General features: G+C 39.8%; 2 protein-coding genes across 2 annotated transcripts; one reads left to right on the top strand and one right to left on the bottom strand.

The window, feature by feature from the left end:
* Positions 1-453: 453 nt before the first annotated feature.
* Positions 454-53,856, bottom strand: ATP6V0D2 (ATPase H+ transporting V0 subunit d2). The gene is made up of 8 exons (XM_003940497.4): positions 53,581-53,856; positions 37,897-38,068; positions 15,225-15,403; positions 13,328-13,407; positions 11,879-11,956; positions 4,448-4,624; positions 2,878-2,952; positions 454-933 (listed from the first exon to the last, which is right to left on the bottom strand). Exons 1-8 carry the CDS (start codon positions 53,708-53,710, stop codon positions 772-774), a joined length of 1,053 nt encoding a protein of 350 aa, XP_003940546.2. The 5' UTR covers positions 53,711-53,856; the 3' UTR covers positions 454-771.
* A 26,533-nt stretch (positions 53,857-80,389) lies between these two features.
* Positions 80,390-93,869, top strand: PSKH2 (protein serine kinase H2). The gene is made up of 3 exons (XM_003940496.3): positions 80,390-80,725; positions 85,527-86,193; positions 92,096-93,869. The coding sequence occupies exons 1-3, from the start codon at positions 80,553-80,555 to the stop codon at positions 92,399-92,401; spliced, it is 1,146 nt and encodes a 381-aa protein (XP_003940545.1). The 5' UTR covers positions 80,390-80,552; the 3' UTR covers positions 92,402-93,869.
* Positions 93,870-144,179: the final 50,310 nt, after the last annotated feature.

Raw genomic sequence — 144,179 nt, forward strand, 5'->3', positions numbered from 1 at the left:
AAAACAAAACAAAGCACATATTTTCCATTAAATGTGATCCATGTTGGCTACATACAGCTTTGGATTGTTGTGGATCCAGGCAAGGAACAGAAAGTTAAAATATAAATGAAGCCAGGCACAGTGGCTCACATATCTAATCCCAACACTTTGAGAGACCAAGGTGGGTGGATCCCTTGAGCCCAGGAATTCAGCACCAGCCTGGGCAAGATGATGAAACCTTGTCTCTACAAAAAATACAAAAATTAGCCTTGTGTGGTGGTGTGCCCTTGTGGTTCCAGCTACCTATGAGGCTGAGAGGTGGGAGGATCACTTGAGCCTGGGAGGTCAAGGCTGCAGTGAGCTGTGAGCATACCACTGCACTGTAGCCTAGGTGACAGAGTGACACCCTCTCTAGAAAAATTTTTTAAAAAGGAGGCATTCAGTATTTGGGCCTGTAGAGAAGCATGGACAAGCAAGAATAAAATACGTTTATTAGGTCCAATTTTTAACATGATCAAACAAGAATAAGAAAAGTGCCATAGAGTTAATTAAAATTAACCTGTAAAGCGCAGTGAAGAATGAGACAGACATGTGGAAACAAGATCGAATGCCACTGAAAACAAGGAAAGGCTTTCTTTCAGAGCTGGTTTACTGTGTTTCTATGGATTTGCAACTCATGAAGATGCAGGGTGCCTTGCTTTTGTGTAGCCTAGATAATGAAATTTATTTTCTTTTCTTCAATAACTTCCTTCTAACATGTATAATTTTCTGCATTTGATAACTTCACTTGGGTTATAAAATTGGAATGTAACTGTTGATTTTCGTTCGATGCCTCTGTGAAATACATTCTGCTATCCACACAATATTTCTCATTTCCTGTTCCTTCAGCTTTACATATGCATAAAACACACCGTAGTGGAACTGTCTGTTGAATGCCAGCACATTCATTTGTACCTGAGGAAAGAAAAAAAGTCACACAGACTATCAGCTTATTTGGAATATACTACGTTTATGAAATAATATCCAGCTACAGACTGGCTTGTACTTGTGCAGTGCTTATTTGTATTTAAACAGGCAATGTCCAAATTGGGCCAGATAGAGGAGTATGGTGGCAACTCTGAAAGTTCTAACGGGAGAGTGTCACTCTGCAGATAAATATAGAAAACAAAGGTTATAAAAGTAAGTTTGTAGAAACACAAGAAAAGCTCCAAATTTTAGCAGCACTGCTAGCTCAAAGATGCCTAGGTGAGTGTGTAACTTTGTACTAATACTTACCTGGCTTCTAGCTAGTGGACATATCTCATTTAGATAAAGTATTTCTTGTTGGCCACAACTTTTAAAAGTTTAAATAGGCTTTTAGGCTTAGTCTAACTTCCTTCCAGGGCAATGTCACAGGTCCCTGGAATTTAGACTAAGCGATATTATGAGCTTTCTTGGAATGGTCTGTAGCAACTTTACATATAGTTTAATTGTATTTTTTTTCTATAGAAGTTAGGTGAGACAAAGAAAATAATAATAAAAAAACTTAAAAAAACTGGAGTAAAGTCTAGAATATAACAATTCCTTTATTCTTTTCTATTTTGATATTTAGAATGGAAAGGAGAAGAGGAGATACTGAGTCCCTCATGCACCTCCAAAAATCTTGAGCAAAGCAGGCAGGGAAAGGAAGCTGTATCTGCTGTCAGGGATAGACACTTATTTTTCCCACCAAAGGCTACATTCTTAATAGCCTCTTCTTCAGCAGTTGTGTGATAGTGTGGAATTTTAAAGCAACCCTACTATACCAATTAATTTGCATTAGTTTTTACTTCTTTCTATGACAGACATTAGAGAGCTGTTGGAAAATGTCTAAAACATAGATCTTTAGGAAGGTTCCCTAACAACTCTGAAACCAGTCTAAACCTAAAGTTTGGGTAATTTTCAGGGTTCTACGTTAGTTTCAATCAGATTGAGATGGAAGGGCCAATGGTTTCAGATAAATAAATGGAACATATTAGAAAATCTGTGGATTTGGGGGACCTTTTCTGTACCAAAAAAAAAAAAAAGCCATTATTGTTGAACAGTAGAGTATCCCAGGAATTATCTAAATGGATCAAGTATTTTTGCTTCTTTGTGGGGGTGGGGGTGTGCAGATAGAATAATCTAGACTCTCTGGATGGATTTCCATATGACCAATTCCTAAGCATTATAATTGTGCCCATGAGTTATAACCATAGATAGACTTTTTTCTTTTTTTTTTTTTTTTTTTTTTTTTAAGATGGAGTCTCGCCTGTCACCCAGCCTGGAGTGCAGGGGTGTGATCTCAGCTCACTGCAACCTCCATCTCCCAGGTTCAAGCAATTCTGCTTCCTGAGTAGCTAGGATTACAGGCAAGTGCTATCATGACCAGCTAATTTTTGTATTTTTAGTAGAGACAGGGTTTCACCATGTTGGCCAGGCTGGTCTTGAATTCCTGACCTCAAGTGATCTGCCTGCCTTGGCCTCCCAAAGTGCTGGAATTACAGGCATGAGCCACCACGCCCCGTTTCTAAATTCTTCTCGAGGAAGAGGTGGATTAGAGTGAATTGTACCAGAATGAAGACAGCTGATATTTGATCATGAGGATGCTCTAGCTTTGCTTCTCTAGGTCACTAATTTTGGAATAGCTGCATTTCTTCCAGAGCTTCACTGTGTGCACCTCTGTCTGGACAGAACATTTCCATGTAAAGCCATCATATGTGAGCCAGAAGGCCCTGCCTCTTCAAGGTAGGGTTAATAATACACCACTGACTATCAAGCTATGAATGTGCCTGATCAATTGGCATGATCAACTGTAAAAAGAAAACCCAAAGTAAGAAAATACATTAAAATACACAGTAAGAGAAAAATAAGCTAATAGCATCTCTGCTTATATCATACCTCACGCTCGTAAAACACGTCCTCCAGGGTCTTTCCCCCACTGCCACCTACAGCTTCAAATAAAGGCTTGTATACCTTAAAAACAAAGACACTAATTTTAAAAACATTTTCATTTCTTATAAATGTATATACGTATAGTTTTCCTAGCATTATATAAATTGTGCACATAATATTAAAAAAAAAAAAAACTATGCCAGGAGAACTGAATGTTTTTTATAGGATTTTGGCCTCCCAAAGAAACAACAACAAAAAAATCCAAGTAATAAAAGTGTGGATGAAATTCCAGCCTCTTGGCTTGTTCAGGGCTACAAGGTAATTCAACTCTCAATATACAATGTCTGAGCTTATTTTCTCACTGAGGGTCTTAGGGCTAGCTAGGTACATTAGAGAAGCTCAATGAATGTTCATAATTTGATCGGCATGGGTACATAGGTTCTTTGAGATTCAAATTGATAAAATTCACATGCAATTTCCAGTGTGGAATTTGGGAGAAGCTCAAATTTTAATATTATGCTAAAGAGTCTCATGCAATTACATATGAGATGTCACAAAGGTTTATGCATTTGCTGACTTTCATCTTTCCTAGAGTGCTTCAGAAATCCACAGGAAAAGATGAGTGTCATTCTAGACCTGGAAAAGTTACCTGGAGGTTATGTAACTGCCTGCGAGTCGGAGGGAATGGAAGCTGCAGCGAGGTGCGCAATCCTGAGCAGAGGAGCTTTAGGCAAGAGCAGCTGGATGCTGGAGTTGGGGAAGGACACAGCAGCTACTGTTTCTCTCCTGATTTCTGGCCACTCGGCAAAGTGAGTGGAAAAACTAATACATCCTTATTCTTCTTTGCAGTCCACCTAGACGTTCTGTGCCTAACCTTGTTTCCCCAGTGGGTACCTGAAAGTGCTGCTGGATCAGACTATTTTACATAATAACTTTGATTTGAGCTCACATTTCCAGAACACTGCATCAGTCTCCTGGGGGAACTTGCTTTAGCAAACACTTCAAAAGGAGTACTCAGATGACCATTCCTTGGAGATTTAAACAAGTACTTGCTTGGCAGGAATCTTAAAAATTAGTAGCTTGGGGCCGGGCGCGGTGGCTCACGCCTGTAATCCCAGCACTTTGGGAGGCCGAGGCAGGTGGATCACGAGGTCAAGAGATCGAGACCGTCCTGGTCAACATGGTGAAACACCATCTCTACTAAAAATACAAAAAAATTAGCTGGGCATGGTGGTGTGTGCCTGTAATCCCAGCTACTCAGGAGGCTGAGGCAGGAGAATTGCCTGAACCCAGGAGGTGGAGGTTGCGGTGAGCCGAGATCGTGCCATTGCACTCCAGCCTGGGTTAACAAGAGCGAAACTCCGTCTCAAAAAAAAAAAAAAAAAAAATTAGTAGCTTGGGCCAGAAACTTAACGTGTTTCTTTGGGAGAGATCATTTCAGCAAAAGACACTGCTGGCTACCTTACAGATATTATTACTTCTTTTGAGTATAAGTGGAAATTTGATGTGTGAACTTCTAAAGCACATGGAAATGAACTAACACAAGGGACCTAGGGAAGCCAGTGTCATCACATACTCCGTAATGATCCGCTACGCTCTTCATCTGGTCAAAGTCTTCTGCTTGAGCCAACAGCCGCAACCCCTCAGGATAGAGCTTGCCAAAGGTTGGATAGAGGGTCTCCCGGTCTTCTTTGCTCAATTCAGTGCCAAAGGAGTTAAGAGTGATGATAAAAGCACGTCTGTCGGCCTCAAACTGAATTTGCAAGACAAAATCAGTAAAATCTAATAAACTACTAAATGGCCAGACTCTTAAGTACACAAATTCATTTCTGAAATGACTTGCTTTCTTTTCTGGATCTATGTCTAATTATACTCCAGACATGTGTTATTAACGTTCCCTTAGTCTTTTCTTGTAACGGAGTCACTCTGCTGGTCAGAGAAGGACCACACAGCAGCAGTGATGGCCTGTGACTCCTGAAACCCACTAAGCCTTATTTCCTGGGCACCCTGCAATGAATTCCTCATGCGTCTCTAACACATAGGCCACTAGCGTCACAAGTGTCTCTTGTATAAAAAGGAGAATAATACCTTTTCTTAGGGTTCATTCAGGGACAGAACCAGGTAAATATAAGTGGGAGTGCCCAGCACGATGTTTGAAACAAAAAGTGATGCCATATCCCTTCCTAGTCGTCAATGTCACCATAACTTTTTACATAATGAAATTGTGTGCTACCAACCATTTGTTTATACTTTCATGGTTTGGGTTTTCTTTTTTGGTGTCCTAGGTGAGTTATCAATAAATCTAAGACTGTAGCTAAGGACTATGTGGGTTGGGGTAAGTTATCTTTCTGTCAAGAAGTTTTCTTGTTTGTAAGATGCTGGAGTGTGGCTGCCTGATCTTCAAGGTAGGTCAACACATACTCACGGCCTGTCTTCTCCATGCCGAACACCACTAGGCACCTGGGCTTCCATTCCCTCATCATTCCTATTTCATCTGACCACTCAAGTCTTTCCTGAAATTTTGTTTCTATTCCCTTGAGCTCTGTGTTTCTACTGTCTCTTGGTTCTCCTACTATCAGCGCAGACCATTCCATCTCAGTCTCTCCTTCAGGGGCTCCTCCTCTGCCTACTCTGGGTGCTTGCCATGGTTTCATAGGGCTAAGCCGCTCTTCTCTAGGTACCTCAAATGCCCAGTACTTACCACTTCATTTTGAAATCTGTGCCTCTATTTCTCCCCACTACACTCTAAAATCTTTGAAGAACCATGTCTCACTTGTTCATTGTTCTTTTTATTATTATTATTTTCATTTTGAGATTGGGTCTCACTCTGTCATCCAGGCTGGAGTACAGTGGTGGGGTCAGAACTCACTGCAGCCTCAACCTCCCAGGGCTCAGTTGACCCTCCCACCTCAGCCTCCCAAGTAGCAGGGACTAGAGGCGAATGCCATCATGCCCTGCTAATTCTTTTTGTAGAGATGGGATTTCACCATATTGCCCAGGCTTGTCTTGAACTCCTAAGCTCAAGAAATCTTCCCTCCTGGGCCTTCTAAAGTGTTAGGATTATAGGCATGAGCCGCCATGTCTGGCCTTTTGTTCATTTTTGAATAGCCAGTGCCTGACACATAAGGAAGTCTTAACTACTTACTGAATCCAACAGAGTGATATGTGATCCTACTACTTTTGAAATTCTCTAACATTCTCCATGATGTTGGATAGCATTCAAAGCAACGTTTTGTGACTCAGTAGCTTTGACATCACCTGGAAGCACGTTAGAAGTGCAGAGTCTCAGGTTAGGGTCCAGCTCTACTAAACCAGAATCTGCATTTTCACAGGATTCCTAGGCTATTTGTATGCACGTGAAAGCGGAAAAGAATTGCTGTATGCTATCCTCCAATCAGCTTTTGACTGCTTAACAGATAACAAAACCCAACTTGCAACAGATCTCACTGGAACTCTTATGTGAGAACAGGTGTTTTCTATCAGAAGAGTGAGAGTTACTTCCATATGATCCTCTTGATTGCTCTTATAGAGATTACGGGTGAACTGAAAAGTAGGGAGTGGCTTTATTTGGAAGCAAAGGCAGCTGCCTCTGGCTACTGAATATAACCAGTCCTGTCAGTAATTTTAGACCTTCTAGAGATAAGAGAAGAAATGCAAGGGGGAGATTTCATGGCAATAAGAAACCTTAAAACAAAAATTAGGGCAGGAAGAGCAACAGTGGAGGTAATTGTCCCAGATGTTCCTTAATTCGCTCTCTGGTTCTAAAATATGGTCTTACGAAGAGAATTAGGGCAAGGTAGGCAGCACTGCAGATGTGCAAACGCAGAGGCCAGGCCAGAGGAAGGAGCAGCAGGAGATAAAGCAGGACATTCTGAAGAAAATGTCATGGCTCAATCACTGGAAAAACAATTGGAGAAGTGAGAAGGATAGATAGCTGAGGAGAGAAGAGGAATATAAGAAAGAACTTTGAGTCAGATAACAGTAGGTTATCTGAGTCTTCCATCCTCTTTCTAGCTCCTTGTCTTTGTTACCACTTCTTCCCTCAGCCTACCATGCATGTGCTCTGTTCCGTAACTCTGCATGCTGAAATCCTCCCTGTGTTCATGTCCCATCAAATGCCATCTATTTCATAACAAGCCCTTCTATTTCTTCTCTAATTGGATATTATTCCCTTTGAACCCGATTATATTCCCTTTTCCTTTTATCATAACTGACTATATGTCTACCAGTTCTTCTAGTCTGGAGGCTCTTTTGTGTGAGCGTGTGTGTTACCTTCTTAGTGAAAAAACCCATAACTTCAGAATTGGAAAAGGACTGTTCTTTGACCATCCCTAAGCAGAGTCGGACATGCCTTTGATTAGAGGAGACTAAATGGGCTGGTGTTAGTGTGACATAGCTCCTGTTTCTTGCAGAGAGTAGGCATGCTGTGTGGTATGGTATATGTTGGCAGTCCCATGCCTTTCCTTTTACTGTTCCCTACAAAAACTTACTCATGTTAAAACTAGAGCTTATTTTGTATTATTATTGCAAGAGATGGCAATGTACTATTGGCTAGCTCGAAATCACTGTCAGTTGCACATCATAAACTCCTACTGATCGACTGATTGGGTCACACACATATTCTCGCCAGTTCCTTATGGGAAGAAGTCACACCTGGCGGGAGGCAGTGGGCGGAGGTGTCAATGGCAATGGAAAAGAGTGAAGTGAACTGGAATGGAGCCTAGCCTTATCAGCACATGCACTGACCAGTAGATATCAAACAAACATAATTTGTGCTTGTTTTTCACTGTCCTATTAACCATATAGATTGAAGAGTAGGAGTAAAAAGCAAATATTATACTACAGTGCATTTGCCTTGAACATGTCCATTTCTTTTTTTTTTTTATATGAAGTTACAATCTTGTAATTAGTTCCAATTTTCACATGTAAATTGAGGTTGATGGTCTCTTCTACCGTATTAAGTCTCTTGAAGTCTCCGGGCAAATGAGACTAAATGAGAATATACATGAAACTTATAAACTATAAGTGTTCTATAGTTACACAAATAAAAGGGAGGTAATTACATGATCAAAGTATTTATGTAAAGCTGATGAACACCCTTTGATCGTATCATTATAACTGTTACAACTGCATGCCTTGTGTAGCTGATATTTCTATATAAATAAAAATAGTTCAGTGTATTTTTATTTTTATTTTTTAGAGACAGGGTCTTGCTCTGTCACCCAGCCTGGAGTGAGGTGGCTTACGGCTCACTGTAACCTGGAATTTCTGGGCTGAGGCCATCTTCCCACCTCAGCCTCCTGTAGCCAGGACTGCAGGTGTATTCCACCATGCCCGGTTAATTTCTGTATTTTTTGTAGAGGTGGGGTCTTGCTATGTTACCCAGGCTGGTCTCAAATTCCTGGCTTCAAGCGATTCTTCTGCATAGGCCTCCCAAAGTTCTGGGATTACAGGCATAAACTACAGTGTCCAGCTGAGTTTTTTGTTTGTTTGTTTGTTTGTTTTTAATGCTATTTGAAAAAAAAAACAACTAATCTAATCTGATAAGATGAAGATTGGAAAGGTACAATGAGAACACTGGGCATACAGTCATTTGATCAAATCATCCCAGTGACAAGCGTTTTTCTGATATTATCTTTTTTTTTTTTTTTTTACATTACCAAGGATCACAAAGACATCATTCTTACCTATTTCCTACCTATAATAAAGACATAATTCTTACCTTACCTACTTACCAATATTTAGAGTACACAAAGTATGATCTTGCTTATGAATTAGCACTTACTTTCATATAAAAGAATTCTGAATGGTGAATTTAATGCAGAGACACTATGGCAGAGTGGATAAGCACATAGGTACTGGAGTCAACTGCCTGCATCAAATCCTGTGAGACATCAGGAAAGTTAATACCTTTCTCTGTGTGTCAGTTGCTCCCTCTGAAAAATAGATACTAGACTACCTATTCTGTGTGGTTTTGAAGTCTAAGTGAATTCATGTATATAAAGCACTGAGGATAGCATCTAGCACGTAGTAAGTGTTATCTATTAATAGTACTATTGTATACCTTTGACAAGGTTATGAGTCTTGATACGACTTTTATTTCACATATTTCTCGGGTATATAGTATACAAACCATTTCTAAACCACAAGAATTACGCTGAGTAAAAATTCTGCTTTTGAGCCATAGACAACATGGCTTCCTATAGTGTGGCTAATAGTTGAATTTATGAAAAGAAAGGGGAGGGCCTCATAGGGTCACTAGTTACTCATGTTACATGATTGGCATGACTGAGAGAGACTATTTTTCATCCTGTCATTTACTATGCCATAAAAAATGTTATTCATTCGATACCCACTTTCTGTGTAATACAGAAAAAGACAAAAATATTTTTTGGAGATCTTTAGTGATAAGATTTTCAGTTCACAAGTGTTTTGGCTGTATGTTAAGAATTTCAGGCTGGGACAACATACAGAAACCTTTTCTTTGTTTGTTTTTTTGAGATGGAGTCTCACTCTGTCGCCCAGGCTAGAGTACAGTGGCATGATCTCAGATCATTGCAACCTCCACCTCCCAGGTTCAACCTTCATGCCTTCTGTGCCTCACCTTGCAAGTAGCTGGGATTGCAGACGTGCACCATCACATCCAGCTAATGTTTTTTTTGGTATCATTAGTAGAGACAGGTTTCACCATGTTGACCAGGCTGGTCTCGAACTCTCAACCTCAGGTGCTCCACCCGCCTCAGCCTACCAGAGTGCTGGGATTATAGGCACGAGCCACTGTGCCTGGCCAAGACTTGATCTTTTCCAAAAAATAAAAAAAACTTAGCTGGGCATGGTGGCATGTGCATGCGATCCCAGCTACTCAAGAGGCTGAGGTAGGAGGATCATTTGAGCCCAAGAGGTTGAGGCTACAGTGAGCCATGATCACGCTACTGCACTTCAGCCTGAGCAAGGGACTGAGACCCTGTCTCAAAAATCAAAACAAGCAAACAAAAATCTCAACAAGGAATAGCAGAGTATCTTCAACTATAAAACTTTTTTTGTTTCTTTTTTCTGTATCGCAAGTCATCAAGCAAGTAAAATTTTAATGATTATATGTTTTGAGGGGAGCTAGTTTTATCATATGTGGTTTCAGAACATTAGGTTGAAATATTTGCAGATTAAGTTATTTTTTTTTCTTTTTACCTAAAGGGTAATGCTTATTAGACTTTTCTTGAAATCAGAATTCCACCCACCAGTGAAGTCACTGTACCAGATAATGTAATGATTAAAAATATTCTTTAGATAAAATTTAATTTCACAGGGCAAAGTAAGGGCTTAGAACAGGACAAAGTGCTAATATTTTCTTTTTAAGTGAATTAGGAAATTATTTACTAGCAAGAGGGATGGATGTAAAGTACTTAGGACAAACTATGCACAGGATGCCCCACAGATCCTTCTGAACTCCACCCTGAATCTCCCATGCATCTGCAGATCAACATTCTTACGCAAGAGGACTCCTAAGCATAGATGAAATCTGTAGTGATTAAGAGGTGTTAACAAGAGTATACCATCAACTAAAGAGGTAGACACCAATGGTGGCATTTGACACATAATTAAATGAGCTTACCAACTGTGAATCACATAACCAAGAAGTCTTTCTGCTGAAAGCTGGAATGCTCATGTGTTGCTTGGGGCAGCCTTTATTTTAGGATTTATAATGTACAATATCCCTGTAGTTGAAGCCATAGTGGACTTTTGGTGCCAAGTTGTGGGGTTTCCTAGCTGCCCAATGTTTCCTTAATGGAAGGAATTTGAGTGATTATTGAGTGTCTATAGTCCATCCACTGCTCATAGCGTCAGAAGCATTTGAACCAGAGCAGCTCCATCTTGAATAGGGGCTGGTAAGATAAGGCTGAGAACTACTGGGCTGCGTTCCTAGATGGTTAGACATTCTAAGTCACAGGATGAAATAGGAGGTTGGGCTGGGCGCGGTGGCTCATGCCTGTAATCCCAGCACTTTGGGAGGCCGAGGCGGGTGGATCACGAGGTCAAGAGATCGAGACCATCCTGGTCAACATGGTGAAACACCATCTCTACTAAAAATACAAAAAATTAGCTGGGCATGGTGGCATGTGCCTGTAATCCCAGCTACTCAGGAGGCTGAGGCAGGAGAATTGCCTGAACCCAGGAGGCGGAGGTTGCAGTGAGCTGAGATCGCACCATTGCACTCCAGCCTGGGTAACAAGAGCGAAACTCCGTCTCAAAAAAAAAAAAAAAAAAAAAAAAAGAAATAGGAGGTTGGCACAAGATACAGGTCATAAACACTTTGCTGATAAAACAAGTTGCAGTAAAGAAGCCAGCTTAAACCCACCAAAACCAAAATGGTGATGAGTGACTTTGGTCCTCCTCACTGCTACACTCCCACCAATACCACGACAGTTTACAAAAAAATGCCATGGCAATGTCAGGAAGTCACCCTATGTGATCTAAAAAGGGGAGACACGAATAATCCATCCTTTGTTCAGCATATAATCAAGAAATAACCATAAAACTGGGTAACCAGCAGCCCTTGGGTCTGCTCTGCCTATGGAGTAGCCATGCTTTTACTCCTTTACTTTCTTGATAAACTTGCTTTCACTTTACTCTATGGACCCAAATTCTTTCTTGCATGAGATGCAAGAACCCTCTCCTGGGGTCTGGATTGGAACCCTTTTCTGGTAACAACAGTATACTAAATTTTTATTGTTTATAATCTATTCTTTATATACTACATGAAAATAAATCATAATCAAATCTGTGTATACATTATTATTTTCTAATTCCAAAATAACTCTTCCATGCAGAAAACTTGGAAAATATAACTCTTAACCAAATACATCAAATATTATATATAGTAAAATATACTGCTTGTTTTATTTCTAGATTTAAAAAACTTCAAAGATAAGGGAATACAAGTAAGGTTAAAACAATGAAAAATATGTAAGTACTTTATTTAGCATGAAAAAATTCAAGGACTCTTTCTTACCTCAAGAATGGGACACATAACTTCTGCTGTGACATCACCATGATTCTTACAGAATTTATAGAATGTCTCAAGGTAAGACTTAAAAAGAAAAAAGATCATAAAGTGATATAATGAATATACATTCCTTTTGAAAATGTCTAGATCAGCTTTTCATGGTTTATTAAATGCTTTAATGGAAATTGAATTACTTCTCCAATAGGGAGATACTTTATAATAAATTTTGTAGAAGCTTTCACATTGCAGCATGTTGCACAGACTAAAAAAGAACTCCAGAAAAGGACAAAACTGCATTTATCATAACTTATAATTACTTAACAAGCACTTTTTCTTTTGCATGGTTTTAGATTATTTCATATGGTTAATTCTTGCTATTTTAACAAGAGTGCCGAGTTCTTTTCTGAGATCAGTAAATAATTTTAGATTCAGTCCTATGCTGACACTTAATCTCTCGTAGAGGCACATTTGAGTTGGCTTTGAGCATGAAGCTATATAGGAAAGGCTGTGGGGTCAGATTGCCTGAGCGTGGATCCCAACTCATACTTTTTAGCTAACTGACTTCTTCCAAGAAACCTTTGCCTCTCCATGCCTCAGTTTTCTTCTCTGAGGAATGCAGATAGCATAAACATCATATTTTTGCTAGGTGGATTAAGTGAGTTAAGGCCTATAAATTACTTACAACAGTGCCTTCTGTTAGTTATATCTCAAAGATGCCTCCTGTAAGCCCATAAGGCACTTTACCAAAAGGAACACTGCCTGCAATACAATGCTTTTGAAAGGACCACATGTTTGAACACAGCATGCTATATATATGGCATGGCAGTATATATTCAGTTACTCTGTGTGAGTGTCCAAAGAGGCTATGGTTGTTTGAGTAAAAATGGACAGATTTTGCTCAGCCTATAGTCTATTACAGCTACTCAAATGGTGGCAGCACAGTCCAGACAGACAGTCAGATCATGCCAAGTGGTACCTATGAAGCAGCATACACAAAGTGTTCATTCTGGTATACTGCACACTGTAGATTAAAATTGTGTTGGCAAATTAGCTGTGAGATTCAGGGATACTAACAGGATTGAGGAGAGAGATGAACATTACATAACAGAGGGTTTACTATGTATGCTGGTTGCTTTAAATGGATTGATATTGTTCAGCCCACTGATTCACCTACCACCATCCAAATACCTTTTACGTTCCACATACCATGCAAGGAGCTCGGAATGTGGATGAATAGGGCATGTTATTTCCTTGCAAATATCTTGCTGGCTAGGGGAAGCTGACATGCATACATTTAACTAGGGGACAGGCTAGAGCTATAAAAGCTATATTCCAAATATGCACAGTTTCGTGATTGCAGAAGTTGGTTAATGAGCAAAGTAGGTTTTAATAGAGAACTCCAGTCACAATATATTATGTCATCAAGAAAAACACAATATTTGGGAGAACCATTACCTTGTACAGTTTATTGCGCAGCAATTCAATATTCAGTTCATCTAGAGCATTTTCAGACATGCAGTCTTGAAAGAATGGAGCTGGAAGCAGAAATTCCCATACCAGAAAATGAATCTTAAGCAAGATGGTAAACTGTAGAAAATGTATCCTGATCACACCAGTTTCTGTTCACTCCTGACAAGAAAACTGCAGAGTTGCAATCCATCCACTCAACTAAATAAGGCGAATAGTAATGAGGATGAAAGCAGCTACTACTTTTTAAGCATTTATCATGTGTAAGCCCTAAACCAGGGATCCTCAACCCCCAAGCCACAGATCAACACCAGTCCATGGCCTGTTAGAACCTGAGCCACACAGCAGAGGTGAACAGCGGGCCACAGGGTGGCTTCAATCATATTTGCAACCACTCCCCATCACTTGCATTACGGTCTGAGCTCCACCTCCTGTCAGATCAGTGGCAGCAATAGATTCTCATAGGAGCACAAACCCTACCGTGAACTGTGCATGCAAGGGATCTAGGTTGTGTGCTTCTTATGAGAGTCTAATGCCTGATGATCTGTCACTGTCTCCCATCACCTGCAGATGGGACTGTCTAGTTGCAGGAAAACAAGCTCAGGGATCCCACTGATTAAACATTATGGTGAGTTGTATAATTATTTCATTATATATTACAATGTAATAATAATAGAAATAAAGTGTCCAATAAATGTAATGTGTTCAAATCATCCCCAAACCAACCCCTCTCTCCCTTTATGGAAAAGTTGTCTTCCACGAAATCAGTCCCTGGGGCCAAAAAGGTTGGGGACTGCTGCCCTAACCCTCCCTCACTACACTAAACACTGAATATACTTCAACTTAACCTTCACAATACCTTGGAGCTATTCACTTAAGGCTTACTTTCCTGGAAGTCCCGCTTCCTCCATTATCTAATAATAACATTTATCATTTACAACTTTAGTATGTGCCAGGCATTGAGTTGTACTTAAAAGTGTGTTTTGTTTTTAAAACTCTATTATAAAAAGATACATTATTTCCAAAATGAGGAAACCGGGGTGAACTGAATTGCTCCTAGTCACCTTGTTGGGACTGGGCAGAGCCTGGCATCATGCCCATGGCTGTCTGATTGCAGTCTCAACCTTTCTCGACCAGCCTAGGCTACTTCAGCATCGGGTGTTTAATGACAACACAAATATATATTTTCTTCCTTTTTAAAATGTCTATTTTAAAGAGCAACTATTTAGACAAATGATCAATAGTGAATTGCTTCTATCCAGATTTCCTGACAATATTAGATAATGATGCTTTTACAACTATATCTTTAGAATTTTGGATATTACAACTCTTGTTAGTGCCAGGTTATAATGAAATTAACAATCATTTATCATTGCTTCTGATGATTTGACAGATATCCATGAGCATCTCAGAAAAATGACATTTTTAAACTTCCTAAAACAAAATGCTTCTTACATGCAACCTTAATCTAGACAGAAGTTTAAATGGAAGGACAAGAAACTAATCATATAAAACCCAACTAGAAAATTAATTTTTTTGGAGAATGACAAGTTCTATTATTCATTTGCTATGACCTGGTATAAAGTGAGGGTTTGAAGTCTGAGAGATGAGCCCTAATTCCTTCTCTGCTACAGATGGTTCACATGTCATCTGAGCAGGTTGCCTTACTTGTCTTGATCTGAAAAATGAGGGAGCTGAACTAGATGATTCCTTAATGTCTCTGCCACTTCCAGGAATCTGCGTGGTATGCTACTGTATTCATGGAAAAAAAATGGTAAATTCAAAGTACATTTTCTTTTGAACCGCAGGGAAGAAAAAATAGTACATTTTCTAATGAATGTGATAACATACACAAGCAGCTACAAAATTACTTAAGTGTTCCTACCTAATGGTGTTTCCACCAGAATGGCATTAAAGAGATCTGAAGGTGTCTCTGCAATGTTGACAGCTTCCATTTCTGTGAAACGGCCCAAGGGGTGGCACTTCCCCAGAATTTCTTTCACAGATTTTTTCTGCAATGCACCATTCATCAGCAGAATCACATTGTCTATCATGTAACTGCACCTGGTTTAGAAGACAACTCAATCGTTAAAAGACAACTCCAAAAGGACAAGAAGCACCTTACAAGTAAAATTGCACACTGTTTAGGTACAAACTGCTTCATTCAGAAAATACATGAGTCTCTTTTTATTTTAAACACTGGGGTTTAGGAGATATGGAGAAAAATACATGACCTCTGAGAATGTCATAGATTGAAAAAGTGTATTCAATACTCTTTTTTGAGACGGAATCTGTCTCTGTCACCCTGACTGGAGTCCAGTGGCCCAATCTTGGCTCACTACAACCTCTGCCTCCTGGGTTCAAATGATTCTCCTGCCTCAGCTTCCCAAGCAGCTGGGATTACAAGCTCTTGCCACCATGCCCAACTAATTGTATTTTTAGCAGATACAAGATTTCACCATGTTGGCCAGGTTGGTCTAGAACTCCTGACATCAAGGATCTGCCCACCTTGGCCTCCCAAAGTGTTGGGAGCCACTGCCCCTGGCCATGAAAGAGCATATTTCATATTCTAACAACTAACTAAATAAAACTTTGGCTGGTAAAAAATATGCAGAGGTAGCTCTTCCACAGTCATTGTCAAATGCGATGGGGTGGGGGGGGAGGGTGTAATTTGTTTGGTTTATCAGGACAAAGGGCTCGAAAAGTTGAAAAACACAGACCTGGAATATCTTACTCTACTCTAAAAACTGACCACTATATTTGTTTTTATTTTATTTTATTTTATTTTTTGAGACAGAGTTTCACTCTTGTTGCCCAGGCTGGAGTTCAGTGGTATAATCTTGGCTCACTGCAACCTCTGCCTCCCGGGTACAAGCAATTCTGCCTCAGCCTCCTGAGTAACTGGGACTATAGGCGTGTGCCACCACGCCTGGCTAATTTTGTATTTTTAGTAGAGACAGGATTTCTCCTTGTTGGTCAAGCTGATCTCAAACTCCTGACCTCAAGTGATCCCCCTGCCTCAGCCTCCAAAAGTGCAGGGATTACAGGCTTGAGCCACCACTCCTGGCCTGACTACTATATTTGAATCTGCAATGAAGCCTATAACTGAGGATTCAAAATTTAATGCTAAAAAATATCATGCAATTCTGTCCTCACAAGATCACATTGTGAATTTTCTAGGCCACTTTCCCCGCATTCCCAAGAGTTTATGAATCCATATTTTATATGATTTCTTTATTTGATATAAGCTCTGCTCGAGATATCCTGGGTGCATGCCCTGGTTCATTCATGTGCTCAGCACCCAGGATAGTCCAAGCAATGAGGTTGAGAAGTAAATGAGACCTGGGGCCTTCCTTTACAGAGAATACATCTTAAACAAGGAAACGGACAAAGAATCATTTACAAGAAATCACAATACAGCATGCATGCTATGCAAAATAAATTATAGGGTGGTGTGGAGAGTCATAGCTGGACACTAAATCAGTTCTGGAGGAAGACTTGCTAGAGCAATGACAATCAAGTAGAAACTTGAAGAATTAGTAGGAGCTGGCGAGCCAAAAGGGGCTGGGAACTGGGGGGAAAGCATCCTTCAAGGCAGAAGGAAGAACATTTGAAGAGCCCCAGCGATGAGAGCACAAGGATACTCAGGGTGTTTCCTTCACCTGGGCCGAGCACTGGGCCTGGGGCTGGGGTGAGATGAGGAATTTGGATGTAAGGACAATGGAAAATACTCACTGCTGTTACACTGAAAGGAATATTATGGCCTGTGTACATATGAAAACAGGAGAAGAGGTAAACAAACACCCACATGGTGAGGTGATTTACAAAAACTTAGCTTTTCAAACCATGGTTGCAACACTGGGAGGCAGGTCCTACGATTATCTCCATTTTACAGATGAGAAACCAGAGGCCCAGAGAGGCGAAAATCTAACCTGTGATGACACACAAGGCTGATACGTGGGAGAGCTGAGACTCAGACTCAGGCAGTTTGCTTCTGAAATCTTCCTCTGAACGCTCACATTATGTGCTTTTAGTTGTTGGGGCGATGTGTAGGTTTCTGGGCTTGACAGGTTATGGAGTCATTTATTGAGATGAGAGCATTAGGGAAGAGGAGGTGGCGGTGGGTGCAGCTGTTTTCGATGGAATGAGTTTAAGGTGTCCAGGAGGTAACCAAGAGGAGATGGCAAGTAGGCCTAAAAGGTGTGTGTCCTCAGGGAGGGGACTAGCACACACCAGGTCTTGTCCGGGGAGTGGGGCTAGAGCAGGGATAGCAGTAGGTGAGGGGATAGGGGAGGGATAGCATTAGGGGAAATACCTAATGTAGATGACGGGGTGATGGATGCAGCAAACTACCATGGCACATGAATACCTATGTAACAAGCCTGCAGGTTCTGCACACGTACCCCAGAACTTTAAAAAAGTGTGCTGCCGACTTGAGACATTTGGATGAGTGGGTCAGGAGGGGGTAGTTTAAACGTGGAAGATGAAGCCTTGGGAGTAAGTAGGATCACATCCTAGAGTGCATGTAGAGAGTTCTTTCCGGAGGACTCTGGGGAACCCCAGGTTTTAAAGACTTTGACGGAAACGCAGAGGGATGACGAGATGGGTGAAGGAGAATCAGGGGAGAGAATTTTAGGAAGTTCTGGAGAGTTCTAGGAAGTGATCGGAGTGTCAAAGTCCACAAGTAAGTTAAGACCTTGAAGTAGTCATCTGTAGGGTAAGGCAACTAAGCGGTCATCAGAGAATGCAATGGAAACGCTTTCAGGGGAGAATGTCTGTGTAGGGGGAGGGAGAAGAGGCTGGAAGAAGGCTGGCTATTGTGTTTCTAAAATGAATGGAACGTGGAGGCTTAAAGAATGGAGTTCACGCTGCAAGCTGACCTTGAAGGAAGAGAAAACCAGCTATATGGTGAGCCAGGAACCAGGGAAGCTTTCAATTTTTAGTTTTAATATGTGTCTTTTTAAGGCGGGAGGAAGAGAAGTAAGGACATTGAAGTGCTGAGGGGGACAAGGCAGGTGAGAAGGTGAGGTCGCAGATCAGAAGGAGGGAGGAACAATGCCCGCCCAGTCCTTAAGGTTTCGCAGCGACAGGAAGCTTAGCCGCTGCTGTGAGATACACTTCAAAAAGGATACCTTTTTACTGGATGAAAATTTACCTGGCACTTAGAAACATTGTCACTGGAGTCTGACTGCATGGGGGACAGACTTCCTGCACAAGGAATTCATCTGTGGCTGGAAAACAGGGTCTCCTACATTGCGGAGCTTCTACAGTTTAGCCCCAAGAATTCTAACTAAAGAAGTTTTTGAAGCAGGCAATTATCCCTTTATAAAAAGCACATGACTGTAAAGTTTCTTCACCTCCTGAACAGCAGTACCAAATTTAGATATTATGGAATTTTAGAATCCTTTTTATCTCTTCAAAATGACATTAAAATGGAAGTGCTTATTTAACTGTCCCTTTATGGCTCAAAAGCAATTACCTGAGAGGGCAATTGCTAGCACTTAATAATCCTTAGCAGACTCCAGACATTTAATTGTTCCCCACAGCCACCCCCCACCCCGCAATGTAAAAGCATCCGAGCTGCGAACATTCCAATTAGCAGAGGAATATTAGACCAATGTTGACAGGTGACCAATGACGATGTTGTGAGTAGGATGCGGCCTGCATGTAACACCCAGACCTGCCTCCACAGTGTGTGCATGTGTGTGTATTGAGTATTTCTACTTTTTTAATAATAGATAGGCTAAGCCCTATTTGCAACCATCAAGGGTTTTATAGATTGGGTTCAATATTACTTCAACTCTGAGTGGCCTTGTTTCTAAAATGGAACAATAACACCAGTTCTCATCGCGTTGTTCAGAAAATGACAGGAGAACCCAGGGCTTGGCCTACTCTCATGGGGGACAGGGGTGTCTCTTTTCTGTCCTCTCTCTCATCTCTATCACACACAGGTACCAGGTATATAATTACCATTGGCTGCTGGGGTGACAGGGATGTAATGTGCCCAGAAGACAGTTTACTTTCTCCAGACTATGATTGTAGATCTCCAGGGGGTCATGCAGGCAGTGGTTGGGAAGCAAATAATTGCTGATGTTACCTGAGTAATTTTCGAATTAAAAGACATCAGAGTATTTACCCAGTTCAAAACCTTGTTTTAGATAATTATCCTCATAAGTAGTGACAGAGCCACCCATTCAATTAGGGTAATTTTTCTCCTACTCATGGTTTAGACAAATGTCCTTTGGCACCTGAGAAAATCATAAAGTCACCTAAAACTGTGATAGAGCAAATTACTCCATTTCAAAAATTTTAGGATATTAAAATTTTTTTAATGCTGACTCTTTCTGAGGTTTTTACTATGTGGCAGTAATTATATGCACATTCTCACTCCAGCTTCACAATAATTCAGTGCTGTAAGAACCATTATTAAGGAAAACTGAGACTCAGCAGTACTAAATACCTTGCCCAAGATCACAGTGCTGGCAAGCAGCAGAGTTGGGTCCCCAAAATCAAAGTGCTGGCTCACTAGTAGGTTCAGATAAAAGAGCTCAAGCCAGATGATATTTTAACTTTTCCATGTGAGCTTATAGCTGTTCTTTCTCCTCCTGCTCCCTAGCTTCTTTAAGGATCTTAAAGATAACTATAATTTATTTTCTGTATGATAACTACCAAATTCTGCTGCTATAACAGTTGCTAAAAGGTCAAATAATATAGAGCCATAATTTGGTGAGTTAAAGAAATTGCTCTTCCCTGAATAAAAATTTTAGTACTTCAGTGTCATTAGCAACAGCTGAGAAATGACTGTCATTCACTAAGCACTCTGGCATGAGATAGAAAAAGAGAAATGCCTTCTAAGAAAAACACAGTTCAGTGAAGAAGCTCTCCAGGGCATTACTTCTTCATTGTCACACCCACCCTTTCCCACCCACCACCCCCAATGCCTAGAAAATGCGAATCATTTCTCCCACTCTATAATTTTGCCATTTTCTGAATCATATATAACTGGCAGCATAAAATATGTGACATTTTGAGATTGGCCATTTTAACTCTGCTCAATGATCTTGAGCTACATGTAATATATTCAAGCTGTTGCATCTAAACTGTTTGTTCCTTTTTATTGGTGACTAGTATTCCATGGTATTGATATACCACAGTGTATTTAACCATTCACCTATTGATGGACATTTGTGTTTTTTTTTCTAGTTTTTGGCTATTACAAATAAAAACTGCTAAGAACATCTGTTTGCTGATTTTTATGTTAAAATAAGTTCTTATTATTCTTGAATAAATGCCCCAAAGTGCAGTTGTTAAGTGGCATAGTAAGAGTATGTTTAGTTTTTTAAGAAAGCACAATGCTATTTTTCAGAGTAGCTGTCCCAGTTTTAGTGCAGTGTTAAAAACGTTACTTCTCTTTATGTGTCTTTTCCTTCCCTGTTTATAACTGTTTTAAACATTTCCTCTATATACATCAAGAAGCGCATCAGTGTAATAATTTTTGCTTCAACTGTCAAATACAACTTAGAAAACTCAAGAGGAGAGTGTATTGTATTTACCCTTTCTGTTTTTCTCCTTTCTGTTTTCCTTTTTTCCTGTTGTTTCAAGATTACTCCTTTATCGTTTCCTTTCTGTTTCAAGAGCTTTGTTTAGCCATTCCTTTATAGTAGGTCTGCTGGTGACAAAATCTCTTAGTTTTCCTTTGTCTTAGAATGTCTTGATTTCCCCTTCATTCCTGAAGAATATTTTCACAGAATACAAAATGCTATTCTTTTTCTTGTCTTTAGTGATTGAAAAATGTTACACTACTTGCTTCTGGCTCCATGGTGCCTAATGAGAAATCTGCTATGGTTCGAATTGCTTCCCTCTTATTGGTTAGGTGTAATTTCTCATAGCTTTCAAGATATTTTTGTCTTTTTTTCTTTCAGAAGTTTGATTATGACATGTCTTGGCCTGGATTTCATTGCAGTTTTCCCATTTTGGGCTTCACTTCGTTTCTTGAATCTTCACTTAGTAGGTGTGTGTCTTTTGCCAAATTTGAGGAATTTTCAGCCATTATTTCTTTGAATACTTTTTCAACATTTCTTTTTTTCTCCTCTCCTTCTGGAATTTATTACTACTCTGCATGTGATCTCTACTGACACCAAGGCAAAAAAGAGGGCTCATTACTGCTGGGAGGTGGTCAAAGGCCAGCTTCCCACTCAGCCCTCTCTGACCCCACTTACAGCCGGGTAAGGGTAGACATCTGGGCCCCCACTGAGCCTTTGCTGACAGGGGTGGGGTTGCAGTTTTTCCCATGGCATTTGGTTAGAATAGAGCCATTACTATCTAAAGAGCTTCTGCTTGTGGTTGGGCGTGGTGGCTCATGCCTGTAATCACAGCATTTTGGGAGGCCGAGGAGGGCAGATCACAAGGTCAGGAGTTCCAGACCAGCCTGGCCAATATGGTGAAACCCTGTCTCCACTAAAAATACAAAAATTAGCCAGACATGGTGGCAGGTGCCTGTAATCCTAACTGCAGGCTGAGAATTGCTTGAACCTGGGAGGAGGAGGTTGCAGTGAGTTGAGATGGTGCCACTGCACTCCAGCTTGGTAACAGAGTGAGACTCTGTCTCAAATAAAAAAAAGAACATTTCTGCTTCTGAGGCTGCCCCACATCTGGTCCTTTAGCTAGAGTTAACAGGCTTTTCTTGGGGCTTTTTTCTTTGCACCCATTGGCTTTCTGGGCTGTAAGATTCTCTAGCATCCAGTTGGGAATGTATGAGGCAAAAGAAAAACCCAAAAAACTCAAGACCAGGTCATTTCCTGGGTCTCAAGTTTCTTAGCCAATCGGTCTTCTCTCTATCTTTTAGTCATTAGTGTCCTCCAAGACACCAATATTTCAACCACAATAAGATAGCATCTTACCCCATTTAGAATGGACAGTATTAAAAAGACAAACAATAGAATATGTTGGAGACAGGATGTGGAGAAAAGGGGATTCTTTTTTTTTTTTTTTTTTTTTTGAGACGGAGTTTCGCTCTTGTTACCCAGGCTGGAGTGCAATGGCGCGATCTCGGCTCACCGCAACCTCCGCCTCCTGGGTTCAAGCAATTCTCCTGCCTCAGCCTCCTAAGTAGCTGGGATTACAGGCACGCACCACCATGCCCAGCTAATGTTTTGTATTTTTAGTAGAGACGGGGTTTCACCATGTTGACCAGGATGGTCTTGATCTCTCGACCTCGTGATCCGCCCACCTCAGCCTCCCAAAGTGCTGGGATTACAGGCTTGAGCCACCGCGCCCGGCTGAAAAGGGGATTCTTATACACCATTGGTAGAAATTTCAATTAGTAGGAGGCCGGGCGCGGTGGCTCAAGCCTGTAATCCCAGCACTTTGGGAGGCCGAGGCGGGTGGATCACGAGGTCAAGAGATCAAGACCATCCTGGTCAACATGGTGAAACCCCGTCTCTACTAAAAAAAAATACAAAAAATTAGCTGGGCATGGTGGCACGTGCCTGTAATCCCAGCTACTCAGGAGGCTGAGGCAGGAGAATCGCTTGAACCTGGGAGGAGGTGGCAGTAAGCCAAGATCAGGCTACTGCACTCCAGCTTGGGCAACTAAGCAAAACTCTGTCTCAAAAAAATAAATAAATAAAAATGAAGTGGACATAATATATTAGAAAAATGCATAAATAATTAAATATGTTAACATATTATGTTGGTCTTGTGTTTTAATGATTGAGGTATATGATTAAAGAATGGTGATCACTGATCTAAGGGGACAGATGGGACATTGCACACTATTTAACAAAGAACCACTGGCCACACTGTTATTTGTCTTTAAGATGAAATCCAAAAGAGTCTCTGAGGCAGAGATGGTGAGCGTCAAGATTTCTGATATGCTTATGAGCACTGAGTCAGAGTGAGCAGATACTGAGATAAACCCAGACCTTCAGAACAGAATCCAAAGGGGAGGAACTGGGGAGGGGTCATTATGGCCAGCAGCTCTCTAGACTTCTGCAGAAGGCACATGGGGAAGAGGATAGAAACAGGCATCTGGGCATATTATTCTTCCTCTCCAGTACCAGCAAGAAGGAGGATTGCACTCTGGGGATAGACTGCTCTCCAGTCTGGGTCTGCCAGGACTTGCAATAGTATTTGATGGGTATAAACACCTCTCCAGGACACCTTCCTCCTCTCTCCTCTGAACTCTGTGATAGTTTGTCTTATGATTGCCCTATTTCCCAGGCCTGTCGTTTTTTTCTTTTTTGCTCATTCGTTGTTTTGCTTTTTCTGTCTGTCCCTTAAGCGTTGCACACCCTAGGAGTAGAAGAGCTCTGTTTTGAAAAATTATTTTTAACCTAACGTTTAGAATAATTTTAGATTCACAGAAACACTGAGATGATGGTACAGAGAGTTTTCATATACCCCATACCCAGTTTCTTACTAACATTTTAAAATAGTATGGCACTTTTATTATAATTAATGAATCAATATTAACATATTGTTATTAATTAAAGTCCATACTTTATTATTTGCTTGGCTCTTAAGGGATAAGAAAGAGATTTTTGCAAGGAAGAAGGAGAAAGAGTGAAAATGGTGAAAACAGAACAAAGAGCTGTCACAGAATGAATGGGACAAGGAATCAACAATGGTAAATGCCATGGTGAATTAGGGAAGAGCTGAGAAAATATCCACTGGACTTAGCTATTAGAATGGTTTTTGGTAACCTGATGGGGAAGGAAATAAGACTGAAGTGGGTTGAGGAAATAAGTGAAGTATAGATTATTATTTTCTTTTTTTTACATTAAAGGTTATGGTTTGTAATTTCCAGCAGAGTCCAGTTTATAGGAAAATATCTTCTTCTAACAGTGTATGTCCTCCTTCTTTATCCAAGGCACTCTACACGTGCTTTTTTTCCTTTTCTCTCTTTTTTTGAGACAGAATCTCTCTTTGTGACCCAGGTTGGAGTGCTGTGGTACAAACACAGCTCGCTGCAGCCTTGTCTTCCTGGGTTCAAACAATCCTCTCACCTCAGCCTCAAAGTAACTGCCACTACAGGCATGCACTGTCATACCTGGTCAATTTCCTGTTTTCCCCCACCCCCTGGCTTTTTTTCTTTTTCTTTTTTTCCCCTGAGACAGAGTCTCACTCTGTCACCCAAGCTGCAGTGCAGTGGTGTGATCTCGGCTGACTGCAAACCTCTGCTTCCTGGGTTCAAGCAATTCTCGTGCCTCAGTCTTCCTAGTAGCTGGGATTACAAGCCCGCACCACCATGCCCGGCTAATTTTTGTATTTTTAGTAGAGATGAGGTCTCACCATGTTGGCCAGGCTGGTCTCAAACTCGTGACCTCAGGTGATCTGCCCGCCTCAGTCTCCCAAAGTGCTGGGATTTCAGGCATGAGCCACGATGCCTGGCAGATTATTCTTTTCAACAAACTTGGCATCACAGGGTGAGAAGGTAGACAACTACTATCTTCATCATAGGGTCGCTGTGCAAACCAAATCAAATTATACATAGGAAACGGTTTGTAAATCATAAAGAAGTTGTCACAGTAGAAGGAGCCCAAGCTTTGAAACAGATAAACCTGATTTGAGCCCAGCTATGAAACTTAAAAACCCCTGAAGTTCCATTTCTTCAGTTTTGAAATGGAAATATTTATTCAACTTTGAAAGGCTTGCATCAGGCTTAGTAATACATATGAAAGCACTTGCAGGGTGCCGTGAATAAAGAAGGAGGACATACACTGTTAGAAGAAGATACTTTCCTGTAAACTGGACTTCGCAGGAAATTACAAACCACATAATCTTTAATGTAAAACATTTGAAAAATTTAGTTGTTGTGAGCCTGAGTTTCTTCATCTCTGTAGTTTTGCATTTAGTTTTAGCCAAGAGAGTCCTTTCTAAATTTTCCTATTGCTTTTAGATAATCAGAGGTTATCATGTCAGTTGTGGCATGAAGACAAGAGGCTGAGTGACACAGTCATTCGAAAGGCTGGAACACCCAGAAGGCTGTAAATCATGTTACTCAACAGTGTTCAGATACTAGCCTCCCCAAGTCTGATTTATACCTATTTCATAAAAATCTGTTACCATCTTGTTTTGTATCTTGTAACCGCAGAGCTGTCTCTGCATGGTCATTATTTTACTTGATGTTTCCTTTAAGTTATCTGAACTTCAAAAAGATCAAGTTTACCTCTTTGGAAATGTAATCACCAATCTCAAAACAATGCTTGCCAACTGTTTGTCAAAACTGATAACTGCTTTTACATAAAGAGACCTGAACCCCTTTGCTAGATGGAGGCACCTCAAGACTCAGTCTGACTTTCCACTGGGCCTGGTGGGACATTTAATAACCTGGTGATGACGACATCTTCATTGCCTACACACATTGTGACTAATCTTTGGCTTGATCACAGGATCCGCATCCTTTTTATTATTTATTTATTTATTTTGAGACAGAGTTTCACTCTTGTTGCCCAGGCCAGAGTGCAATGGCGTGATTTCGGCTCACTGCAGCCTTCACCTTCCGGGTTCAAGTGATTCTCCTGTCTCAGCTTCCCGAGTAGCTGGGATTACAGGCACCCACCATCATGTCCTGCTAATTTTTTGTATTTTTAGTAGAAACAGGGTTTTCATCGTGTTGGCCAGGCTAGTCTCCGCCCAACTTGGTCTCTCAAAGTGCTGGGATTACAGGTGTGAGCCACTGCCTGGACTTATTTAATTTTTTCTAGAGACAGGGTCTTTCTCCGCAATCATAGCTCACCACAACCTCTAATACTGGGCTCAAGTGTCCTCCCACCATGGCCTTCCAAAGTGCTGAGATTATAGGTGTGAGCCACCGTGCCTGGCCCAGAAAGCCACATTCTTTTTTTTTTTTTTGAGGCGGAGTTTCGCTCTTGTTACCCAGGCTGGAGTGCAATGGCACGATCTTGGCTCACCACAACCTCCGCCTCCTGGGTTCAGGCAATTCTCTTGCCTCAGCCTCCTGAGTAGCTGGGATTACAGGTACGCGCCACCATGCCCAGCTAATTTTTTGTATTTTTAGTAGAGACGGGGTTTCACCATGTTGACCAGGATGGTCTCGATCTCTTGACCTCGTGATCCACCCGCCTCAGCCTTCCAAAGTGCTGGGATTACAGGCGTGAGCCACCACGCCCGGCGAAAGCCACATTCTTATATCAGGTCCTGATTGCTACAGGTTTCCTTTCTACTTAGGAGGCGGATCCACATTCTTCAACTGCAACATGTAATCAAATTCTTCATGACAATCATTTTGTTTTAGGTGACCAGAACTGAGTGAGATGTTGGCTAGGTAACAATTATACATAGAGAATGTACAAGGATAGGAACATAAAATGCATATTCAGGGTGGGCGCCGTGGCTCATTCCTATGATCTTAGCACTTTGGGAAGCCAAGGCAGAAGGATAGCTTGAGCTCAGGAGTCTGAGACCAGCCTGGGCAACATGACAAAACCTCCTCTTTATAAAAAATACAGAAATTAGTTGGGTGTGGTGGTGTGTGCTTGTAGTTCCAGCTACTCAGGAGGCTGAGGTTGCAGTGAGCCATGATCATGCCACTGCACTACAGCCTGGGTGACAGAATGAGACCCTGTTTCAATTAAAAAAAAAAATTCAGTGGTCATTGTTCATGGAAAGGATTGGGGTGTGTGTGTGAAAGGCACTTTCATTTAGGAGTTTCATTGAGGAATTAAATAATTTGTAAAAGTACATCAAATATATTTCACAATTTTTCAATGTATGAATTTTCAAATGAAAGTTTTCCTTGATTACATTGGTAAATATTTTTTGTTATACTGTAGATTTCTTCAATCAAACACTAGCCACAGATGCTTACATGGGGCAACCCTGCCATATTGTGTGATTTGCTAGTCAGCTGAATTTAGAATATCCCCATAAACATTCTTCTCTGTCTCTTGAAATTTGACATTTTTGGTAACATTTCTTCCTTCTCTGAAGCTTCCCATTTTTGAATAGAGGAAGTGAAAATTAAAATAATTTGAAAAAGCAGACAATTTTGCTGTCACACTTGTTTTTCCTTGTAACAAAATAAAATACTGAAAAATTACTTAGAAGTCAGCATTGCCATAATAGCATATTTAAAACAAGAATGCTGATCACTTTGCATTTCCCAAGCCCTTGGTGGCTCTGGAATTTTAAGAAACCTCTTCAGTATTCAAGATTCTCTACAATCGTGGTCTTATCCAACTGTTTAAGATTAAAAATTCCTCAAACTTACTTGTCCTTTTCTACATTAATGTCTTGGTTCCTACTCTTCTCTAGATATATAAAGTTTCTCTTTCTCACCAATTGTTAAAAGTTGAAATACTCCCCATCCTTTAAGGCCATATTCAAGTATCATACTATTCATGAAGCTTTTTAAATGGCTCTAGCTAGAGGTGATATCTTCTCTCTTTCTAGATTTCTGTATTTACATTTATCCTGGGGTGAAATTAATTTTCTATATACATTGGCAGTAGCAGTGATGAACTTAAAGTATAGTCAGCTTAGTCATCCATGACTATAGTCATCCATATACTATAGTCAGTATAGTCATCCACAAATATTTGTTACATAGTTAGTGTGACAAAAGGCTTGGATTCCAATACTAATTCTGCCACTGTACAACTGTGTGCTCTTGAGTAAGTCATTTTACATGTTCATTTCAAACATAGTTATTTATAGATAATAAATAACTATGGGGGTTGGAGAGGGAAAACATCAGGAAGAATAACTAATGGTTGATGGGCTTAATACCTAGGTAATGGGATGATCTGTGCAGCAAACCACCAAGGCACACATTTACTTAAGTAACAAACCTGCACATCCTGCCCATATACCCCTGAACTTTATACTACATACAAAAATATGTATATACATGTATTTATATATGTGTATATATAGGCTGAGTACAGTGGCTCACTGCTATAATCCTGGCACATTGGGAGGCTGAGGCAGGAGGATCGAGACCAGCCTGGCCAACATGGCAAAACCCAGTCTCTACTAAAAATACAAAAATTAGCCAGGCATGGTGGTGAGCGCCTATAATCCCAGATACTCCAGAGGCTGAGGCAGGAGAATTGCTGAAACTCAGGAGGTGGAGGTTGCAGTGAGCCAAAATTGTACCACGGCACTCCAGCCTGGATGACAGAGTGAGACTCTGTCTCAGAAAAACAAATAAATAAATTAATAAAATTAAGTAAATAATAAGTTGAAAATATATTAAATAAAATATATATGTATTTATGTGAAAAATTATAATTACATTAAAAAAATTTTGTTGTGTTTTAGGTTTTGGGGTACATGTGAAGAACATGCAGGATTGTTGCATAGGTGCATACATGGCAATGTGGTTTGCTGCCTTCCTCACCATCACCTATATCTGGCACTTCTCCCCATGTTATCCCTCCCCAACTCCCCAACCCCCACTGTCCCTCCCCTAGTTCCCCCCATCAGACCTTTTAAAAGGACAAATTATAGACAATACGTATATGATCTCACTGTTCTAAAACAAACAATCAGTCTAATTACGTATATTTATATTTGTGTTTACATATAAACATTTTTCACAAGGAAAAAGTTTAGAAAGATATGCATGAAATTTATGAGTGGCTACCTTGGCTCTGTGACATGAATTCTGAAGTATAGTCTTTACTCACTCAATCTGTTTTCTTATTTCTAAAAAGCCAGCAATATTAGTACCACTCCATAGGGTTGCTTTAAAAATTGATCAAATTTAATACATGAAAGTGATTATAAAAGTGCTAACTTGCAGTGAACACAAAATATATTTTAGTAAAAATCTTCTCTCTCATTTTTTAAACACAAGTGCTTCTTTTCAGTTAAAAAAATAAACAACACATGCACATGTATGTTCATTGCAGCCCTGTGTACAATAGCAAAGACCTGGAACCAACCCAAATGCCCATCGATGATAGACTGGACAAAGAAAATGTGATATATATACACCATGGAATACTATGCAGGCATAAAAAATGATGAGTTTTTGTCCTTTGTAGGGACTTGAATGAATCTGGAAACCATCATTCTCAGCAAACTGACACAAGAACAGAAAGCCAAACATCGCATGTTCTCACTCATAGGCGGGTGTTGAACAATGAGAACATGTGGACTTAGGGAGAGAGGAGCATCACACACTGGGGGCAGTTGCGGCGGTGGGGGTGTAGGTGAGAGGCAGCGGGGAGTGGGGAGGGAGTGGAGGGTGGGGGGAATAAAATGGGGAGAAATGCCAGATATAGTATGCACCTAAAGTAAAATAAATACATTTTTTAAAAAATAAAAAGAAAAAAAAGAAAGAAAAAGGCAATATAAATTTATCTTTCTAAAAAAAATAAATAAACAACATAAAACTAGGACAATGGATACGTGCGGATTTCAGTCTCCATCCTGAAAATAAATGTTATGGGACAGTCTTAAATCTCTTAAGACGGTTGGGAAAGTAGCAATATTTTGGAAAACAGGTCACTGGGATCAATATTGCCCCCTGGTGGTTGATTGATGTCTTGCCAGACAGTTGCCCGAGCACAAAGCATCATGCGCACCTTGGTCCAGATTTGTATCCCACTCAGAACTGCTGTAGCGATGGCATCCTAAGCTCTTTCAGGTGCATTAACTTAACATCCTCAACCCTCAGACACTAATTTTGCTGAAGTGTGGCATCAGCAACTCTTCAATAGCAGTGGTGGGGCCTGTGTCTTCTGTTTTCTCTCTTATTTTCCTCTCCAGCTACAGGGACTTGGACACTCTATTTTTAAGGATGCCCCAGACTAAGGGTGAATGATTTGCTTCTATAATTTCCTCTAATTTACAGTCATCTTCCTAGTCTCCTTGATAAGTTCCAAAAATACAATCCACTTGTCTTACTGGCAAATCCTTAACTTAGAATTCCCAGGAATTATTGTCTGCTTTCTCTCATGCCTCATAAATCAAGATACTAAATTCTGTTAAGTCTACTTCTTAAATGAATCTAATCATATTCCCTACCTTCCTGTCTCTACCATTCAAAGTTCCAATTTAAACCTTTAAAAATAGCTTCCTCTATTTTTTCTCTGCTTTAAGTCCCATCCTCTCAATGCATCTCTTATAATGCCAACAAAATCATCTTTCTAAGATATACATCAGACTAGCCCCCTCACTTTGCAAAGCAGGAGGAGTTAAAAAGTAAAAACAAATAAAAAAGAAAAAAAATTATCACCTTTGGAATGCTATTTAGAGTGATTTGATGTCACAACTTAGGCTGTTTATTTACCAGCTACAAGGACTTGGACACTTTATTTATTTATTTATTTATTTATTTATTTATTTATTGAGACGGAGTTTCACTCTTGTTACCCAGGCTAGAGTGCAATGGCGCAATCTCGGCTCACTGCAACCTCCGTCTCCTGGGTTCAGGCAATTCTCCTGCCTCAGTCTCCTAAGTAGCTGGGATTACGGGCACACGCCACCATGCCCAGCTAATTTTTTGTATTTTTAGTAGAGATGGGGTTTCACTATGTTGACCAGGATGGTCTTGATCTCTTGACCTCATGATCCACCGCCTCGGCCTCCCAAAGTGCTGGGATTACAGGTATGAGCCACCGCGCCTGGCCTGTACACTTTATTTTTAAGCATGCCTCAGGAAATCAGCATAATACTGGCATTCGCCAATTATTGAACAAATTCCATGTGCACAATGATACTAAAGAACACTCTCCCATTGGCTAGACGAGAAATTAATGCTTAGAGGTCAAACTGCCTTTGGCCACACAGCCAAAGGCTGTGTAGAAGTGTTCAGTCACCCTATCGCATGGCCATCCAGTGGGAAAATTCTTTTCCCTTTACAGGGTGCTGACCATTCAGAGAGGGGGTATCATCTGCAGCTCACAAGGAACATGTAATTAATTGCACTTTCTGAAAGCCTTCCCATAGTGACTTTGACTTAGAGACTTAGCAGCAAAGCCCTTAACTGGTCAACCTCTTTACACTCTCGTTCCATTCTCTGTTCTCTCTACCCATGTCTCGGTTCCAGCAATCTCTGAGATGATATGTCATCTCCAAACAAAAATCCTTTCATGTCTCATTTATTCTTTCAATCTATGCCAATTTTAAACAATGGCCAAAAATTCTACTTTCTTTACAAAATCTTTTAAAGTCAGAATCTGTTGTTTCAATCCTTTAGACTCCTCTCATTGAATGCTCAAGCTTCTATTATAGCTGTGGCTTCTGTTTTACCATTAGAATATAAGCCTTTAGTGAGCTAGAGTTATGTTATTCATTTTTTGACTATCTGGTGTTAGGGTAATCAGCTCATCTGGTTTGCTGAGGACTTTCTTGGTATCAACACTGAAAGTCCTGAGTCCTGGGAAACACTCGGGTAGAGTAAGGTGTAAAGCACCCTAATGGATAGCACACTATAAAGGCTGAAGATGGTTTGTTATGCATCACGGGACATTTTAAAACTTTGATTAGGCCGGGCGCGGTGGCTCAAGCCTGTAATCCCAGCACTTTGGGAGGCTGAGGCGGGTGGATCACGAGGTCAAGGGATCGAGACCATCCTGGTCAACATGGTGAAGCCCCGTCTCTACTAAAAATAGAAAAAAATTAGCTGGGCATGGTGGCACGTGCCTGTAATCCCAGCTACTCAGGAGGCTGAGACAGGAGAATTTCCTGAACCCAGGAGGTGGAGGTTGTGGTGAGCCGAGATCGTGCCATTGCACTCCAGCCTGGGTACCAAGAGCGAAACTCCGTCTCAAAAAAAACAAAAAACAAAAAACAAACAAACAAAAAAAACTTTGATTAGCCCTTAGGAATGAATCTTTAAAAATTTCTTCAGTGTGTGGTGCTTAATTTCAGATTCTCAGTCATCTGAGAATTAGGACTTTAACCTAGGATTACTCATTACTGTGTAAGTACTGAAGATGATATTTCCTTGGTCATCCTCTATTCAGAGATTTTACAGCTTCTGAGGTGGAACACTTTGAATGCTTGAGATATTATTTTAAAAAGATGTCTGGTTTCAAAAGAGATGAGAAGTTGAAATGCTGATGGAAAATGTTGGATAGGAAGGAAGAAAAATAAAACAACCAAAGCGTATATTAAATGGGCTCTTCATTAAAATGTTATTGGACTCATTCCTTTGTTTCACACAACTGTGTATAATTATAGTATACAAACCCTCCAGATCTTCCTGCTATTAAGTATTTAAAAATATCCATTCCAGATTTTCAAAATCAGTTTCACATGTACAGTAATTATATCTCATAAAATGTGCAATGCTTATGATTGTATTTATTATACCAACTTAAATTTAGACTGTCTCTATTAAGATTGAGCCAATACTTTTTATAATGTTGTCTTGGGCATTTCCTAATAGGACAAGAAGTTACTTTATGTGATGGAATTTCATAGATGCTAGAGAGATCCTTGAGTTTGGAAGATATACTGGAAGAGGGATAACAGAAAGGGTTTCTGAACTGTGGGATCCCTTTCTGCCACTTATATACTCTCTTCTCTCCCTTCCTCCCTTCCTTCCTTCCTTTCTTCCTTCCATCCTTCCTCTCTTTCTCTCTTTCCCCTCCGTGTCCATGTGTTCTAATTTTTCAACATCCGCCTATGAGTGAGAACATGCAGTGTTTGATTTTCTGTTCTTGTGTCAGTTTGCTGAGAATGACGGTTTCCAGATTCATCCATGTCCCTACAAAGGACACAAACTCATCGTTTTTTATGGCTGCATAGTATTCCATGGTGTATATATGCCCCATTTTCCCTGTCCAGTCTATCATCGATGGTTGGTTCCAGGTCTTTGCTATTGTAAACAGTGCTGCTATGAACATATGTGTGCATATGTCTTTATAATAAAAAGATTTATAACCCTTTGGATATATACCCAGTAATGGAATTGCTGGATCAAATGGAATTTCTATTTCCAGGTCCTTGAAGAAGTGCCACACTGTCTTCCACAATGGTTGAACTAGTTTACACTCCCACCAATGGTGTAAAAGTGTTCCTGTTTCTCCACATCCGCTCCAGCATCCGTTGTTTTCAGATTTTTAATGATCGTCATTCTAACTGGCATGAGATGGTATCTCAATGTCATTTTGATTTGCATTTCTCGAATGACCAGTGATGATGAGCATTTTTTTCATATGTTTGTTGGCTTCATGTATGTCTTCTTTTGAAAAGTGTCTGTTCATATCCTTCTCACACTTTTGGATGGATTTGTTTGTTTTTTTTTCTTGTAAATCTATTTTAGTTCTTTGTAGATTCTGGATATTAGCCCTTTGTCAGATGGGTAGATAGCTTTTTTTCCTATTCTGTTGGTTGCCGGTTCACTCTAATGATTTTTTCTTTGGCTGTACAGAAGCTCTGGAGTTTAATTAGGTCCCATTTGTCTATTTTGGCTTTTGTTGCCAACGCTTTTAGTGTTTTAGAAGAAAACCTAGGCAAAACCATTCAGGACATAGGCATAGGCAAGGACTTCATGACTGATTAAACATTTTAAATCAGAAACACACCTCAATATAACCTGGGTGCCTTCCAAAATACAGATTGGCCCCACTCCAAGGCCAATTAGATCAGAATCTCCTGAAGTAGGAGTCAAGAATATGAACGGTTTTTGAAGACCCACAGATATTTCTGATTTGCTTGCATTAATATAAACTACCAGGACAGTGGCAGGATCATTAGCTTTCTAGACTGATAGACCTGGAATGGAATCCCTTTCAAGTCTCTTACCTTTGTGACTCTGGAAAACGCATTAATTCATTGACTCTCCATTTCCATATTTTTAAACATGGAGATATAAACACCTGCTTTGCAGGGTTCTTGTGTAGAGGTGTAGGTAAAACATCTAGGACAGAGTAAATATCTTCAGGGGTCTGATAAGCAGCTTAAATACAGGAGTGTTGGAGATTATGGCTATTGGAAGAATGCAGCCTTGACAAAATATTTCTTTCAAATTTATTTATTTAAAGAGGCAGGGTCTTGCTATGTTGCCCAGGCTGGTGAGTCAAACTCCTGCACTTAAGTGATCCTCCTGCCGCAGCCTCCTGAGAAGCTGGGACTACGGGTACAAGCTACCACACTTGACTTCAAAGTGTTTTCTGTATGTTTGTTTGTTTGTTTGTTTGTTTTTGGAGATACGGTCTCACTTTGTCACCAAAGCTGAAGTACGGTGGCATGATCATGGCTCTGCAATCTCAAACTCCTGGGCTCAAGGACTCCTCCTGCCTTAGCCTCCGCAGTAACTGGGACTACAGGTATGCACCACCATAGTGTGCTAATTTTTAATTTTTTCTCTTGTAGAGGCAGGGTCTCACTAGGTCTCACTATGTGTGCCAGGGTCTCATTAGGTTCTCCTGGATTCAAGTGATCCTTCTGCCTTGGCGTCCTAAAGTGCTGGTATTTCAGACATGAGCTACTATGCTTGGCTCAAAGTGTATTTTTTAAAAGTTATTTTTTAAAAACATTGAGCTGGCCTCACAAAATGTATCTGCAGGCATGACATCCAGTTTTACCCCTAACATAATGGTCAATAAAAAAAACAATTTTCAAGTGCTATATAAAACATAAACTGCTGAGTTATCTGGAAGTATTTTTCTAGCTCTGTGTAAAGTACTGCTGAATGCAGGATTATATATTGATTCAACAAATATTTAATGCCCGTTAGGTAATAGCAAGTCCAAACAGAAATACTAAAATAACTAATTCAAAGCATGTATAGACAATAGGAAGAATAGATCAATTAAAATATGTCCTTTAGTAACAATACTAATACTACTAAAACTACCTTTCCAATTCTAATTTTGCTTTAACATTCTACCAAGGATTTGTGACTATCTGTATTCTTGTACTACACTTTAAAAAATACTGCTTATAACTAGAAATATTTAAAATTTTAAATATTACTCTTGTTTTAGAAACAGTATATATTTAACATAGTAGTTTGTTGTGAAATAACGATGCTTGCTTAATTAATGAATGCTAAGTTTCCCTCTATGTCTAAGATTCTATGATTAGGGTCAGGCACAGTGGCTCATGCCTGTAATCCCAACACTTTGGGAGACCAAAGCGGGTAGATCACTTGAGGTCAGGCGTTTGAGACCAGCCTGGCTAACATGGCGAAATCCTGTCTCTACTAAAAATACAAAAATTAGCCGGGTGCGATGGTGCACACCTGTAGTCCCAGTTTCTTGGGAGGCTGCGGCAAGAGGATCATTTGAACCTGGGAGTCAGAGGTTGCAGTGAGCTGAGATCGCACCACTTCACTCCAACCTGGGCAACAGAGCGAGAGTCCGTCTCAAAAAAAAAAAAAAAAAAAAAAAAAAATCTATGATTAGGAGACAAGAAATCTGTGGGATCATCAGTGAGAGGAACCTTTGACCAAAGGACTCATAGCTGTTTTTAGAACTAGAGCATTTCCCAGTGTATTCTAGGCACATTTCCTTTATATGAGATTTGTTTCCCAACCCCAAAGTACAAAACCCAGCAGCTTTCTGACTCAGTTAAAATTGGGCTGCCCTCTGTCATTGTCATGGTCAGATTTTCTGAACTTAACTAAAATCTGAGCAAAATTATTTTATGACGCCTACTGCTAACATTTATTTCAAATCATAACTGCACCGCTCATTAGATCTGTGACCAGGGCAGATTATTGCACTCAAGTTCCAGGTTCCCCATCCTTATAATGGTGACGGTGACAATCGAGTAAGATTTGTCAGGAGGGTTAAAGGAGATAAGGTTTATAAAGCACTTTTATTAGCTTTTCAACCTAATAAAGCCTCCGGCATATAGCAATATTCTATAAATGTTGTCTAGTATTTTGATTATTATTTTTCCTTCCACACAACTAGGGCCATTTTGCCCTTCAGCTCAGGAATCTTTCCTGTCTTCATAATTATCCATGCCAAGCATTTTTGCAGGAGGCATCACTGCTTGCAGAGCCTCACTCATGGCAGCTGTTGAAGATTAGATGTGAACTTGGATCTGACTCAGCCCAAAGCCTAAGCACTTTCTATTTCCTCTCAACCATCACAAGGAGGAGGAAAATGCTCTGTGAGCAATCCCGGCATCTTCTTTAATCTCTGTCAAATTTTGGGTTTCTCCTTAAGGTTTTTACTTTTTAGGAAGGGCCCTGCAGATACCAACAAAATACACCACATACACACACACCCTTGAAAAATACTCTGAGGTCAGGTGTGGTGGCTCATGCCTGTAATCCCAGCACTTTGGGAGGCTGAGGCAGGTGACGGGCGTGGTGGTGGGTGCCTGTAGTCCCAGTTCCTCTGGAGGTGAAAGCAGGAGAATCACTGGAGCCCGGGAGGCAGAGGCTGCAGTTAGCCAAGATCATGCCATTGTACTCCAGCCTGAGTGACAGAGCAAGACTCAGTCTTAAAAATTAAAAACGAATGGATGATGGAGATATGGAAGGATGAAGAAAGAATAGAAGGATAGAGGGAGCATCTTCCTGGTCAGATAAGCGGATGTTTTTCACTCCCTGCTTCTTGAGGCAATACTGTCATTTTATCGTTCAACCAGACAGAGGCTGAAATTGCTCTTTCAGAAGGAGCCTCTGTTTTCTACTTTTCCAGGCTTTCTCTTATGATATTTTTTTGGTATCTGCCTCTAAAAATTTTAGGTTGTCTCCCAAAGCCATGCTTTCACATAGCCAACACCCAGTTTTCTTTATTCATACAACATGTCTCTAATTTCCTATTTCTAGTGCTAAGCACAGTATTTGACATGAAGTCCTGTTCTTTTGTTCCCCTTTGACTAATATTTGGATTATATTAGCCAGCATTTTTTTCACTGATATTTTCTTTCCACAAATACATTGATGCGTGAGTGCCAGGCACCAGACCTGAGCTTGGACCAAGTCTTCAGAACTCTGTGCTTTATATCTAAATTTTATCTACATAACACACAGCTCATCTGTTGCGGATCTTTGTTCCCAGTTTGTCAGCTAGGAGAACTGGAAAGGCACAAACCTATTTCAAATGGTCCATTTGAGCACTAAGTAAAGTTTATTAATTAGTATCATAAAAGTGCAGTGTATTGTGTGGGAGTTCAAACATTTTTTAGAATGAGGAGCTCACGTATGGCACAACTGGAAGCACTGGTGATCGCTAAAAATAAAATGCATGTAAGTTTCACGTCAGCCACTTACACTGTTACAAAGGGAATTAGGAGTAGTATCTATGAACTTAAGAATACTTTGAGATATTGTCAACCCGACCATCACAATTGATCCAAAAATGTCACATAAAATTACCTTCCTAACGCCTTAAACATTGGCAACACTTTTTTTTAAATGAAAACTGAAAATATTGCTTTAGATGGAGGCTACCACCACTGATATAATCATGTTTATAATCAATAAAATCCATTTTCTAATGCAAAAATGTGGATCTATGAGCTGATCACTTGCTAAAATTCGAATGAATTTAAAGTTACAAACAATGGAAAAGGCCTTAAGTCTGACTCTGCCTTAATACCCCACCTATCACTGTGAGGACTCATCTGCACTAGCAGGCTGGGGTTTATTATGGCTTTCTGTCATAACTTACGTCATATAGGTGAGAAATGTGCTGAGGGGCTCCAGGGAATGATTCCGGAAATACTCAAATTCTCCACATAGTCTTTTCCTCATCTCAGTGTCAATTTTGGAAACAGTAAGAGGATTTGTTTGATTAGCCAAAAAGTTACCATAATCAGTAGTCTGGAGATGAATTTTCAGATCTGAAATTAAATGAAACCCCAAATCAGGTTAAAATTTGAGCATATACAAATAGCTTTTTCAACATTAGTCGAATTCATGCTAACTTAATAGTAATACATACGTATTATTTTATTAGATTTTGATATAAGGTCTAAATATGATTTAGCAACAAACATTTAATGTGAATATGGATAATCCAGCACATTACAAAATGTGTTTTTCTTTTCTTTTGAGACAAAGTCTTCCTCTGTAGCCTAGGCAGGAGTGCAGTCTCAGCTCATTGCAACCTCTGCCTCTGGGTTTACTTGATTCTCCTGCCTCAGCCTCCCGAGTAGCTGGGACCACAGGTGCATGCCACCAACAGGGTTTCACCACATTGGCCAGACTGGTCTTGAACTCTTGACCTTAAGTGATCTGTCCACCTTGACCTCCCAAAGTGCTGGGATTACAGACAGGAGCCACTATTCCCAGCTCGCACAAAATATTTCAATTAAAGAAACCTGGTATTATTTAGCAGGTCGAAAAAAAAAACCTAACAAACACCTAATCCACAAACAGGTTTTGTTCATTTGGAGATAGCTACCTGGGAAACTGTTGAGGATACTGATGCTCCATCCCAACTTGATGGAAAAGATAAATGTCTTAGTGGTAGCTATTATGGGTGTGGGGGCAGGTGGCATGGGCAGCCATCACTGCCCTGTTTCAGTATCTTTTTATTACAGATGAAGAAAATGAAGCTCAGTGGGACTAAATGGTGGCGTTATCTAATGAGATTGAAGTAGGACATTAGTCCCCTATTCTTATAACCCAGTATCATTTCCACCAGACCATACCATGCATCCTTTAAATGTCATCCATTTTGGTTGCCAGGCAATTGGCTTGAACTGAATTCCCCCTTTGGTGATTGTCACTTCCTCCTGAACAAGCCATGTTTTTTCTAGCATCCATACTTCAGTAAATCCTAACCCAACACCACTCTAGAATTTCTTCCCGCACCCCTTTGCAGATTACCTTATTATAATGTACCCTTCAAGGTCTGGTTGTAACATTAAAATAATAGTTACCAGTGACCGAGTGCTTATTAGGTGCCAGGTATTGCACTAAAGTTGTATTATCTCATTTAACACTCACGGCAATTTTGTAAGGTGAAAATGATTTCTATGCCTTTGTACAGATAAGAACGCCGAAGCTCAGAGAGGCTAGTAACTTGTTCAAGGGCTGGGCACAGTGGCTCACACCTATAATCCCAGCATTTTGGGAGGCCCAGGCCGGTAGATTATGAGGTCAGAAGTTCGAGACCAGCCTGACCAACATGGTGAAACCTCATCTCTACTAAAAAATACAAAAATTAGCCAGGCTTGGTGGTGATCGCCTGTAATCCCAGCTACTCGAGAGGCTGAGGCAGGAGAACGGCTTGAACGTGGTAGGTGGAGGCTGCAGTGAGCCAAGATTGTGCCATTGCACTCCAGCCTAGGTGACAGAGCAAGACTCCATTTCAAAAAACAACAACAACAAAAAAAAATCAGAACTTTTTAAAGATCACATACATTAAAAAATAAAAAAAGATCACGTAGATAAACTGTGATTCAAACCCAGGTATAACTGACTTCAAAGTCACTTAAAACTTTATTTTATTGCCAACCAATTAGATTATCACTTGCTCCGTAAAGACTTAATTATCTCAGGCAAACTATTCAATCTCACTCATCTGAATTTGAAAGTACTTTGATGAAACCTCTAGCATAACACCTATTATAGGATATTATATGGTCTTAAGCATGTTAACCCAGAAGGCAGTGACACTATCTTAGTTATATCTGTGACTGCTTGTGCAGTACCCAACATATAAGTGTTATTGTATATCTGAGTACCTGAAATGTTCTCGGCAACATCCAGCACACACGTGGAGCTTATTGGATCTTTCATTCAAACATTTATTAAGCATCTATTATGTGCTGCCAACTACAGGAGACCCAAAGATAGACCAGACATATTCGTTGTCCCCAAGGAAACTCACTGTTTGGTAGAGGAGGAGGCAGCCACAGATGATTCAAACAATGTGTTAATTCAGTGATAAAGATAAGGTCCTTGATTTATGGGAACATAGAAAATGAGACCCAGCCTAGGAAAGTGTCTTGAAGGAGATGAGCCTTAAAATGCTTTGTAAGAGTGGAGGAAGAGGGGCGAAAGAGTAGGAACAGAGGCAGGCATTTGATGACTTAGTACAGATATGGTGTGTGCAGGGAGCTTAAAGCAGTTTAGTGTTGCTGAAGCATTAAGCAGGAGAGAAAGAAATTTAAAATAGAACTCCCATATGATCTAGCAATCTCATTACTGGGTGTGTGTGTTGTGTGTGTGTGTGTGTGTGACACACACACACACATATAACACACACACATATGTATATATGTAATGAAATCAGTATGTTGAAGAGATATCTGTACTTCTGCTTACATTATAACATTGCTCACGACAGCTAAGACATAGAATCAACCTAAGTGCCCATCAACGGATGAATAGAGAAGGAAAGGTAGTATAAATATACCATAGAACACTGTTTAGCCTTCAAAAAGAAAGAAATCCTGTCATTTGGGACAACTCAGAAGTAGAGAGTAAAATAGTGGTCACCAAAGGCCAAGGAGTGGGCCAGGAGTGGTGGGTCAGCACTTTGGGAGGCAGAGGTGTGAAGATCCCTTGAGCCCAGGGGTGTGAGGTTGCAATAAGCTATGATCTCGCCAGTGCACTCCAGCCTGGGCAGCAACAAACCAAAAACCTGTCTCTATATTAAAAAAAAAAAAAAAAAAGACTCAGTCAGGGGTAGGTGAGAGGGTGAAGGAGAAAAGAAGTCAAGGGATACAAATTTCAGTTAGATAGGAGGAGTAACTTCAAGAGACCTCCTGTACAAAATGGTAACTATAGTAAGTAACAATGTATTGTATTTTTAAAATCATGTAGAGAGTAGATTTTGTGTTCTCATCACAAAAAAAATAAGTATGTGAGTTAAAACATATTAATTCACTTGATTGATAACCTATAGGTCACATTGGGCAGGCTTCCAAATTAGCGTGCCGGGGGAGGTCTTACGATGCCTGTCCTTTCCTGTCTTGTCCCAGAGTAAAGAATCTTACCATGAGTCCCTCAAATTGTTGATGTACTGATTAATACATAACCCACTGACACTGAAAGGGCCCTGATTTGTTTCTGAATCATCAAGTTTTGGTGACTAGTTTCTGCATCATGAAGTTTACTAACTGTCTTGCATGTTGGCATTTTAGCCTGCATATCATCTGTAGCCAGTGATGATAACCTCTGTATCGTGCCCTCCAATGAAAAGAACAACCCTGGTGTGAAAAGTCCTCCTCCGTTCTTCTACACTTTCCCACAAAAGCCTTCCAACTTGAAGCGGACTCTGGGACACACCCAGCTTTGTTGCTGTGTCTTCCTTGATAGGGCCTCCAATAAAAGTTTATCGAACTATTTCTGCCTCAACAGACTTAATTTTGGTTGACACCATAATTAATACATATATTAAAACATCATAAGGCTGGACGTGGTGGCTCATGCCTGTAATTCCAGTGCTTTGGGAGGTTGAGGCAGGCGAGTCACTTGAGGTCAGGAGTTCGAGACCAGCCTGGCTAACATGGCAAAACATTGTCTCTACTAAAAATATAAAAATTAGCTGGGTGTGGTGGCTCATGCCTGTAATCCCAACTACTCAGGAGGCTGAGGCACAAGAATTGCTTGAATCCAGGAGGTGGAGGTTGCAGTGAACTGAGATGGCACCTCTGCACTCCAGCCTGTGTAAAGGAGTGAGAAACTCTGTCTCAAAAAATAAAATAAAATAAAATAACAAAATAAAATAAAACATCATGTTGTATATGATAAATATATACAATTTTTATGTGTCAATTTTAAAGGAGTGGTAGAGAAGTGGAGGTAATAATTGAAGCCAAAGGAAAAAGGCAGGACTGTCCTAGGGAGGGTTTGGTGTGCCATGTTTATCCTGAGATAATAGGAAGCCACTGTGAGCTTATGAATTGATTGCTCTGGTAGCTGGGGGAGGGTGGATCTGCAATTAGGGACAATGTGGTTCTTGGAGTCTTCCTCAGTGTCTGGAGTAGATTTTGCATCAGAAATGCTGTTTATGTGACTGCAGAATTTATTTGCTCAATTACCTATTTAATTAACTTAAAACAATTCTACTTTGTTGCCATGCCTTGTTTGGCTTTCATTTTGGCATTTCAGATTTGTATGCAATTTGACAGTTTGAATTCTCAGCACCAAGGAATATTTGCCAGCAGAAGTGACACAAATGGTATTTCTTTCAAAACCGTGATATTTTGCTCATGTGACATATGTTTCCTTCATGTTAAATAACTTTCAACCCTTTCAGCTGCCAGGGACATCCTGAAATTAAACGTCTCACTGTTTCATACCCTGTAGGATTCTTATAATACTCCAATCAGTGAAAAAGCAACTGGAGTAGAAGGAACCTACCTTCCCCAGCACTAAAATGATCCAAGGGATGCTTGCTTTCAGATTCTAAGAGAATCTTAGGGTCTGAAATGTACTCTAGGATGATGAGTCAATAATAACAACAGTGCTCACAGTTTTACAGTTTTCAAAATGAGTCCACTTAATTTTTTCCCTTTATTTCCCTAAATGCTTATCTAAATAGGTATGTGAGTAGTAAGACTTTATGGTGAAATAAATTTGGAAGACACAAGTTTCTTTACTGTAGGAATTGAAAGCCTTTACAACATTAAAGTGATTTCTTTGAAAAGAGTATGGGACGGAACCTCCCAAGCCACTAAAAAACAATGGGCCACCCACAGAGCACACTTGGGAAAATGACGCTACTTTTTTGTCTAGAGAGGCAAGTGGCATTTTTTCTTTTTTATTAAGATAAGGAAAATGGAACATATTCCAAACTGTAGGATCACTACCAACTAAATCAATTTAATAGGTATCACACAGCAATAGAATTTAAAAAATAGATTCTGCTATTTTAACAAATAGAGTATATCACATAGTGTGAATGTGTGCCTGAGTGTATGTGCTCAGAGTCATAATATAAACGTGTTTCTGTGGGTTGCAGTCACTGTGGGAAGGGAATTACCTGAGATCACTTGGCTAGTGAACGAGTCAGGATAGGGAATTTAGACTTCATGGTTATTATCTACTAGTTTGTTGGCACACTAGTTTCAGAAAATTTTTTGTTTGGCTGGGTATGGTGGCTCATGCTTGTAATCCCAACTGCTCTGGAGGCTGAGGCAGGAGGATTGCTGACCCCAGGAGTTTGAGACCAGTCTGGATAACATAAGGACACCCTGTCTCTACTAAAAACAGAGAGGTGACTGTCTACCATTCTACCTTTTCTCACATTCTGCTGCTGCTGCTGAACTTAGGGAAATTATCTGATGTTTCTGAACTCAGTTTCCTCATCCACAAAATGGATACAGTCTATGCTTTCAGTCAGGTGCAGTGGCTCATGCCTGTAATCCCCAGGACTTTGGGAGGCTGAGGTGGGAGGACTGCTTGAGGCCAGAAGTTTCAGACTAGCCTGGGCAATATAGCAAAACCGCATCCCTACAAAAGAAAAAAAAAATTAGCTGGGCATGGTGGCACCCACATGTGGTCCCACTACTCAGGAATCTGACTGAGGTGGGAGGATTGCTTGAGCTTGTGAGGTGGAGGCTGGAGTGAGCTGTGTTCAAGCTACTGCACTCTGGCTCAGGCAACAGAGCAAGACTCTGTCTCAAAAAATTAAAAAATAAAAATAAAAAAGCAAGTAGGTAAAGAGCCAGCATAGAGAATCCACCACAAAATATTATTTTTTCAATTGTACCCATCTATCTCCAAAATAAATTACTAAGGAATTCAGCTTTTATTCTCTAAACCAGAATTTTTCCAACCAACGTATTGGAATCAACCATCAAATCTGATAATTACTCAGACTTTTTATAAATACAACAGAAGATGAACAACCAGACACTTGTTTCTCCATTTTTGCTAATGTACTGCTATTCTCAGGGTGTTGAAACTTCACAGTCCTCTTTGGTGCTTATATTACTCCTGAAATGCCTTGCATTTCTTCCCTGGTTTCTGCTCCTTCCTCCCCTGTTTGAATGACATCTGACACTTCGATTACTGCAGCAATCTTTGAATCAGTTTTCCCAGGCTCATTTCTCCTCTGCTCCTTGCCTCAAGTTAAATCTTTCCTAAGAATTGTTTTGGTCCTGTAATGATCCTGCAAGAGCCACTGAAAAGTTTCAGGCAGATTAAAGACAACTTTGATAAAATTTGTAGAGTGCTTTACCGTTGCCAGAATGGTTTTAATATACATAGTCTCTTAACTTCAACAATAATCTCATTTCATAGATGAAGAATCTGAAGCTCAGAGAAGTAACTTGTTCCTGTATTCCACACTGGCAAGTTTGACTGAGAGTAATAATTGATAACACTGAATGAGGATTTGGTGTTAGCTTCAGGATCTTGAAACTTCAAATCAAACTTTGAAGGTTTTTCAGAGTTCTTCCCAGCCTGAATTCCAGCCTTATCTCCAGGTATTCTAGTATTGCAGCCTAACTGGGTTACTCCCCATCCACAAGCTTTTATTTTTTCCCTTTTAAATTCATTTGTTTTCTCTGCCTGCCTAGAATGCCTTGACATCTCAGTTCTTCTCCTCCTGAAACCCCATTCCATTGGCCTTTTCTCAACCTATTATTCAAGATTTGGATCACCTCCAAGTATATCTGCTATCAATAGGTTTGAACCATTTTTGAATTTTGAATTTTTATCTAATTTTACTAATTTATGACATCCTATCAACTACAGAATTGTCTAGGTAGTAAATGATGTCTTTTCTTCTCTTTCTTTCTTTCTTTCTTTTTTTTTTTTTTTCTGAGACAGAGTCTTGCTCTGTCACCCAGGCTAAAGTAAAGTGGCACAATCATAGCTCACTGCAACCTTGAACTCCTGGCCTCTAGCAATCCTCTTGCCTTGGCCTCTCAAAGTGCTGGGATTACAAACATGAGCCACGGCATGCAGCCTGATCTTTCTCGTACTCTCCACAGCTCCAAATGCATTTTTTGCCACATAAATGAGCCTCAAATATTAAATTTAATTTGTGATTAAAACTTAAGACCAATATAGCAGTGGCCCCACAGAACTTCATTATACAGTCTAGTGAATGTTACTAGGGTTGAAAATCTTCATTTTAATTTTTGCTCGCCAGAACAAATATTTTCAAAATTGGTGCTCTCTGATGGAGAACAAACTCAATTAAATGGAGTCATATCCAAACGTCATTACCCAAAACCATAAAATGTAAAGAACTATTTCAGGATTTTCAAAGTCTAGCAGAAGAGGGAAAACAAATTCTTGTTATATATAAACTACATTGCAGGGGTGTATTGTTAAGATTTACAATTTACAAAACATCTTCAGGTATTTTGGAACCTCCCAGTGAACTGGGAGTTAGGGCAGGGAGACATCATCTAAAGATGAGATAAGAAAGCACTGAGCCAGCACAGTGGCTCATGCCCGTTAATCCCAGCATTTTGGGAGGCTGAAGCAGGAGGATTGTTTGAGGCTAGGAGTTAGACCAGCCTGGGCAACAAAGTGAGGCCTTGCTTTTACAAATGACAAAAACATTAGCCAGGCTTGGTGGCATGCACCTGTGGTCCCAGATACTTGAAAGACTAAGATGGGAGGATCACTTGAGCCTAGGAGGTTGAGGCTGCATTGAGCCCTGATCACCCCACTGCACTCCCTAGCCAGGGCAACAGAATGAGATCCTGTCTCAAAAACAAACAATCAACAACAACAAAAAAGGAAAACAAAACAAACACACAAACAAACAAACAAAACACTTAAAGGTTAAGCAGCTTGCTTAGAATCCCAGGAGCCATAAAGCAGAAGATCCAGGACTTGAACCCAACATGCAGATATTCCCAGCATGTATTTTCAGATTCTTACCATATGCAAAATACACTCTGAGGTTTAGGGAGATAGGAGAGAAGAAAGTTTAAGGTGTAGTTTCTGCCTTTAGGAAGTTTACAGGCTGGTTAGTGGTTGGCTTACGCCTATAATCCCAGTACCTTGGGAGGCCAAGGTGGGCAGATCACTTGAGCTTAGGAGTTTGAGACCAGCCTGGGGAACATGGTGAAACCCTATATCTACAAAAATACAAAAATTAGGAAGGCACAGTAGCCCATCCTTGTAGTCCCAACTACTCAGGAGGCTGAGATGGGAGGATTCCTGAGTCCAGGAGAGGTGGAGGTTGCAATAAGCTGAGATCATGCCACTGCACTCCAGCCTGGGTGTCAGAGCCAAGACCCTGTATTAAAAAAAATAAAAAAGCTTGCAATACAGCAGATAGAGCCATATATTCATTTATCAGTTAAGCTTGTAACTGCAGCAGCCTCTGGAGCTAGATAAACAAACGAGGCAAACGTTCTGCCTCAAGATGACACATCTATGCAAATGTCACAGATGTTATACAGGATTAGGTTCATTACAAGGTACAATGGACCATAAAGTTGAAGCTTGTCAATTCCACCCCACCATAGATACAGTAAAAAAGAGCTTACAGAGAAAGTGACTTAAATGGAGACTTTAAAGGGAGATGGTCACTTTCCAGGGACATAGGATAAGGAATGGAATTTGTAATTGAAGAGGCAGCTTTAGAAAAGGCAGAAGCATTCTGAGGAAGGGCTTACAAGGTAGATCAACCTTCTAAGCACAGTGCCATTTTTCTTGCCTGATGGAAGCTATTGATATGTGTGTGTGTGTGTGTGTGTGTGTGTGTGTGTGTGTGTGTGTGTGTGTTTTAACAGAAAAGAGACAAAATTGGATATGTCTTTTTAATACAAGGCAGAGAAAGTGCTATAATTAGAGGTACAAATAATGTCTAAGGAAGCACAGAAGGCTCTTTGAAATCAGTCAGGCTCCTATATGTTATTTTGAAAATAAAAATAAGTAATAGAGCTGGGCGCGGTGTCTCAAGCCTGTAATCCCAGCACTTTGGGAGGCTGAGGTGGGCAGATCACCTGAGGTCAGGAGTTCGAGACCAGCCTGATCAATATGGTGAAACCACATCTTTAAAAATAATAATATTAGGGCTGGGCGCGGTGGCTCAAGCCTGTAATCCCAGCACTTTGGGAGGCCAAGGCGGGTGGATCATAAGGTTGAGAGATCGAGACCAACCTGGTCAACATGGTGAAACCCCGTCTCTACTAAAAATACAAAAAATTAGCTGGGCATGGTGGCGCGTGCCTGTAATCCCAGCTACTCAGGAGGCTGAGGCAGGAGAATTGCCTGAACCCAGGAGGCGGAGGTTGCGGTGAGCCGAGATCGTGCCATTGCACTCCAGCCTGGGTAACAAGAGCGAAACTCCGTCTCAAAAATAAATAAATAAATAAATAATAATAATAATAATAGTAATAATAAGTAATAGGTATATATATGGTAAACAGTGACAGGCCACTATGCTTGTCCCTCACCCACCCACCACCCCTTGCCACTCATTCTTAGCTTCAAGTAACCTCTATTTTTAGTTTCTTTTTAATCCTTTCACAGTTTCTTTGTATCTAGGCAATCATATAGGAAGTATATTTTTAAAATGTATCCCCCTTTTTATTAAAGAGTACCATGCCACACCTGGTTCTTTCCCTTACTATTCTTAATGTATCTTGGTAATATTTCCATATTTCTCCTTTTAGAGTGCTTCCTCATGTATTTTTCCTTTTATATGCAGAATATTCCATGATGTGAATTTCTATAACTTACTTAACTTATTCCTGGCTGGTTCTGGTGGCTCAGGCCTATAATCCCGGCACATTGGAAGGCCAAGGTGGGAGGATTGCTTGAACCCACTTCGAGTCCAGCCTTGGCAACATAAGACCCTGTCTCTATTAAAAAATAAATTTTAAAAAATGAAAACTTATTTTCTGCAGAGGGACACTTGATTCGTTTCCATCTTTTGCTATTCCAAACTATGTCAAATAAAAGGCTGAGCATGTAATCTCAGCACTTTGGGAATCTGAGGCAGGTAAATCACTTTGGGAGTCTGAGGCAGGTTAGTAAGACCTGCCACAGCCAATATGGTGAAACTGCGTCTCCACTAAAAACACAAAAAATTATCCAGGCTTAGTGGTGCACGCCTGTGGTCCCAGCTACTCAGGAGGCAAAGGCAAAAGAGTCACTTGAACCTGGGAGGCAGATATTGCAGTGAGCCAAAATTACACCACTACACTCCAGCCAGGGCAACAGAGTGAGACTCTGTCTCATGAAAAACAAAACCAAACCACCCCCCCCCCCAAAACTATGCCACATAAAGAGTCTTGTACAGCCGTCATCTCACATGTGTGTAAGTTTGTCTATGGGACTTGGAATTTCTGGACAAAGTATACAAGCATTTGGAATTTTGGTAGGTACTGCCCAATTCCCATCCTTAAGGGATTCTCATTTTTCTTTATTTTATTTTATTTTTAAGATGGGGTTTCATCATGTTGGTCAGGCTGGTCTTGAACTCCCGACCTCAGGTGATTCACCCACCTTGGCCTCCAAAGTGCTTGGATTACAGCGTGAGCCACCGTGCCCTGCCAGATTCTCATTTTTCTAATATTTTTATTCTTCACAGTAGAATTATTTTTAGGGCAGGGACTCTATCTTGTTCATCTTTACTTTCTTGGCCCTAGCTAGAAAGTACTTACTAGATGGTGTTGAACTAATTCCTATCTGAACACACAGTTGGAGAAGCTCTGAAGCTCAAGCCCCTTGAAAGGGGCACCATTGTTGGTGAGATATAATCAGCTTCCCTCATTCCCTTCCTAACAAATTGTGGCAAAGACAAAGCAAATACTTAATCCAGGCTGGCGGCTCATGCCTGCAATCCCAGCACTTTGGGGGGCCAAGGCAGAGGGATCACCTGAGGTCAGAAGTTTGAGACCAGCCTGGCCAACATGGAGAAACCCTGTCTCTACTATAAAACAAAACAAAACAAAACAAAACAAAACAAAACAAAACAAAACAACAACAACAAAAAATTAGCTGGGAATGGTGTTGCATGCCCGTAAGCTGAGCTACCTGGGAGCCTGAAGCAGGAGAGTCACTTGAACCTGGGAGACAGAGGTCGCAGTGAGCCAAAATCATGCCATTGCACACCAGCCAGGTTAACAAGAGCTAAACTCCATCTCAAAACACAAAGACATAATCCAGAAACATCTCCCACATCTTGAGAGCCAGTGGACACTGCTTTCATATGTTCTAGAAAAGGCCACTTACTATTAAACTTTAAGTATTAATTTACTATTTTGTCTTTTTTGAGGTGGGAAGAATACTTTCTTTTTTTTTTTGAGATGGAGTCTTGCTCTGTTGTCCAGGCTGGAGTGCAATGGCATGATCTCATCTCACTGCAACCTCCACCTCCCGGGTTCACAAGATTCTCCTGCCTCAGCCTCCTGAGTAGCTGGGATTACAGGCACATGCCACCATGCCCAGCTGATTTTTGTATTTTTAGTAGAGATGGGGTTTCACCATATTGGTCAGACTGGTCTCAAACTCCTGACCTTGTGATCTGCCTGCCTTGGCCTCCCAAAGTGCTGAGATTATAAGCGTGAGCCACCAGGCCCGGCCAAGGGAAGAATATTTTCAAAAGTCTTATTCGTAATTTTTAAAAATTCTGATGCAAACAGCAGTGTAACTTTTAAAAAGAATGTCCTGTGCTCTTTTAAAGTTATAGTTTAGGTTCGAAGTCACTTTTAAAGACCCTAAAGGTTCTTTACAGATACAACCTTAAAGCAATACCAGTGACAAAGACAATGGGAACTAATTTTCTTCTTCTGTACCTAGGAAAGACTGAGTCACAGTGGATCCAGAGACTGAATCAAGTCATAATTAGTCAGGGGCAGGCCTCAGAATACATGAGTATTTCTTACCACACTCACCCACTTATGCACAAAAGCACATTATGAATACTAACACTTTTCAAAGCGTTGCCGGACGATCTTTATTTTCTCTCTTCTAAAATTACCCAAAACCTTATAAGTTCCTTGCAAGTTGTTCTAAAACAATTGGTTGATATCAGAACACTTTCCTTTTAAAGACCAGATGACTTAAAAAGACTAAAAGCAAATTTAATCTTTGCCAAATTAGCTCTTCTTTTATAGAAAGTGCCTGCTTCAACATATGGTATCGGAATGGTACGGTGTAACCTGTTCTTTATCCATAGTTTGCATGGTGTATATTTTGTGCAAAAGCAAACTGAAATCCTTAAGCCCTTAACTTCTATCCCAATAAGTGTGCTTGATTTCTTCTCAACTTTGAACCTAGGTCGGGGCGGACTGAGTCTCCCTAAGTACATTCAGAGATGCGACAGTTGCACTGCTGTTCACACACATTTCTCAACATCCTATGAAACGATCAGGTAGAACACTCATTATTTTCTATTTCAAGATGGAGTAGACATCAACTCAACACAGACCTATTCATGTATCTTCAATTTATACTCAGGAGGCAATGGGATATTTTTGTGGAAATGGAGACACGGATAGCTCTATCCATCCTCCATCACTGGCAGCCTGTTAGGTGGTCACAGCCATTCTAAGCCCCCGTGTCCTCAGGTAACGGAGGACGTGAAATTCTTGTATAGATCTGTTTTCTTAGCAGTCATGATAACCCGAATATGGTTTGATGACTCATACTTGATATTTCTGGGAGTCTCTGAACAGTAGATTGGCACACAGCTTCAAATGTAGTTGAGAAACAAATAGTTGAAAAAAAAAAAAAAAGGATTGGAAAGAGAGAGGTAGAAATCATGAGACGCGGTGTCAATAAAGCAATAGAGCACAGGCTGGGTGGCTTCGGGTGGTTTATTGAAGCACAAGCTGTATTCTTGAGGTCTCTGAGAGGGTTTGAAATCTTTTCTTCTCTCCCAAACCGAAAATGAAGATACCGGATTCTGCTAACAGTCTTCGCAGAGGGAAGATTCTGTTAATCTCATTTCTCCCTCCTTCTATCTGTCCCCTTCCCTCAACGAGTCTTTGGATTAAAAGGGACCTCAGCAGAAAATATAAGGAACAATTTTTAAATTCCTGATTTTTATCTTTTTACTTTCTAGAATTATTTTTTGTTTTTGTTTTTTTTTTTTTTTTTTTTTTGAGACAGGGTCTCACTCTGTTGCCCAGGCTGGAGCACAGTGGTGCAGTCACAGCTCATTGCAGCCTCAACCTTTTGGGCTCAAGACATCCTCCTGCCACAGCCTCCCAAGTAGCTGGGACTAAAGGCATGCACCACCATGCCCAGCCAATTTTAAAAATTTTTAGTAGAGACAAAGTCTTGCTATGCTGCTCAGGCTGGTCTCGAACTCCTGGCCTCAAGCAATCTTCCCACCTTGGCCTTTCAAAATACTGGGATTACAAGCATGAGCCACCACACCTGACCTAATTTTTATAACTTTTTTTTTTTTTTTTTTTGAGACACAGTTTCACTCTGTCACCCAGGCTGGAGTGCAGTGGCATAATCTACGTTCACTGCAACCTCTACCTCCCAGGTTCAAGCAATTCTCCTGCCTTAGCCTCCTGAGCAGCTGGGAATACAGGTGCCTGCCACCACGCCCGGCTAATTAGAAAAAATTACCCGGGTGTGGTGGCAGGCACCTGTATTCCCAGCTGCTCGGGGAGTAGAGACGGGGTTTTATAGGCACGAGCCACCTCTCCCAGCCTAGAATTCTTTAGATGGCTTTAGATACGGCTTCCCTTGATTAGCTGAATTCTTTTGTGAGCAGGCTTTTTTTTTTTTTTTTTTTTTTTTTATCACAAAGATATTTTATGTATTCCTTGCATTTAAATTTACATTCCTTAGCTCATTTAAGAGCTTGGCTGAAAGCTAAATAAAATTCATTAAAAATGGCTTCTCTCAGCAACACTTAGCCCTGTGTTCTTTATTTTATGCAGATTTTCTATACATGATTAAAATTCTCCAGTCACCAAATTCCCATTTTAATATGCTGAAATGATTTAGGATTTGGAGTTTTACTGTAATTATTTGTAGCCAACAAAATTAGTTATCTGAAAGGCTCTTGCTGTTTCCAATGCTAATGAAAGGCAGGGTTTGTCCTAACTTGGGTCGCTCTGTCTGAACTCTGGCTTTAACTGGTCAGAATTACAAAGAAGTGGCCTCAGGACCCTTCAGCCCTACCTGAGGAGCTGCAAAGTCACCTTTAGAAGGTTCTTTGGTTCATTTTTGCCTTCTAGTACCCTTTCTAGGAGGCTTTATTCTTAGCGCTTTCTTGCCTTTTCTAGAAAAATCTGGAAGCCTTAAAGCACCTTATTATTGGCCTATATGGATTTTATAAGTATGTTTCAAAATGAGTGAGTGTAGCTGTTTTTAATAATAAAAACGCTGTTACAAATGTGGAATCTTTGGTAAGGTTTTGGGGGAAAAATGTGGTTTAGAAATACTTTCCACTTGTTGAGTACTTATTGATTATAATTGAGAATGCTGAGGCTCAGAGGCTTGGAGCCGCGGGCCACCTACCTAGGTATGGCAGAAGTCAAATCCAGGACTTTGAATACAGGGCTGGCCCCAGCAGTAATGTCTCTTGATTTTTTTTTTTTTTTTTAACTTCAGTGAAAAGTAAACTTCAAAGTCTTAAATCAACAGATACTGAGAAATGTGATAGAATATATTCCATAGAACAAGATTTTAAATATATATATTTTTTCTTTGTCATAGACCCCTTGGCAGTTTGGAAGCTGTTCTCCAAATAATGTTTATAAATATGTAGAATGAAAATACACAGGATTACAAAGGAGACCAAATATTTTAAAATATAGTTACCAAAATGTCTTTAAAATGAATCTGGCTGGGCGTGGTGGCTCACACCTGTAATCCCAGCAATCTGAGAGGCCGATGGGCAGATCACCTGAGGTCAGGAGTTTCAGAACAGCCTGGCCAATGTGGTAAAACTCAGTCTTCACTAAAAATACAAAAATTAGCCAAGCCTGGTGGCAGGCGCCTGTAATCCCAGCCACTCAGGAGGCTGAGGCAGGAGAACAGCTTCAACCCCGGAGGTGGAGGTTGCAGTGAGCCAAGATCACATCACTACACTTCAGCCTGGGCAACAAGAGTGAGACTCCATCTCAATAAATAAATAATAAAGGATGAGTGTAATATCTAACTTCAAAATGGAGAAAACATATATGACATTGCAAGGTAGCTGCAAGACTTTAAAGGGATCTGAAAACATTGAATTTTTGTTGGTGGCAATGTCACAGATACTACGTATCTTAACCACCGTGATTTGTTGTCTACATTCGTAATGAAAGATGTTACTTAGAGATTAGAAATAGAGATGTAAGTTTTTTTTGCCTCATTCACGTTTGTGGACACCAGAAATCCGGGCAGCAGGAATAAGGATCTACTCAGAATTCTCAAACCGTAGGATTATGTTTTTCTCTCCATGCTTCTGGAGAGCGACATCATTTCCTTTCTTTTCTTTTTAAAGGGTGAGAAGAGCTACACTTACCTTCTAGGGTCTCACACTGGACTAGGTTGATGTAGTCCTGCTGGGTCAGGAGGCTGGCCTTGCATCCTCGAACCAGGCCCTCCAGGTAGCCATGGTCCACGTTGAAGTACAGCTCTGCACCTTCCAGCATGGGGGAAGAGACTGCAGCCAAGGCGGGGTGAAACAGCTCTCTAGTCCTGGACGGCCGCTGAAGACTTGGCGCCAGCCTGGGAAAAGGGCGAGTAATTATCAGGCAGCACAAGCCATCTATCAGGTGATAGTCAGGGTTTGTGTGACTAGTTTCCTCCGGTTTCAGTGGCTCTCAGCACAGCACACTCAGCCCTGTTTTTACAGCAACAATGAATCAGCCAGATGACCCAAGTAAACCCAGGCAATAAACCACCATTGAGATAAAGAGATGTGAGAGTCAGGAGAGAATCCAGGCTCAATTCTCACCGTCCCACAGTTAAGACCTTTCCCAGCTTTGCTACTGGGAGGCTTCAGACTTCTGAGTGTTTTGTAAGCATTCCTAGCCCCAGTTGAGCTTTCGACTGTAATTTACACTAATCCAAAATTTCTTAAGGACTATTAATAAGAACAGAGGGTCTTTTAATAAAAATAATTTAATTTAGGCCAGCGTGGTGGTTCACCTGTAATCCCAGCACTTTGGGAGGCTTAGGTGGGCAGATCACCTGAGGTCGAGACCAGCCTGACCAACATGGTGAAACCCTGTCTCTACTAAAAATACAAAAATTAGCCAGGCTTTGTGGTGCATGCCTGTAATCCCAGCTACTTGGGAGGCTGAGGCACGAGAATCAATTGAATCTGGGAGGTAGAGGTTGCAGTGAGCCGATATCGTGCCACTGCACTCCAGCCTGGGAACAGAGTAAGAATTACATAAATAAATCAAATGTGACTAGGCAGTTTGAAGAATTATGAGAAGCTAATTCTGCTACACAGTTCATTTTTAAGACAAATGGTCAGAAATGTCCTAAAATTGCCAGAGGCTGGTAGCTACTTTCTAGCCAGTCTAAGGGTGTAGCCCAGAAAACAATCCTGGAAGCAGATACACAAGGCTGTAATTCTATAATAATAAGCCACTACGTCTGCAGAATTGGACCACTTATAAGGCACTCTATTTTCTTTTTCCCACTTCAATCTCATGACTACTCTGTGATGTGGATCTGCGTGGACAGTATTATTACTTAAGTCACAAATAAGGAACCGGTCTTCAGAAGCTGGGAGGCAGCTCAAAATGCACAGCTGCTGGCTGGGCTAGGTGGCTCATGCTTGTAATCCCGGCACTTTGGGAGGCTGAGGAGGGCAAATCCCAGGATCAGGAGATTGAGACCAATCTGGCCAACATGGTGAAACACCGTCTCTACTAAAAATACAAAAACTAGCTGGGCGTGGTGGCACGTGCCTGTAACCCCAGCTACTGGGGAGGCTGAGGCAGGAGAATCGCTTGAACCAGGGAGTCAGAGGTTGCAGTGAGCTGAGATTGCACCACTGCACTCCAGCCTGGTGACAGAGACTCCATCTCAAAAAAAAAAAAAAAAGCACAGCTGGCAATACAGTAAGCATTTAATGAAGCTGGGACTTATAATGAGTTTCATGCTCTGAAAGGAGTGCTTGTTCTTCCATATACTGTATTTAGCTAAAAAATTATGTCAAATATCCTGAATGTTATTTGCATATACAGTGTTTCATATATATTGTGTCAAATCCTTAATTGGAACTAAAGTGCCAGAAATTCTCCTGTCTCTATCACAGTATTTTCAAACTGTTTGGGAGAAGCTACATAAGATGGAATCCATGTAAATTCCACTTTGATTGCTGAAAATCACAGAGAATCAAACTTACCTTTACATAGTGCCCAGACTTTGAAAATATTCAGTAAATAGTAGAGGCTCTCATTATTATGTTATAATTCTCTGCTCCACCCACTGCAATTCCACCATTAAACACCCTAAGTGTGTTTTTTGTTCAATCAATCACTTACTTATCACTTTTGTGGGTCTAAAGATGGTTACATATCAGTACTTTTATAAAGATCGAACTAATACAAACAAATAAACTATAAACACCAAGCTTACCTTTTCCTAATTATTTTACTATGTTACTATTATTTATATACTTGAGGTTATTATATCTATTGTATCTGTAAGGTAGATACTCTATATAATGAGGTGCTGTCATGCGTCTTTTCTCAACTCTGAGTTTAAAGACAATGATGGTAGCCTGCAGCAGACGATAGCAGGAATGAAATATTTACACTATGAAAATGGGCAAATGCTACAAGTCAGGGTTTGGTTCATTGTTTGGTTAATTGTCCAGTCTTAAGAAAGTGATGGAGAAAATGTTAATAAAGCAAATTCAAAGTATGTAATGTTTATAACAATTATAATGTGAACTGCAAAATATTTGAAGAAACGTTCTTTTGGTATTTAAAAACTGTTACCTGATTCAGCAAGGAAGCCACTCACTTTATGAAAAACAAGTGAAGTTTTAACATATATCTTCATTGTTTCACTTTATATTATTCTTTAATGTAAATAAAAATATTAGCAAACGTTCGTGTTGGATATTCACTTATTTGTCAACTGCAAGTATAGTTTGGATACAGATAGAGAATTGAACAAACAAAAATCAATTAAAAGGGAATTTTGTTGTTGTGTGTGCAAAAGAACTTTCCAATTTGCCATATTTTACATGTATATATACAGACAAGTTTCAATGCATCTTTAAAATGATAGTCACCCACATTTTTTGCTATTGTGAAGTTGCTAGGTAAGGCAGCGAAGTGTTCCCCCTTCTCTTCACATTGTCCTTCTCACTTGACAGAAGCAAAAATGTCTCACTCCTGCAAAAGTTACTTATCATAAATGCCATCAAGAGTGGGCTTTGGTGTGTGACGGGCATGAGTTTGTGACTCCCTCTCTCTAATGGCCAGTGTTTTTATGTGTAAAGTGGAAATAATAACACCTGCCTCACAGGTTGTTGCAAACATTAAATAAGATAAAATCTTTAACATGCTTAGTGCAGGTGGGCATGTGTGCTGAGTACTTGGTGGAGAGAAGCTACAGTTCTAGTCACCCATGATCAATGACAGTCTGAAAATATTATATGGAAAATTCCAGAGATAAACAATTCATAAGTTTTAAATTTTGTGTCATTCTGAATAGTGTGATGAAATCTCTCTCGCCAGCCCCCCACCCCCCACCCCACCAAACTGCAGAACATGAACCCTCCCTTTGTCCTCCAGGCTACGGGCACCCGCTGCCTGTGAGTGACTTGGTAGCCATCTCAGTTATCAAAGCAACTGTCAACGCAGTTGTTTTGTGTTCAGGTAACACTTATTTTACTTCATAATAGACCTAACATGCAAGAGTAGTGCACCTAATTTATAGATAAACTTTAAATTGCACTGGTATGTATGCACAGGAAAAAGCAGAGTTTGGCATCCATTAGGGTGGATGAGGAGAGACTATGGTACAAAAACCACTCTAATCACGTTTATTTATTTATTGAGAAAGAGTCTTGCTCTGTCCCCTGGGCTGGAGTGCAGTGGTGCGAACTCGGCTTATGGCAATCTCCTCCTCCTGGTTTCAAGCAATTCTCCTGCCTCAGCCTTTTGAGTAGCTGAGATTACAGGCGCCGGCCACCACTCCCCGTTAATTTTTGTATTTTTAGCAGAGATAGGATTTCACCATATTGGCCAGGCCAGTCTTGAACTCCTGGCCTCAAGTGATCTGCCCTCCCTAGCCTCCCAAAGTGCTGAGATTACAGGCGTTAGCTACCATGCCCCGCCTGTTACCACTTTTGAATTGAATTTTTTTCCCCCATTTCTTAGACGGTATTCAGTAATTAGACTGAATTTCTTAAATCCAGGAACAGTGCCCATACATTTTTCATTTTTCTTTTTTTTTTTTTTTTTTTTAGAGACAGGGACTCACTGTCACCCAGGCTGGAGTGCCATGGTGCAATCATGGCTCACTGCAGTCTTGAACTCTTGGGCTCAAGCCATCTTCCCACCTCAAGCTCCTGAGCCGCTGATACTGCAGGTGCACACCAACAGTCCTGGCTCATTTTTCTCTCTCCAGTGCTTAGCAGCATGCCTTGCGGGGTGGTGGGGGGTAGAGAATTCAGTACTAATTTCATAAATTAACTTGAGTCAGAGTTTTAAAGTGACTTAAAATTAGTTTTAGAATCTTTAATTCTCTGTTTCTCTAGGAAACATACTTGGTAAGTGTATCTGAAGAGTGAAGGTATTTTGCAGTTTCATAGCATAATGTACGTACATATATAATTGTGTATGTGTGTATATCAGTATAGGATTTATTGTGACTTTCTGTCAATTTCAGGGGCTCCCAAGAGTCACTATCTGTATAGCATTAGAGGATCAATTTAGTCTGCAAAAAATGGAGACATTCTTTGGAGAGGTACAGTGACTGTTATTCTGAGCATAACAACTTTCTTGATGCAGTAGGTTCTTTAAAGCACAATGAGAAAACAAAGGAGGGGAAGGCCGCTTCCTGCACTCATACCTCCGATGTCTTCGATGCAGCTAAGGTGGTCCAAAGCCTTGCCGACTCTGAAGTAGTTGTCAGGGTGGACAGTCATATTCACCCTCAAACAGCCCCTGGGAGCATCTTTAGAGGCATTCCGTGGTGATACACAGTGCTCCTCAGAGCAGATCTATGATACCATTGTTAATAGCCAGTCAAAGGCCAGGTCAAATCCCTTTCCTACGACTACCAGCACTTAGAAAACAAACAAACAAACAAACTTTAAAACTTTTTAGGTGGGGTACAGTGGCTCACACCTGTGATCCCAGCACTTTGGGAGGCTGAGGCAGATGAATCACTTGAGCATAGGAGTCTGAGATCAGCCTGGGAAGCATGAAAACACCATGTCCTTACAAAAAATGCGAACAAGCGAAAATTAACTGGGCGTGGTGGCATGTGCCTGTAGTCCCAGCTACTTGGGAGACTGAGGCGGGAGAATCGATTGAGCCCTGGTGGTTGAGGCTTCAGTGAGTCTTCATTGCACCAATGCACTCCAGGCTGGGCAACAGAGTGAGAAACTGTCTCAAAAACCAAAATAAAAAACCAAAAACATCCCAAAACAAACAAACCAAAACCAAAACAAACTTTTACGCTTTTTACTATGGAAAATTTAAATATGCACGAAAGAAAACACTACTATAATTAACACTCACGTATCTATCACCTAACTTGAATTATAGACCATGGCCAACCGTTTGTCAGTTATGCCAGGGGTCAATAAAGTTTTTTCTGTATAGATCAGGTAGTAAATATTTCAGGAATTATGGGGCATCCATCTCTGTTGAAACGACTGAACTTTGCTATTGTAGTGGAGAAGCAGTCATATATCACATAAATGAACAAATGTGACTGTGTTCCAATAAAACTTTATTTACAAAAACAGGTTGTGGGTTAGATTTGACTTCTAGGGTATAATTTTCCAGCCCCTGATCTATATATAACTTTGCTCACTTTCTTCCCACCCTGAATTATTTTCAAATAAAACCAAGATACAATATTTTATCCATAGACATTTAAGTATCTCTAAAAGATAAAGATCCTTTTGCAATATAATCACAATTATATTAGCATACTTGAAGTTAGTCCTTAATATCAACAAAATCTGGGTTGGGCATGGTGGCTCATGCCTATAATCCCAACACTTTGGGAGGCTGAGGCAGGTAGATTACCTGAGGTCAAAAATTCGAAACCAATCTGGCCAACATGGCAAAACCTCATCTCTACTAAAAATACAAAAAATTACCTGGGCATGATGGCAGGTGCCTGTCGTCCCAGCTACTCAGGAGGCTAAGGCAGGAGAATTGCTTGAATCCAGGAGGCAGAGTTTGCAGTGAGCTGAGGTCACGCCACTGCACTCCAGCCTGGGCAACAGAGTGAGACTCTGTCTCAAACAAACAAATAAACAAACAACTACAACACCCAAAATCTAGTCGATGTCCAAATTTTCTCAATTGTCCCATAATTTTTATTTTATTTTTTGCAGTGGATTTATTTGAATAGGAGACACTACAATTAGTTGACATGCCTTCCCTCCTCCAACCCTGCTTTTTAAGAAGCTGGTAGGTCATGTATCCAGAGTTTTCCAGTTTCAAATTGACTGGTTGCACCCTGTGGTGTCACTGAACTCGTTGTGGTATCCCCTGTAATTCCTATAAATTGGTAGTTAGATCTGGAGGCTAGCTCACATTTATGTTAGATTTTTTTTTTTTTTTGTAAGAACACTCACAGCAGTACTGAACCCTTGCATCAGAATGCGTGCAACATTTGTCTCTCACTTTTCAAAGCATCCACTTATGATCACCACTTATTAGATCCACTATTTCATTAGGAATAACAAAATAATTATATTTTTCATTTATTATTTCTTCATTCATTAACTGAAATACTTCTAGAAAAAAGAAACTACATGGCCGGGCGCGGTGGCTCACGCTTGTATCCCCAGCACTTTGGGAGGCCTAGGTGGGCAGATCACCTGAGGTCAGTAGTTCGAGACCAACCTGGCCAACATGGTGAAACCCCATCTCAATAAATAAATAGAAAAATTTAAAAAAAAAGAAACTACATCAATTATTGGTTACCCTAGTATACAGTTTGTAGAGAAAAGGCAGGATAAAGTCTTAACTTACTCCACTAACTTAACAACTTTAAGATGATGAATTGGTTCCTGGCATCCTCCAAAAGTGACCAATTAGGGGTTCTAAAAACTAAAGATATTATTAATATACATATTTACACATGATTAACATGTTCTTTTGATATAACTCTGGCAGGATTTTTTGTGTTTGCTTTGTGTTTTTTTTGGGGGGGGCGGGGACAGAGTCTCATGCTGTTGTCCAGGTTGGAGTGTAGTGGCGTGATCTTGGCTCACTGCAACCTCTGCCTCCTGGGTTCAAGTGATTCTTCTACTTCAGCCTCCTGAGTAGCTGGGATTACAGGCAACTGCTACCGCACCTGGCTAAGTTTTGTATTTTTAGTAGTGATGGGGTTTCGCCATGTTGGCCAGGCTGGTCTTGAACTCCTGACCTCAAGTGATCCACCCACCTCAACTTCCCAAAGTGCTGGGATTACAGGCATGAGCCACTGCACTCAGCCAACTCTAACAGTTTTTGATAGCTTCCTTGCTTTCTGTAATGACTGGATCTTCCAAGCTCATTTTGTACAATTTTTTACCCAGACCTAGAATGAGCCGTTTTCTGAGAAGCTCCGGCTTAACATTGCAGTTCTTATTCCTGCTGCTTTATTAAGATATAATTGACAAATAAAATTTGAATTTATTTACTGTATAGAACATGAGTTTTTGATACGTGTATACATTGTGAAATGATTATCTTTTTTGTGGCTAAATATAGAGAAAAATTTAAGATCTAGTCTCTGAAATTTTAAGTGTACCATAGAGCGTTGTCACCTATGCTCACCACGCTGCGTGTTATGTCCCCCAAATTTACTCACCTTGTCACTGAACGTTAGTACTCATGGACAGGCATCTCATTTCCCCCTTCCTCCAGCCCCTGGCAATCAGCATTTCAATTCTACTCTCTGTTTCTATGAGTTCCACTTTTTCAGATGCCTCATGTAAGTGAGATCACACGCTTCTTGTCTTCTTAATCTCACTTCCGTGCTTTTTTCCCTCGGCTTTGTTTCCAAAGGAAATAAAATCAGTATCTTGGCTATCACAATAGCCAAGACATGGGGAAACCCAATGTCCATTAATGGATGAATGGGTAAAGAAAACTGATAAAACAAATATATGTATATGTATATGTGTGTACATATATACATATATATATATATACACGCATATATATTTGTGTCTCTATGTGTATATAATGGAGTATATCTTATTTATTATCATTTATTTAGTCATAAAAGAGAAGGAAATACATTTGCAACAACATTGATGAACTTTGAGAACATGGTAGTTCTTTTATTAAAAAAGAAAATTAAAAAAAAAAAGAAGATTGGGATCTCACTATATTGCCCAGGCTGCCCACCTGAGCTCGTGATCCTCCTGCTTTGTCCTACCAAAGTGCTGGGGTTCCAGAAAGACTGAAATTCTTAATGAATGTTCAGAAGAGTGCAAAGCCCCTGCAGTGTGTGGATGGTATAACACGTGATGTGATGGCCCCATCCTCCTCTCTGGAATCTCAAGTGAGTGCCCAGGTGGCAGATTTCTAAAAGCAGATGTGCTCAGTAGGTAAAAGTGCTTTTGTGGATGGCTATGTGGTTACCTTTCCTTAACTTTCCCTCCACTACTTAAGTTTTTTCTAGTTAGAACATTTCAAAACAAAACAAACCTTCCATATCAGTCCAGGAAGGAAGTGAGTTATAAGGCCAATATGAACTTAACTCCGGGGTATGTTCTTCAAGGATTCTAACTTGACTGAGGCAGATTACTTGAACAAACTTAGCATGTGACTGTCTTCAGTACCAGAACACTGCAGGCAAACCTGATTGTTCACTTGACATTGATTCAGAACAGATATTATGCTCCTCAGCCAGAGCACCCTCAGGGGGTGTTTGCTTCTGGCTGTTTGCTCCTGGTAAACAGAGAATTTGTGAACTGTCACCAGAATCATTGACTTTCTGGACTACTTCACTCAGAAGGATCTCTTATGTTTGGGATAGGAAGTCGGACCATTTGTACTTTGTTGATTTTGGCAATTTAAAGTTTTAAGAGTATTTTAATATTTTCTTCTTCCTGAAGAGAAGACTAAAAGAATTTCAGGTGTTGGTTGGCCATTAAATCTACCTTGGCCGTAATTTGTAATGTGTTATTTGTCCTAATGGTTTACCTTCTATACTTTAACAAAATATGTTTGCTATTATATATTAATTAAACCTGGACCAGATTTTGTTCATCTTCCTTCGTAATATCTCACTGTTCTTCTGTGATCCTATTTCATTTCTTATTACAAATCTGTCCAGTGGCAAGAATTTTTATCTGAATTAGAAAAATGGAAAAATTATTCATATTTAGATAAAATGTTTATACAGGTATAACTACAAAGCAAAGGTAAAAAGTTCAAAATCATGGAATAGCTGTATATTTCAAATACTCAATAGCATTACTTAGTACTTTAATCCAAATTCTATATGCCAATTGCAGTGAAATGATTAATCACCTGGGAAAGATGATAATTTTTGTCTATATTTTATTGTCCTTATTTTCTTTTCTGCTCACTAGAGCAATGCATACTTTTTACAAAAATTGAACCATTACAAAAATATATGAGATAAAAGCTGCCTAATGCTACTCTTAAAGAGAATCTCTGATAACAATTTGGGGGAACACCAAAATTGCTTATTGAAGCACCAAAGTATTTGCTTGAGGCGACCGAAATAATTTTTCAAAGTGTCATCTTGATTTTGAACCACAAGAGGTCGCCATAACATTATAGCAAACGTCTGCATTTCGTTCCTCTCATCTGTAAATGTTTAATTTGAAATATGTCAAAGTTTTAACAAGTGGCTTCAGGTTGTTTATGTAAAGAGATTCTTTAGATATCCCACTAAGTCTGAAGGAGTTCTGCTACTCCCTCTTACTCACTCCCCAAACCACTGTTGGGCTTCATCACAAACGTCAAGCCCTTCTCCTTCCTAAACAGCAAGTTCCTTTTTATCTTTTTGGCTGTTGTTCCGCACTTCGTGTATGTTTACATTTCCTCTGTGTATTCACAGTGACTTATTTTATTTTAAGGATCCATTAGAGATGCTCTGTAAAAGAAGAGTGCTCTGTGTGCAATAGATAATCAATATGTCATCTTGGACAGTCAGCAAGAGTATTAACACCGTAAAGTCTCCGAGAAGCCCTTTAGAATTAAAGGTGTTTAACTTTAACTCAGTGTTTTCCAAACAACTGATTGGACAAAGCCTTTTTTTGTTTAGGTAATTGTATTAGTCCTTTCTCACACTGCTGTAAAGAATTACCTGAGCCTGGGTATTTTATGTTTTGTTACTTAATTTAATTTAATTTAATAGAGGCAGGGTCTCCCTATGCTACCTAGTCTGGTCTTGAACTCTTAGACTCAAGTGATCCTCTAGCCTCAGTCTCCCAAGGGCTGAGACTAAGTAATTAATAAAGAAACGAGGTTTAATTGGCTCATGATTCCGCAGACTATGCAGGAAGCGTGGATGGGGAGGCCTCAGGAGACTTACAGTCATGGCAGAAGGTGTAGAGGAAGGAGGAGCGTCTTACATGGCCAGGGACAGAGGAAGAGAGAAAGGGGGAGACACACACACAGCTAGACGTGCATCTAGACCTTGTGAGGACTCTGTCAGGAGGCGGCCCCAAGGGAATGGTGCTAAACCGTTAGAAACCACCCCCATGACCCGATCGCCTCGCACTAGGCCCCCACCTCCCACGCTGGGAATTACAGTTCAACATGAGCGTTCTGATACTTTTAGCAACCTGAAGAAGTGATATTCTTTTGAACGTTATCTGAGAAATTCTGATTTGTAACATTAATTATTTTCAAAGTGTTACGAAACTTGTGTATCCACTTCATGTTTAATCTGAATAAATTATATCTTTTGCATTCGCATGAATTTAAAAACGTGTATTTCAGAATATGTATTTTTAGAGCTTGATAGTATTTTCTTCTCTCTCCGAAATATTTCCTATTTTCGCTTTTTGTGTGTGTGTTTTGATGGCAATGATCCCAGGACCTGTCTTGCTACAGCAGTAACTTGTATGGTAATTACATAAACTAATGATGAAAAATTCACCAGCGGGAATTGTAAATGGCATTATTACTCTGAGAATACTACTTCTATGAGAAATAATGAATGAAGAAAAATTAATGATAGGCAGAAAGGTCATTATTTTACATTATTATAAGGCTATAAAATGTCACAGAAGAAAGATTTGTAATCAGAAAAGGTTTTGTGCTAACAAATCTTGCCATTTTAGTATACAAAGAGACCTCAGTGCCATTTGATATAATGTCACACCATCTGCAGAAATAGGAAAGATCTCATGGCTGAGGCTGATCATTAAATTTTCAGATATCTTCAAGTATTAGAAATATCTGTTTCCTAGCAAAGCAAAACGTATTCCCATGAAACTAATCTACTGGTTCTATTTCTGCAATATATAGGTTTTCCTTTTTGAAATGATTTTTCATTTTCTGGAAAATAAATTTCTTGTTGTAAGAGTTCTCCAAAGACCCCATGGTATAGAATGATAGAACATATTGGCAATGACAGAGAATTTAGGTCAATAAAAACAGTCTTCTTACCTTAAAGAAAGAGAAATTGAACTTCTAAAAGGTTAAGAACATTTTTTTAAATGTTAAATTAAATTAAATTAAAAATTTGTAAACATCTTTATTGAGATATGATTCAATGCCATAAAAGCCAACCATTTAAAGTGTACAATTCAGTGGTTTCTTATATTCAGAACTGTGCAATCATTCTCAAAATTTAAGTTTAGAACATTTTTATCACTGAAAAGAGAAATTCCATATCCATTAGTACTCATTTCTCATTTTCTCCCTCCTGCTTTCCCCCAACTCTACACAACCGCTAATCTATTGTCTCTATAAATCTACCTATTCTGGACATTTCATATAAATGGAATAATATAATTTGTGTTCTTTCATATTTGGCTTCTTTTGCTTGGCAAGATTTAAAGATTCATCCACGTTGTAGCATATACCAGTACTTTATTCCTTTTTATTGCCAAACAATATTCATTTCTTTTTTTCTTCTTTTTCAAATCTGCTTTTTAAAAAATAATTCAACTTTTATTTTAGATTCGAGGGTACATGTGCAGGTTTGCTACATGAGTACATTGCATGATGCTGAGATTTGGGGTACAGATGGTCCTGTCACTCAGGTAGTGAGCATAGTACCTGATAGGTAGTTCTTTAGCCCATGCCCTCCTCCCTCTCTCTCTGCTCTAGTAATCCCCAGTGTTCCCATCTTTATGTCCACGTGTTCTCAATGTTTAGCTTCCACTTATAAGTGGAACATGCAGTATTTGGCTTTTTGTTCTTGTGTTAATTTGTTTAGACTAATGATCTCCAACTGCATCCGTGTTGTTGCAGAGGACAGGATTTCATTATTTTCATGGCTGCATAGTGTTCCACAGTGTATATATGTACCACATTTTCTTTATTTAACCCATCATTGATGGACACCTACATTTCCCAGGGCTGAGGCCCACCTAGGTTGATACCACATCTTTGCTATTGTGAATAGTGCTGTGATAAACATGTGAGTGCATGTGTCATTTTGGTAAAATGATTTGTTTTCCTGCGGGTATATACAGAGTAATGTGATTGCTGGGTTGAATGGTAGTTCTGTTTTAAGTTCTTTGAGAAACCTCCAAATTGCTTTCCAAAGTGGCTGAATTTACATTTTCACCAACAGTATATAAGCATTTTCTTTTCACTGAAGCCTCATCAGCATCTGTTATTTTTGTTTGTTTTTTAATAACAGTCATTCTGACTGGTGTGAGATAGTATCTCATTGTGGTTTTAATTTTCATTTATCTGATTATTAGTGATCATGAGCATTTTTTCTTTTATTTGTTAGCTGCCTGTATGTCTTCTTTTGAGAAGTATCCGTGTCTTTTGCCCACTTTTTAATGGGGTTACTAACTTTTTGCTTGTTGATTTATTTCAGTTCCTTATAGATTCTGGATATTATATCTTTGTTGGATACACAGCTTGTAAATATTTTCTCTCATTCTGTAGGTTGTCTGTTTACTCTATTGATAGTTTCTTTTGCTGTACAGAAACTCTTTAATTAGGTCCCCCTTGTCAATTTTTGTTTTTGTTGCAATTGCTTTTGAGGAGTTGGTCATTAATTCTTCCTCAAGGTTAATTTCCAGAATGATGCAATTTTTTTTTAAACAGACATCATAAATCAATAATGGAAGAACTGAGAGTAAAACAAAGATATTATGATTCTAGGTTAACAATTCATTTATGTTTTATTTTAAAATTGATATACTAATGATACATAATTTTGTACAAATATGAGTTAAGTATCCAATTTACCTTAGAACCATATTCTGAAATGGTGTTATTCTTTTTGGGAAAACCTTCTGCTTCTCTATTCCACCATGAGATGGCAGGCTACTGAATAGAGCACAATACAGGATCTCAGATACAGGTGTCAATGAAAAGCGTGCTGAATTGCAGTCACCAAAGACAGGAGGTTATAAGATTTGGGTGAGTGGAATTTATGGGGGGAGAATGAGGTCGTCACTTTCCAATTCCACTCTATTTCTAAAGCAATGAGATCCAGTCTAATGACTACTGAACCCTAAGATGTACTTGACTTTGGTGACCTCACATGTATGGTGAGTAGAAAATGAGAAAGTTTAATCAAAAGAACGGAGATTGATCACACAGTGTATTTAAATGTCAGAATATATCCAACATAGAAGGCCTTTCTAGGTGTATGAAAAAGGCAGAAACAATATAGGAAAAAAATGGAAAAATTTCTACACATACATTTAAAATATCTATATGTTCAAAAATTATCATAAACAAAATGGAAAGATGAGACTGACAACATTTATCTTTGAGTCCCATAGACTGGAACATCTGCTAAGAAGGGAGTATTCCTTTGGGCAGGACTGAATATGTCAAAGGGTTAGTATCTTTAATTTAAAAAGAGCACAGGGAAAACTTGAGCTCTGAGGCTGACTCAAAGAAGGCCTCAGCCCACCCCACAGGTCCAGAGTTATGATGGCCTTCAGAGTTGTCCCAGATTGGAGACAAAGGAGCTGGGCCTTTAATATCTTCTGTTTATTCGTCCTTGGGCATTGGCTGCCCCTGAAGTGAGGCATGACTTTGGGCCAGGCAATTTTTTTTTTAGCTGAAGCGTTCTCAAAGGGGAACGAGCCAAGGACTTACAGAGGGCGGGGCAGTGGGAGTAGCCACCTCTGGGTGCAGGTAAAAAAGAAGAGCGATGCTTGTAGGGAATTTTAAAACAATAGCAAACTGCCTATAAAGTGGGTTTGCTTTTCAATACAACCGTACACCATCCAGTCTAAACAATGTCCAAACTTTTGTTGGTTTAAGGTCAAAATAACTCTGGATTTTAATAATATGTATGTAAGCTTCACATTTGCACACTTTTATTAGTCATCTGTGATATTGTAATATAAGAAGAAGTATCTATCTGTATATTTATGGCTATATCTATCTATATCTGCTAACTATATCTGTCTGTCTATATTTGCCATCTATATGTATATCAATAGATATAGATTATATCTATCTATATTTATGTCTATATCTATCTATATCATTCTATATCTGTATCTGCTATCTATCTATATCTATTGATATCAATAGATATAACTATATCTTTATTGCCAGGAACTGGGGGCAGATACACAGATATGCTCCTCAACTATATCTGTCTACTATATCTATAGCTATGTCTATCTATATCTGTCTATATCTACCCTGACTTCTGTATCTACAGATATAGATGGATATAACTATAGTTGAGGAGCATCTGTACAAATATATTTATAGATATAGATATATTGGTTTCTACTCCCAGTTCCTGGCATAGAGCTTCTAAAACCTTTATAGATGGGGATGCTGTAAGTATTTTTTGTTCTAATATTTGTTCTATATTTGGTCTTTGGCCCTAGTTTCTGACACAGAGCTCCTAAATCCCTCGAAATTTCCTGGGTGATGGGATCTTTTTTTTGTTCTAATGAGGTAAATGTTGGAGGTTCCTGAAGAGCCTCAGGACGTGGGCTGTTGCCAAGGGAACCAACCATGTGATTAGAGGGGTGGGACTTTCAGTTCGTTAGGTGCTTGTGAAAAATGTAGATTTTGGGCTCTTTCCCAAGCTGAAATTTTGAGAACAGTGTTCTCGAATTTTATTGTATTTTTTTTTTTTTTGAGAAAGGGTCTTGCTCTGTTGCCCAGGCTGGAGTACAGTGGTGCAATAATAGACCACCTCAGCTTCAACCTATTGGGCTCAAGCCATCCTCCTGCCTCTCAGCCTCCCTAGTAACTGGAGGCACAGGTGAATGCCACCTTGCCTGGCTCGCTTGCTCTTTCTTTTTTTCTTTCTCTTTCCCTCTTTCTTTCTTTTTCTTTCTTTCTCTCTCTCTTTCTTTCTCTCTTTCTCTCTCTCTCTCTTTCTTTCTTTCTTTCCTTCTTTCTTTTTGTAGAAACCAGGTCTCCCTGTGTTGCCCAGGTTTAGAATTTGCATTTTTAACTAGCTCCCTGGGTTATTCTTACATTTAAATGAATTATTATTGTTTTTATTATTTGGAAATGGGGTCTCACTATGTTGCCCAGGCTGGTCTTGAACTCCTGGGCTCAAGCAATCCTCCCACCTTGGCCTGTCAAAGTGCTGGGATTATAGGCAGAAACCACTGTGCCCAGACACTGATTTATGCACATTAAAGTTGGAGAACAGTTGATAATGGCTGGGATTAACGGTGATAAAAATGACAGTACACATACTGAACTAGTGAATACTTTTTTTTTTGAGACAGCGTTTGGCGCTGTCACCCAGGCTGGCATGCAGTGGTATGATCTCAGCTCACTGTGTCCTTCCCCTCCTGGGCTCAAGCGATCCTCCCACCACAGTCTCCTGAGTAGCTGGGACTGCAGACTTATGCCACCACACCCGGCCAATTTTATTTTGTCTTTTTTATAGAGGTGAAGTTTTGCCATGCTGCCCAGGCTGGTCTCAAACCCCTGAGCTCAAGTGATCCTCCCACTTCGGCCTCCCAAGTGCTGGGATTATAGGCATAAGCCACTGTGTCCAGCCCCTACATATTTTTATTTTTAATTTTTTTGTCAATCTGTCCCCTTTTTAAATTAATTAATTAATTAATTTTTAAAATTGCATTTTAGGTTTTGGGGTACATGTGAAGAACATGCAAGATTGTTGCATAGGTACACACGTGGCAGTGTGATTTGCTGCCTTCCTCCCCCTCACCTATATCTGACATTTCTCCCCATGCCATCCCCTCCCCAACTCCCCACTCCCCGCCGTCCCTCCCCTATTTCCCTCCAACAGACCCCAGTGTGTAGTGCTCCCCTTCCTGTGTCCATGTGTTCTCATTGTTTAACACCCACCTATGAGTGAGAACATGCGGTGTTTGATTTTTTGCCCCTGTGTTAGTTTGCTGAGAATGATGGCTTCCAGGTTCATCCATGTCCCTACAAAGGACATGAACTCATCGTTTTTGATGGCTGCATAATATTCCATGAGGCCAACAAACATATGAAAAAATGCTCATCATCACTGGTCATTAGAGAAATGCAAATCAAAACTACATTGAGATACCATCTCACACCAGTTAGAAGGGTGATCATTAAAAAATCTGGAGACAACAGATGCTGGAGAGGATGTGGAGAAATAGAAACACTTTTACACTGTTGGTGGGAGTGTAAATTAGTTCAACCATTGTAGAAGACAGTGTAGTGATTACTCAAGGACCTAGAAATAGAAATTCCATTTGACCCAGCAATTCCATTACTGGGTATATATCCAAAGGATTACAAATCGTTCTACTATAAGGACACATGCACACGAATGTTCATTGCAGCACAGTTTACAATAGCAAAGACCTGGAACCAACCCATATTTTTATTTTTAAATTTTACTTAAAATAATAATAATTGCATTGAACACTTGGTATCTATTTATTTATTTATTTGAGACATGGTCTTGTTTTGTCATCCTGGCTCAAGTGATCCTCCTACCCCAGCCTCCTGAGTAGCTAAGACTACAGGTATGCACCACCATGCCTAGCTAATTTTTTAGTTTTTTGTAGAGACAGGATCTCACTATCTTTCCCAGGCTGGTCTCCAACTCCTGGATGCAAGTGAATCCTCCTGCTTTGACCTCGAATGTGTTGGGAATTATAGGCATGAGCCATGGCACTCAACCTGTGAATGATTTTAAATTCTGTATTTTATTTGACTCCTTATGTGAGCTATTTTCCTAGCAAGTGATTATAAAATCAACATTTTAAAAGGCTTAAACACATAGAGATAATCGATGCAATTTTAATAATGCGAGAGCTCTTTTTCTCTCAGAAATTTACTACTTCATTAAGGTACCAAGCATGTATTTGGAAATTGAAGTAAGTAAACCAAGAAGCAATGTCTTAAACAAAACAAAGAAAAAAAGCAAGATAGCATTTCAGAAATAACATTTCAAATAATGGAGGAATAAATTATGGATTTAAGCATTCTCTGGTATTCCTGAAACTAAACAACCTCTGACAAATTTGGACACAAAACAAGTTGATAGTAAGGTGAAGATAATCAGGTCTTGAAGCCTTTCACAGTTGGCTTCAGCTTGACCAGAGTCTTCTCTTGGGCAGTAGGGCTGTGTCCTACATTCTGAGACGAATGTTTGGAAGGAAACTGTGACCTCCAATTTCAATCCACAGCAGGTTTCTCCAAAATGTTGCAGAAAGAAAATTGGTCATAGGATAACAGTTTGAGAGAAAAACATGGTCAAAAGTACAATTGATGGCATTTTACGGGAGAAAAAAAAAAGCTATTTCCCTGAAGAGAAAGAATTGTGTGGGAATTGTAGATATATGATAAGTATCTTGTATAGGTTGTGAAAATGCATAGAATCTACAAATCAAACAAGAATCAAAGTTCTTTTCCCTATTAACCTTTAAAAATCTTATTTACCTTAAACATTGCATCAAGGAAAGCTAAGGTGCATTTCAGTAAATAATTTAGAAATGTTGATTTATTTAAATTAGAAATTAGTTTTGAAATGTTTATGAAAACTATGCAAAAATTCTTCAAATAAAAGTGAAGAATTGATTTTTATTTGTTAAAATGTTTATTTGAAAATAGTTTAGATATTTAATGTTGTTTTTTAAATAATAATTGCATTGAACACTTGGTATCTATGGCATCCATGAGAATTGTGTCTTGCAAACCTCCCATTATGGGGAACACAATTGATCGTAGGCCCCAGAGTCTGAGCTTTGAAATCCATCTTTGAGTTTGAGCAGTGGCCACACCACCCATGAGCAGCTCCTTGTCAGCTGACTGGGTGTGGTGCGGATGCTAAAGTCGACCTGTTTCTAAGAGACGGGGGACTCCTTTCTCAGTTGACTTTGACTCAAGGACTTCCCGATGACCTGCATAGCACTCCAAGACACTTGGTTCCAACCCTCTTCAGTGGCATTCTTAGCCTTTCCCATCACTCTCTTTATTTTCTTTCACACTGATATTATACCTAATAAAATCCTTGCATATTTAGTCCTGTCTTGGCATCTGCTTCTTGGAAGACCTAGAATAACAGTATCTCTTTGGTAGCTTCTTTCCTCAGAATCGTATTCTGATTGGAGGTTACAATGGGTGAATTTGAGGTGCAGGAATAAAAATGCGTTTTTTTTTTTTTTTTTTGGTAAAAACAAAAAGGACTATGAAACTGGAATCTAGACTGCAGTGATGGAAAGTTTAAAAATGTCTAACTGCTGACATGCCACTGGTGTTTATTTATTTTCTTTTTATTTCCATTATCCTCTTAAATATTTTGGATGATTTAATCCTCTTTTTCATATTTATTTCTCTATCTCCTAGCAACCGTACATTTTCCTTTCAACATGTTTTACTTGAAATTGCATAAGTTAATAGTTACCTTAGACCTTTAAAAAGTTTATGAAATGGAGGGATCATCCCCTGAAGAAATGAAACAGAAGTAAATATAAATAACTTATTATGGCAAAATCAAAGAACTTGATTAAAAAAGCAGAGATATAAATATATTTAAAAACATATAAGCATACAGATGCTGTCTCGTAATAGTTTTTTAAAGTTTTAAAATTTAAATATGATTAGTTTTTTTTTTTTTTTTTTTAGAGATGGGGTCTTGCTATGTTCCCAAGCTGGCCTCGAACTCTTGGGCTCAAGTGATCCTCTTTCCTTGACTTCCCAAAGTGCTGGGATTACAAGTGTGAACTACCATGTCCAGCAAGTCTGATAATAGTTTTAATGTCATATGGGGTCTGGGTGCAATGGCTATCTCCTATAATCCCAGCACTTTGGGAAGCCAAGGTGGGTGAATCACTTGAGATCAGGGGTTCAAAACCAGCCTGACCAACATGGTGAAACCCTGTCTCTACTAAAAATACACAAAGTAGCTAGTTGTGGTGGCATGTATCTGTAGTTCCAGCTACTCAGGAGGCCGAGGAGAGAGGATTCTTTGAAACTGGGAGGCAGTGGTTGCAGTGATGTGAGATCACACAACTGCACTCCAGCCTGGGTGATAGAGTGAGACTCCCTCTCAATTAAAAAAAAGATTCTATCTATCTATCTAGATATCTATGTGTAGAATTATATCTATAGATATCTAAATATATCTATATAACATACAGGCTACAGACAATAAAAATTTATAGAGATCATTCTCTGTTTTTAATACTTGGCTGGACATTTATTGTTAACATTTATTGTAAAAATGTTTCAAATAAACATTTCAACAAATAAAAATCAATTCTTCCCTTTTATTTGAAGATTTTTTGCATAGTTTTCATAAACATTTCAAAACTACTTTCTAATTTAAATAAATCAACATTTCTTAACTATTTACTGAGTAAAGACTTAGGTTTTCAAGAGTCTTACTACCTAGTTATATTAGACTTGACCACATGAAAGAAAAAGTCAAGGTGGTCGAGGTGGCTTATGCCTGTAATCCCAGCACTTTGAAAGCCTAGGTGGGTGGATCACAAGATCAGGAGATTGAGACCATCGTGGATAATATGATGAAACCCCATCTCTACTAAAAAGAAAAAATACAAAAAATTAACAGGGTGTGGTGGTACACACCCAGCTACTTGGGAGGCTGAGGCAGGAGTATCCCTTGAACCCAGCAGGTGGAGATTGCAGTGAGCTGAGATCACGCCACTGCACTCCAGCCTGGGTGACAGACTGAGACTTCGTCTCCAAAAAAAAAAAAAAAAAAAAAGAAAGAAAGAAAAAGTCACAGAAGCAGCCCAGGCTTGGAAGATATCTGAAGGGTCAAGTCCAATCACCCTTGTGTTTGAGTATCCTTTTCCTCAGTAAGGCCAAGTCCTATCCAGGCTGCTTAAACAGCTCTGGTGGATCTGGAGTGGTGTCTCATGCCTGTAATCCCAGCACTTTAGGAGGCCGAGGTGAGCAGATCACAAGGTCAGGAGATCGAGACCATCCTGGCTAACATGGTGAAACCCCGTCTCTATTAAAAAAATAATAATAATAAATTAGCTGGGCATGATGGCGGGTGCCTGTAGTCCCAGCTACTTGGGAAGCTGTGGCAGAAGAATTGCTTGAACCCAGGAGGCGGAGGTTGCAGTAAGCCAAGATCGTGCCATTGCACTCCAGCCTGGGCGACAGAGCAAAACTCCATCTCAAAAAAAGAAATAAAATAAAATAAAATAAATAAAACAGCTCTGATGACAGACAGCCTGAAATTTCCCAAGCATAATGTTCATCTTTAGATTGTCTTTGACTTTCAATATTCCTCTTTGGTCTGGGTACGGTGGCTCACACTAATAATCCCAGCACTTTGGGAGGCGGGAGGATCACCTGAGCCCAAGAGTTAGAGACCAGGCTGACCAACATAGTGAGACCCTGTCTCAAGAAAAAAAAAAAAATTCTCTTCATGGTGAAATTTCACTCTTCAGTCCTAGTTCTATGACAATGAAGCCAGCTTCCATGATGGCTCCCCTAAATCCCTGCCTCCTGTAGTTGCACCCCTGTGGAGTTTCCTCTCACATTGACAAGAGCTGCTTTGAGTGACCGATAATGTGGCAAAAGTGATGGCATGCCACTTCTGAGACGGAGTTAGGAGATACCGAAGCTTCTGTTTGTGTACTCGTCTGCTCGTTTGCTGGGGCACACTCACACTCCTCACTGGCTGTGGAAGATGCCAGCTGTCATACTGCAAAGACACTCAGGCAGCCTGTGGAGAAGCCCACGTGGTGAGGAGTGGCGGCCTTCTGCCAACAGCCAGCTGGGAACTGAGGCCTGCTGACAGTCACGTGCATGCGCTTGGAAGGGGATTCAGTTCCTGTCAAGCCTTGTGATGGCTATAGCCTCATCACACAGCTTGGCTGCAGCCTTCCTCCTGAAATCCTGAGCCAGATCTACCCTCTCAGATACTCAATCTTCAGAAAACGAGATAAAATAAATGCTTGTTGTTTTAAAACTGTAAAATTTTGGGGCAATTTGTTATGCAGCAATAGATAACTAATGCAATCCCTTGAAGCCATTTATTTATTTATTTTTGAGACAGGGTCTTGCTCTGTCATCAGGCTGGACTGAAGCGGTGTGATCCGTAGCTCACCGCCACTTCAAATTCCTGAGTTCAAGGGATCCTCCTACCTAAGCTGTGACTACAGGTGCATACCACCAGGCCAGGCAAATTTTTTGTGGAGACAGAGTCTCTCTATGTGCTTAGGCTGGTCTCAAACTCTCAGCCTCAAATGATCCCCCTGTCTCAGCCTCCGAAAATATTGGGATTACAGGTGTGAGTCATCGCACCTAGGACCATTCACTTATATAAGCTAATATTTCTGAGCATTTATCATATTCCAAGTGCTGATAAAAGTGCTTCACATGAATTAAATTATTTTCAGCCTGGGCAACATAGCAAGACCTTATCTGTATAAAAAAAAAAAATTAGTCAGGTGTAGTGATGTGTACCTGTAGTCCCAGCTATTCAGGAGGCTGAGTTGGGAGAAGTGCTTGAGCCCAGAGGTCAAGGCTGTAGTGAGTTGTGATCATATCATTGTACTCCAGCCTGGGTGACAGAGACTTTGTCTGTAAAAAATAAAAAGTAAAAGAATTAAACAATTCCCCAAAACCATATGACATTTGTGTTATTATTATTTCAGTTTCATAGATAAGAAAACTGAGAAGATAGATTAAATCTCTTTCCTAACGTCACAGAACTGGTAAGTGGTATATGGAGACTTGGGCCTGAAAAGTCTCTTCTCAGAGCTGTCTCAGGAGGTTGCCATCAGGCTACCAGCTGGTGCTGCAGGCATCTCCAGTCTTGGCTGGGGTTGAGAACCGGTTCCCAGGATCGTGCCCATAGTTGTCAGCAGGCCTCAGTTCTTTGCTCCCTGTCAGCTGGTGGCCTCCATTCCTCACCATGGGAACTTATTTTATCAATGAGTTTAAAAATGAGATCATGCTATGTAGGCTTTTTTTTTTTTTCACCTTGCAACATATTGTAACTATTTTGCCATGTAACTAAACATATTTCTAGCCATCGTTTTTGAAGGCTTTGGATGCAAACTGCCAACTTGAAAAGGCAGAAATCCTTTAGGCAAATCAGCTAAAATATAGTGACATACTCCCCCACTTTATCTTTTTAAATTTATGCACTAAAATAAGAAAACTTCATTTCCTGTTGTGGCTAGAGACTTCTTTGAGTCACTACCATAACAAAGTGAAATTTGTGTTTTTACTGGACAGTATTTTTCTGTCACTTATTACTATATACTGATATTTATCTTCATTTTTGTAGTTACAAGACAAATAAAACTTAGAAAACTTAAAATTCTACAAAAGCTAAATATTCTTTCTTTGGTGCTAAATATAAAGATATGCAACTTAGCATGAATTATTCATTAGTGTAGTAACAAAAATATTCTCAGTAATTCAAAATTTATTACTGACTTGTCAGAGTTATTACAGTCTTATTTTTGTAAGGTGTTGTGATAGTGCGAAATAGTTTGACTGGGTAGCAGGAAATTGCCCACCATTTCTGAGTTTTACACCAAGACATCCTACTTAGAGACTCATTGTTATTTGTTTATGGGAAGAAAACTATGAGAGTAGCTTTGCATTGACGGTTTCACACGTCATGGTGAACGTGAAATTGTCTTAAGAGAGCCCCATGCCAGTTGTCATCACAAACACAGATCCTACACCTTGGGGAAAAGGAAGCTGTTAAGATGTATACCTTCAGACATGTTTACGGCAGAAGAACACTTCAGAGAAAATTAATCCCAGTGGGGGGAATCTAAAGAGAACTAAAACGTGAAAAGCAACAACAATGAAGCTATTTCAAGCAGAAGTAATTTCTAAATGAAACAAATTCTTCATTTTACTGGTTAAAAATGAAGGTTCTCTCTTTTTAGCTGTAAGAATAAGAAAGGTATAGTATTGTAGGGCTTCCTGGTATATCACTCCTTAGGGCAGGCGTCCCCAAACTTTTTACACAGGGGGCCAGTTCACTGTCCCTCAGACCGTTGGAGGGCCACCACATACTGTGCTCCTCTCACTGACCACCAATGAAAGAGGTGCCCCTTCCTGAAGTGCGGCGGGGGGACCGGATAAGTGGCCTCAGGGGGCCGCATGTCCCCTGAGTTTGGGGATGCCTGCCTTAGAGTATTTGTTACTTGTTTTATACTCTTTATGTTAATGGAGTATAATAAAAACTAATGACAGAAGATTGTATTCTATTCCATATTTTCCACCAATATTGTTCATGAAAGAAAGAAGTGAGTTTTCCTTAAATGTTAGTCTAAATGTGCCATGATTTTTTGATTTGGCATAGTTTCTTAAATCCCTGCAGTGGAATACTCTTTGGCGGTTGAATTGTGCTTTGTGAGGAATATCTCTCATAAACCAAGCCACTTAATTAAATCAATGTACAAAATATAAGTCAGGGAGTTATCCTAGGAAGTTTCGATAGTTTCAGAATCTTGATTACCCAGGACAGGCTCTGAGATTTAACTCTTTGTGCCCTCCTAATTCTTCTTTTTAACAACTGGGCTTAGGGTAGAATCTGGTACCAAGTGGTGGGTCTATGTACTACACATTGTTATGAGTGTTACAGCTGACTAGTAAGAATTTGTGACTTTGGGGAAATAAATGGCAGTTTTTTTGGTTAGAAGGAAGTCCAGTCTAATTACTCTTGATAATAAACACCACATCACAGAACCATTTCCATTTATTCAATTGCTTTACGTGTCACAGGTAGCCACTTAACAAGCACTAAACACATCGATATATAAATAAAGCTTTATTTAAAACTGGCCTTAAGTCTAGAGCTATTTTAACATTTCATTAATTTAATTAAGTTAAAATATATAATTTAAATAACTATAAAAAGTTAATTAACGGATGAATAGCAAATGGTCCCAAACAATGCTTGAGCAGTTTCCATATAATCAAGCAATTATACACAATAAAGAGATACACATGCAGGGAAGTCTATGTATTTTTAAAATTTTTCTACATGTTACTTTATGAATTATTCTTTCTGAGATTAGTCATATTCAAAACATATACTTATGACCATTTTAATATTTCAAGGCTTAGTGAAAGTCCTTGAAGGTAAAAGTTTCAAATGCACAGGTACTTAAATTTTGTCTCCAGGCAAAATATTTACATCAGCAACACTTCTAGTTAATAGTTGGGGCTTTCCGAAAGAGATCTCATCAGTGGTTCTCATCAGTGGTTTTCATTTTTAAAGGGCTTTAAAATCAGCGACTGTGTTTTCAATTTTCAAGGAGCACTGGTTCAGGCTTGCAGCGCGTGGGGGAAGCGGGAGGGCTTGTGACAAAGCATTCTCTGCTGTGCGGCCAGCTGCAACCAGGACAGAAATTTCTGCAGCCTATTATGAAGGCCCTCACTGCTGGGAGAAGGTGGACAGGCCTAGAGACTGCCTGCCTCGTGGAAGTATGTGACGCCTTCACTGCTGCCTACGTTTAGGTTTTTGTGTGTTTTTTTAGTACTTTATTATTATTATTATTTGTATTGCATTTTAGGTTTTGGAGTACATGTGAAGAACATGCAAGATTGTTGCATAGGTACACACATGGCAGTGTGATTTGCTGCCTTCCTCTCTCTCACCTGTATCTGGCATTTCTCCCCATGCCGAAATAGGGGAGGGACACCAGGTTTAGGTTTTATAGTAGATGCTTCCTATTTGCTGGATGACCCTTATGCAAACAATCCTTACGACAAGCTCTCAGAGGAACAAATTGTGTTTGTGTTTTTTTAGTAGTACTTTAACATCTGACTTCAGTTTGTTCCTTTCTTTCTCTCTTCCATTCTGTTTATACTATAGGTTGGTGCAAAAGTAATTGCAGCTTTTACCTTCACCTTTTTTTTGTGGTTGAGATGGAGTCTCGCTCTGTCACCCAGACTGGAGTGTAGTGGTGCAATCTCGGCTCACAGCAACCTCCGCCTCCCAGGTTCAAGGAATTCTCCTGCCTCAGCCTCCAAAGTAGCTGGGAGTACAGGCACCATGCTCAGCTAATGTTTCTATTTTTAGTAGAGAGGGGGTTTCACCATGTTAGCCAGGGTGGTCTGGAACTCCAGATCTCAGGCGATCCACTTGCCGTGGCCTCCCAAAGTGCTGGGATTACAGGCATGAGACACTATGCCTGGCTTTGCCTTTACTTTTAATAGCAAAACCACAATTGGTTTTGCTATTAAAAACTTTTGCACCAACCTAATATATAGTCTATTCTACAAATTAGTACAAAAGCTCAAGACATGTAAGAACGAGTTGTTTACCTGCTTAAAATAAAACTTTCTTTGTTTCCTAGTAGTTGGAGAAGTGTGAGGGTTCTTTGGGAAGAAATTTCCTTTATTTGGTAGTTATGGTCTCTTTGCAGGATGAACTCATTTTCCCTCAGCTATATGCAAGCCGTATTTTAAATTTTCCATCAAAATATAACTCTGGGAAAATTCACGACTAATTTATTCATCATAGACACTCCCTGTTAAACCAAACTACAAATTAAATGAAATTAGAACGGAAATCACACAAATTGAAGTAGCACTGGACTGGAAATTGGGAAACAGCCTCCAGTTCTGGTTGTTCAGCTTTTGAGGCATGTGATCTTGACTAGCTTGATCTTGAGTGGATTTCATTTCCCACATATCATTTATGTGTTTGTGTGTGTGTGTGTGTGTGTGAAGGAATATCATTGACAAATATCAATTAAATCTCATGAATATACTGATATAATCAATATATATTTATCAAAATAATAAATATTTATAAATATAATACCGTATGTGTATAATATATACATACACATTCACATACATGTATAATATATACGAATAATACAAGAATAAAATATATAGAAAATGTAAAGTTGCTATATACTATATGTTTACACACACACACACACACACATCTATTTTAAAAGGTGTTCTCCTGTATTTGCTTAGGCGCAGGCGTCCCCAAACTTTTTACACAGGGGGCCAGATCACTGTCCCTCAGACCGTTGGAGGGCCGCCACATACTGTGCTCCTCTCACTGACCACCAATGAAAGAGGTGCCCCTTCCTGAAGTGCGGCGGGGGGCCGGATAAATGGCCTCAGGCGGCCGCATGCGGCCCGCGGGCCGTAGTTTGGGGACGCCTGGATTAGGGTGTCCATCTGGGTTCTAGACATCTATTGTGGGCCTGAGTTTTTCTGTCTTGGATGGATTACCCAGAAGATGAAGGTCATGAGTGCCAGACACAGGCCTTTGTCAACTCTTTGACGCAATAGAAGGCAGTGATGTTATACTTGCAATATTATAAAAAAAAATATATATATATATATATATATATATATTTAATGTTCATGACATGCGGATTTAAGTTCAGCCAAAAGTTCTTTAAAGGGACGATATCCTTTATAGAATCGTATAATTTTACGCGTTCACTTCCTCAGATTAGAGACGCAGAAAGTGAAGCCCGGAGAACCAGGCGCAGGCTCTGCCTGCTGGTTGACTTTGCTTTCATGACGTCAGGTCACACACACAGACGGTGGCCAGCGATGGTCCAGGCATCTCGGCCGTCAGCGGGTGTCCCGGGGGGCTGTCCTCCTGACCACGACCCCCCAGAGAGCCTTCTTTCCGAGGGCCCCGCCCCTCGCAGGAAAAAGCGCGGAGGAACAGGCCTGGCTGCTTCCCGAGTCCCCCGGTCCCGGGAGCGCCCCGCGTGTTGCGGGTATGGGATGCGGCGCCAGCAGGAAGGTGGTCCCGTGGCCGCCCGCTCTGGCCAGGGCCAAGCACGAGGGTCCAAGCCAAAGCCGCATCGGAGGCGCGGGGCCCGGGTCCCAGGCGGCGCAGAGGATGCAGGTGGCTCGCTTCCAAGCCAAGTTCGACCCCCGCGTCCTTGCCAGGTAAAGCGCCACGTGAGAAACTGGGCTGGGGCTGGGCTGACAAAGATAACCCCCTGACCAAGACCGCCTCAAGGTTCCCTTCAACTTGACTCCGTTTTGGACAGGGTTCTTTTGGATGACAGGCCACTGGTCTCCCCCTTTCTCTGCCCCTTTGGTTGTAAAACTTCTAAAACCCAAATGTGTCTTTCTCAAGCACCTGGGAGCCATCCTTTTGAAATGTAGTCATCAAGAGAATTAGGGCCATTGTCTTTTAGTCTCTGCGGGAGGGTAGGAACCTAACTTCCCTAAGGGCCAGGTAGCAACCACAGACCGGACTGACCACCTCTCCCTAACCTTCTCCCTTTTGTTCCACTAGCTCACCCCAGCGCTAAAACACTTTTCTCGCCTTTTATTCCAAGCGTCCATTCTTTCCCCTGTTGCAGAAGCCTTGACCCCTATTGCAGTAGTCTGGGATAAGCCTTCCGCACTGTGTTTCCTAAGTGCCCCAAACAATTTCTCTTTGACATCTGAGCAGGGAGTGCAGAGGATGGGAAAAAGAGAGCAGGAGCAGCAGCAAAAAACGGGAAGGAATTCTTATCTTCAGAGGTGGTGGGTGGGGGCGTGAGAGGACTGCCTGCCAACCGCCAGCATCAGTGGCAGAAAACGGCTTTGCCACCAATATCTTGGGGCTGGGTCTCGCTAGACCTGGTGTGTGAAGGATCTTTTATTAAATTCTAAAATTTGAGATTACGGTGAGTGGACTAGAGATGGGTCTTTGAGCCAGCTGGACTTGAGGTCCAGTCCCATCTCTTCTGTCATGTACCATTTAGAACACAGCTTTTCTCCTCCCTTAGTTTCGAGTATCTCATCAGACTGTTGTGAGCATAATTCAATTTATACATGTAAATTATTCACCATGCATGGCACCAGTCCTTATGCAGATATTAGCACAATGCTGATTATTGCCTTCATGAAGTACAAGTAAGCCCTCGCTGACTCTATGTAGAAGATTGCAGGTTGGTTGACCTGAGAAATCATTTCCTCAGAATACACCACGTTGGACATATTGGCCAAGTCAATCACAGAATCTCCTTCTCCTCTGTGTGTTTGGGGAGACACAATAATGGGTGGCTCAGAGGGCTTCCCAGGGCACTTCTGGTCCTAGAATTGCATACTGACTTCATCACAGTGCTCTGTCCAGAATCTATGCAGAATCGTTTCCTGGCCTCCGGGAGAACTTTTAGTACAATGACTCCTGGAGGATTAGTCCAGTAGCTGCTAAGCTTAGAGAAGAATGAGGCCAGCTAATATGACTGAACTGAATCTGAGCAGGTACAGGGTCTTGTCAAGACTGAATTGGTTAAATGGCATTTCTGGTCATCTCTAATCAGAGAGATGATGCTAGTCTGGTCTAGTCTTTATTCACCCTCCTAATTCCCAATCCCGGGGTATACCCAGCCCCATAGACTATAAAGTGATCATAGAAGCAGTGGATCTCAACATTACAAGGGCTTTAGAGACTTTAACTCAAGACTCATCTTTAACCAATGAGTAGTTGCATCCCCTAAGGTTAAGTGACTTGTCCAAGTTAATGGTAGAATTGGGACTAGAATATAGCTGTCTTTCTTCTCCTTTGTGATTTCATCTATACCTTTTGCAGAAAAGAGATGATAGAATTTAAATACGTGTATATTTACTTTCTTTTTGTGAGTTTATTACAATTGCTTCTCTCAAACAGATTGTGATACTATTATTTCTCTGTTTCAAATCTTTAATCTATGTTCAAAAATTTCCAGTTTGTATAATAGTAGTTGAGGTTAAAGAATATTTCCAATTTACGTAGTCTCTGGGATGATACGAAATTGCCCCACCTACTACATTGACTTTGAGGCTACTCTTTTAAGGGAGTGAAGGGGTAAAAGTGAAGGAAATGGAAAGATCTTGTAAATGCGTTCTTCCCTGCTCAATGTGATCCTTACTTAAGTTTTCAAAATATATACGATGATTCAGGAATAGTATGTATCCAGTGAATGATTCTTTTGTTCAATGTTTATTGTTACTCCTTTGTACTAGGCGCTTTACAAGGTGTAACCACGCAAATCATAAAAATGGTCACCATTCATGGCTATTGGGGACTCACGAGCAAGGCTGCAGCTATAAGAATTTGTTATGGGACAAACTAAATATCAATCAAAGGCATTTATTTACACCACTCTAAATCTTGGCTTAAAGTGTACTGTTTCCTCCAATCCCAAATTACTAGTATTTTTTTTCAAATATTAGAAATATGAAGCCCCCTTAACAGTATTGAATAAAGCTTCTTTTATTTGAGCAAAAGAGTGTAATTCTCAGAAATGGTAGTTTGTTTGATATAATTAATTCTGTGAACAAATGAGTTTGATGGCAGCTTTGAGGGCATGGTGATAAATTAGCATTTGCAAGTGCTTTCATCCACAATAGAGTTAATATAAAACTTGGTTGGTTTGCAGAGCAATAGAATTTGAAATGCCTGTGATTATCTTCAAAATCACACTGGGAATGCATGTGAATAAAAAAGCAGAGCTGGAAACGGAAAAGGGGAAAGAATCTATTTAAGATTACTAAATTGCTATCTGTTTTGATAAGGTAATTGGCCAGAAAATGAAATGCTCTGTGGAGAACAAAGCTGTTTTCTGTAATCTGGTACAGCCAAATGCCATTTTTATTCAATACACACAGGAATATAAGGAACAAACAAGAAGGCCAACAAAAAAAACTGTTACAGGAAAAATAAGCTCAACAAAAGAAGTAAGACTATTTAAAGCATAGGTTGGTATTTGCGTTTGAATCTTTGGTATTGAATATGTAATATAAAAGCTTGCCTTCTCCCTGGAACATACCCCTCTGAGTACATTGCATTCTCTGTCATCCTTAGCCAGGAGAGGTTTTATTAAAATGAAGTCTGGGTGCAGTGTCTCATGCCTGTAATCCCAGCACTTTGGGAGGCCCAGAAGGGAGGATCATTTGAGGTCAGGAGCTGGAGACTAGCTTGGCCAAGAGAAATGGTGAAATCTTATCTTTACTAAAACAAACAAACAAACAAAAATACAAAAGTTAGCTGGGCATGATGCAGTGCACCTGTAATCCCAACTACTCAGGAGGCTGAGGCAAGAGAATCCGTTGAACCTGGGAGGCAGAGAAGCCAAGATTATGACACTGTACTCCAGCCTGGGTGACAGAGCAAGACTCCATCTTAAAAAAAAAGGAAAAAACACTAAATTACGGCACAGGTAAGGAGACCTGTGCTCTAATCCTGACTGTACAATGTAAACAGCCAATTGACTAATGTGTTCTTCAGATTTCCTCAGGTAAAACAAGAAGTTGGGTTGAATACCCAACTTTAATATTCTTCCCAGCTGTAAAATCATGGTTTTAAGTCTAGCATTTTCTCAACATGTCTTAAATATGAAGTAGAGGGTTAAATTTGATAGGATTCATTTTTGTTTCTAATTTTTGAGACAGGGGTCTCGATCTGTCACCCAGGCTGGAGTACAGTGGCCGGATCACAGCTCACTGCAACCTCAAATTTCCTGGGCTCAAGGGATCCTCCTACCTCAGGACCCCGAGTAGCTGGGGCTACAACTGTGCACCATGATTGGCTAATTTTTAAATTTATTGTAGAGAAGGGTCTCAGTTTGTTGCCCAGGATGGTCTGAAACTCCTAGGCTCAAACGATCTTCTGACTTCAGCCTCTAAAAGTGCTGGGATTACAGGATGAGCCACCGCACCTGGACAGATTCTTAAACTTTAGTAGATGTTTCCACAGATAATTAAAGCTTAAGATGCTTAGCATTTGAAATCTGAACTGATTTCCTGGACTTCTTTTTTTTTCTTCAACTTTTATTTTGCGTTTAAGGGTGCATGTGTAGAATGTGCATGTTTGTTACGCAGGTAAACGTGTGTTTTTGCCTTTTTGCGGGATAATTGGTTTACAAGTTATTGACATATATTCCACGTTAAAATTCTTTTACTGCCTAGAAATTGCAAGTGCAGGAGGGAGGATGGAGGGAGACTGTGAAAAGCTGCTGGCTGCAAGGTAGCCCTAACACTAGCCCCACCAGACCTCTGAAACCTGCTCTTATAATAGCACAGCTGCATTCACTTCTTCCTTACTAACAGCTACTGTGTACAAGATGAGCCTGGGGCTGAGCTCACAATCAAGCAACCCAACATACTGTTGATTCCCTGTCTCCTGATACGGGATCCTCTGTCTTTTGAGAAATTATAAATAGGAATAAGCTTCTACTTTATTTTCCCCAACTTGATTTGTTTGTTGTGGACAAAGGCTAGAGGAAGAAAAGAAATTGGTCGGGGGGAGGTCTTAAAATTCTTGAAACTTTTTTTTGTTAAACGTATTTGAATGGGGCTGGATTTGAATCCCATCCATTCCAATCACAATCTGTGTGGCTTCAAGAACTCATTTAACTTCTCTTTAAGTCTTAATTTTCTTATTTGAAAAGGGGGGATGTTATTATATTACCCAGCAGGGTTTTAGTAGGGATAAGATTTTTTAAAAAATTGTTGGCATATAATAACTGTAAAATAAATGGTAGTTATTATATTAAGATTGTCTTTCTACTTACAAATTACCTTTATATCATTTTCTTCCATTTCAAAACAGAATTTGGGGCACCTTTCAAAAATAATAAACACAAATAATAATAAGCAAAGAAATCCAGTGGGAGGAATAGGAAGATAGAAAAGATGATGTGAAGCATGGGCTTAGATAATTTTGAGAATCATCACTTCTGGTGATAATATGTTTGGTTTTTCTTCCCAACAGATATGACATCAAAGCTCTCATTGGGACAGGCAGTTTCAGCAGGGTTGTCAGGGTGGAGCAGAAGACCACCAAGAAACCATTTGCAATAAAAGTGATGGAAACCAGAGACAGACAAGGAAGAGACGCATGTGTGTCTGAGCTGAGTGTGCTGCGGCGGGTTAGCCATCGTTACATTGTCCAGCTCATAGAGATCTTTGAGGCTGAGGATCGAGTTTACATGGTGATGGAGCTGGCTACTGGAGGGGAGCTTTTTGATCGACTCATTGCTCAGGGATCCTTTACAGAGTGGGATGCTGTCAGGATCCTCCGGATGATTGCTGATGGGATTAGGTATTTGCATGCACTGCGAATAACTCACAGGAACCTAAAGCCTGAAAATCTCTTATACTATCATCCAGGTGCAGAGTCGAAAATATTAATTACAGATTTTGGTTTGGCACACTCTGGGAACAAAAGTGGTGACTGGATGATGAAGACATTCTGTGGGACCCCAGAGTACATAGCTCCTGAGGTTTTGCTAAGGAAGCCTTATACCAGTGCAGTGGACATGTGGGCTCTTGGTGTGATCACCTATGTTTTACTTAGTGGATTCCTGCCTTTTGATGATGAAAGCCAGACAAGGCTTTACAGGAAGATTCTGAAAGGCAAATATAATTATACAGGAGAGGTAAGAGAGCCTTATTTTATTTCTATTGTGTTGGCTTTACAGTGGGGTTTCTCTGCCTTGCCGCATTTGACATTTAAGACTGGATGATTCCTTATTGGGGTTTAGGGTTGTCGTGTGTGCTGGGGTTGTCCTGATGTTTAGCAGCATTCCTGGCCTCTACCCTAAATACCAGTAATGCACCTCCCCCAGACATTTGTGGCACCCACAAATTTCTCCAGACATTGTAAAATGTTCCCTGTGGGGCAGAATCGCCCCTGACTGAGAGCCATTGATCTCAAGTTAGCAAGGGCCTCGATTACTAGCTGCCTGTGGTTAGCACGTAACACTGACAATCAAGTAGATAAATGAGTTTGTCTGCAGTTTTTTCCTTCAATCTGTGCGGAGCCTGAGCTGGCTAACTAGACTAATGTGTTCACAGAAGCTCAGTGTGACGCTTGGGTGTTTGGCGAGAGATTTTTCTGCCTTAAATCTTGGTGATCCAAGCCCTTTCTGTGATGAAGTGTTTTCTCAGTGAAATGTTTAACCTCACAGCTTGTGTAAAATATTTATCCACTGATTAAACTTGAAACTCCCAGTGTTCATGAATGTGTTAACTTTTTGTTGTTTTGGGTAGGGAAGGAGTCAGTGCTTGTGCGTGGGAAGCCTGACAAAATAGGAAATTCATTTCATGTATAGCAAATGTGCAAATTTATTTGACTTTTAATTTCACATAAAGAAAAATATTGATATTTGCTTGTACCTACTTAAAATATAACATGTATATCTATAGCAACATCTTTAAGCAAAATTAAAGTTAAATGACAAATTTAAATATGTGTTCTACAGTTTGACAGACCTAGTACCTTATTGTACATGTATATGTTTTTACAAACTCATACAAATTGATAAATGAGAACTAAAACTCACACAGGGAAATAGAAAAGGATGGGAAAAATTCACAGACAATGCAGTACCACTGATTATTAAAAGTATGAAAAATATCCACCCTCACTAATGACCAAAGAAATGCAAATGAACACAAAAATGCCTTTCAAATTCATAAAGATAAAAAAACAACTAAATTCTACTCAATGCTGTGAAGGATACTGAGAGATTAGTCCTCTCCCTCAGTACTAGCAAAGGACAAATTGTCACAGGTTTCTTGGAAAGTAGTTTGAAATTATGAATCTAGAACTGTATTAGTTCATTTTCACACTGATGTAAAGAAATATCCAAGACTGGATAATTTCTATGAAAAAAAGATTTAATTGTCTCACAGTTCTGCATGGCTGGGGAGGCCTCAGGAAATTTACAATCATGACGGAAGGCCAAGGGGAATCAAGCTTGGACCTCCTCACATGGCAACAGTAGAGGCAGGAGAGAGAAGGGGAAAGAGCCCTTTATAAAACCATCAGGTTTCATGAGAACTCACTCACTATCATGAAAACAACATGGGGGAAACTGCCCCCATGATCCAATCACCCCCACTTAGTCCCCCCCAGACACATGGGGACTAGGGGGATTACAATTTGAGATGAGATTTGGGTGGGGACACACAGCCAAACCGTATCAAGAAATTTAAAAAATTTATGGATTTTGATCCAATAATTCAATTTGTAAGACTCTAAGAAAGTAATCCCAGATGCAGCAAAGGTTTCAGTGTAAGAGTACTAATCTGAGCTACATTTACAAACGTGAAAAGTTGAGAGTCCTGAAAGAATGTTTGAATAAATTACAGATCGTCCATATGATAGAGTATGATAGTCCCCAATTTATGCACATTTAAAAATTGTAATGACAATGGAAAATTTTCACAATATACTGTGAAGTGGAATAAAAACAAGATAAACCATGTATACACTGTGATCACATTCATGTGGGAAATGTTTGCATGGGAAAAGGCTAGAAGGAAATACAATAGAATGTTCACAGAGTTCTCCTGGCATGGTGATTTGGATCATTTTGACTTTCTTTATAGGTTGAGTATCTTTGTATTTCTGTTTTTGCTTTGTTTACAAAGAGTATACATTTCTGTTTCGGTTATCTACCACTGCATAACAAACCATCCCAAAACTTAGTGGCTTAAAACAGTCATCACTTTTTTATGACTCATGGATCTGTGGTTGATGAGACAGCTTGTGACTCTTCTGCGCCACATGATGTTGGGTGGAGTCATTTGGGGGCGCTTGACTGGGATGGAGTATCCATGAGGGCCACATTCAAATGTCTGGCATCTTGGTGGGAATGGCTGGAATCTGGGTTCAACTAGATCACTGGGATGCCTAGGCCTTTCTCTCTTATTCTCTCTATGTGTCTCTGGCTCTCTTTTCCTCCACGGGTTTGTTCATGTGCTTTCTCTAGCAGGGCAGCCAGATTTCTTACATGGCAGCTGAGGGAAGGGGATCTTCCAACAGGGAGCTATGGAAGTTGCCAGTCCTCTTCATGGCTAACCTTGGAAACAGCAGAGCTCCACATCTGCCCCATTCTGTTGGTTACTGAGTCCTACGCCAGCCATGATTCATACTGGAGGGAACTACACAGAGGGTGATATTGGGGGTGTGGTCCATTGGGGACATATTTGGACTAGATATCATAATTATTTTTTAATGTGAAAGAATAATAAACACTACAAAATATTTTCTGTTAAAAAGTCCTTTTGTTAGGTTTAATTCAGAGAGTTCCTAGGGTCAGTTTCCCCAGAAGCAACCCTGAGAAGAGGAGTCATGTGCAAGTGATTTATTATGGATAGACTCCTGGGGAGACAGGTAAGAAAATGAGGGGAGCAGGATAAGGAAGGTGAAGAGGCCGAGACCACAGAGGGTAGGACTTATTCAGCAGGGGAGATGTTAATACTTCTCAGCATTTTCCAGAGGTGGTTTTCACACCACTCCTAGCTGCTGGTCACTGGGGTTGGTAATGGTGGTAAATTCTCAGGCCCTCTGAGGTCAGGGCAAAGTGACTCCATGAGCCCCAGGGCAGACTGCTGAAAAAGAGCAAGGGGCTGGGTTTTAGAAGCAAAGCACTTCAAAAGAGGGGTGTGTGCATGCATACAGGAAGGAGGGGCCCAGGGTCTAGATGGAGCACTAACAACGTCTCCATGGTTAGAATTGCAAGGCACCCTATGTTTCTTGAGGAAATGCCTGCTTGTAGCCCCAGAGTACTGACAACATACACCATGGAGGAGTGTGGCTGCTTGTACTAAGGTACTGGATTTATGTTATCTGGATTTCTTTCCCTATGTCTGTCAGATGTCCAGCATATTAACATTTCTTTTGGTATCACCAAGTGTCTTAGTTAGTGCAGGCTGCCATAATAAAGTACCTCAGGCTAGGGGGCTTAATTACGTCCTTAGAGGACTCATCTCCAAATATAGCCACACAGGGATTAGGGCTTTAACAGAGAGTTTTGAGAATAAAGTATTCAGTCCACAATACTAAGGAATCTATAGTGGTAGACTCAGAAAAGTATATCATCATGTTTTTGTTTGTCATCATATTATTACATATTTAACAACTATTGTCAAGCCTAGTAATTGCTAATTGTACCAATTTTACTTAAAACCAGGTGACTTGTAGGGGTGAAGGAAGTTTTCCTTCCCTTCTTCTGAATATAATTTGACTCTATAAAGCAAACTGACAATAGGCAGAGTAACAGGAGAAAATGTATATGAATTTATTTCTGTGCACAGGAGACACACAAAAGATGGGACTTAAAGAAGGGCCAAATGATGGAAGTTTTTATATTGTACAGAAAGGAATAAAGACGCCGGGCGCGGTGGCTCAAGCCTGTAATCCCAGCACTTTGGGAGGCCGAGGCGGGTGGATCACAAGGTCAAAAGATCGAGACCACCCTGGTCAACATGGTGAAACCCCGTCTCTACTAAAATACAAAAAAAAAAAAAAAAAAATTAGCTGGGCATGGGGGCGCGTGTCTGTAATCCCAGCTACTCAGGAGGCTGAGGCAGGAGAATTGCCTGAACCCAGGAGGTGGAGGTTGCGGTGAGCTGGGATCACGCCATTGCACTCCAGCCTGGGCAACAAGAGCGAAACTCCATCTCAGAAAAAAAAAAAAAAAAAAAAAAAAAAAAGAAAGGAACAAAGGCTTGGAGTTTGGAGACAGGTTATGGGAGGGAGAGAGGAGAAAAGGCTTGGTGAGCAAAGGCTGTCTTGTTATGCAAATGAAGTCTCTCAGGTAGCAGCTCTCAAAAAGAACAGATGGAATCTGGTGGTTAACAGTTTCCCTGTTAAAACTTCAATAGTGTCAGATATTTCCTAAGAGTCTTAGTTCAGGATAAGGCTGATAAGTGGTCTCAGAGAAACCTTGTTTGCATCCACTGTTTACTTCACTGATGCACATTTCCTCTACAAGAGTTCAAGGCCAGCCTGGGCAACATAACATGACCCAATCTCTATTAAAAAAACATTTATTAGAAAAAATTAGGTGGGCATGGTTGCATGTGCCTATAGTCCTAGCCACTTGAGAGGCTGAGGCAGGAGGATCCTTTGAGCCCAGGAATTTGAGGCTGCAGTGAGCTGTGATCACAGCACTGCACTCTAATCTGCTGGGTAAAAGAATGAGATCTCTCTAAAAAACAACAACAGCAAACAAACAAACAAAAAATCCCACTATCTGGAGCAAGACTGGCTGGATTCCATTACCAGCTCTGCTATTTTCTAACTGTGTAAATTTGGACATTCAAAAAATTTTTCTGTATTTCTGAATTTGTGAAGTAGTAATCACGGAGGTATTTACTTAACAGGGTTGTTGCGAAGATCAAATAAGGGAATAGATTTCAGTGCTGAGACTATTTTCATATGTTAGTATATACAGAGTCAGTGCTATATATATGTTCACTATTTTTGTTATTGTTACCATTAATGTGAGAGACTGGGACTGAAAGTTTGAATTTTGCAGAGGTAAGTTATTAATTTTATGGTTTTTTTTCCTGTAGTACAAACTTCATTTATCAAGTGCAACTTTTAAATCATTAAAATCAAATAATGAGAAAAGTTTGGTGTTAGAATTTTAATATTAATAATAAATTACAAGAATTCTCATCAATGAGTTGTGAATCATATAGTCTTATCTAATTATATTCTACTGATTTATAGTAATCTTCTTTTGGGAAGCAATAAATTGATTTAAAAAAAAGAGTCTTATAACCATATTAGCCAGCTAACAATGACAGACACTGGTATTAAACACATTGTTTTCTTTTTTGAGAGACAAGGTCTCGCTCTGTCACCCAGCAGGCTGGAGTGCAGTGGTGTGATCATAGCTCACTGCAGCCCCAGACTTCCTGGGCTCAAGCAATCTTCTCACTTCTGCTTTCTGAGTAACTGGAACTACAGGTATGCGCCAAGCAAGCTTATTGTTTTAATCTTTTGTAGCAACAGTGTCTTGTTATGTTGCTCTGGCTGGTCTTGAACTCTTGGCCTCATGTGATCTTTCTGTCTTGGCCTCCCGGGTTGCTGGGATTACAGATGTGAACCATAGTGCCTGGCCTAAAAACATACATATTATATATTTTAAATTTCACATGAATATTTTGATAGAAAATGGTCCCTATCTAATTAGGTTCACCCATGCTTCCCTTACTGTTAGGAAAAACTCGTGCTGATAACCACAGCACAATGGACAGATTTCTGAGGTTTTCTCATTCGTTGGACAAAGAGTTTGGAAGAGAATTTCTGTATTTGTGTTTGTCTTTTTCTTCTGTGTAAGTTTTTTTTTTCTTTTCCTCTCTCAAAAGTGGATATTTAGGTCCTCTATATACTAATGATACAGTATTCAAATTGCTTATTTGAAAAAGTCTTTTGGATTTGATAGGCATTAATCTATGTAATTAAGAATAGAGTTCTTTGTGTTTGTGTATATATTTATTTTATTTATTTTATTCTAACTTAACTATTTTTATTCTCAGCCTTGGCCAAGCATTTCCCACTTAGCAAAGGACTTTATAGACAAACTACTGATTTTGGAGGCTGGTCATCGCATGTCAGCTGGCCAGGCCCTGGACCATCCCTGGGTGATCACCATGGCTGCAGGGCCTTCCATGAAGAATCTCCAGAGGGCCATTTCCCGAAACCTCCTGCAGAGGGCCTCTCCTCACTCTCAGAGTCCTGGATCTGCACAGTCTTCTAAGTCACATTATTCTCACAAATCCAGGCATATGTGGAGCAAGAGAAACTTAAGGATAGCAGAATCACCACTGTCTGCACTTTTGTAAGCAAGTGATCTCTAAAACCATTTTAGCCTACTTCAGAACCATTTCATCATGATTAGGGTACCCTCAAGCTCCAAGGACATGGGACTCCGTGGTATTGTTGGATAGTGTTGATCTTGACTTTTAACATTTTTTGGTCTATAATTTTTCCTATAGCTATATTCATTTTCTCAAAACATACTACTGCAAACTATAAATAGTTTAGTAACTACTAGCTATGTTTAGACAACTGGAAACAATACACAGATAAGAAAATCTCTAAAGTATTTAATGGATTAAATATAATATGATATATAGGAATAAGGGATGTATATGTGAAGGCATGGCAAATCAGAGACATAGCAGGAATCGTTAGATATGGGTAATATATGTATTTATCCTGAAATTACTGATTTTTATTTCAGACTCAGTGTACGGTGTTAACTAGGTGACTCTCAAGGTAGTTATAAATGTCTGTTAGTTTCATATTTAGTCTGCAAATATTTATGAAAAATTATTAGATATGGGGCCTATAAAGAACTCTAAGATATAATTTCAATCTATCAGAAACTTTTATTTGGTCTAATTGGGGCATTGTTCACTGGAAAAATAGGGGTTTTTAAGAATCATAAAATAGTGATTTTTTTCTAGTGTTAGCATTTATTAACCACCAGTGTTTACAAAAAAGTGTGATCATCTTGTTTCTTATCACTACTGTCAACACTTTTTAGTATGCGCTGGTTTCCTCTGGAATTATTTAATCAAATATCTTGATGACTTTAAACACTCACCATTAAATAATTATAGGTAATGCAATGAAGAGCTAAGTTTCCAAACTTAGTTCTCTAGGCAAGGCACATATGGCCTGACCCCTTATACAGTAAATTTTTGTAAAATGATATAAAGACTGAAATACTATTAATTATATCTGTGAGTCATTCATAGGAGTGGGTAAATATAGCAAATAAATGATTAACTGTTTGCTATTGTTTATTTTATTAAGTAAAAAAATTAGAGTGAAATTTACTACAACTTTAATATTAGTTCTAATTTTTTCGTTTTATTTTTCTCTTTTAGGCTATATAGATCGAACAGCTATATATCTCATAAATAGATATGAATATGTAATTAGTGACGCAACTATTTTCTTTTTAAGTTGTAATGCTGTATCACATGATATATGACAGGCCTGGGTTAATTCCTCTAATATAGACAGACACAAAATTCATAAGAAAAATAATAGAAAAATGGGCAAACATTTTGCTATGTGGTTTATAAACATAGATGGCTAATAAATACATGAAGAAAATGCTTAGTTTCATTTGTAATTTACAATATGAAAATTAAAATGACAAAAAAACGAAAATCTAAAAGGCAAAGAATTTTTTGTACCTATCAGATCAAAACAGTTTAAAAGTTGGATACTACGTACGGTGGAAGGTTGCAGGCAGATACTCTCATGCCCTGCAGAGAGAGAGGAGTGCAATTTGGTGCCACCTCAGGGCATTGGGGGACAGTTTGGCAGTAATACCTACTTGCATTAAAAATGCATTGACCTTTGACCTAATTGTATCATTTATAGAAATTTGTCATACACATATTCTTGCCAAAGTATGTATAAAACGTTGTGCAGGCCGGGCGCGGTGGCTCAAGCCTGTAATCCCAGCACTTTGGGAGGCCGAGGCGGGTGGATCACGAGGTCAAGAGATCGAGACCATCCTGGTCAACATGGTGAAACCCTGTCTCTACTAAAAATACAAAAAAAAATTAGCTGGGCATGGCGGCACGTGCCTGTAATCCCAGCTACTCAGGAGGCTGAGGCAGGAGAATTGCCTGAACCCAGGAGGCGGAGGTTGCGGTGAGCCGAGATCGCGCCATTGCACTCCAGCCTGGGTAACGAGCGAAACTCCGTCTCAAAAAAAAAAAAAAAAAAAGATTGCTAAGAATTTGATAAAAGAGATAGTGATTATTTCTGGGAAAAAATAAGTCTGGGGTGGGAGGGAGAGATTTAGTTTTCATTTACACCTATTTCTACCTTAACATTAAAAAAAATTGATACATTTCAGCTGAGTGCAATGGCTGACACCTGTAATCCCAGCCCTTTGGGAAGCTGAGGTGGGTGGCTCACTTGAGGCCAGGAGTATGAGACCAGCCTGGCCAACATGGCAAGACCCCGTCTCTACTTAAAATACAAAAATTAGCTAGGTGTGGTGGTGCACACCTGTAATCCCAGCTACTCAGGAGGCTTGCTTGATCCTGGGAGGTGGAGGTTGCAGTGAGCAGAGATTTCACCAACTGCACTCCAGCCTGGGTTGCAGAGTGAGACCCTCTCTCAAACGAAAAAACAAATTGGTGTATTTCTTTTAAGTTTATTGTAAAAAGAAAATGCAGCTAAAAATGCAGGTGGCAAAAGGGAAACAACCTAAAAGGGAGAAGCTTTAATACGCAGCCTCCTAGGAACTGGGGATTGACGAATCAGATGTGAAAACTGATTCTTTTTAATTGAATGTTTCACATATTTGCCACTTGAAGTTTTTAGAATACAAAAAAGCAGTCAAAATTTGTAATGCTAATACTTCCAGGTATCTTGTGATTAGAAAATCGCTTTCACATGCTGCCATGTTCATTTTGTCCTAATATTTATTGAAAAGTTACTCTGTGCTGAGTACCATGCTAAAACTTTAACATATATTATTTCATTTGCTCCTCACAACAAACCTATGAGGTAGGTAGGTATTATTCTTAATTTGGTTTATATCTGAGGAAACTGAGACTCAGAGCTGTGAAGTAATTTATCCAAGGTCATCAGTAGGTAAATAGTAGATTTGGAATCAGAAATTCAGAACTTTTCCCTTAAGCTCTGTTGGATTATTTCCAAGAATTGAGAATGCAAAAGGTAGGTTCTGATGCCTTATCTTTTGTCTATGCTGCCACAAAGAAACAATGCCGTACAATATTATGCTGAGTTATGGTGTAAATATTCGTAGTTTGCATGGATAATTGACTTTCACCTTTGCCTGTGTAGGTTGCTTTGAGGTGGTTTTCTACCACAACAGCCCTAAGGAGCCCACGCAGCTGGCATCTTCAAGTCCAAGGGCAGGACGAGGCTATTGCTGGGGCAACAAAGGATATTAAATGCAGGGCAAGGAGTGAGGTCTAAGGGAAGTAGGGCTGGGCTAGGAAGATGGTCTAGCTTCAGAGATCAGCAAAGGCAGGGAGTTTGTAATCTGGGGAGGCCGTCTGGAGCAGAAGAGACCAAAAGAATCTCAGATACATGCTCCAGGCAACCCAGGCTCAAGAACTCAGGTAGAAGGAAACAATTAGGTGTCAGAGCCTTTGAAGAGGGGCTTGGCACTGAGTCAAAGATTTCTCAAGGTCAGAGTGCTTGTGTATGTGGTAATTGGGGGACCATTTGTGAGACAGCCTACAGGATGGAAGAATTGAGAAGTAGGCAGTGCCACTTGACGCCTACGTTTTTAAGTTCTCAAAGGCAGGGACCAGGTCTTATTTATCTTTGAAACCCCAGGATCTGGCAGCCCGAATATAGCAGGTGCTCAGTTACTGTTTGAAAATGAACTGTAGACTGGTCTCTCTATCCCCTTTTTCTCCTGCTTAGCAGCCAGAGTTCCCTTTGAAGGGCTTCTAATCACTTGCGTCTGTGTAGAAGGGTGAATGAGATGGGAAAGGAAGAGTGATGATGAGGGAGACAAGATGCCTAGCAGGATATACACTGGGAATTTTCATTCGTAGGAGGAAAAAAAACCTCTTCTCTTTCCTGCTGAGTAACCCCGGGCCCTTGCTAAGAATCCTCCCAAACTTAGAGGCTTTTGAATGCAAGGTTGCAGTTGGGTAATTAGTTCTCTTCTCTCCAGCTTTTGTAAAGTTCTTACAAATCAACTCAGTTTGTTTTTTAACTGTCTTTCTAATAAGCTCATGGATTCTCTCAGAGGCTTAGTTTCCTGTTATCTTGATTTGATGTGACAAGGAGCTTCTATGTTAGTTTATCCCCCAGAGTGGAATTCTCCCCACTCTCTTTTCCTACTGCAAACAAAAAAGACTAACAAGCAAATCAACCAACCAGCCAATCATCTTACCCTTTAAATTCTACTTTCGAATAAAGAGATTTTGACAGTCCTACAAATTAGACATATCATTTAACTTTATTGGGAACTCCTGGGAGAAAAATAGATAAATGAGCACTTTTTCATATATTTTGACCCTATTCTACCATCTTCTGGTGAAGTTAGGTATTGCAAATCAATTTCTAAATATGTGGATATTCTTTTCTTTATTTGACCAGGGTTAATATCAATGGAGTGAAAAGAACACTCAGATTTTTTTTTTGTAATAAACACATTAAAAACATCACATTTTCCTTTCTTTTCCCCCCTCCCCCTCCCCTCTCCTCCCCTCCCCGCCTCTCCTCCTCTCGATGCAGGGTCTTACTCCTATTGCTCAGGCTGGTATGCAGTGATGTGATCTCAGCTCACTGCAGCCTCAACCATCTGGGCTTATATGATCCTTCTACCTCAGCCTCCTGAGTAGCTGAAACTACAGATACGTGTTACTATACCTGGCTAATGTTTGTATTTTTAGTAAAGATGGACTGTCCCCATGTTGCCCAGGCTAGTCTCGAACTCCTATTGTCAAATGATCCACCCAATTTGGCCTCCCAAAGTGTTGAGATTTCAGGCATGAGCCGCCATGCCCAGCCATGTTTCATTTTTAAACTGCTTTTCTTACTACTTTTATGGAATCAATTTTACTTATTTCCTAATAGAAAAAAACAAGTGTCTCCTAAACAATAATATAAACTTCTTTCATTGCTGAGTAATAATCATTTAGGTTCTGTCTTATATTCTTATTTGTTCTGAGTTCCCTTACCCTAGTATAGTCTCTCTCGCCCCTTTTCTGTTTCCTGGAAGCTATGTGATAGCTCATTATCATCTTTGCCTGCCATATTTTATTTTTCAGTTTTTATGGTGGTTTTATTGAAACACCAAACGTGCACATGTGCTGTCTCTTCATTTTGTTTGCCGCACAGCCTGGCATTGGGGTTGATGACTCTGATGGCCTGGGGGGGGGGGTGGCTCTTTCCATGTGGCTTTTCAGTTCCAGAAGAAAACATTGTCAGCGATCTCAGCACGGTAAAATTTGTTGTACATCGGCAGCACTTCCAGCTCCTTGACACTGTGGACCAGGAACTTCCAGAAGCCATAGGGAGCAGCATGTGCTTTTGTTGTTGTTGCTGTTCTCATAACCAGTGTTGGGCATCAAGATCTGGGCCTTGAACTTCCGACGAACCATATTGTCAATGCTTCTGGGTTTCCCGTCAGTTACACTTAACTTTGACACGTGGGTCTGACTGGTGCCTGATGGACGTCTCGGTCCTCTTTTGACAATCTTGGGCTTCATGAGGGACCTGAGGACAGCCATGATGCCACAGAGAAGATGGCTGCTATCTCCATAAGCAGTGCTGAGGAAGACAGCTTTGCTTGCCATATCTTAAAAATGTTTAAAAGATCTACTTTCAATGACATATACAGAATGTTGATGACTATGCTTTGAAGGGTTCTATGATGTGTGACATAACCTGTATGAAACTGAGAAATCATGCTCACATGAGTTGTAGTTAGCCACTTTTTCATACTGTTGTATATCATACAATTGCGTATTTACTACATATAAATATGTGATGGTGAAGAGTGTAGAGAATTCTGGAAAGTTAAAATCTTTAGGCTAATGTACAAACACTTTCCATTTACTGTGACAAATAATGAGTGATTTGTGCTTGGGTTTTTTTTTTTAACTTCTGCCACAGATCCATTATTTATTTATTTTACATTTTATTCATTTATTCTTTGAGATGAGGTCTTACTATGATGGCAGGTTGGTCTTGAATGCTTGGCCTCAAGCAATTCTCCCACCTCACCCTCCCAAAGTGCTAGGATTACAGATGTGAGCTCCCACTACTGGCCATTAGGAGCTTTATTTTAAAAAGTCATTTTGCCAAGAGTTAAATTCATAGAGGAAGGTTCTAAAACTTTAAACATGAATTAATACGAATTTCAATCTTGATACCTAAGGTGGTACATTAGATTCCTAGGGCTGCTGTGACAAAATACCACAAACCAGGTGCCTTAAAACAAAAGAAATTCATTCTTTCACAGTTCTGGAGGCCAGAAGTCCAAGATCCAGGTATCTCGGGGTTTGGTTCCTTCAGGAGGCTCTGAGAGAGGATCTGTCCGTTCTGCTCTCCCAGCTTCTGGTGGTGGCCGGCAGGCCTCGGCACTCCAGGGTGTGTGGCTGCCCCTTGTTTCTGCTTTAGTCTTCATGTGGCTTTCTCCTCTGTGTGTCCCTGTGTCTTTTCCTTTTCTTTTATAAAGATTCTTATAATTGGATTTAGGGGTCCATCCTATTTCAGGATGATTTAATCTCTAGATTCTTACCTTAATTACATTTGAAAAGACGCATTCCAAATAAGGTCACAGTCTGAGGTTCTGCTTGGATGTATCTTTTAGGGGTCACGGTGCCGCCCACTACACATGGAAATGATCACCTGTGGTTTGCAGCTCTGAAGAAAGCATGTGTTCTTTTCCCTGGGCACTGGAGCCCTAAACCATTGTCTTTGTCTTTCTGTTGTCTGTGACCTTGGCTTTGTGGCTCTACTTTCAATATTTTATGAAATGGTGCTTTCAGGATTAATTTGTGGATTTGTTCAGAACACTATTCTATGTAATTGTTCCAATTCCATAAAATTACATAATCACATTTTATTTCTTGGTATATAAATTCAGGAAAAGAGAGAATTTTATTTGTGTCTGAGAAATAATTCATTGAAAGTACCAGATGTTACTCTTTATTTTTTCGTTTTCCTATTTTAAAAGTTTTGAGGTATCTTAAATAGGTAAAAATGAGATAAAAGTCCATTTGAATTGAGTGGAAGAGGAATGCGGGAAAAAAATCGGAAAGTAGAAGCGATGGGAAGGAACTAAGATAAAATTTTCACATAAAAATTAGAAATAAGGGTGGATGTGGTGCTCACGCTTGTAATCCCAGCACTTTGGGAGGCCGAGGCAGGTGGACCACAAGGTCAAGAGATCGAGACCATCCTGGTCAACATGGTGAAACCCCGTCTCTACTAAAAATACAAAAAATTAGCTGGGCATGGTGGCGCGTGCCTGTAATCCCAGCTACTCAGGAGGCTGAGGCAGGAGAGTTGCCTGAACCCAGGAGGCAGAGGTTGTGGTGAGCCGAGATCGCGCCATTGCACTCCAGCCTGGGTAACAAGAGCGAAACTCCGTCTCAAAAAAAAAAAAAGATTAGAAATAAATATATTAAAAAATTAAAACCATAAATTATAGAAGGTGATTTTATATTTGACTTTGTTGTCTGGCAATCCATCAAAGAAGAAAGCAGGTACCTGCTTCAATGTGGCCATAATGATTAAAACAAATAATTTTAATTAGTTGCTTGAGGGAAGAGCATTCATTTCTGACCCAGACTCAAAAGGAAATTTCTTTTGGGATCTCCCAGGAAGATGTACAACGTAATTAACAAGTGCAATGCAATTAGCAACATCCTGGTAGAAAACACAGTGAGCAGTTTCCACAGGTTCCTGTTCATAATGTCCCTCAATGTCTGCCAGTGGATAATTTCATGGAAACAAGTCCAGGGTGCTCAAAAGAACATGGTCCAGGGACAGAGCTCCATGTTTGTCTGGATTACTGGAGAGAGGGATTTTTAGAAGATTCAAAGGAAGGAATAGCTTACCTGGTTTTTAAGTAATATTACAAAAATATTGTTTCTCACCCCGATTTTGGTTTGCATTGTGCAGCAGTGATCCCAGGTTGTATACGTGACAGTACCTAAAAGGTGGCTGCCCACAGTGCCAGCTCAGGGCAGAGCCATATGTGTTCGCTGGCAGCCAGTGGGCTGGGCTGACAACCTGTGCCACACAGAAACACAGGTTCTGGACAGAAACTGCCTCCCCTCCACATGGAGGTGGGATGAGGGCACATCCTTGGATGGCTCCAGGATTTTCTTCAGAAACTGGAGCATGCTGCAGTGCCCAAAGGAAAGGGCAACCGAGGCCACCAAAACTCTACAGCAAATGGCATGGATTATTTTAATATTTGAAAAACCTTAAAGTGACCATGGCAGAAGATTTTCTTCGAATACATAAAATAAATTCAATAAAGTGTCACATAACTTTTATTGTTAGTGTTCCTTTTTGGTGTACCTTCTTCTGAAATAAACTGGCATAAAGAACTGTTTCTAGGGAAATTGAATTAATATCTTTATGCTAGTTTAAAGTTGGGGAACCTCTGACGAAAATGATGACTTGAATTTAAAAATAGACCTCTAGTTTTTCTTCCCAGCAGACATCTGATAGGAGGGTCATTTATCTATTTAAAGCATACATAGTTTGTGATAAGAGAGCCTCTTCATCTATATTTTGGCTCCTTACGATTTTATATTTTTATAGGATTCCTTATCAATTATTAACACATTTTCTTGATAAAAATAAATGATCTAGCTACAGATGGAATCTCTTTCTACCGGCAAAGGCAAATCCTTGTCTCAGCAGAAGAGCAGAAAAGCAAGAGCAAGAAGCTTTTCCTTGGACACCTTATGCCACAGCAAAGCCAGAGAGAAGCCAAATCCATTTGCTTCCCATGATGCTGCAAACGTTTAGGGAGAGTAGGAAAATCGTGGACTTTCATGTTGAGTCCTTGACCACTCACATATCCTAGCCACTTCAACATCAACACTCCCGGCATTTAAAAAGTGGGGAATTGAGTCTCAGCAGGAGGATGAAGAGGCTGCTGCGTGTTTACGGAGCCGTCCAGGGGATTAACCGGTTGGGTTTAGCTGGGTAATTCTCTTTTGGATCTAGAGGCGGAGTTCTGCTTGTTCTCACAAAAAGTCTAAAGTTAGATTCACGCCCCAGGCAGTTCTCCTGGTACCAGCTTGGTGTGGCGGCTCTGGCCACAGTTTAGAGCAACTTCAGAGGAGCACTGTGCCAGAGCTGGCTTCAGTCTTGAAGCGATTAGCAAAGCTCAGCGCTGGGCGCCTTGCATTAGCATTGCTTCAGTGCTAAGGACATCCTGGCCACAGCCACTGCTATTTTCCCCTACCCACAGGTGTGAGACAGGCAGAATAGTGAGCAGGGGGTGGATCGCGCGGGACAGAGCTTTTCGTGGCCTTTTAGTATAGACTTGTGCTTCGAAGGGAAAGAGAAAGCAAAAGGGGAAAAGAAATCAAGGATGTGGCCACTTCTTAGCACACACTCCAATGTCCTTAAAGTAACCCAGGGACTCTTCTTCCCCAGCCAGAGTTCATCTGAAATAAAGCCACCCTCCAGAGTGGAGAAGCCATCCCAGAGTTACATTTGTGAATCACAGCTTGGGTTTGAGGGTTTCACTCATCCAGGCTCCAGCCAAGGCAGATGACTTGGGACTGGGACGGGCGCCTTTCCAAGAGATGGCCAGTCTTCACTGGCACTCACAGACAAAGCAGGAGACACTAACAGCTGTGGGGACCAGGCTTATTGTTCTCTGGCAGGAAAGCCAGGGAAGAAGGTGGTAGTTTGGAAATGCGGCTATCACAAATGCCAACTTCAAAGTGCTCTGTGTACACAAGCTGGCGCAGAAAGCAGGCTTCTTAGTGGAAAGAAGTGCTTTGCCCCAATGGGAACTATAGTCCATGAAAGATTAGAATTACAGAAGCAACTGTTTTCTATACTGAAGTATGGGTGATTCTATAAATAGGGCCCTCTTCATAAAGATGGCCTGTGGCTGCTGGATACAAAATAACAGAAAAGAAGCAAAATCAGCCCAGGCCTGGGCTCTTAACATTTCTACCTATGCAGACTACAGGGAAGAAAAAAAATCTGTGAACTCAATTTTATCAAAAGGCTTTACAAAATTAGTAGATGGATTGAAACATGGGTGTTGTAATTTTGAAAATGCAGACTTTTTTTTTTTTTTACAATTCTGACAGCTTTTACAAACAAGGAGAGAAGTAAATCTCATTGAGAAACAGACATCTAATCATGACATTGCAAAGTATTAAACAAAGTTTTCAACAATAATGAAGCATAATTCATCATATTGTCTTATTAAATATAATGTTAATGAAATTAAAATAAATCTTGTTAATAAATAATTATATTTTATCATTATAAAAAGTTAGGGATGGATTCAGTGGCTCACACCTGTAATCCCAGCACTTTGGGAGGCCGAGGCAGGTGGATCACGAGGTCAGGAGATCGAGACCATCCTCACCAACAACATGGTGAAACCCTGTTTCTACTAAAAATACAAAAGAAATTAGCTGGGCATGGTGATACACTCCTGTAGTCCCAGCTACTCAGGAGGCTGAGGCAGGAGAATTGCTTGAACCTAGGAGACAGAGATTGCAATGAGCAGAGACGACGCCACTGCACTCCAGCCTGGGTTTCAGTGCGAGACTCTGTCTCAAAAAAAAAAAAAAAAGTTAAAATTACTCTCAAAGTATTGTTGTATTTTTAGCTTGTCTTTTTGAAATTTCTAGTATTGCATAAGTCTCCTGATGTATATGTTCATATAGTAGCATATGTAGATAATAGCAAACAAAAATAAATAAATATATTTACTGATAAAGACTGAATAAGTTCAGAGACCATTCATCAAAGCTATCAAAAGACATTTCTAATAATCTGCACACTCAGAAAGATTAAAGTTACTGATATTATTGAATATCCTGAGGTTTGCTTTGGACTCAGGAATGCAGCCTCAACTGAATTTTGTCCACAGAGTCAAAAGCAAAAAAAAAAGTCAACAAAAGGTCACAAAATAACTTTGTTATTCCTAACAGATTTTTTTTCACAAGAAGATTGAGGGTATTATTGTGGTTTATATCCCAGCCTATAATTTATCAAAAAGAGAAACATGGGAAAATTAAATCAGTTTTTTGCAAAGTCTGATAAGCTAATCGTTTACAACTTAGGGAAAGAAACACATTACCTTTTTAAAGATAGGAAAGCCAGGAAAGCCCACCTCTAGCTGCAGAAAGAAGGGATATACTTGCAGATTTTAGAAAGATAATCAGAGAGGCTGGGATGAAGCCTAAACAGTCTTCCTAACAGTTTTTAAGTAGTTCCGGGGTCAGAGCATCACATCTTTAGTCAATATACATCAATTTTTTCAGCCTTCTCTATATACAAAGCACTACTATTTTAAAACTGTCTTTTATAAAGTTTTGGTCTGCTGAAGTCAACTTCAATCCTCAAGAATGCTATAGTTATGTATATTGAGACAGGGTCTTGGTCTGTTGCCCAGGCTGGACCACAGTGATGCACTCACAGCTCACTGAAACCTCGGTTTCCCAGGCTCACGTGATTCTCCCACCTCAGCCTCTTAGAAGCTGGGACTAAAGGTGTGTGCCACCATGCCCGGCTGATTTTTTTTTTTTTTTTTTTTTTGTAGAGATGGGGTTTCACCACGTTGACTGGGCTGGTCTCAAACTCCTGGGCTCAAGCGATCTACCCACCTTTGCTTCCCAAAGTGCTGCGATTACAGGTGAGAGCCACTGTGCCCAGCTGTAGCTATGTATTTACCCAATTCTATTTTTAAATTTATTTTTATTTATTATATATTTATTTATTTTTGAGACAAGGTCTTGCTCTGCTGCTTAAGCTTGGGTGCAGTGGCACAATCATGGCTTACTGAGGCCTCCACTTCCCAGATCCTCCCACCTCGGCCTCTCTGATAGCTAAGACTACAGGCACATACCATTATACCTGAGTAATTAAAAAAAAATTTTTGGTAGTGATGGGGTTTCGCTATGTTGCCCAGGCTTGTCTCAGACTCCTGGGCTCAAGCAATGCTATGACCTTGGCCTCCCAAAATGTTGGGATTACAGGCGAGAGCCACCATAAAATAGAGCCACCAGTTCTATTTTAAATCTTCAATAGATTTTGGTAGCATTTCCAAGTAATGGTAAATGTTATGCTTTCAAAAGAAATGCCAACTCTGAAATTTGTTTAAGCCAATGAACATTTCCATTGTAGATGTAAGAGAGAACTATGAGATGTGAGATACAGCTTACACAAGTCGATGATCAGAAAATACATAGACGCTTTCCCTAAATGATTGATTGCCCTTTGTTGGAGGTCACAAGTGGCTTCTTTGTGGGGTGACTCACCATCACCCTTATCCATCAGCTTCTTTCTGTCTAGCCCAGCTGAACCCCGACCCCGTCCCCCTCGCCCCCAAAGCTCAGGAAAGAGTTGAGGATGTCTGCTTCACATGTCACTTAGTAATACAGCAGCAGCAGCAACAACAACAATAATAAAACTTATAATATAATAAATTCTTTTTGTTTGGCCAAGTCAAAAATTGCTTCTTTAAAAAACATATAGGTTTAAAAATTCCAAACTCAATATTTAAAAAATAATCCTTCAGATTAACTATGCCACTGCTCTTCTGACCTTGTACTTAATGCAGAGGTAGCTGCACCTGTTGGGAAGAACCCACATCCTCTAGGATTCTAAGGAAGGAATGCTTGTCGCTATGATAAGCTATGAGTGGAGGTGGCATGTTGTCACTTGTTAAAGAGTCTGTAGGACTTTTTCCATTCACATAAACTGCCATGGTCAAAACATCCAAGGTTTGTGCTGACTGCAACATCCCAGCATGAGCAGTCACCTTGCCCCGTCAGTCTCTTTCTGCATCAGTTTCATTACCAAGCCCTGTGCTCTCTACCTTCGCAATGCCTCTCCGCAGTGCCTCTCTCATCTGTTGACTTTTCTCCATTCCCGTTTTAGATCTTTTCATTTTTCTAAATTGTGCACTACTGCAAACTTTTCAGACTGGTAGTTCTGCTTTCAGTTCATTTTCTTTTTATTTCATTTTCCAGATTACATACACACACACACACTTCTAAAACACAGATTAGGATTGTGGCATTAGCATACTTATATTACCTAAAAGGAAAAGGCTACCAATAATCTACTGAATATACCCAAACTTTAACTGCATCCTTTTTGTGGCGTCTCTCTAGTCGTCTCCTCACCCGCGTCTTGCCTGCACTACCCACCATGTGTCGTGGTAACACTGCAGACCTCAGGTTACTGAAACACTCTATGCATGCTGCACTTTCTTTCAGTAACTGCAATTGTAATGTCTTGCCACAGCTGTGTGCCTACTATTTTTGCTGTTTGTCAGCATAAAGCCTCAATTAAGGCCAAGTTGCATAAAAATGATTTTGTACAGCTACACTGCCAGAGATTTTTGTTATTCTTTGTAAGGATGCACCTCTATCATGTAAGACAATTACTAATTGTCTTAATCAGTAGTCCAGATTAGTCTAATCTAGGCTAGATTGTAATTGCCTAACCTAGTCCTGGTGCAGAGCAATACACTAGGGTTATTCTTAAGCTATTATGAAAATAAAATCTGTGGGAGTCCGAGGCGGGTGAATCACTAGGTCAAGAGATCGAGACCATCCTGGTCAACATGGTGAAACCCCGTCTCTACTAAAAATACAAAAAATTAGCTGGGCATGGTGGCACGTGCCTGTAATCCCAGCTACTCAGGAGGCTGAGGCAGGAGAATTGCCTGAACCCAGGAGGCGGAGGTTGCGGTGAGCCGAGATCGTGCCATTGCACTCCAGCCTGGGTAAGAGCGAAACTCCATCTCAAAAAAGAAAAAAAAGAAAAAAGAAAAGAAAAGAAAAATCTGAAGTAGATTTATGTGATCTCATTACCTGGATTCTAAGTGTTGACACTTGGCTGGCCCTTGTTATGACTGCTGAGTTGCAGTTATAGAGTCACGGTTTTTTTGGAAGAACAGTGGCTATTCCTGTTTTTTCATTCAGGCCCGTGACTTTATCCAACTCATGACTAATTTTTTGAGTACAACTTTTACTGTTTTTTTCAGGTTATAACAGATGTACATTTTTATTGTACAAATATGTAAACCCCAAAGAGAAAATCAAATCACCCATAATGATAATACTCAGATTTCTCCACTTCCCACATTATCATACTTTATAAATATGTACACAGTGTTTGGTCTTCACTTTTATACTGTGGAATTTTTCTACTTCTTTAAACATTCTTCCACGCATTTTTAATGACTACCTGATGCTTCGGCAAGTGGATATATCATAACTTCTTTAGCAATTATCCTATTTTTGAACATTTAGTTTATTTCCAGAACTTTGCTACTGTAAATAAATGGTATATTGAAAATGCTTGTAATGTCTTTCCATATTTGTTCTTGGGACAAATCCTCAGAATGTAATTGGCAGATCAAAGAGAATGAACTTTTTACCCTCTAAAAAGTTTACATAAATGTACACTTCCCACATCCTTGCCAAGCTATTGTTTAAAAATAGCTTGTACTGATTGTTTAAAAATAATCTGGTCTGCTCAAATAGATGAAAAATGATATCTTGACTTAATTTGGATTTCTTTACTTTCCAGTAGCAAGTAAGCCCAAAGATGAATTTGAAGGTAGAGGCTAGAACTCAGGACCTATGTATGGAAGGATAGTGTATGTTATTTTGATAAGCCATCTTTACTCAACCCCTCCCGTGTCTTTACTTGCCTATCAGGAATAAAACAAACAAAACATTCAAATGTAAAATGCCTTGCTCTATAATTTATTGACAAATTTTATAAAATTGCTTATTTTATTGAGATTTTCTTGATAATTCCCATGTCCTTCCCTTTGCTGCTGACATCAGAGCTTGGGGAAGGGTTCAGAGCCCACTCAGTAGTCAAGATTGAGACCTGCCTAAACTCAGGCCCAAGAGAATATAAGAAGTGATAGTTTATGACCTTCAATTTGAGGCAGGGGCAGGAATAGACTGCTCATTTGCCTTAAAACTTTGTGAAATAAAATGTTGATTAAAAATTGTATTTATTTTGTCTTTGTAGTGCCTATGACTCTTGTCACCAAAATTCTGTGGTTATGCAAGGAGACTATGGTTAAGTGACTTTACTCCATTTCGGGAAGTTGTTGGTGACTAACAGGCTCTTGGTTATAAAATAAGTAGAAAATATAAGAATCCTCATCACCAGCAGCTGGCAACTTCTCACAAGCAATGAAATATTGATTTTTAACTCTACTTTCTTGAAATATTAGAGACAGTTCAATTTATAATTAAACCGGTTCTGACTCCTGCAAACCAAACACAGCAAGGAAGCAAGCAGAGTGAGTTATTCCTCACTGAAGCTGGGTGCTCCTCTTAAAGGTTACAGTCCTAGATTGCTGAGACATGCATGTGCTTCTGGTTGGGAAAATGCTATAATTCCATATTTCTAGCCTCTAATCCCCTCTCTAAAGTGCCATACTAATGTGAGGCTGTGTGTGTGTGTGTGTGTGTGTGTGTGTGTGTGTGTGAATAAGGACCCTTGACAGTCACACTATCAGGCCATCAATATCAAATTGTTGAAAGCATCAGTTAAGGCCAAGTTGCATAAAAATGATTTTGTGTAGCTTCACTGCCAGAGATTTTTGTTATTCTTTGTAAGGATACACCTCTATCATGTAAGATAATCACTTTGAACGTTAAAATTTTTCCTTTTGAATGACAGTGTAATTCTACCAAATTGTTGATATTTCTACTCTTGTCCATTCAGATTTACTTAGCACCCACTTTGTTCCAGGCACTGCCAACAGCATGGTGACCACAGAGATGAAAGAGACTGGTTTCTTACCTGTCCCGGACAGTGGAAATAGGCATGTGTGGGAAAAAAGCACATGGACTCCACAGGTAATTGTTTTGAAATGTGTGCAGAGCATGATGTTAACAGAGACACAGGACTTCTAACCTAGTATTGCAGGTGTGGCCCCTTCCAGATGATGGATAGATTACGTAGCTAAGATTTAGATGCTTATTCCTAGTAAAGCAGGTTGTATTAATAAGCATTTGACACTAGATGGAGCTATAAGACATTCATATGTTAGCACTTTTTAGGTTTGGAGTAATTCTATTTCAAACCGAAGTTTAAGGTGAAAAATTTATTAAGGAAAAGGTACAGTTTATTGAGCTAATATTTTTTACTTTCGCATATATTTATGTATTCTTCAAAAACTAAATAAATTGTAGACGTACATCTTAGATGATTACAAAGTGAATTTTTTTGTTTAAAAATTATATGTAGCTGTTACCATATAGCAAAATGTTCAGTGTTTTTTATATTTTCAAGCCCAGACTTTTTATCTATCTATCTATCTATCTATCTATCTATCTATCTATCTATCTATCTATCTATCTACCTGTCTGTCTATCTATCCATCCATCTATTTATTTATTTATTTTGAGGTGGAATTTCACTCTTACTGCCCAGGCTGGAGAGTAATGGTGTGATCTCAGCTCACTGCAACATCCACCTCCCAGGTTCAAGCAATTCTCCTGCCTCAGCCTCCCGAGTAGCTGGGATTACAGGCATACACCACCACACACCGATTTTTTTTTGTATTTTTAGTAGAGATGGTGTCTCACCATGTTGGCCAGGCTGGTTTTGAACTCCTGACTTTAGGTGATCCACCCACCTCAGCCTCCCAAAGTGCTGGAATTATAGGCATGAGCTACCGTGCCCGTCCAAGGCCCAACCTTTATTAAACAGTCACTGTCTTCTATGTCAAGATGGTGTAACTTATGAGTCAAGATAGTATTACTCCCAGTAATGAAGTAGTTGCATTCTAATGAGTCTCTTTAGTTTCAGAAAACTTTGCCAAAAGAACAGATAATACTGGAATGAAAACCTATACAAAATAGAATTATAATAGGAAAATATTTATTATTTAAATAAATGCAAATTTAATGAATGAACAATTATTGAATGCTCCTGTGTATTTTAACCTGGGCTAAGTGCTTTTTAAACATAAAATATCATTTAATTTTCAAAGGAAACCTTTGAAATAATTATCATGATTTATGATTCCCTTTTTATGATAGAGGAAACGAAGTGTCTGAGAAGTTAGTAATTTGCAATAGATTGTTAATAAATGCCAGGATGACGAATAATGTCAGATTACCAAAGATCAAATGGATACCTTAATGTGAATTTTAACATTTAATTCTGAAAAACTTCATTTGTTTTTCAAATAACTATCTCCTGCCATCTATATTCACCCTTTATGCTACTTCTATTAAATAAATGTGGGAGCTCCTTCATTTATCTTCCAAACATTTCATTTTCCTCTTTTTTTAATCACTCCATGCCCTATTTTAGGTAAAATTTCCAAATCTATCTTTCAAATTTGCTAATTCTCTCAATTCTGTTCAATCTGTTATTTAATCTTTTCATTAAGCATTTTTTCCTATTATTCTATTTTATTTGGTCTGCTCTTTTTTATTAGATCTTGTCTTAGGGATCCTGTTGGAGAAGAAGTTTAGTGCCAAGGGTTAAATAAAGGTGGAGGTTCTGGAGTCAGACTGTCTGGTTTGCATCCTGACACCACTGGCTGTGTGATCTTGGGTGGGTTACTTAACCTCCCTGTGCCTCACTCACCTCTTGTAAAGTATAATGGTAAAACCTACTCATGGGGTTACTCTGAGCAACAGATGAAATCACAAATGTGAAGCAATCAGTGTAGCACTTTATATTAGGTAGGTGCTCAATAAATGTTAGCTTTGTTAGGATGCTTTCCTTTTATGATTTCTCCATGATCAGAAGTTCTTAAGAAGCAGCCTCTGTCATTTGCTGCATCTTCTGGCTTTCTTTTAGACAGAGTCTTGCTCTGTTGACCAGGCTAGAATGCAGTGGCACCATCTCGGCTTACTGCAACCTTCGCCTCCCAGGTTCAAGCAATTCTCCTGCCTCAGCCTCCCAAGTAGCTGGGATTACACGTGCCCACCACCATGCCTGGATAATATTTTTGTATTTTTTGTAGAGATGGGTTTTGCCATGTTGGCCAGGCTGATCTCAAACTCCTGACCTCAGGTGATCCATCCACTTCAGCCTCCCAAAATGCTGGGATTACAGGAATGAACCACTGCACCCAGCCAGAAGTTTATAATTTTTGACTGTGAGCTCATCCAAGTGAAATTGTTTTCCACAGATGTTCTATTGTGCCATGGGTTGTGAAGCATCCCACCCCCTTTCCCCTCACCGGCCCTCACTTCTCATCTCCCAGCATTCTAATCCTTTCATATCCTGGCTTCCAAAATCTGTGAACCTAAGAGAGAAATTTTTTTTTTTTTAAAGTTTTACTCCTGTGTTGACTTAAAAAGCCAAATTTTATAAAATATTTAAAGATGTTTATTCTTATAGGGTGAGGTCATGTTTGCCTCTGCAGGTCTGAATCAGATTTGGTGGTAAGTTCTCAGTTTGGGTAGGGCCACCTTGGACCCACTCACACAGGGTGGGACTTGATGCTCTAATTTCTAAGGAGTGAATCTCCTTCCATCCAAGGAGATCTCCACCCAATCTCCTTCCAACCCTCACACATTGTGTCCCTGAGCCCAAAGGATGGGGGGCTCAGCTTCTTGTCTTAGTTCTAGAGCAGGCGTACCCAAACTACGGCCCGGGGGCCACATGCAGCCCCCTGAGGCCATTTATCTGGCCCTCTGCCACACTTCAGGAAGGGGCACCTCTTTCACTGGTGGTCAGTGAGAGGAGCACAGTACGTGGCGGCCCTCCAACGGTCTGAGGGACAGTGAACTGGCCCCCTGTGTAAAAAGTTTGGGGACGCCTGGTCTAGAGACTGAATAGCCTTTCATGGCTCTCATATTTAAACAGGAAAATCCCACAGTTCAGTGTCCCATCTTCTTCCATACTCAGGGGACCATCACACTTCCAGGGGTTCAAAGCTGACATCCAGCCCTGAGGCCTCAGATGAGCACAAAGCCTCCATGTTCTCTCTTGGTTTTGCTTCTCTGCTTATGACTCTGGTACCCAGTTTTGGCTTTGTTTAAAATGTGCCTAAGAAGTTTCTCCCATTTGTATTCCGGAATACTTTTAAAACATTCCATTCTTAAATGTTATCCAGACTGTTCATGCTTTCGAAAAAGTGGGATTTTTTTTCCACTAGCTCAGTCCACCATATGGACTGGAATTCCAGTTTTACCATTTGAAAAAGAAACCCAGCATCGAGAAAGATAAATTAGACAGAGGTGAAGTGAGTGACAGCTGTTCTTGGGTGAGTTGTATGGCTTGGCGTCTCCACAGCCTCCCTATACAAATGGAATATTGCCTGCTGCAGCGGTATGGGACTGACAGCAACTTTGCTCTTTTCTTCCAGATAAAGCTCCTGAATGCAGTTTGGCAGATAAGGCAGGTTTTGTGCCTCCTTCACGGTATCTTCCTCCACAATTATACCCCCTATTCCTAGTGTCATGATTTGCTCAGTTTGGGCACTGCCCTCTTTGTGAGTCCCTGGAGTGTTATCCTTGCTGCTCCCCCCCACCCCCGCCACCCCACAAGAGCTCACACAGGTTGCATTTCAGTGGTTTCCAACACATTCTTTCTTACTGCCATCCACCCAGGGCACAAGGCTACTAGCACCCTGCCCCCACCTCCCCTCGCTGGCCCTCACTTCTCATCTTCCGGCATTCTAATCCTTTCATATCCTGGCCTCCAAAAGCTATGAAGCTAAGACAGAAATTGTTTTTTTAAAGAGTTTCACTCCTGTGTTCACTTAGAAAAAGCCAAACTTTGTAAAATATTTAAAGAGGTTTATTCGGCACCAAATATGAGTGATCATGGCCTGGGATACAGCCTCAGAAAGTCCTAAGAACATGTGCCCAAGTTGGTTGTGTTACAGCTTCGTTTTATACATTTTAGGGAGACAGAAATGACAGGCAAAGACATAAATCAGTAAATGTAAGATATACATTGGTTTGGTATAAAAAGTCAGGCTGTCTTGAAGTGGGAGCTTATAGGCTACAGGCACATTCAATGATTTTCTGATCGGCAATTTGTTAAAAGAGTTAAGCTTTGCCTGAAGAGTTGAATTCAGCTGAAAAAAATATTGAGTTAAGATAAGGGGGTTTGTGGAAGCAAGGTTCTTGTTAGAGATGAAGGCTCCAGGTAACAGGCTTCAGAAAGAATACGTGGTAAAGATCTCTTATCTGATGGAACTTTAAAGGTGTCAGGCTCTGAATTAAATCTTTCCTAGATCAGGAAAAGATCTACAATGTAAAGGAGATTCTCTACAGAGGCAGCTGGAGTGCAGAGAGGGCAAATAAGCCCAGCATAACTGTGGGTGCGTCAAGTCTGCTGGCTGTTTGTGTGGGCATGCCAAGAGTCTTTAAAGGGCTGTGTCTTTCCCTTTGACTGCTCCTCTCTGACTTACAGAACACTTTGCCCTGTGCATCAACTCCTGGCCTTGTCTCTGCTCAGGACTCCTTTCTTCTCTTTAGCTCCTTGGCTTCACTACCCAGTGTTCCATATACATGGATGGGCCACATATATTCTGAGAAACTGAGAGTCAGATGGATTCTTCCTGATTTCACAGAACCAAGCAAGAACCAATTGGAATCATTCTCTTCTGTCTAGCTCTCTTTATTCACTTGCCCCATAATTCTTTCCCATGGTTTTTAAGGTGTAGCTATAATTAATCTTGATTAACACCCCAACTGATCAAGGAGTGTTTAAATGTAGTGAATATTTTCTTTAAATATAAATATTAAAAGGTGAGTTATGTCCACTGTCTTTGGAAACAATTCTGTATTTTGGAAGTCATGTCTAGATGCCAAGCTAAATTTACATCTGGATCATACAAAGTTGAGCAGCTGATTGCTGTCTTATTCCAGAACATTTTCTTTTTTCTTTCCTAGTTAACTATTGCTCACTTTTTATGTCTCAATTTAAAAATCTAATTTTCTGAGAGAGAATTGATTGGAATCATTCATCTCTGTTTCTTTCTTTTTTTCTCTTTTTTTTTTTTTGTCCAGACGCCTCTGTCACTCATTACTGCATTTGTACAATTGGAATTATAGACTTGTTTGAGTGATTGCTTATTGAACCCACCTTTTCCTCTAGACTGTAAAGTCTATGAAGCTCTTACTTCCTCAGGGTGTCACACAGTAATTGGTACCTGGAAGGCACTCTAAATATTTATTATGTAAAAACATTAATGAATCTTTCTCCTTTAAGAAACTGTTCTGCTAACTAATAGCTATGGTTATGTTAGAAGATAAATGGCTCTTAGGGACTAGGGGAATATTTGAAAATATATATTTGACTCCACTCAAACCCACACAGCTCAATACAAATTTCTTTATTAGCCAAGAAAATAGCTTTCTAGGTTCTAATTATTAATTTTAAGTGGATGCCCAGTCATAGGAGATTGATGATAAATTTTAAGTTGAAAACTAAATGGAATTTAAAGGTAATAGTTTAGTTGAACCTGGGGTAGGAAAGAAAGCACCTGTTATCTTGTGTATATAAGACTTTATGTTTCACAGGCATAACAAATAGAGAAGCACATGTTGACAGAGGGAAATTGAAATGCAGGGAATAGCAATTGCAATCACAGCTTTTTGTTGCTGGGCTTTCAATGTTGCCAATATTTACTGACAAGCTTTTGGGACAATAGATAACTGAAAAGATAGTAATAATAAAACAAATAAGAGCAATAATTGTGATATTCATGGAAATGCACGATAATGCAGACCAGAGTAATTAACTCTGCCTAGGAGAGTCAAGTAAGGCTATAGAGAAAGATGAGTAGGGACTCAGAACCTGGCAGAAAGAAGAAAGAGAATTCTAGGAAGAAGAAATGTACACATATGGCATGATGATATTTGGAAGCACAGCTTATCTGAAGATCAGAGAGACACTGAGTGTGAAGGGGTAAGGGAAGGTAGTGGGCAGTGATAAAAGGGGAAGCTGGGAGGTGAGGCTGTTGCTGGCCTGAGGAGAGCCTTTCATGCTATGCTTTCAGAGATGGCAGTGGGAAAACAGTTTATATTACAAAATAGCATGGCAATTAACTACTCCCTGGGAGATGACATATTTTCTGGCTGGCATATATCTTCCCTTTTGAGGTTCCCACGCTAGAAAATAAGGAAGAGAACTATTTAGCATAAATATCACTGCATTTGTTACTCTGGCCATTAAAAGGCTTTCAAATGCTGTAACCGATGTGTGGTTCCTTAGCAGAGTTCTGAGAAGAAATAAGTAGCAGTACAGTACAGCAGTTCAGAACATAAAAGTTTGGCTTTAGATTGTCTGAGTCTGAATACTGGCTTTATCTTAACTAAGCGGTTTAAGCCCTTAAAGCCTCACGTGTGAAATGGACCTGAAAACAGTATTGCTGATGACAACAATAGACACAGGGGACTACTAGACGGGAGAGAAAGGGAGGGGGGCAGGTTTAAAAAACTAACTGTTGGGTACTATGCTCACTACCTGGGTGACAGGATCAGTCATACCCCAAACCTCCCCACCATGTAATATACCCATGTAACAAACCTGTACATTTACTCTCTGAATCTAAAATAAAATTTGACATTATAAAGAAAAGAAAGAAAATAGTATATACATATATGTGTGTGTATGTGTGTATATATATATATATATATATATATATATATATATATATATGTATTAGAGACAGGATCCCACTCTGTCACCGAGGCTGGAGTGTAGTGGCATGGTCTTAGCTTACTGCAACCTCTGCCCCCCTGGAGTCAAGGAATCCTCGCACCCCAGCCTCCCAGGTAGCTGGTATTACAGGCATCCACCACCACACCCAACTAATTTTTGTATTTTGTGTAGAAACAGGGTTTCATCATGTTGCCCAGGCTGGTCTCCAGTTCCTGAACTCAAGTGCTCCACTGGCCTTGGCCTTCCAAAGAACTGAGATTATGGGCGTGAGCCACCATGCCCAGCCTGAAAATGGTATTATTTAGCTTCACAGAATTGCATGAGAATTGAAATAATACTTGTAAAACACTCAGCTCAGTGCCCCCCACAAATAGAAATAATAAGCATTAGGTAACAAGAGGTCAATATTCAAGACATCTTCAGTACACATCAGAATCCAGTCTCTTGTCCATAAAGCCGAAATCAGTGCCCATTCAATCTGAGAGCTACCTCACTGGAAATTCACTGACATCAGAAACAAACTCATTTTTCTGGGGCAATAGTAATTCCCTCCCAGAATCTACACCAAAATTCCAAGGGTGGATGAACGACAGCTGCTTGACATCTTAGTCACCCAAGACCTTGACATCATTAAGATAATCTGAGTACAGGTAGTTTTGTCTTTTTTTTTTTTTTAATTCCATTTTAGGTTTTGGGGTACATGTGATGAACATGCAAGATTGTTGCATAGGTAAACACTTGGCAGTGTGGTTTGCTGCCTTCCGTCCCCTCACCTGTATCTGTCATTTCTCCCCATGCTATCTCTTCCCACCTCCCCACCTCCCCGCCCCTCCCCCATTTCCCCCCAACGGACCCCAGTGTGTAGTGCTCCCCTCCCTGTGTCCATGTGTTCTCATTGTTCAACACCCACCTATGAGTGAGAATATACGGTGTTTGATTTTCTGTTCTTGTGTCAGTTTGCTGAGAATTATGGTTTCCAGGTTCATCCATGTTCCTACAAAGGACGTGAACTCATCGTTTTTGATGGCTGCGTAATATTCCATGGTGTATATGTACCACATTTTCCCTATCCAGTCTATCATCGTTGGGCATTTGGGTTCAGGTAGTTTTGTCTTAACTATTTTTTTTTTTAATCATTAAGAGACTTGAAAATTACGTTGTTACTGTGAAGCAAAAGAATTGGAGTGACTTTGAAGCAGTCGTTACTCTTGTCATCATAAAAATGATGGAATAAAATGAGCTGAATCACACGAATTAATGGAGGATCATGCATAAGTCTTACACCACATGGCTTAGAAAATTTAAAGAAAGGTTGTAGTTAGGCAAGAAGAAAAATGTGGATCAGAAAGGCCACAGCAGAAGAGCTTTACGAAAAACGGCTGGTAAGAACAGCTCTTCACATTTTTCTCTCTGTCTCTCCTTGTCCTCTCCCTGAAGGAGTGGAGAAGGAGAGTAAGGGGGCTAGGAATTAGTTAAGAGGCTGACTTCGCATAGCCAAGCACAATGACAACTGCTAGAAAAAAGGCCCTGGACCTCTTAAATTTCTAACAAAGAAGAGAAAACAAAACAAAATATGCCAGCAATTCTTTTGGTAAAGGGAGTGAAGGGCACCACTTCACATTTTATTATGAAAGGAAAAATCTTTTTTATAGAGGCCATTTCCACTCACTGCTGGGCTGAACACAGAGAATGGAGGGAAGCAGTTATATGCAGAATGCACACTCCCTGGGTGACTGGGAGGACAGGTACAATCGCAGGTAGAATATTGGAAAATTTCAAGAACAAGAATGTTGTTAACTTAGAAAATCACCTCAAGCCAGGACTTTGAGATGACTGTGGGGATTATGAAAATGAATTATCCCCATATATGACGATTATATAAGGAACTTGGTAGGCTTGTACTTACATTCTTCAGGCCTGCTAAGGATTGGATTTCCCTATTACATGTTCTCTCTTTTTTATTTTTTTGGGACAGGGTCTTGCTCTGTCATCCAGGCTGGAGTGCAGCAGCATGATCTTGGCTCACTGCAGCTTCAACCTACAGGGCTCAAGTTCCTCCTACCCCAGCCTCCTAAGTAGCTGGGGCAACAGGCCCACATCACTACTCCTGACCGATGTTTCAAAAAATTTTTTGTAGAGTTCAGGAGTGTTGGCTTACACCTGTAATACCAGAACTTTGGGAGGCCAAGGCAGGAGGATCGCTTGAGCCCAGGGATTTGAGACCAATGTAAGCAACATTGTGAGCCTGAGATTGAGACATTGCGTGGGGGGTGCAGGAGTGGTGGCTCACACCTATAATCCCAGCTTTCTTTATTCTGGTTTCATTACATTGCCTTGGCTGGTATCTGATTCCTGATCTCAAGTGATCCTCCTGCCTCGGACTCCCAAAATACTGGGATTACAGAAATCAGGCACTGTGCCTGGCCTCTCTCTCTCTCTTAACATCTCTTGATCCTTCTGTTGAATAATTTTAGTTAATTTTTCAGAGAGTAAACATTAAAGACAAAACCAATTAATAACTAAACCAACGTGCATATATTTCAGTTTTTACCTACTGGATTTTCAAGTCCTTAAGGGCAAGAAACGTCATGATGTCCCCACAGCAGTCTATAATTACCAATAATGTGACCTCCAGTGTGCCATGTGAACTATCTGTGCCATGGTTTCATTATCTACAAGATAGCTCCAACATCATTTATTTCTTGTGATAATATAATGAAATGATACAAGTGTGTATCATGTGACTCATGAACTCTATTTGCTGATATATTGCCCAATATTTGTAAATGCTCTGCTAGAACTTTCACTTGGCGGGTGAAATCTCTCAAAGATTTTATCATGCTGCCTCTATGAGATTTGTAGAATGCTGCAACACAGTATCACAGACTAGGTGGCTTAACACAACAGAAATGTATTGTCTCACAGTTCTCATGGCTAAAAGCCAAATTTAAGGTGTCGGCAGGGCTGTGCTCCCTCTGAAACCTGCAGGAGAAAATTTTTCCTTGCCTCTTCCTAGCTTCTGGTGGTTTGCTGTCAATCTTTGGTGTTCCTGATGTGTAGCTGCAGCAATTCCATCTCCACCTCTGTTGTCATAATAGTCTTCTCCCTGCATGTCTGTCTGTCTTCTTCCCATAAGACACCATCATACTGGATTCATGGCCCACCCTTTTCTAGGATGACCTTGTCTTAACTAATTATATCTCCAGTGGTCCTATTTTCAGATACTGGAGGTCAGGACTTCAATATATCTTTTTGGGGATCACAAGCCCATAAAACTACTTTATTTTATGTTCAATAACTCTATGACTACCTATAACCATCAAACATTAGTTAACAATTAAATAAACTTTGAAAGGGGAGGTTGTTTAGATTGCCCAAGACTATGGAAGATAAAAGTCAAGCTCTCTGCTTCACAGCTTTTTACTAATAAAAAACCTAACTGCAGGTCTGTGATTGTAGATAAATAAATCATAAATGAAAGGTCAGCTTTTAGGTAAGCAATTGCTTGATTTACATATATTTATACATATTGTGTTTATGTTATGGTTGTGTTTTCATGTCATGCTTATTTGCAACAATACAGAATGCAATCCCAAAGCAACCTGGAAATAAAGTAAACAGTGTTTTGAATGCAGTCTTGTACAGATGAGGTAGACAAATGTGATGTTGAAGGCCTTTATTGTTTGTTTTTGTGTGTTTGTGTGTGTGCTTGTTTTTTGAGACAGGATCTCACTCTGTCACCCAGGCTGGAGTGCAGTAGCATAATACAGCTCACTGCAACCTTGGCCTCCTGGGCTGAAGTGATCCTCCTGCCTCAGCCCCCTGAGTAGCTAGGATTACAGGTGTGTGCCACCATGCCTGGCCAATTTTCTACTTTGTGTAGAGACAGGGGCTCACTATGTTGCATAGGCTGGTCTCATAGATCTGGGATCAAATAATCCCCTGACCTTGGACTCCCAAGTGCCTGGATTACAGGTGTGACCCACTGTTCCCAGCCTGTTTGTATTTCTTTGTTCATTTGTGTTCAATCAAGAAGAAAAGATTATTTTCCAAGAAAAAGATGACAGAAGGAATCCAACAAAAAGAGTAGCTTTTGAGATCTTGGTGAAGTCAGAACCAACTTACAATGTCTTAAGTTATAAAAGCACATAGACAGGAGAGCAGTGTCCACTGCTCCATAAGATGTGCAAATGACTTGACCAGTCCCAAGACTTATTATGGATTCTCATCCTGGAGTATAAAATTATTTGCCTACAGAGAATCCCTAAGTACATTTTTTGTGGTTCCCGAGCAGGGTATGGTTAGAATGTTGGAGTCCAGAGCCCTTGCTTGATTTCTCATCTTGTGCAGGCTCTACCTATTTGGGACCTGCCTGGCCCTGCTGCTTCTACCTCATGAAGCTTTCTCAGTCCCAGGTTTCACATTTGGGCCTCCCAAGACTCCACCTTCTCAGAGAAGATGTCACTGAGCAAAAATATTCTCATTACATCATCCTTGTTTTATATTCACATCATATTTATTAAAGAATATCTCATTTTGATTATACTTTGTAGGAATAAACTAGATCATTTGAAATGCAGTTGAAAGCAAAACCCATATGACAGTAAGAAAAACTATGGAACACCAGTTGAGCAAGGTTTATGTACAAGTCACTGCCTCACTCCTTTTCACCTAACAATTGGATCCTCAGACCTCTAATATGACTTCCTTTTTTTTTCTTTTTCTTTTTTTTTTTTTTTTTGAGATGGAGTTTCGCTCTTGTTACCCAGGCTGGAGTGCAATGGCGCGATCTCGGCTCACCACAACCTCCGCCTCCTGGGTTCAGGCAATTCTCCTGCCTCAGCCTCCTGAGTAGCTGGGATTACAGACACGCGCCCCCATGCCCAGCTAATTTTTTTTTTTTTTGTATTTTAGTAGAGACGGGGTTTCACCATGTTGACCAGGATGGTCTCGATCTCTTGACCTTGTGATCCACCCGCCTCGGCCTCCCAAAGTGCTGGGATTACAGGCTTGAGCCACCGCGCCCGACATGACTTCTTATTCAGAGATTAAACATATTCATGAGGTTGGTGCTTTGTCCAAGGCCTCTGAGAAGGAAACCATTTAGTTTGGAGAGAGGTTGACATCAACTTTGGTCTTAGGTGTTTCTGTTCTCTCTAGAAGGTTATTAGGCCTGAAGCTAGTGTTAATCATACATTTTGTATGTTTAGGTCCATCACTCTGGAATGTGTCTAGGCTAAAAGAATTTAAACATGTCTCAGGTGCAATTAACCTGCTGGTTGTTCTCAGGGTCACATCTCTTAGTGTGACCTGGCTGTTCCTGAAGAAGCCTCATATTTGCAGATAATCAGCTCTGATGTTATAAATCTGCATTTTCTACTTGTAGAAATACAAAAATATTCCAAGGAAATGCACACAAAGTGTTTTTGAAAAGCAAACATTTATGCAAAAATAATGTTTTTCATTTTTCTCTGTGTTGCTGGCTGCGTTTCTTTGGAAGGTAATTATTATACTGAATGATTGTTAGCACAGAACGTCAAGGCCATCATGATCTCATCTTATGCAGTCAGCATTTCTATTGAATTACAAATGTGGCATTCACATTTTCAAACCATTTTTGTCATTCTGGCATTTGCCTGAAAGACTAAATTCCATTGCTTGTTTTAATCTATCTCTTTTTGACATATAATAATTCAGATCTTCCTTTATGTGAAAAGATGAGCATCCCTCCTGTGATGAGATGCTTATCACCATTTCTTACCTAGATGGAGGGTGGTAGCAGGTAGGGGTGCAGTATGGAGCTCTGGGTCCTACATAATATCAGAATCCCAGCTCTGCTTCTCTAATGAAAATTGGTTAACTTCTTTTGGTCTTGGTTCACCCATTATTAAAATAAGGATGATAAAAATTGTATCTGTTTCTTAGCGTTTTAGTGAAAATTAAAGGAGATTGTTTGGGAGAAAAATGTGTTTCCTCTTCTTAACTCTTACAACATTTCTGGTCACCAAAACGTGGAGATTTCTCCCCTGCCACACAATTCTCCAGTTTTTTGCAGACACCAACGGGGTCCTACAATTTGTAAGTGAAAATCAAAATTCTAACTACTCCACCAGACTGAATGGAACCCCTCTTGGCCAAGGGTACCCCAAAGAAATCTGAAAAATTAGTTCAGGTCATGCTGGGAAAGGGGGTAAATATACCTTTGTATACCCTCTTCCCTTTGGAGTTTAGACACAACTGACCAGCATCAGCATTAAAACAGAGATCTTAAAATTAACAAAACAGACACAAAGTCTGTTTTGAGTCTGTTTTGTTAGTATCTTTAGCAAAAGATACTAAATTCTGACTCTGGTATAGCATCGCATGACAGAAAACAGGCCCTGAAGGAAATCAAAGTAGTTTTATCCTCAAATTTATCTATTTAACATGAGAATCTCTTTCCCTTGCTAGGTCTTTTCAGCAGAGTCTGACACCATTTAGGGTCAAATAAGAGATACTCACCACCTATTCTCTCTGAAGCCTGCTACCTGGAGACTTCATGTACATGACAAGATCCTTGGCTTCCACATGCCACTTATCTAAACTCAAGAACTTTTTCGGCTGAATTCAACTTTTCAGTCAGGGCTCACCTTTTTTTAACCAATTACCAATCATAGAATGTTTGAATCCACATATGACCTAGAAGTCCCTACTTTGAGATATCTTGACTTTTCCAGGCCAAACCAATGTATACCTTATATGCATTGATTTAAGTCTTTGTCTATAATTTCTGTCTCCAAAATACATAAAACCAAGCTATAACCCAACCACTTTGGACACATTTTCAGGACCTCCTGAAGCTGCATTATGAGCCACAGTTCATAACCTTGGCAAAATAAACCTTTAAATTGATTTAGACCTGGGTCAGATACTTTTTGGTTTCCAAATTCAATTCAATTCTGACACTAAAAGAAGTTAGTGCATACCCCCACAGGTGATGGCCTCAGGCCCACATTACTTCCCCATGTAAGAGGCTAATTGCAAGTAGTGAGTTTCCAGCCTATCCACAATTTCCGATGAACCAGTTAGAAACTGGAAGGTCTCATAATCCCCTTCTTGGGTTTGATCATTTGATAGAATGGCTCACAGAACTCAGGGAGACACTTTTTCTTTAGCTGTTTATTATAAAGGATACAACTCAGGAGCAGGCAACTGGATTAGCGGCATAACTAATATTCCCATTTTACACACAAGACAACATAGACCACAAAAAAAAAAAAATTAGCTGGGTGTGGTGGTGTGCGCCTGTAATCCCAGCTACTCAGGAGGCTGAGGCAAGAGAATCGGGATGCGGAGGTTGTAGTGAGCCAAGATCGTGCCATTGTACTGCAGCCTGGGTGACAATGTGAAATTCTATCCCCCCCCCAAAAAAGAAAAAATATTTTAATATGTTTAAAGAAGTGTAAAATGGACTGGGGGCAGTGGCTCACAGCTGTAATGCCAGCACTTTGGGAAGTCGAGAGGGGTGGATCACTTGAGGTCAGAAGTTTGAGACCAGCCTGGCCAGCATAGTGAAACTCTGCCTCTACCAAAAATACGAAAATTAGCCAGGCATGGTAGCAGGTGCCTGTAATCCCAGCTACTCGGGAGGCCGAGTCATAAGAATCACTTGAACCTGGGAGGCAGAGGTTGCAGTGAGCCAAGAGGAGAAAGAGGAAATTGAGCAAACAACCCCTCCTCACTTTTTCTGTTGCCATACTGCCAAGGCCGGTCTTGAATTCCTGAACTCAGACAATCCACCTGCCTCGGCCTCCCAAAGTGCTGGGATTACAGGTATGGGCCACTGTGCCCAGCCTGACCCATATTTATCAAGCACTTAATTTGTGCTGGGTACTATCCTAGTCTCTGGGGATAAAAAGAAAAATGGGACATGGTTCCTATCTTCAAGGAATTTTCAAGTTTCTAGGAAAATCAGTCTGATAAGCAAGAAAGCAGTATGAAGATATCAGTACTAAGTTAGAAATAATGTTGGTCAAAGAGGAAGGAATAAAGAAGCTGTGATTTGTCAAAGTATTATTTATGGTAATTATGGTATTATTATGTTGAGACCATGGGCTTCCTGACTATTCCAGGATTCATGTAAGTCAAGTAATTATAAAAATTAGAGGCAAATTATCAATTAGATTCCACTGAGAGACAGTATGATTCCATCAAAGTGCTATTATGATTTTACAGATTTAAGTGTGTGTGCATCGATAGCACATATGGCAAAAAATTGTAAGAGTACACTTTGAATCACTAACAAAACATGGAGAGAGAACATGGGTGTTGATTGCTGAGTGTGAAAAATAGTACATGTCAGAGCACAGGGACTGAAATTGTCTGCCACACTCTTGTTAAAATGCCATCATAGACACCAGTGGGCTTTGTTCTGCTTCTCCATCTCTTGCAGGTGGTTGACAAGATAAACTCTGAAAGATCTTCTTTGGAGATTTTGTTTCTCATGTCTGTTTTCTTTCCATTCCTGTCCTTCCACACCCTTGTCAGGGTTCTGTGGGCCTGGTGACACCTGCTCATGTCCAAGGGCACACAAAGAGCCTGCCGTTTTTGGTAGAAGGCCACTGTCGGAATATCAACTTACAAAGGAAATACTTGTGAAAGCAAAGTACATACAAGTTCAGGAAAGATTTCTTTTTTTTCATGTACTTCTTATTCGAATGAGAACAAAGTAAGGTAACTTGTTCCGACTGCAGTGATGTCGGCAAGATGTCCTCCTCTTGTTTGCTGAGCTAGTAAATTATTGTAGACTCCTCTGGAGACTTGGCCCAGAGCCCTACACCGCTTATTGGAGCCACTTCCTCTTCTCACCAAGTAAGGATAGTAGTAATTTTCTTCTCCTGGGGACGTAAGATTATGCTTGTGAAATTCAGAACTATAAATGGCCCAAATTTGAAAAAGTGAAAAAATGATAATGTAGTATAATATATAAAATATTATGACACTAACACTGAGGGTTACTTTTTGACTTTCATTTTTTTAAAACATAAACTCAAGATTTTATTGTCTTCATAATTAAAAAAAAACATGACACTTAGAACTGGATCACTTGGCCCTTTCTCTTCTAATCTCCTCCCAGTTCAAAATGCTTGGATCTTTTAATAGCCAGCATTCTCTTTAGACCTGCAGTTGCTCTCAATGTTCTCAAGCCTTAGCACAATCTTCTTTGTAGTTTTAGCATTTTTCTGGAAAATTGGCTTAGTCTGCCCACCATAGCCACTCTGCTTCCTGTCATATTGTTGCTTTCCTTGGGCATACAGAGAATCCTTGCCCTTCTTGTACTGTGTCTCTCTCAGGGGTTGGTGCTTGCCACACTTCTTACAGAAAGTCTGGCGGGGTTTTAGGAACGTTCATCATGTTTGCGTGAGTGCTATTGGTACAGAAAGAAAGAGGCTGGGCCAGAAATGGAAGTATATAGTACTTTTTTACTTTTCCATTGACAAGGGCACTGTGGTGGGGAGTTGATTGTGTCTTAAAGCCAGATGGCCTTGTAATTGATGGCTTTTGAACTTATTAGCCAAGTGTACTTAGGTTAATTTCTTAACCTCATTTGTCTCTTATATAACACCATTTACAGCTGTAGGATTAAATGTGAATAGAGGACAAGGATGCTGCTAAACACTAGCAGATGCCAGGAGCATACTCTGTCCCCCAAGTTTTGACAATCAAAAATGTTTCCAGACATTGCCTGGGTACTGAAATCATCCCTGGCTGAGAACCATGGTCATAGAGAAGGACACCTTGGACTTAGAGAATGGAAAATGAGTTTCACTAGTTATATCACCTACTTACCTAATTTTGCTTTTCTCATTTTTTTTTTTAATTTATTTTTTTCCTTTTGAGATAGTTTTGCTCTTGTTTCCCAGGTTGGAGTGCAATGGCACCATCCTGGTTCACTGCAACCTCCACCTCCCAGGTTCAAGTGATTCTCCTGCCTCAGCCTCCCAAGTAGCTGGGATTACAGGCATGCGCCACCATGCCTGGCTAATTTTGTATTATTAGTAGAGACAGGGTTTCTCCATATTGGTCAGACTGGTCTGGAACTCCTAGCCTCAGGTTACTCACCTACCTTGGCCTCCCAAAGTGCTGAGATTACAGGTATGAACCATTGTACCCTGCACCTTTCTCATGTTTAAAATGAAGGGTTAAGAAAGATGATCTTTAAGTGCCTTCTACTTCTAACAAACTGTGATTATATGGAAGAAAGAAATGAATCTACCAGAGACTGAGGAAGGCATGGGGGCTAAAGAACAGGAAAATTGGCTAAGGTAGGGAGTGGTCAGGTAAGTTGTGTATTTCTCAGAAAACAAAGTTGAGAATCCATACCACCAACTAGACAGGATTGCCAACTGAAGCTAACCAGCTAGGGAACAGAGGATTAATCCAGACAATGAATTGGGACTTCTACAGATAGCAGTGATGGTGGTGGTGATGATGATGATGATGGTGGTGGTGATGGTAGTGACAATTATGGCAAGGATAAGCAACTAGTATTTACTTAGCACTAACTGCGGACCACTAGCTTGCATTCTAGTGGAGAAAGAAGGACAATAAACAGATAATGTCAGATTACCTTTTTAGCAGATATTGTTATGCAAAATCCAGGAATTAGGTCATTTAGAAAGAAAATAAATTTAAAATTTATTCTTCCAGGCTGCCTGGAGCAAATAAAAATTATTTGACTATCATCATAGCAGTTTCTACCAGCTAGCTGATTATGTATTGACAGATATGCCCATAGGGACTTGGTTTCGATAGAGTTTATAGGGGTACAAAAATTACCTAAAATTAGCGAATGTAAACAATATGAATTATACTTGATGATTAGCCTAATAGTCTAATAGTAGTATTTCAGCATAATAGTCTAAGTAGAATAGTAGACTAGCTTAAGTAAGTAATGTGGAGGGATAGTGACTTTTTATTCTATAGTAAGATAAAAATTGGGATAATTCCAAGGGCAATGTCAAGGTATATCCAGTAGCATAATTGAGATGCTAATATTACATAGACAGGTGAGGCATTAGGAATTTGAGTTTTTGAAAAATAATTAAAACCAAAATGAGTTAATAACAACAACAAAAATATAGTAGCAGTATTGGCTTTTTTGCTGAGAAACACACTAGTGATTTTTAATATTATGATTCCTTAATACCTCTTATTTGATACTTCCAGAATAATAGATAGGATGTACAGTTTTCAAAGGGGAGACAGAGGTGATGGGGAAGATGTCATATCTCTAACCACACTAGCTTATATGCAATTCAGAAAAAAAGCTCTCTTTCTTTCTACCTGTGTCTCTATCATCTCTATCCATTTAAATTTTCTATAGATTTGCCCCACTCTTTAATTATGATAATTTAGTGGCACAATTTAGTGAATTTGGAAGCAATTTTGCTTTCAGATGTAAGAGTAGTTCTTAAATAAAATTTTGTAGTGAGGCATCACTTCCCCTTAACATAATCAGTGGAAGCTTGACTTATGCATTATACTTCTTGTTGTGCAGTAACTCAGGCAAAAAAGAAAAAAGAGTTTCTTGTGGATCTTATGCTAGGTATGCTTGAAATCCCATCCCATCAACACTACTTTCTTAAAATAATAGAGAATAATGACTTAGTTTTGGCAAGCAGTAAAGAAACCGTCACCATTAAGAGGGTAATCCAAACACAAAAAAGAAATATGTACATTCCTCTTACATTGGAAAAATGTAATCTGGAAAATTAAGTATGCTAGTTAAAAGCACGTAGGTATGCATATTGATTCGATAGTATGGCTAATGAAAGAAAAACAAACATTACATGCACAAATTTAGAAATCATATAGTTCTAAATACATTTCAATTAGTTTGGTATTTCCCCTACTGATTGGTCTAGAAAACTGATGTGAAAAAGGTTGGTATTCTTATAGGATTACTAAGCAACTCAGTGGCATGGTCTATGGTAGCCATGAAAATAAAATTAATGGTTTACTACCAATATTTATAAAGTGTCTCCTATCTTCAAAGCAATTTACTAAATTAATGCTGTCACTTGTTAGATAGCAGCAACAAAAGTCATTTCAAATAAAATGAAGAAAAGAAAGAGCTTTTGTCTAGGCCTAGCTGAATTATGAGACTTGGAAACAGATTTTCAATCCTTTAGCTAAAACCTCCACACTTTTCCCAGGCCTGCCTTTTTGGTCTGATACTTCTTTAAAAACGGCCTCTGTATATTTTTGGTTTTATCTTTTATTTTCTCATTATGCCTATCATACTCTATCCAAGATGGAGTTTTTTTCCTGTCTCTTTGCTAGTATATCCTCTCTTGCTGAGAATTTCCATTTCTTCATCTCTATTTGTGGAATCCTTCACATACATGAGACCCACATCCACCACTGCATCTATTTTTTAGGTCTCTTATGACCCCTCCTGATGAGTGCCATTTCTTATCTTTTCTGAGAAGCAAAGCTGCTATTATTTCTCACACAATGCCTAGCCCAGAGTGCTGTACAAGGTATGAGTTCATCAAATATTGATTAGATGGATTGTGTGTGGATGATTATAGTAGGGGCCAGCAGAGATTTATTTTTCTTCCCACATCCACAGGGCATTATCCACACCCTGTGGTATAATATGGGCAGAAAAGGAATAAATCTGTCCTGGCTCAGAGGAACAATAGGAGCAAAGGCTAAGCTGCTGAATAAAAACATATCAAATATACAATATTTGCAGTGGCTGACAACAGACTGAAGCTTGCTTCTCTCTCATGCAACAGTATCTGATTGAGGCTATAGGGCAGCTCTGCTGTATTTGGTCATTCAGAGACATATGCTGCTTCCATCATCTTCCTCCTTTTTCCAGGGCACTAGTTTGTGTGGAAAGCAGAAGCTGCATTTCAGGCATGTCTGTGTTCAGTTAGCATGAACGAGTAAACCATTTCCTGTTATAAGTGAAACAGAAGTTGCATCCATCACCTCTGCTTGCATTCCTTCAGTGAAAAATTGAGTCACATGGCCACTATTAGCTGCAAGTGTGACTATAACATTTAGATTCTATATGATGCCCTAGAAGAAGAGGAGAATGAATTTGGTGAGGGGGAGAGGAGGATGGATTTGGAGGGGAGGACACTACAAGTCTGCTTTCATCAGTAACTTCAATGAGTCCATACCACCGCTAGTCACTCATGGATAGGAAGAATCAATATTGTTAAAATGGCCATACTGCCAAAAGCAATTTATAGTTCAATGCTATTCCCATTAAACTACCAGCCCTCATCAGAATTCCTTAAAAGGAAAGAGCAAATGTCACAAGTAGTTGTTGGAATTCAGTTTCAAAAGAAGCAAAACATTTAAAAAATGTCACCAAGAGCTGTAATAACGCAAAAGCAAATTTGACATGATGAGACATTCTTCATTATTCGGAGGTGAGAATGGAGAAAATTGGGGTAGGAAAAAGAGCAGTGAGGATCAACTGCATTTCTTCTACTGCCAAGTCCAACGTGAAGTCACTTGATCAAGATTGGTTTCAATCCCTATTATTAGCCCTATATGCCAAACCCACAGCCAACATCATACTGAATGGGCAAAAGCCAGAAACATTCTCTTTGAAAAGCAGCACAAGACAAAGACACCTTCTCTTATCACTTCCATTCAACATAGTATTGGAAGTTCTAGCCAGGGCAATCAGGCAAGAGAAAGAAATAAAGGCATTCAATAGGAAGAGAGGAAGTTGAATTATGCCTGTTTGCAGTTGACATGATCCTATATAGAAAAACATACTTTCTCAGCCAAAAAGCTTCTTAAGCTGATAAGTAACTTCAGCAAAGTCTCAGGATGCAAAATCAGTGTGGAAAAATTACTACCATTCCCATACACCAACCACGGTCAGGCTGAGAGCCAAATCATGAACCGACTCCCATTCACAATTGCCACAAAAAGAATAAAATTTCTAGGAATACAGTTATCAAGGGAAGAGAAAGATCTCTACAAGGAGAACTACAAATCACTGCTCAAAGAAATCAGAGATGACACAAACAAATGGAAAAATATTTCATGCTCATGGATAGGAAGAATCAATATTGTTAAAATGGCCATACTGCCCAAAGCAATTTATAGGTTCAATGCTATTTCCATTAAACTACCATTGACATTCTTCACAGAACTAGAAAAAATGATTTTAAAATTCATATGGATGCCAGCCAAGTGCAGTGGCTCACGCCTATAATGCCAGCACTTTGGGAGACTGAGGTGAACAGATCACTTAAGGTCACGAGTTTGAGACCAGCTTGGGCAATATGGCAAAAACTCATCTCTACTAAAAATACAGTAATTAGCCAGGCATGGTGGCATGCACCTGTAATCCTAGCTACTTGGGAGGTTGAGGCAGAAGAATCGCTTGAACCCAGGAGGCAAAGGTTGCAGTGAGCTGAGAACGTGCCACTGCACTCCAGTCTGGGCAACAGAGCAAGACTCCATCTCAAGATAAATAAATAAATAATAAGATTTATATGGCCGGGTGTGGTGGCTCAAGCCTGTAATCCCAGCACTTTGGGAGGACGAGGTGGGTGGATCACGAGGTCAAGAGATCGAGACCATCCTGGTCAACATGGTGAAACCCCGTCTCTACTAAAAATACAAAAAATTAGCTGGGCATGGTGGCGGGTGCCTGTAATCCCAGCTACTCAGGAGGCTGAGGCAGGAGAATTGCTTGAACCCAGGAGGCGGAGGTTGCTGTGAGCCGAGATCGCGCCATTGCACTCCAGCCTGGGTAACAAGAGTGAAACTTTGTCTCAAAAAAAAAAAAAAAGATTTATATGAAACCAAAAAAGCCTGAATAGCCAAGGCAATCCTAACCAAAAAGAACAAAGCTGGAGGCATCACAGTATCTGACTTCAAACTATGCTACAAGACTACAGTAACTAAAATAGCATGGTACTGTTACAAGAACAGACATATAGATTAATGGAACAGAATAGAGAACTCAGAAATGTAGACCACACACCTACAACGATCTGATCTTTGACAAATCTGATGAAAACAAGAAACGAGGAAAGAATTCCCTAGTCAATAAATAGTGTTGGGATAGGCAGAAAATTGAAACCTGTCTACTTCTTATGCTGCTTACAAAAATTAACTCAAGATGAAAGACTTAAATGTAAAACCCCAAACTAAAAACCCTGGAAGACAGCCTAGACAATACCATTCAGGAGGTAGTCACAAGCAAAGATTTCATGACGAAGATGCCAAAAGCAATTGTGACAAAAGCAAAAATTGACAAATAAGATCTAATTAGACTAAAGATTTTTAGTTTTGCACAGCAAAGAAACTATCAAATTTTCACAAAGTATGCATCTGACAAAGGTCTAATATCTGGCATCTATACAGAACTTAAACAAAATTTACTTTTTAATTATTTTAGCTTTATTTCTGTTTATTTATTTTATATCAACTTATAGACAGGACATAAGAAACTTAAACAAATGTACAAGAGAAAAACAACCCCATTAAAAAGTGGATGAAAGACACGAACAGACACCTCTCAAAAGAAGATATACATGCAGCCAACGAGTATATGAAAAAACACTCATCACTGATGATTAAAGAAATGCAAATCAAAGCTGTAATGTGATACCATCTCATATTAGTCAGAATGGCTTTTATTAAAAGGTCAAATAATAACAGATGCCAACGAGGTTGTGGAGAAAAAGGAAGACTTATACACTGTTGGTGGGAGTATAAATTAGCTCAATCATTATGGAAGACAGGGTGATGATCCCTCAAAGACCTAAAGACAGAAATACCATTTGACTCAGCAATCCCATTACTGTGTTTATACCCAAAGGAATATACATTGTTCTATTATAGAGATGCATGCTAACTCAAGATGGATTAAAGGAAAGAAAAAATAAATAAAAAAGGAAAAACATGCACATGTATGCTCATTGCAACACTATTCACAATAGTAAAGACATAGAATCAACCTAAATGTTCAACAATGATAGACTGAATAAAGAAAATGTGGTATATATACATCATGGAATACTATGCAGCCATAAAAAAGAATGAGAGACTGGGTGCAGTGGCTCATGCCTGTAATCCCAGCACTTTGGGAGGCCAAGGTGAGTGGATCACTGGAGGTCAGGAGTTCAAGCCCAGCCTGATTGACATGGTGAAATCTGGTCTTTACTAAAAATACAAAAATTAATCAGGTGTGGTGGGGTGAGGGTGGTGTCTGTAATTCTCCCAGCTACTTGGGAGGCCAAGACAGGAAAATCACTTGAACCTGGGAGGCAGAGGTTGCAGTAAGCCAAGATCACACCACCACACGCCAGCCTGGGTGACAGAGTGAGATTCCATCTCAAAATAATAATAGTAATAAAAGAACAAGATTATGTCCTTCCCAAGGACATAGATGGAGCTGCAGGCCATTATCCTTGGCAAACTAATGCAGGAACAGAAAACTAAATACAGCATGTTCCCATTTATTAGTGGGAACTAAATGATGAGAACACACGGACACACAGAGGGGAACAACACACACTGGGGCTTATCAGAGGGTAGATGGTAAAAGGAGGGAGAGAATCAGGAAAAATAACAAATGGATACTAGGCTTAATACCTGGGTAATGAAATAATCTGTACAACCCTTCCACAGCAGATATTGACCTATGTGACAAACCTGCACATCCTGCACATGTGCCCTTCAACTTAAAATTGAAAAAAATCATTTTTATTGTGTCCTAACCTGATTGAAACCCAACACCTATCCACAGAAACTGCTGGGGTGGAGAAAGTGAATGACCAGTTCCTATTTTTCTGAAGATGCATAGAAAAGACACATATTTTTTAGGAAGTTAAAATGTGAAAGGTTTAAAGAGACAATTGCAGTAATAGAGAGAAAGGAGCAATTTAAAGCATTGTGAAGGAGTAAGAGAATCCAAATTAACCAGTGGCAACCCATTTGGAAGTGGCATTTACACTGAGTGAGTCAGGATCCGAAATGAAGCCAATAGAAGTTTCCCCTATGGACATTTTTTGCCTATGGCAGAAGGTGAAAGCATTTTTAGAATGCGATTTCACCGACCTTTTCATAAATTGCAACAGCAATCCAGAGAATGTTAAGAGCCTTATTTTTTTCCTATAGAATATAATAAATACTGTAATGGCTTTACTTAAATTGTGGCAGCTAAGAACTTAAAGTGCTTCTATTATTGTGTCAGCAGGAAACCAAGCTACCCAAGGATAAAATTTGAAAAAAGAAGCCAGATTTTTTCAGAATAAAAAATAAGAATTTTCAATTTTTCCCAAGAGAGAAACTACATAACATATAAATACTTTAAAATTATAAATAATTTCTTTATCCAAAAAATGACTGCGAACATGAAACCAAAATCATTTTTCTTTTCTTTTCTTTTTTTTTTTTTTTTTGACTGTCTCACTCTGTTGCCCAGGCTGGAGTAGTTCAATGGCACGATCTGGGCTCACTGCAACCTCTGCCTCCCAGGTTCAAGTGATTCTCATGCCTCATCCTCCCTAGTAGCTGAGATTACAGGCATGCGCCACCACATAACACATTTTTTATTGTTGTTTTTATGGAGATGGGGTTTCACCATGTTAGACAGACTGGTCTTGAACTCCTGGTCGCAAATGACCCACCTGCCTCAGCCTCCCAAAGTGCTGGGATTACAAGCATGAGCCACCACACCCAGCTGAATCCAAATTCAAAGAAACTAAAGGGATTAGAAATATGCATCCTAAAATGATTTTATTTTACTTATGAAGGCTAAGAAACGGATTTTGTTTTTTTATATGAAAGATAAATTATTTTAAGGGGAGATTGAAGAGGCTGAATTTAAGTCCATGGAAAACAATGATTTTTAGAAATAAATGTACTCATGTCATTGACACATTAGTTCACATATTCTCATCTGAACTAACAAGAGACAGCCGATTTATGAAGCAGAAACCTTGGAGACACAATTATTTCTGGGCTCACTATGTGAGATATGTTTCCAGCTTCTGAATCCTCTCTATCATTGTTTCTTTGCTCATATATATGAGTACATATAGATACATACCCATATATATGCATATATATAAGCATTCAATAAATAGCAGTTAATTCATATCATGAGGTTCACATTTATTTTTCCAAAGCCTGAGGTCAAGAGAAAGTCAACACAAACGAAGTAAATACACAGCTCTATGAATATGGTTTTTAGTTGCAAAACATGTCACATAGCTTAGTTCTGCTGGAAACCTTGCATAAGCAATTTGGTCTATTGAATAGATTTTAACCATGTCACAGAAGCAAACCTTCCTGTTTAAAGTGCCAAGTTGGCAATATAAACAAGCACTTACCATTTATAGACACATTTTTAGATGAAGAGCTTACAAAATCAGCTTTGTCTTACTACTGAAAGACCTATTTAGTGTAAATGATTTAAATTTCTGCTCTTTGAGCCTCAGTAAATTATACTGTTAAGCAAAAAGTATGCTGCTAACTAGAATTTATTGTCAAGACAAATTCTAGGAAGTGAAAACTCAATAATTGTTAATCTTCCTAAAGCAAATGTCGTATTTTTCTTTTTATGTAAAGTTTGTTTGGCAATAATCACTTTTCTAAATTATTAGAAAAATGACCTTTAAACTCTTAAAGCATAATTGTATTCAGGGATAATACTATATTAGTCTGTAGTAATCTACCATTATTGAACATTTGAAATGAAATTTCTGATGACTCCAAAAAATAGTACATCTTGAAATAAAAATAGAAAAATGCACTTGTTTACTTATTGATTAATTCTGCTATTCTGCTCAGAGCCAAGAGATCTTTTTTTTTTTTTTTTTTTGAGTCAGAGTCTTGCTTTGTTGCTCAGGTTGGAATGTAGTGGCACCATCACAGCTCACTGCAGCCTTGACCTCCCAGTTTTAAGCGATCCTTCCACCTCAGGCTCCCAAGTAGCTGGGACTACAGATATGTGCCACCATGCCTGTCTAATTTCTTGAACATTTTGTAGAGACACTGTCCCACTGTGTTGCTCAGTCCCAGGCCAAGTCTTGAATTCCTAAACTCAAGGGATCCTCCCACCTTGGCCTCCCAAAGTGCTGAGATTGCAGGGGGGCCAGAAAGATCTTGAGGTTACAGACAGGGATTGTTATCTTTGGCAATGAATTTACTAACTACCATAAATGTAGATGCTATCATTACCCACAGTCTTTTCTTTATACTATTTTATTTTAATTCTTTGATTTAGTAGGAATAAATAGAATAAATTCCGGAGAGAGGACACCTGTTTAGGCATTTTTTTTTTTTTTTTTTTTTACAGCATCTCACCAGGTCACCCAGGCTGCAGTGCAGTGGTGCAATCTCAGTTCACTGCAACCTCAACCTCTTGGGCTCAAGTGATTCTTCCACCTCAGCCTCCCAAGTAGCTGGGACCACAGGTGCATACCACCACACCCAGCTAAATTTTTAAATTTTTTTGTAGCGATGGGGTTTTTTAGGCTAGTCTCAAATTCCTGGGTTTAAGCAATTCTCTGACCTCAGCCTACCAAAGTGCTGGGATTACAGATGCGAGCCACCACGTTGAGTTAGTTTGTTTTTTTATGTTAAAAAAGAACTAGTACCCTTGAGATGCTTGCTATTTGCTAATGATGACAGTTCCATATCCTAGTTTGTCAAACCCTCCACCTCCCAGCATTGAGTTATTCAGTAAGTAGACGGTGAGTGAAAAATTCAGCAAGAGTAACAAGAATCAGATAAGATTAGGACAGTGAAGACACAAGTAAAGAAGAGGAGACAAGAGAAAGGATATAGTCTCATGTCGATTCATGTTTTAGGCAAAGACAAGACAAGAAATTAAGCAAACTTAGTTTGACATATGCGTTTTTGAAATATCACACTGTACATTGGGATATCCAATAAGCAGAACATTGGTTTTTTTTTGTCTTTTTAAAGTTGTCTTCCAAGAATGTTGCCAGGGACTGCTTGGCCTAGTGGAGGAGGTTGCAAGTCATCTTGTAGCAGACAAACTTTGCTCTGGAAAGACGAATTGAGATGCTTTTCCTTATGGTTCTTTTTTTTTTTTTTTTTTTAAAGCCCAATGCACACAATGTCCTAGGGAAAGTATATAATAGGGCAATATTTTTTGTTTGTCATAGAATCTTCAGCTATTCCTTGTTTTGTGAAAATGGTGTGTGGCTCCAGAAGTGGAGATTTCAATAAGGGGATATTTAGTTTTCCAGGAGGAAAAAGATTGAAAACTCAATTCCTCCTCCTTTGGGAATCAGTGCTCTTCACTGCTCTCTGATGGGTTAAAAAGGCCCTGGCTAAGCTCATCTGGCAGAAGACAATACCAATTCTTACTGAGGGGTATTGGTCATGAAGGAGAGAGAAGCCTGTGACAAAAGCTCAATGTCAGGTTAAGTGATCCAGGAAGCGGCAGTTCTAGATACAGTCTACAGTGGAGGCTGGAGCCCTCTTTTGACCTAGCCAACATTGCTCAATGAGCCTATGGCTGGGACTATGAAAGTTAAATAACACAAAATAGGGCTGCATCTCAGACCAGTGGTGGCATGCAGTGACCACAGCTAACCCTCAAAAAAAAAAAAAAAAAAAAAGACAACAACAACAACAACAACAACAACAAACTCCCTTATCTTTTATATATGTAATCCAAGAGACCAAGATTAAGTCAGCAGGGGTGCAACATCTGTCACCTCAGCAGTAACCAAGGAGCACGTGGAATTATTCTTTGTGAGGCCAGAAGAGCACTGACAGGTGATCTGGTCCTCCTGCTCTGTAGAAAAGGACCATTGCAGGGAGGGATGCTGAAAGAGAAGGATTGAACCTACACAGATGAAACCTGAATAGATGCCAGAGGCAAATGCTCTCCCTCCTGAGAAGTCTCTTGCCAGCAATGAGAGCCTGGCCCACTGATTTAGCGCTTTCACCAAACAACATGGATTTCTACAGTGATTCTTTAATCAGCAGTGTTTCTTGAATGCCTGGTATGCTGGGTTACCCAATTTCAAAGGCCTAAGTTCAGTTTTTCTGAACTCAGTTTTCTGCTTGGGCAGGAGGATAGATGGGTTTTCAAATAATGTGTTACTTGCCTTTATATTTTCATGACTCCAATCCTGGACTATGAAAAACCTCTTCTTATGTTCTAAATATTTGGAGAACATTTTAATGTAAAAAAAAAATCTTAAAAAAGTGGTAGAATCTCTACTTTCAATTTATATTTAGTATTTTTTCTTCTTGTTCTCTGAATATTGAAGTGCACTGAAGACAAGAACCTACCCTGGAGCTGCTGACCTGTGTTCTGGGAAGATAGAGTTAAGTTGTGAATCTACACAGCAGGGCAACACCCAATAACCTACAGAAGGGTGTAATAGGACATATTTTTTAAAGTTTACAACAAGCCTGTTTGCCTCTTAATTAATGTTCTTCAGGTTATAATGCTGGAATTCTGTTTTAGGAGGAGTGGATCATTGTTCATAATAAGAAAAAAAACTGGGCCCTCAGGAGAAAGTTGATGGAAACCACAAACCCTTCCCTTTGGGAATCACATTTTGTTAGATTATCAGCAATGCATTATGAAATCCCCAGCTGTACTCAGCTGGCAGAGCAGAGTACCTAGCCTTCTGGGCTTAGTGTCCAGATCAAGTGGTCCTGGAAGACTTGAGTTATAGGCACAGCCTGTAGCTGAGGCTGGGAATCCTTTCTGATTTAGCCAATATTATGCCATTGGGCAGCTTTGAGATTGGTGGTGGGGCCTGTGAGTATGAAATAAGAAACTGAAAGACTGGATTACAGACTTTTGGTAGCATGAGATGACCACTTGCAAATACAAATCTGAGGAGCAAGAGAAATCCCTCATCCATGCCACCTGTTATCTGAGAGACTCTAGGAACATGCACCCACAACCATGGCAGTAACCAGGAAGCACATGGAATATTCTCTACATGGCAGTAGTGGTGGACCAACTCGACTCCTCCTGTCCTGTTATATTGTGGTCAAGAACTCCAAGGCATGTGCTACAGAAATTATGAGAATAAGTAGCAGGCTGTCTGTTAGAGAGGCTCCCTGGCCTTAAAGGTCTACACCTGAATTCCAGCCCCAACTTTTGGAAAGAGCCTCAAATACGACTGACAGGTGTCAATGGCATGAGGCCTTGGAACTGTCAAGAAGGGCGACCCTGGGAAGAGGAGAAGGACTCTTATGATTAACCTAGGCAACAGTTTGAAGCAATTTTAACTTCAGTAATTAAAAAATGACCTTCTTTGTAGGTGATATCGAATATGCTGCATAAGGAAAACATCTGAGTTTGCACCAAGTGTTTTAGAAACATAGTGTCAATTTATTCAAATTTCAAAAAAGTAATCCCCAAATTTCATCCTTTTTCTTAAGATAGACGAAATTCCTTCAATGTGTTGGAAAATTACGTTTGTCAAATCTTGCGATTTTTATCTGTGAATTTTCTCAGTGATTTTTACCGGCTAAACAAGACCTGGAATTTAGTATAGTACATCATTAGCATAGATTGAAAGGGTGGAAATGTGAGGCAGAGTGGATGTAGGTGCTAAGAGAATGCAGGTGAGCTAGGCATTTAAAAATGTTCAAACTGTTAACAATTACACCTGATATTTTAATTTTTATCAAGAAAACCCTAGTTTAAAGCCATATGTTACTTATTCTGTACCCAGACCAGGAGATACCCTGCATAGTAACCCATTTGCTCTTGCAGTTCTGGTTTCATATGCACATTTTATCAAAAAGAATTAGTAGTCTCTTCTTATCCATGGGGGATACATCCCAAGACCCCTAGAGGGTGCCTAAAACTGTGAATGATATAGAACCCTGTATATACTCTGTTTTTTTCCTACCCATATATAGTTATGACAAGGTTTAATTTATCAATTAGGCACAGTAAAAGATTAATAATAACTAATAATAAAATAAAACAATTATAACAATATGGCAGCATCACTAGTCTTGTGCTTTGGGGACATTATGAAGTGAAATAAGGGTTACTTGAACATAAGCTCTGTGATACCTGTACAATGAATCTGATAAACAGCTACTGAGTAAGTCGGGAGTGTATACAGTATGGATACGCTGCACAAAAGGATAGTTCACATCCTGGGCAGGTAGAAGCAGGATGACATGAAATTTCATCACACTTGTCAGAACAGCGTGCAATTTAAAAGTTATGAATTGTTTCTGGGTAACTGAAACTGCAGAACATGAAACCATAGATAAGGAGAGCATTACTCTATTGATATCATCTATGATTAATTTAAATGTGCTGATGTGTCATTGAACTTATGTGATTTATGAAGGCCAACTTCTTTAGAATATGATAATCTCATATGTTATTACTTGGCAGACATTTGCAGGTATTAATTCCCACTGTGAGGCATGTACACTAATGGCCACACAGCAAGAAAAGTCTCATATTGGAGAAGACAATTGAGATGTACAAGTTGTGTGGTATTTTGTGCTTGATTCTTTTCTCCATGGAGAATTTGAAAGAGTATTATTTCAGTCATTTAAATATTTATAGAAATTACTCTCTTTAGGAGGAAAAACATGATGCCAATATATTGTGGGCTCAGACAAGCATCAGAAAAAGCATGTCATATAGTCAATGTCCACTTTCCTTGTGGCATTTCCCAACCCTGAATCCCATGGCAGTTCCATCTTTGGAATCATCTGCAAATCTCTAATGACATGTGGACAACTCTTCACTTTTAGGTAAAATCACACATTAAAATTGTCTGTGGCCATCTGTCCATATTGTGAGGAAATGGACTATGGTGCCTACTTGTCAAAATACTTCAGTGTTTATTTGGGAGTAAGAGTCAAGTCTTAGAAAGATGGCATTGTCTGATCTGCTCATCAGAACATGCAACCTAGATGAATCCAAGGTGGGAATGAGGGTCCCAGTAGTAACAAGCAATGTTTTCCTCCCTTCTTCTGCTTTTTTTGCAGTGTGCCTGTTGAGACCCAAACTGTCCTGAGGAGAACAGCTGCTTTATGCTTAGAGGATCTGCAGTCAGGGCTGCTATATGCTCTTTTTTAAGGTGGTAATTTCACCAAGACTCGTCTAGGAAGATGGTGGAAAGGCTCCTGTCTTGTCACTTTCTCCTTGAGAGGAAACTGAGCTAAAATCATCCCTGTAAAGAAGTTGCCAAAAGAAAAATGCAGGAAAATGCTATCTTGCCAACATAATTAGATCTTATGTAGCCTGTTAGAAGGCAAACTTGGTTCTTTATAAGAAGGCATGTGGTCCGGCCAGTCCTGAGCCACTGATTCAGCTCTGCAGTCACTTATTCATCCAATCAACAAAACATTTTTGATTGCCTAGTACATGTGAGGAAAATACTGTGCTTGCCTAAAACCTGGCACCTTCATTTTTTTGCTTGACAGCAGTATAGTTATGAAAAATAGAGCATGTATTTTAATGTACATAATCCTGGTTCTAGAGACCATGAAATATCACCTCTTTCTCTCTTCATATATGTAAGGTGAACTTAAATAAACAAGGTGGCAAAATTTCACATTCTCATCTACATCTAAAGATATTTCCAAGCTATGCCTGAGCAATAAGTTTGATAGTCACACACCAATGTAGCTACTGACCCAATTGGCAGGATCTTTTCTTAGACACATTTGCCAGTGGAGGAGTTTATGCTGGATCATTTATATTCTCACACTCAGTTTTCAGGTCATGTGTTTTGCTAGAGACCTGCAAAACTGGCCTGGATAAGGGAAAGAATGAAAAGAGATTCCTAGATAAGAAAGAAGTCAAGTGATCCAAAATGGACTTGATTTTAATAGCTTCGAGTTCTAACTAATAGAGTTAACTAGGTCTCTCCTTACACTACTGAGCTAGCTTGTGTGCACTGCTTAATGGAAAAACACAGTGGACCATTCTCTAGCTCATGAGGCAATGGCCTCCTGTTTAAGTTAAATCATATTTCTATATGCTTCTGTCAGTGCCTCTCATTCCCCATTTATTGCATTCAGCATAGGCATGAATACATACTCAATGCATTTTCCTTGATTGACTGTGAACTTCAAAGCAACCCCACCCCTTCACTGAGGGTGATAAGCCCAGTGTCTAGCACTAGCACACAATAAAATTATACAGAATTTACTTACAATTAAAAATTGAGATTTTTGTGGGCATGGATGAATCAAATTATTTAATAATCACTTAAATATTATGACTTTATTCATGAAAAAAATGGTTTGATTGATTAGGATCGTAGTTACTATACAGAAAATAAAAAAATTGTGCATGGAGTATTCCAGAAATGACCCTTTTATGTCAATTCTCAGTGTCTAAGGGAAAGTATGTTTCATACAGAGATGTGTTTGTACACAAAAAAGAGAACAGTTTTATTTTCAGAGGTAATTCAAGGATGTACTGCCCATTGCCTCCTGTTCTCCATTAACATTAGCTAAAAAACACAACCATCCAGGGACATTTGTGACATTGTACATGACTTTCATGGCAAAAATCAGAGGCTTATGAGTCATTAATGATTGTTTTAGTATTTCATATAAAGAGAAGGCGGTAAGTAATAATTAGGCTTTTAGATGTAGATTTTCAGTGTCATACAGAAGGCAGTACATAATTCTCATTAATAAAAGAATTTCTTTGTTGAATTACCTACACACCAACCTGCATATCTACCAATTCATAGATGGTCTCTAAAACATAAGAATATGTGTAACATATTGCTTTGACTGCTTAATAGCAGTTACTTCCAGAATAGAAATGATTTGGCAATAGTAAAGATTATGTGTTCTGAACCATAAGAGCACCTTGAAGATTGCTCTGGAGAATTTTTTCTGAGGCTTTCACCATTGCATCAACTTCTCACTGGTGCCTATTACTTCAGCAATAATTAAAATGAGATAAACATATTCTAGGAGCATTTAATATAACTGTGTTAATGAAATTGTCTGCAAGTTAATTAAGATTCTGAATGTTAATATGGTCATAGCTGCTACTGACAGTACTGTTCAATTTCATGCTGGCTTCTGAAGTGGACCTAGCATTACACACTTCTCTGTCCACTGGGTTTATAGGAATCATTCAAGGGAAAGGGGCTTTTGATAGACTAGAGTGCAGAAATACTGTACTCAGTACTATTCAACCGACTCTGGAAATCTTAAGGTGACTGAAGCTGGTTCTTAAGAAAAGTGAGTTTGAGAAATAATTAATATGAGGACAGGAAAGGAAACAAGGTAATGAGTTTATTTATTTCGTTCAAATGCATATAAAGAAGTAAAGTGAGATTGTGAAAAAAGTAAAGGACCTAATAAGGATTTGTGTTTATTTCGGCTGAAGAAAGTAGATGCAGTTAAACCAAATATGTCGGCCAGGGAGGAGAGGCCAATGGTCTTGAAGGGTTGCTCATATTTGATCTAAAAGGTTAAGTACAGCTCCTGGGCTGAAAGACATAAGTGCGGTCATATGATCATAGAATGCAAAATTACAGATAGCTTTCTGTTAAATATATGTTAAAGAAAGCTGGACTCAAAATTGTATTCTAGTCCCAGCTATGCTGTTTTCTGACTGCGTAATTCTAGAAAAATCACACAACTCCTTTTAGTTCAGTTCAACATATTTTTTAAACTATGTGGCCTGATCTTTGCTGGGTGCCAGAATCAGAGATGAAATATCTACCCTCAAGGAAGTTGTGGTGCAGTGAAAGAGGCTGACCCATAGATGGAGTGAGCCTCAATTTTCCTCAGCTGTAAAATAAAGATAATATATATCATTTTGGTTCAAATGTGTTTTATAGAAGGTTAAAAATAAAAGTTTACATCAGTAAAATTAGTGGTTCAGTAAAATTACTTTTGAAATCACTTTAAAATATATAAAATCAGTTTAAAATATATATAATTTGCACAGTAATTCCAATTTGAAAGTTTCATTTCATTTAGTTGAAAGAAAGATTTGTTAATGACTTATCAGACATCATGTGGTCTTAGTTACCATAAGTGCCCCATGAGGAAAGATGGTAGGGGTAAGCAGGGGGTGTCTCAGCTAAGAAGGGTCTGACATTTGGAAATATCTGTCGGTAGAATAAGGCAAGACCTCTGTTACTCAGGCACCTATTTGCAACCACCATTCAACACTGGGCCTGGACTTTCCTGGGAGAAGGAGTTGAACAGTGTCTACAAATGAGTTTCAAAAATACATAGTCTTATCTAGAGAAATGAGAGGACTGAGATGGGGAGGGGCAGCATTTAAATTCCAAGGGTTAGCCTAGGAGAGAAGTCATCCTAAGGGAAGTAGTTTAGCCATGGCACAAATAAGACCTGAACATTGATGAGCATCCTTGGCACCACATATAGGTCATTACCTAAAATGAGCCTGGTGGAGAGGTGTCTATGGAATGAAAGATTTGAGTGTAATTCTGTGGTTCCTCAGAGTCTTCTTGTGGGACTCTTTTTTAATAGACATATTGAAAGAGAGAAAGGCTTTTAGCTTTTCATTTGAGACTAATTTCTAAGTAGTCCCGGAACCACAAGTTTAGATGGCTCTGCAGTGACAGCATAAGCTGCCATATTGCAGCAGACAAGCTTTGACTCAGAGCTGAGAATTCGAGCAAAAATGGCAGCATAGGCAAGTGGCAGCCTAGAATGAAGCATTGATAAGACTGCGGTAGCTCAGTAGAGCTAAGCACTGATCATTAGTGATGAAAGGTGAGCCCAGCTCCAAAATGATTTGAAGATGCATGTGGACACCCTCAGCAGTTCCCAGAAACCCCAGAGTTGTAGAGAAGCTGAAAGTGCAGCAAAGGTGATGGGCAGATGAAACCCTGATGTTAAAATTCTTGTAATAGAATTGGCATCCAAAGTGCAAACCAGAATTGAAAACCAGAAGATACTATTATCACTTTTCAGGAGGTCAATCAATCTTATCTGAGCTCTAGTTAAGCACATAACTACATTTTAAATTAATCACAGCTTTTCCATTAGAATTTGTTGAATTATTTGTGACAATGGGGGTGATACTGTTAAAGAACTGATGCTTGGAGTGGATGTAAACCCTCAGAAATCCAGGCTTGAGCAAACACACAAACTACAGGAAGTCTGAATTAAGATTCCAGAGGCCTTTTTAAAGGTCATGTATAAAACACTTGGCATGCATGTCAAGAAAGAAAAAAATCATGAGTGCAGGCCCATTAGAGTTTGCTGTCAATGAATTCTCAGAAAGATACAGGGAGAGTTATTCTTAAGTCGCCCTTCTAACATCTTGTCTTAGACTTTGATTTTTTTTTTTTTTTAAGGACCAAATCTCTAGCTAAATGAGGTACAAATACTTTTATGGAGCCAGAATCTTTGGATATGAGATCCACTTTATAACACTAAGATTCAGCATGCCAAGCTTGAAGAAAGAAGGTTCAGTTATTACTGGAAGTCATCCAGGTTTCCCCTTGGTCATCACAGGTCACAGCTCTCTTAAGCTCAGTTCCATGAGTACTTCCTATGTGTGTGGTGCCCTGCTAGTACTCTACAGCATCCTGGGGAGCATATGCAAAGGGTGTGACATAAATGCAAAAAGGAGTTATTGACAAGGCATTTCATCCTAGTTGGAGGCACCAATATATATGTAATAGAAGTTAATAAATAGGCTGGACACAGGTAGCTTACACCTGTAATTCCAGCACTTTGGGAAGCTAATGCAGGAGAATTACTTGAGGCTAGGAGTTCAATACCAGCTTGGGCATTATAGTGAAACCCCGTCTCTAAAATATGTATATGTGTATTAGCCAGGTATGCTTTGGGATATTGAAGTGGGAGGATTTAAGCACAGGAGTTCAAGCCTGCAGGGAGCTATGATCATGCCACCACACTCCAGTCTGGGCAACAGAGTGGCTGTTAGACATTCCTGTCTCTGTCAGTCATTCAATAAACCAGTCATTGCCAGCATTTGAAGTTAGTTTTAAAGGTTGCATAGAGTTCTGACAGGCAGAGAAGGTCTGGGAATAGCTGTTAAAGTACGTAGGAGGAAATAGTCCATCAGTGGAAACTACACATTGTCTACAGATCACCCCTTTCGGCTACCTGATTCTATGAGAGCTATTTTATAGTTCTGTAAGTTGTGGGTAACTGATAGCAGTGTGTGTTAGTTTCCACAGGCTTCTGTAACTTTGTGGTATAAAATAATAGAAATTTATTCTCTCATAGTTCTAGAGCCAGAAGTTT

Source organism: Saimiri boliviensis, chromosome 15 (assembly GCF_048565385.1).
Source record: "Saimiri boliviensis isolate mSaiBol1 chromosome 15, mSaiBol1.pri, whole genome shotgun sequence".
NCBI lineage: Eukaryota > Metazoa > Chordata > Mammalia > Primates > Cebidae > Saimiri > Saimiri boliviensis.

Bases quoted from the DNA above. Each gene is read 5' to 3' on its own strand.
- ATP6V0D2 (XM_003940497.4), bottom strand. From the start codon at position 53,710: ATGCTGGAAGGTGCAGAGCTGTACTTCAACGTGGACCATGGCTACCTG. The intron at 13,408-15,224 runs GTAGGAACACTT...TTCTGCTTCCAG, and splicing joins TCTGGTGGAAACACCATTAG to CTCCATTCTTTCAAGACTGC. The intron at 11,957-13,327 runs GTAATGGTTCTC...TTTCTTTTTAAG, and splicing joins TGCGCAATAAACTGTACAAG to TCTTACCTTGAGACATTCTA.
- PSKH2 (XM_003940496.3), top strand. From the start codon at position 80,553: ATGGGATGCGGCGCCAGCAGGAAGGTGGTCCCGTGGCCGCCCGCTCTG. The intron at 80,726-85,526 runs GTAAAGCGCCAC...TCTTCCCAACAG, and splicing joins GACCCCCGCGTCCTTGCCAG to ATATGACATCAAAGCTCTCA. The intron at 86,194-92,095 runs GTAAGAGAGCCT...TTTTATTCTCAG, and splicing joins AATATAATTATACAGGAGAG to CCTTGGCCAAGCATTTCCCA.